General features: G+C 44.8%; 7 protein-coding genes and 1 pseudogene across 8 annotated transcripts; 2 read left to right on the top strand and 6 right to left on the bottom strand.

Moving 5' to 3' along the window:
• Positions 1-28,570: 28,570 nt before the first annotated feature.
• LOC129327346 (zinc finger protein 664-like) lies at positions 28,571-33,239 on the bottom strand. 2 transcript variants are annotated; one of them, XM_054975909.1, is made up of 4 exons: positions 32,897-33,239; positions 31,288-31,440; positions 31,047-31,173; positions 28,571-30,503 (listed from the first exon to the last, which is right to left on the bottom strand). In XM_054975909.1, the coding sequence occupies exons 2-4, from the start codon at positions 31,411-31,413 to the stop codon at positions 29,527-29,529; spliced, it is 1,230 nt and encodes a 409-aa protein (XP_054831884.1). In that variant the 5' UTR covers positions 31,414-31,440; positions 32,897-33,239; the 3' UTR covers positions 28,571-29,526. The 2 variants fall into 2 exon arrangements, with proteins under 2 accessions (XP_054831884.1, XP_054831885.1); XM_054975910.1 differs by having other exon boundaries at positions 28,571-30,500.
• Positions 33,240-36,018: 2,779 nt separating this feature from the next.
• Positions 36,019-44,204, bottom strand: LOC129327758 (zinc finger protein 660-like). The gene is made up of 5 exons (XM_054976516.1): positions 44,130-44,204; positions 42,525-42,659; positions 40,917-41,063; positions 40,676-40,802; positions 36,019-40,229 (listed from the first exon to the last, which is right to left on the bottom strand). The coding sequence occupies exons 1-5, from the start codon at positions 44,202-44,204 to the stop codon at positions 39,127-39,129; spliced, it is 1,587 nt and encodes a 528-aa protein (XP_054832491.1). The 3' UTR covers positions 36,019-39,126.
• Positions 44,205-51,039: 6,835 nt separating this feature from the next.
• On the bottom strand, positions 51,040-52,440 carry LOC129327757 (uncharacterized). Its single transcript, XM_054976515.1, has 2 exons — positions 51,883-52,440; positions 51,040-51,750 (listed from the first exon to the last, which is right to left on the bottom strand). The coding sequence occupies exons 1-2, from the start codon at positions 52,438-52,440 to the stop codon at positions 51,040-51,042; spliced, it is 1,269 nt and encodes a 422-aa protein (XP_054832490.1).
• Positions 52,441-54,580: 2,140 nt separating this feature from the next.
• Positions 54,581-67,719, top strand: LOC129327334 (zinc finger protein 345-like). The gene is made up of 6 exons (XM_054975893.1): positions 54,581-54,649; positions 57,539-58,050; positions 58,206-58,323; positions 61,848-61,924; positions 62,142-62,268; positions 65,693-67,719. Exons 2-6 carry the CDS (start codon positions 57,640-57,642, stop codon positions 67,561-67,563), a joined length of 2,604 nt encoding a protein of 867 aa, XP_054831868.1. The 5' UTR covers positions 54,581-54,649; positions 57,539-57,639; the 3' UTR covers positions 67,564-67,719.
• An 8,788-nt stretch (positions 67,720-76,507) lies between these two features.
• LOC129329490 (U6 spliceosomal RNA) lies at positions 76,508-76,566 on the top strand (annotated as a pseudogene).
• Positions 76,567-86,761: 10,195 nt separating this feature from the next.
• On the bottom strand, positions 86,762-106,592 carry LOC129327345 (tripartite motif-containing protein 10-like). Its single transcript, XM_054975907.1, has 8 exons — positions 106,420-106,592; positions 103,790-104,245; positions 100,341-100,436; positions 98,375-98,605; positions 96,757-96,779; positions 95,389-95,507; positions 88,383-88,415; positions 86,762-87,510 (listed from the first exon to the last, which is right to left on the bottom strand). The coding sequence occupies exons 2-8, from the start codon at positions 104,195-104,197 to the stop codon at positions 86,993-86,995; spliced, it is 1,428 nt and encodes a 475-aa protein (XP_054831882.1). The 5' UTR covers positions 104,198-104,245; positions 106,420-106,592; the 3' UTR covers positions 86,762-86,992.
• Positions 106,593-110,797: 4,205 nt separating this feature from the next.
• LOC129327342 (cytochrome P450 2K4-like) lies at positions 110,798-124,653 on the bottom strand. Its single transcript, XM_054975904.1, has 9 exons — positions 123,762-124,653; positions 121,623-121,785; positions 121,007-121,156; positions 119,837-119,997; positions 117,234-117,407; positions 115,444-115,585; positions 113,359-113,543; positions 112,805-112,946; positions 110,798-112,125 (listed from the first exon to the last, which is right to left on the bottom strand). Exons 1-9 carry the CDS (start codon positions 123,942-123,944, stop codon positions 111,938-111,940), a joined length of 1,488 nt encoding a protein of 495 aa, XP_054831879.1. The 5' UTR covers positions 123,945-124,653; the 3' UTR covers positions 110,798-111,937.
• Positions 124,654-126,146: 1,493 nt separating this feature from the next.
• On the bottom strand, positions 126,147-141,506 carry LOC129327336 (E3 ubiquitin-protein ligase TRIM7-like). Its single transcript, XM_054975895.1, has 8 exons — positions 141,029-141,506; positions 140,527-140,685; positions 139,850-139,945; positions 139,182-139,412; positions 137,717-137,739; positions 133,612-133,730; positions 132,302-132,334; positions 126,147-130,482 (listed from the first exon to the last, which is right to left on the bottom strand). The coding sequence occupies exons 1-8, from the start codon at positions 141,464-141,466 to the stop codon at positions 129,971-129,973; spliced, it is 1,611 nt and encodes a 536-aa protein (XP_054831870.1). The 5' UTR covers positions 141,467-141,506; the 3' UTR covers positions 126,147-129,970.
• Positions 141,507-141,712: the final 206 nt, after the last annotated feature.

Genomic DNA, 141,712 nt, shown 5'->3' with positions numbered 1-141,712 from the left:
AATCTCAGTTGAAAGGACCAGGTGGTAGGTGATGGGAAAAGTCTCTGACTGTGACCCTAGAAAGCCGCTGCTAGTCTAAGTGAACAGTATGACCCTATGGTCAGACTTAATATTAAGGCAGCTTTATGTGTGTTCTGAATGGCTGTGGCCTTGAGCTCCAGTGTGGTGTCTCTTACCTAATCTAAAAGGCCACTCACCTTTTGAGTCTACAGGACCAGAGAAATGGCATTATTTGGTGTTTGCTGCATGCTATTATTCAAGGGACATCTAGAGGAACCATTTAAAAGTTGGCCACTCTCAACAGTTTGTGATCTCTTCCCCTCATGGCAGCCATTTTGTGCCTGTTCTCAAAAGTGTTCAAGGGGGCCCCTGGCCTATAGGAATGCATTAAAGCAAGAGTGTTTGGTAGGCATTATGGAAGTGGAGTGTGTAACAAAGATCCTTGGAAGAAACTGATCCCAGCATAGCTATGTTTATTTTATATTCAAGTTCACTTTTAAACCAGTTTTATACCCCCCACCCCCAGTTTTATACTCCCAACATTTCTGTGAGGTGTATATGTGAAGGGGGAGATATATATGTGTGAATATCTCCCTGACTCCTCAGTATGGGGCATATCCCATCGCTCACCTGGTGAAGGATATACCACTTTTCCACATGTGTGAATGTGTGTAGCAGAATACACAGTGAAGTGAGAAGAAATATAATTTAAGTTTAGTTAAAGATAGGGTTGCCATCTTCTAGCTAGTGGCTGGAGATCTCCTGGAATTACAACTAGTTTCCAGGCCACAGAGATCAGTTCACCTGGAGAAAATGGCTACTTTAGAGGGTGGACTCCATGGAATTATACTATGCCAAGGTCCTTTCCCTCCCCAAACCCCACTTTCTCCAGGTTTCACCCCCCAGATCCCCAGGAATTTCCCAACTTGGAGCTGGCAACCCTAGTTAAAGAAGAAATTCATTTAAAAATTATTTACAATAATATAAATAATAAACTGAAAGAAACATTCATGTTCAGGAGAAAGACAGTTTCATCAACAGACATTTTAAAACTGACATAACAGAACAGAATCTTCTCTCTCAGCCGGGAGGGGCCAGTTCAGGAGCTACAGATAAACTATAAAAAGTATCAAGCCCTTCACTCTGCATGCAAGCACCCTGCACATTCAAATAAGTGCACAGTGCTTCATGCCTACAGTATAATTGAGAGACAGTGAGGGGTGGAGGCCCTTTGGAGTGTGGAGGCTGGCATTGGAGTGAAGCAGTCTGGACATGTCCAAGGCACTTTTTGAATGATTACTTAATAGATTTTGGGAGCTGGCTCCTATCCTGAAACCCCAAGACGACCAGTGTTGTTAAGGGTTTGGAAGGGCGAAGAAGGGTTCTGTCAGCAAAATGAATGGTATTGACTTGGAGATTTTTTTTTCTTTACTGTATTTGTAGTCCACCTTTCTCACTGAGACAAGGTGGATTACGCAGTAAATGCGGTCATTTGGATGGTACATTGAATTAATACTTGCTGTCGTCCCCCGCCCCCCCCCCCATGTGCCTTAATGGCAGAAGAAAGCAGGTGTCTGGGAACAGAGGGAGAAGAAAAGATTTCTTTTTCTAGGTATCAGCTGTGGTTTAGTGGCTCTGTTCTGTATTTCCTCTTTTTGCTTCCAGTTGTGCTCTTCCTTTAATAATGCAAGTATGAAATCTCTGAAGATTTCAGATGAGCGTGCACATCAATAAGGATACAAACCCCACCCCCCAATACCCTTCCTCCAAAGGAAGCTACCCAGGTAATGATAGGTAACCCTTGGAAAGTCTCACTGCTTGCAGAAGAGTTACACAGTTGTTAAGGGGGCGAGAACTAGCTGATCTAATCAGATCTGCAGAGAGGAAATAAAGGGCCCATAAAATGCAAGTCTGTGATCATTCTTTGCAAAGCTCAATTACAAGATGAACACAGTGGCCATTTGCTTAAATGGTAATTGATGGGGTAAAGATCTTTCTGGGGAGACCATATTACATTAAATTGACATTAATTTTAAAGCTCTATTCTAATTGCGTTTACCCTTTTAAACAGGAGCAGACTGGCCATTTTAACTTGCACAGAAAGTTTCTGGAGAACTGCTGGCAATCAGAAACAACCAGGGCCAATCCCAGTAGTTCTGCTAGCAGCAGAGGAAACACTCAGCTCAGACCTAGATTATGGTGTCAACCGTATCGCAGGGAGTGGCAGTGGGGTGAGCTGACATCTATTGTTGGCACTGCCGGCCATTTCTAAGCTGAATGGCCCCTGCAGCGACAGCTTGTAATGCCATGGGGTCCCTTGGCCTTCCTTGCTGCTGGGTCATTTTAACTTCCTAGGCTTCTCCTGCCTTTATATATGTAGCTTTATATGTTTTAATTGTGAGTGAAAGAATGAGCAGGTATTAGTGGCAAGGGTTTGCATGTGGTTAGAGTGGGTTGAACTTCCATCTGCTTATTTATATATTTACTTACTTCATTTATTTCTCACTTTTTTCCCCAATGGGGACCCGAAGCAGCTTGCATCATTCTTCTCTCTTCCATTTCATCCTCAAAACTATCCTGTGAAGTAACTTAGGTTGAGAGTGTGTGACTGACCCAGGGTCACCCAGTGAGCTTCCATGGCAGAGTGGGAATTCGAACCTGGGTCTTCCAGATCCCAGTCCAACACTAACCACTACACCACACTGGCTGTATGTTCCTGCGTGCTTGTTTGCAAGCCGTCGTTCTGTGATCTTGAGCCCCTTATCAGCAATTAGGGTTCTCCGATGCCCACCAGTGGCAGGCAAAGTCCGGATGATTTGCCCCATTGCCCACCAATTGCTGGCCTTCGGCAGGAGGTTGCAAGCTACCTGATGATTGCCCACCATCAGCAGGCAACCCGGGCAGCTGCACGGTTGGTGTGTGTGAGTGGGTTGCAACAACTTCACTTCCTGAAGGTAAGTCCTCCTGGAGGTAAGTCCAGGAGGGTGGGGAGCCCGTCCTCGGACAGGATGACCCACATTTATAGTTTCATTTGAAGAATAATGTTTGCAAATACTACTCTATAAATAAGCACTGGAGGGAAGACCGCTTATGCAGGTTTTAGCTCGAGTGCAGCTATCTCCAGTCTGTTACCTGAGGCCGCCATGCGTGTTCTTCCTGGCACCCACTTGCTTCTTCTCTGAAAAATCATTGCCTTAAAGCAAAGATCCCTGGTGGCAAGGAGCCCCCTTTCATTAACAGCTGCCTCCGTTGGGGAGGATGCTTACCTTGGAACCTTTCAGAGTTTTATGGAAGCTTACGTTTTCCTGATTGGCTTCAGCACACCCTGCCCCATGGCTGCCATTAAGTTGGTTCCCTGGGCAATCCAAATTGCCTCCAGGCTTAACAAGGCCGAAGACCCTGCCTGGCATAATGCAGCTGCCTTCACAGTTTCCCTCTAAAAGAGCTGGGGGCGGGAGTGGATCTGCCAGACTCCTTTGCCATTTGAGTGGTGGTGGTGATCCATTGTTTAACGAGGCATTTCTTTCTGTCATGTATGAAATGTTTCTCTTCAACCCTGTTTTTCAGAAAGTGAGAAAATCCCAGCAACTGAAAGGTTTCTTGGGAACACAGGGAAAAAACCTCAAAATCTGCTGCCTTGTGAGCCTGAAGTTATGGCTGTGGAGCTCTCCAGGGACAGGCCTTGGGCTGATGCTATTTGCCCCATCTGTACAAAGTATTTCACAGATCCTGTCTCTCTCGAGTGTGGACATGACTTCTGCCGCAGCTGCATTATCCGTTGCTGGGAAGAGTTGTGTAAAGACATCATCTGCCCCAGGGGATGTAAATCTTTCGTTGAAGGAAGAAAATTTGAGCCAAACAGGGAGCTGGCCCTCTTTGTGGAAGCCACAAAGCAGGTAGTTGAACAAGTGAAGGAAGAGGCCAAAGGATGGGTAAATTGTGAAAAACACTGGAAGCCCTTGAATCTCTTCTGTGAGGATGACCAAGCTGCGATCTGTGAGCGCTGTAAGACATTGGAGGCGCACAGAAATCACCGTGTCGTTGGCAAGGATTTCACGGTAGGAGCATGCTGGTCACGAGCCAGGGAAGATCAGAGCTGGAAAAATAAAGGTGCTGGTACTCAGGACTCTCTCCCGTATTTCTATCTTGCCCCTTCCTCCAGGGAACTCAAGGAAAAATACATAGTTATCACCTTCTTTATTTTGCCTCTCAACAACCTTGTGAGTTAGATTAAACTGAGAGAGACTGAGAGGTCACTGTTGAAAGGTTGCCGTGTGAAGTGCTGGGTTGAGTGGGGTTTTGAACCTTGATCTTCCCAGTTTAACCATTATACCAGCTCTTTCCTGTCTTGCGGGGAAGTTTTTGCTTTTGATCCTAGATGCTTCGGTGAGCTTCATAAGAAAGAAGAAGGCTTTTGTCTTTCTTAGCAATCACTAAAAGATCATCTTCCCCCTCCTTTCTTTCTCCCTTCCTGCTGTTAAGCACTGAGGAGACAACGAACTTGATTTCATCTGTCCAGGAGAAGAATCTCTTTTTCCATTTCTTTCTACACCATTTGGAAAGTTATTAAGCTCTGTCATGTTCCTTTCAATTCCCTTTCCCCCTAAATGGCAAGAACCCCAAATGTATTTTTTCTTTTCCTTGAAGAGATGGTGCTCAATCCCTTTCCTTTGAGCTGTTCATAGGCCAAGGCTTGTATCCTGTGGCCCCGAGTAGACCAGACTAGTGGGTCCTGACAGGAAGGAGACAAAAAACACAGTTGAGATGTTGTGCAGCTGGTAGGATGTTCACTAAAGAAATTAGGTATTTGCCATGAGTCTCTCTGTTGATTGTTTTAAATTTAAGAACTTTTGGCTTATTTGCCCCAGGGGCCACCAACCCTTGCGGTGTGGTGTGTCTGGACACTTTATGAATTCTGAGAGAGGGTAGTGGACACAAGCATAAAATGGATGCCATGGGGCTCAGGCTAAGCACAGTTTTGGGACATCCCATTCCTACTGGCCCGCTCCAATGGAGGCAGCTGCTTCTGAATGGACACTTGAAGCACACACAAGCAATAAGATGGAGGAGAATGATGTAAACTGCTTTGGGTTCCCATTGGGGAGAACGGCAGGATATTAGTAACTTGAGTATTAAATTTTCTGAAGCACTTCTCACCCCTAGGAGGCAGAGACAAACGAATCTACTGTTTGGTTTTTTAAACCCACCCACCCCTTGAAGGACTCAGAGCCAAGCTACAAGTGATGCCTGATACAGGTTGGGCACTTGTCAGCTACCCTCAAGTTTTGATGGGAAATGTAGGCGTCCTGGTCTTGCAGCTGTAATGGAGAGCCAAGCTGTAAAACCAGGACGCCTACATTTCCCATCAAAACTTGAGGGAAGCTGACAAGCGTCCAACCTGTGTAAGGCGTCACTTGTAGCTTGGCTCTCAGATAGAAGTTTCCAAGCCCAGAGGCACAGGCTGTGCCTCTGGTTAGCAGAAGGGTTTGGGGCTGAGAGGTACCAGGCTGGTCCGCGCTCAAGAGCATTGCTAATGAAGTGAGACTATAAAGCACAAATGGACCCCGCTGTGAACATGAGAAGTACAAAATAAACACCATGCTATGGACTAATGAAACATAATACAAAGTTTACTTGTAACAGTGCTTGATTGACTAATACATAAATGCAGATGTACAGGCAGACATATGACCACACACCAGTATAATACAAAGTGTACAGAAAATATCCTGTCCACAATATCAGTCTTCGATCTTCATACCTTGTGTTGATGAAGACAGGACCTATGCACATATGTTTTTGCCATGTGTTTCAATGCCTTCCTCAGAGTTGTGTTTCACAAGTTATTGTGTAGCAAATAACAACCTAATCTAGAAGAATAATCTTTACTTACATGTATACAAAAATCATATCCTTTAAATGAACTCTAGCAGCCCCGTGGCGCAGAGTGGTAAGCTGCAGTACTGCAGTCCAAGCTCTGCTCATGACCTGAGTTCGATCCTGGCAGAAGCTGGGTTCAGGTGGCCAGCTCAAGGTTCACTCAGCCTTCCATCCTTCCAAGGTTGGTAAAATGAGTACCCAGTTTCCTGGGGGTAAAGTATAGACAACTGGGGAAGGCAATGGCAAACCACCCTGTAAAAAGTCTGCCAAGAAAACATCGTGATGCAACGTCCCCCATGGGTCAGTACTGACTCAGTGGTTGCACCTTTACCTAAATGAACTCTCCCTGCACACGGCAAACCTAGGACTTCTTAGCCTGCTGGTAAATTGTTTAGAGCTTCTTTAGCCTCTCCTTTCCTTTCAGGGGATCCAGTCCATAACACCAGAAATCTGCATATCCTTATTTCTATTGTCATGATTAAATCCTCATTCAAATCAATTACAGCTGTTACTTAAAGCCACAAGATCCTTTAAATGAAAGACACATAATCTACCTCATTATTAAGACTATAAGGTGCATACGTTTTATACTCGTATATAAATTGTTTCTTTTAATAATAATTCCTTTTTTATATCCTTTATATTGTAGGGATCGGGATCACATTTAATTACAAAATAGCTCAGGTCCTCAGAAGCATGTTGCTTGTCTAAGAAATATTGAACCAAGAGAGAGGTGATTGTTGGCTAGACTGGTTCACAGTTGTGCTGCTTTGCACTGTGCATTGTATAATCTGGGGCGAGGATAGCTCTTTGCTTGTGCTTTACGCAGGAATGGATTATTCCGCTATATATCAGGTTGAGGCAAATTGTTGTAGGGAAGGAGGCGGGATTAGGCTAAGGTTGGACGTACGGACCATGTTTGACTCTTGCTTAGCCTGTTTTGTTTGTTTGTTTGTTTTTTTGTCCAGAAACAAATTATGGCATACATGAAAAATACAGATGATATGCGAAACGAGATTGCGATCTATTCATGGAATTGTGTGAAAGCAACCCAAAAGTGGCTGGTAGGAGGAACGCACATATACTTAAGAAGAAACTGGGGGCTGGAGGGGGACACGGGATAACACCAAGACACAAAATGTAACTGTCTTCAAAATGGCTGGGAAAAATACAGCCATGCTTGTAAGAATTTGAGTGTATTTTCTTTTGGGCCATTGAAGGCAAGATACTGTTAATATTCCTCAGGAGACTTGAAGTGTCTGAGGGATAATAAGAGGTGTAGGATGTGAGGGGTGTATCAACAGACCATGTGTGATTTAGGAATGTGCAGGAAGAGCCATTGCTCCCACATAAGAAACACCTGGAGATGCTTCCAACTTACCTCTTCGTTCTTTGCAGATGCGGATAGAAGCGGAAAGGAAGAGGACAATAGCCAAGTTTAAGCACCTGCGTCAGTTTCTGGATGAACAAGAGCGTCTTCGGCTAGCCAGACTGGTACAGTTGGAGAAAGATATAATGAAGAAGCAGGAGGGGTATGAGGGAAAAGTCCGTGATCAAATCACTTTCCTTGATGATGTCTACTCCCGTATGGAAGAAACGTACTATGACGACACAAGGGAATTCCTGCAGGTGAGCATCTGAGCTGAGGGAGTGTCCCTTGGCTAGGATCTTTTAGGGAATTGGCTGCTTTGGAAAGCCACTGGAAAGTACAAATGCGGAGCTCATCTGAAGGCACCTGAATGTGAGGGAGGATTCTAGGAGAGCATGCGTCTTCAGTGGTGTGTGGCAGAGCCAATATTTTGCACACTGATTCAATATTCTTAACTGTTGGGAAAGATCTCCAGTTGCAAAGCTGGGAAAGTTCTCTGTCTAGCACTTGAGAGTGGCTACTGGTTTGGAAGAGAGGGGCCTTGTTTTTGGTCCAGCCTGCTGTGAAGCTCTTTTTATGTTCAGGCAAAGTTCTAGTTGATCTACAGAGATTAGCTAACAGATTTCTCTGTTATGAGGTGAGAGTAGCAGGAGTCTGATCCCTTGATTGGGAAGTGCTATATGTGAACATGAAAGTACACTTGATTTTAGGCAAAAGGCCGAGAAGCTATATGTCTCTATAGTACCCTCATTAGCGAGATTCATTCTGATTGCTATGAAAATTAAGGGACTATAAGATATAAGTTTTGATTGTATTTTGTATATTCAAATACAAGTTTGTCTAATTTTGTTTTATGCCAATAAAGATACTGACTGACTAACATAAAACTAATGAGCTTTGGATTTTATATGACTGAAACTGCAAGATTCATGTCCAGTAGCATCAAAGACCAACTAGATTTCCCGGGTATGAGCTTTTGAGAGACAAAGCTCTTTTTGTCAAAATCTATTTGGTCTTTAAGGTGCTCCTGGATTCGAATCTTGTTCTTCTACTTCAGACCAACATGTGTACCCACCTGAAACTATACGAATAGAAGTTTGTAAGGCTGAGTATGTTTAAATCAATCAATTTAACCTTGCACATACCATCTAAGCTTCCTTATAACATAATCTCTCCTCTCTTTATACCCAGGACTTTGGAAGTGCCTTGCGCAGGTATGTGGCTTACCTTTATCCTCCATGTTCTGTTTTAAATGTTTGGGAAAAATATTTCCCCCACAAAGAAAGCCATGTCACATCTTTTTATTGAGGTGAATAAATGACTGGCAACAAGTGAAAGTTTTTGAGTTCTCCAGAAATCTTTGTCATGCTGGATGTTTACAAAAAAAGTGGTGGAAGAGAAAAAGACATTCATTTCAGTCCATGCTCTTGAGGGCTTTTATCTGTACCCTGCAGACTTTATAAGCAGTGGACAAAAAGCCTGAAATATGTTTCTAACCCCACCTTCTTCTGATGAATGATTCTAGAAAAATTGGAAAGTTGTATACTATTTGGGTTTAGTTTGGTTGGTCAGCCTGTTCTTGTCAGATCTCAGAAGCTAAGCATGGTCGGCCTTGGTTAGTAACTGGATGGGAGACTTCCAGCGAAGACCAGAGCTGCAGAGGCAGGCAATGGCAAACCACCTCTGATAGTCTTTTGCCATTCTTTGGACCAGCACAGCTACCAGGATCCAGTAAGCGAAAAATATGAAGTTCCAGGGCCTTGTTGGAAAAATGTTTTTTTTTAAATAATTTTATTGGATTAGATATCATTAAATTGTACATTACAATCAGTTTCCTTTAATTTTTCCAATTCTAACCCCCTCCCTTTCCCCCCCTTTGTTGACTTCCAACAGTTTTCCAACCCCTTGTCCCTTTTCCCTTACTCATTTTAAATTTATTCTATCTGTCAAACATAATCTTTCACTTTCTTCTAAGCTTATCTATATAACACAGTGCTCCTTCTGTCTTCCTACTTACTTTAACAACTAAATAATACATAACTAAATAATACATTCTTGGCATATTTTCTTTTGATAATAATCATTTAGCTAATTTGGTACTCTATACTCTATCTTATAATCTCATCTTCAATATGGGGCAAACAATTTATCCCTCATTTAGCATATTTTTAGATACTTCTATAAACAGTACATTCAATATAAGTCAACCAATTTAACTTATACTCTCTATATTTCTTTTTCTACATATCTCATCTTCATACTGTTTTAATTATATAATTGTATTATTCTTTCATTATGCAACTATCCACCAAAAATAGTCAACCAATTTGACCCATATATACCTCCAAACCAATTCAATCAATTTAATACATAATCTATACATTAATATATATTTTCCCACCTTACTTAAATTCCTTCATTGCAATTATAAAATTATCTCCATTATACAATTATTGCCAGAAATGAAATTAATTAGTTTCTATCCTTATAATTAGTTAATTTCTATCATTATAATTCTTGTAATAACACCTATAATACTTAATGCTATATATAATACTCTAATAAAATAGTTGCTTAGAAATTCTCATTTACCTCTCCACCCCCCGGTAAAGTCACCTCCCTCTACTTTTATTGTATTTCAGTAATTTTCAAACTGCCACAGTTCTCCTCCCACCTCCCATTTCTTCACTAAATATTGTTTCAGCTTCTCCAAATCCGTGTTGAACTGTCCTGGATCAAGGTCTCTCAGTTTCCTTGTCATTTTGTCCATTTCCACCATGTACAGCAATTTATATATCCAGTCCTCAATAGTTGGCACTTCTTGCACTTTCCACTTTTGCGCGTACAAAAGTCTAGCCGCTGCTGTCATGTAAAATAGCAATGTCCTATATTGTGCTGGAATATCCTCCATTCCCAAGTTCAGTAGCAGGAGTTCTGGGTTCTTATTAATTTGAAATTGTAAAATCTCACTTATTACTCTTATTATTTCCCCCCAGTACTGCCTAGCTACCTCACAAGTCCACCACATGTGATACAAAGATCCCTCGTGCTTTTTACATTTCCAGCATTTGTTAGACATATTCAAATTCCCTAGCGCAATTTTCTTTGGTGTCAAATACCAACGATAAATCATTTTATAGACATTCTTTTTAATATTGGTGCATGTCGTGATCTTCAACGTATTTTTCCACAAGTATTCCCACGCCTCCATTGTTATTTCTTTATTAAAGTTTATAGCCCACTTCACCATTTGCACTTTAACTGTTTCATCTTCAGTATACCATTTCAGCAGCACTTTATATACCTTAGAGATTTCCTTTTTATCCTCTTGTAAAAGTGCCTGTTTTAATTCCGAATTCTCCATTCTTATCCCTCCCTTCACACAGTCCGAATTATAAAGATCTCTGATCTGTCTGTACTGAAACCAATCGTAACTTGGAGACAACTCGTCCTGCGTCTTTATTTTGGGTTTAGAAAATTCCATTCAGGTTATCTCCTTGTATGTTAAACACTGTTGTTCATTATCGACAGTTCTCGGATCTATTACTTCATATGGAACCACCCATGAGGGGATTCCATCTTGTAGGTAATTTCTTCCAAGTTGTGAATAGGCTTCTCCGAATATAATGATGTAAGAACATAGAGTCCGCTTTTACTTTATCATACCATAAATATGCATGCCATCCGAATATTTTTTTATATCCTTCTAAGGCCAGTAATTTCCGGTTTTTCAGCATCATCCAGTCTTTCAACCACACTAAACAAATTGCGTCATAATAAAGTCTTAGGTTGGGCAGTTGCATTCCGCCTCTTTCTTTTGCATCTTGTAACACTTTCATTTTCACTCGAGGCTTTTTGCCTGCCCAAACAAAATCTGATATTTTCCTCTGCCATTTTTCAAACTGCTTAGAGTCTCGGATAATTGGTATTGTCTGTAACAGAAACATCACTCTTGGCAACACATTCATCTTAATTACTGCAATTCTTCCCAACCATGACAAGTTCAGTCTGTTCCATTTAATCAAGTCTTGTTCTATCTGAGTCCATAGTTTCTCATAGTTGTTTTTAAATAAATCTATATTCTTTGCAGTCAGTTCAATTCCCAGATATTTCACCTTACTTGTTACTTCGCAGTCTGTTATTTCCATTAATAATTGTTGTTTTTGTTTAGTCATATTTTTACATAATATCTTTGACTTCTTTTTGTTTACATAAAATCCTGCCAAATCTCCAAACTCCTTAATCTTCTCTATTATTTTTGGCATATTCTCCATTGGATCTTCCACAATTAGCATTATATCGTCCGGAAATGCTCTGACCTTATAGGAAAAGTCCTTTATTTTTATTCCACGGATTGCATTGTCTTCTCGTATCTGTATCATCAGTATTTCCAAAACCAAAATAAACAACAGTGGAGACAACGGGCAACCTTGTCTTGTTCCTTTACCTATAGTCAATTTCTTGGTCACCTCGTCATTCACCACGATTGCTGCACTCTGGTCTCTGTAAATTTCCTTTACTGCTCTTATGAATCTTTCTCCCGTTTGTAGCTTTTCCATGGTGGCAAACATAAAGTCCCAGTTCAAATTGTCAAACGCTTTTTCAGCATCCACAAAGAAGAAGCCAACCTCCTTGTCACAACGTTTGTCATAGTATTCAATAGCATTTATAACTGTCCTTAAATTGTCTTTGATTTGTCTATTTGGCAAAAAACCAGCTTGCTCCTCCTCAATAACTTCAGAAAGCCATCCCTTCACTCTTTCCGCCAGTATCTTCGCAAAAATTTTATAATCATTATTAAGTAACGATATAGGTCTATAGTTTTTCACGTTAGTCAGATCTTGCCCCTCTTTGGGGATCAGTGATATATTAGCTTCACTCCAAGTGTCTGGGATCCGTTGATCCTTTAAAACACCATTAATCACATCTTTTAGGAATGGTGCCAGTTCATTAGCCATTACCTTATAAGATTTGGCTGTAAGTCCATCCGGTCCTGGCGCCTTTCCCAAGCTTGTTGACTGTATTGCCTTTCTTATTTCTTCCTCCGTTACTTCATTGTTCAATTTGTCTCTCCAAGCTTCCGAAAATTACTGGGAGCTTCATTTTCCCCAAATATGTCGCTATTGAGTCTTTATTCACCTCTTTTTTATTATACAATTTGGCATAAAATTTATAAAAGGCTCTGCTGATAGCTGTCTGCTCCAGGTACACTTTATTGTCCTCACAGATTTTATTTATTATTTTCTTCTCCTTTCTCTTCTTCAATTGCCATGCCAAATATTTCCCAGGTTTATTTGCGCCTTCAAACGCCTTTTGATTCATTCTCTTAAGATTCCATTCCAATTCTTAGTTATTCATTGCTGTCAGCTGTTCTTGAAGAATTTTAATATCCTGGTAGATTTTCTTTTTCCCTGGTCTTTTCTTTAACTGTATTTCTTTGGCTTTTATTTTCTCCGTGATCTCCTGTCTCTTCTCCTCTTTTTTTCCCCTGGCTCTTCCATTTAAGTCCATTAATATGCCCCTAATTACTGCCTTGTAGGTGTCCCATACCTTGTTGGTTGGTACTTCTCTGTTCATGTTATATTGTATGAAAAACTTTGTTTCTCTTCTCAACATCTCCATATTTTCTCCCTCTTGCAGCAAATCCTCATTTATTCTCCATCCTCTCCTTTTACTCCTTTTCCCCAACTTCCACATAATTGGATTATGATCTGAGCCTACCATAGGCATTATTTCCACATCCTTAGTCCAAAGCGCTAAGTCTTTTGAGGCCCAGATCATATCAATTCTTGATAACGTAGAATGTCTCGCTGAGAAAAACGTGTATTGTCTGCCTTTGGGATTTTGTCTTCTCCATACATCTTCCAAAGTTTCCTGTTGCGTCAATACAAAAAACGTCTTTGGTAGTAGTCCTCTTTTCTTTTGTGCAGTTGCTGACTTTTTATCCAATTTCAAGTTTGTCACTCCATTGAAGTCTCCTGCAAGAATTATCTGGTCATAAGAAAGTTCATCTAATTGCTTCCTCAAGTCCTCAAAGAAGCTTTCTTTTGCTCCATTAGGTGCATAGATTCCAATCACCAGTACTCTCTTTAAATTCCATATACATTCCACTGCTAAAAATCTGGCTTCCGCATCTCTCATCACTAACTTTGGCTGTAGCTCCTCTTTTATATACAATACCACTCCTCTTTTTTTCTTATTAGAGGCCGCTACAAAATCACTGCCCAATTTATTCAATTTTAAATACTTTGCATCCTGTTTTCTAATATGAGTTTCTTGCAAACATACAATATCACATTTTTGTTTTAATAGCCAGTGGAAAATACCTTTTCTCTTATTCGGTGAATTAAGTCCATTTACATTCCAAGATAAAACTTTGCACTCCATATTCACAATCTTGTTGCTGGTAAGTCCTTTTCATTGTCCCTTATAAACTGCTCCATCTCTGATTCAGATCTAATGCGCTTTTTCGCTCCTCCAAATTCAAAGGACACTCCTTCTGGTAGTTCCCATCTGTACCTTATTTTCATGTCCTTCAGAATCTGAATTAGAGCTTTATATTTTTTTCGATCTAACAACACCGATCTGGGTAATTCCTTCATGATAATAATCGTCTTGCCATCAATCTCCAATGGATCTTGAAACTGTTTAGTCACAATCTTCTCTTTTATGTTTCTGGTCGTGAATTGCACAATCACATCTCTTGGTAGTTTCCTCTGGGTCGCAATTCTTGAATTTACACGATATACCACATCTAGGATAGCCACAACTTCCTCCTCCTCCTTCCCCAGGTATTCAGCTAACACTTCAGCGATCTGTTCTTGAGCTGTCTTTCCTTCCACTTCTGGCAAGCCGCGAAACCTCAGCTGCTTCTCCATATGTTTACTCTCCGCAACCGCCATTCTCCCCCTCATCACCCTCATCTCTGTTCGTTGCGTATCTGCTAAGTTCTCCACCGCACTTTCCACTACCTTGACTCTTTGCTGTGTTCCCTGCAGGTCATTTTGCATTGTTTCCAAACCTTTCTTCACTTCTGCCAGCTCATTTTTCACTGTCTCTTTAACCTCTTTAACCTCTTTCACCAACTCCGGTTTCATGTCCTTGAGCTCCTTAATCACTTCTAAAAGTTTTTTATCCAAATTCTCTATCGCCGATTGCCACTCTTTTTTCTACATCGTGGGGCTTGCTTTGGCTCGCTCCCACGAGTCTGCTCTCTTCCTTAGCTCCGTGGCGTTTAATTTAATGTCCTTTTAGTTTAAATGTCCCGGTTTTTCCAAAAAAAACTTTTAAATAGTCCAAAATGTCGGGCGTCTTTTCTCTATGGTTCCTCTATGATTTTTGTAATCCAATATGGCTTACTTCCTCTTTCGCTGAAGCCGCGGCTCTTCCCCTTTCAAAGATGGCGATTCCCTACTTCCTGCCCTCCGGCAAGGGCCGCCTCTCTCCAGCAACTCTATTGTTGTTACGTACTTCCTGTTTCCCGACTTCCCACAGCAGTTCTCGCGATGGTGAAACTTTCTCACAGCCTGATATCTCCTTATAGCCACAGGTATTCAAAACAATAGTCCAATTTCTTTAACCTTGTTGGAAAAATGTTGAAGTGTCACCAGGACATTTTTACAGATTAATCTGAGTTCTTTAAATGCTTATATATTTATCCACGAAAGACAGGACCTGAGTAAATACTCTTGTTTCCCCCGTTAGTTATATGGGGCAGCTGGAAATTCCTGTGCCTCTCCTGGATGATGTGAAAGAGAAAATCCTGAAATTTTGTGACCGAAAGCTGTTCCTGGAGGACATCAGGAAAGAATTCACTGGTAATGAAGTCATGCCGCAAAAGTTTTTTGTAATAGGAATTACTCTGATTCCTAAGCAGGAGTGAGAAAGATGTTTTGAAGACTGTAAGGAAGCTACGTTCCTGGGGAGGGTGGGCCCTGGAGAGAGCAACATTTTGGAGATCCTGGTGTCTTCAGCGTAGGAATCGCTAGCATTGGAGAAAGTGTTTTTTCTGTGCACAGGGGACTACCTTTACCTTTACCTAAATGAACTATGGTGGAGAGGATGAGAAAAATTGCTCTGGGCTCAGTCAAGTTGGGGCGAGGCCATCCTCTCTCACCCTGGCCATGCTTCCTGTTCATTTAACCCAAGCACAGCCTCTGGGCCCTGAGAAGAAGATAAAGAAAGGGAAGCATTGCATGTGTTTCCCTATACTTTAAAAGTGCCCACAGAGTGGATCCCCCCCCCCCCGCCCCCAGTGTGATCTTTCTATGCAGCACTCTCATTGCATGGTAGGAGCAAACGGCTTCCTTTTGTTATGTAGGTGATGCAAAGCCCTCCCCTTCCACTGCTTTTTATGTTGCCCTGGAAGGAAAGCTCCACAGCATCAACCTTTTGGGAATATTAAAGGTTACCAAACAAGACCCAAGTTTTACCAAGCCTAGCTCTCTGGAAAGCTCTTGAGCTGGAGGGGGAGGGCTTGTGGGCTTGTCAGGCGGGGATGAGGTGCACTCAGAAAACTTGGGTTGGTCTTTTTTGAGCTGTCTGAGATCTTGCCTCTTAAAGCTCAGGCTTGCAGATGGATCCATTAGTCTTGCTACATCAGATGTGTCCTTATTCCCCTCCTTTTTATTTGAAGGAGCAAGGTGAGATGACATTTGATTACATTAGATTACATTTGAAAAACTTGGACACAATCTGTTGAATCCCTTCTTCCATGTTGTAATGAGTTTTGTGTGGCAAATGGTCTCTTCTACTGGCTTGGCCTAAAACAGCAGGCTTGGAGGAACCAGAGCTCGTAACAATAGGAACATGAAGGGGGTCTTCATCTCTATAGATCTCGTCCTCAATGCCTCTTAATTGTTGGAAAATGTTTTTGCTTTAACGCCCATCAGGGCTGGAAGAGAAAATCCCTCAGCTGAAAGGAGGAGAGGCAGGGGGTATGGATGTGTGGAGAAACTTCACCCATAGGTATTTTTGCAAAGTAAATACCAGTATGTGTATAGAACATACTAGTCCTGATCTAGATAGCCCAGGCAAGCTGGGTCGTGTCAGATCTCAGAAGCTAAGCTGGGTCGGCCTTGGTTAGTAATTGAATAGAAGACTTCTATAGAAGACCAGGTAGCACTCAATGGCAGACCACCCATTAGTCTCTTGCCTTGAAAACCCCAGCAGAGGTCACCATAAGTCAGCCTCAGCTTGACAGCCCTTTCCATGACTACCATAAGATGTCTTACCTCTTTGCCATATGTATTATCCTAATGTCACTGCATTATTTTCTACTCTTATAATGCTACTTTTCTGCATTGTGTCTGCACTTTGCATCACGTCAAATATTCTGTGCTTGTTGAGATATCTGTAGTCCTAGTTCATTGCTTATTAGATGCCTCATCCTGTTGATTGCGTCAACCTATGCCTTGAGTCTTAGCGTGAAAGGAAGGCTAGAAATATAGTAAGTAAAAATAATTTGCACTCTGAATTGATGAGGGATTAGCTTAAACTGCTTCTGTAGTAGCTGAAAGGGGAGATTAGTGTTTTCTGTTATCTAGCTTTCAGGTGGCGAGGCCAGTGGGAGGCCAGTTCACATGCTGATGTGAGGTAGCTATCAGAACTAAGCAACTTCCTTTGGCACCTCAAAGAGTAATGTTTGGTGCCTGGCTCGTAACCTTGCATGAGGAAGAACCAAAAGGGCAAGCTTTAAAGGTTGAAAAACTCTTCTAATGTTGGAGAGTCCTTCTGTATAAATAAAGAATGTGGACAGGGCCGTTAGTGAAAGTTGGCTGAAGCATCTAGAAGATGCAGGATATTTTACTCTGGGGAGCTGATACAGTGTGGTGGATCTGCAGCCTTTTCCCTCACAGCTGTGTGGTAATTGTACATTTGTAAATAAAGTAAATTAAAAAAAACCAGAAACCCCAAGTACATTCTCTTCCTACTGTGTCAGCTTTTGAGAGCCAGAGCTCCCTTCTTGAGGTGTCTGAAGCTCTGTCTCTTGAAAGCCTACACTCTGAAAATCTTGTTGCTCTCTAAGGTGCCACTGGACTCAAATCTTGCTGTTCTAGGCTGACCAACATAGCTACCCACCTAAATTCTCTTCCTACCAAAACCAGTGGGATGCACGTAACAGTTCTGCTGGGGAGCATCTGTGAATGGATACAAGGCTCTCAAAGCACTTTAGATCTAGTACTGCTCTCTAATCTCATCCACCTTTCCCCCTTCCAGATGAAATTGCTGCTCTTTTGAAAGGGAGGAGGAGGAAGAGAACAAGAACGGAGGTAGCCATGGAAGAAAGAGGCACCAGAGGTTTGTACTCCTAAGAAAATCTCTGGGGTGGGGCTGTGGCTCATTGATGGAGCATCTGCTTTTTAGGCAGATGGTTCCTACTTCAAATCCCTGGCATCTCCAGTTTAAAAGGAGCAGGTAGTAGATGACATAAAATATCTGAGACCTTGGAAAGCTGCTGCCAGTCAGAGTAGACAATACCTTGATGGGCCACAAACATGACTGGGTACAAGGCAGCTTTATGGATAGTTCACAGAATGTGCAGTCTTTGTGCTCACGTCTTGCATTTGGGGACTTGCTCAGAAGACACTGCAATAGTGTGGTACAGGGGTTAGTGTGTCAGCCTAGGACCTGGGAGACCCCGGTTCAAATCCTCACTCTGCCACAGAAGGTCACTGGGGGATCTTGGGCCAATCACATACTCTCAACGTTACCTACTTCACGGGCTTGTGCAGATAAAATGGAGGGGAGGGGGATGGTGTAAGCCATTTTGGGGAGAAATGTGGAGCATAAATGGAAGTAAATAAATAATAAATGGCAACAGCAGCTGAAGTGGGGTCATCTGGAGGTGTGAGGCCTTTGGTATCTGCCCCCAACTTCTTCCCATTTTCTGCCAGTGGTAGGACAACCTTAGCAGTGTTAGCAGTGTCAGTTAGCTAACTTCTCCACTTAACCCTCCCAATATCCATCTATCCGGCTTGAAAGCAGGATTCATTTCTGGAATTTGGGGTTCCCCCATAGTTTTTTTTAAAAATTTATGTCATACCTTGCTTTCCTCCCCAATGGAGACCTGAAGTAGCTTTTACAATATCGTTCTTTCCCCTCCATTTTATCCTCACAACAAGCCTGTTTCTGTCTGCCCTGCAGTGGATGTGACTTTGGATCCGGACACAGCAAATCAGCATCTTATCCTTTCAGCAGACAAGAAGAGAATGTCCTACTCTGACCTGTATCCAGGGTTCTCGCTTAGAAATCCTGAGAGATTTAATTATATCCCTTTTGTGATGGGTCATCAGGGATTCACCTCAGGGAGACACTGGTGGGAGGTGAGGGTTGAGGGAAATGGATGTGGTTGGGCTGTTGGAGTTGCAAAAGAATCTCTGGAAAGGGACGCCACTGTTGACGATTGGGATTTTGAGAGTATTTGGGTTGTAGGGAAGCGATCATCTAACCCTTTCTCTCCTCGAAAGCTCTTAGCGTTTTCGTTTCCTGAAGACTCACTTTTGATCTTGGCCCATAAGCCAGAGAAGATCCGGGTGTGCCTGGACTACGCAGGGGGCCAGGTGGCATTTTTCAATGCGGAGACGGATGAGTCCATCTTTGTCTTCCATTCCTGTTCTTTCTTGGGAGAGAAGGTCCGCCCTTTTTTCTGGCTATGGGGGAAATCAGTCACTCTGAGCTGCTGAGAGAAAACCCCAACCCCTACTGCTTTCTTCCTCCCTCTTGGACAAGCTGTCTTTGGAGTCTGTCTTATTCAGACAGGAGCTCCCTTTGGCAGATCAAAAGGCAGAAGAGGGACAAATTGGGGAGTGGGGACAATGACCTCTTAGGGAAAGAGGAAGGAACAAGGATTATGGTCTGGCTCATGGAAGTATCTTCATTGGGACCTGAAGGAACTTTCATGGAAAACTTCTTGTTTTTCTATATAGATTATCTTTGGTATGGAAGGAGCTTTGCCTAAGAGAATTACGAGCTTGTTCACATGTGGTTTCCTTCCCACAGTTGTCTAGTTCAAGTTACTACATTCCTTCCCTGTACAGGGGGAGAGCCGAGTGACTGAGGCAGTCAAGCCAGGTTCAGTCTTGGTGCCAGATTTGTTGCTGACCTTTGAGGTAATATTTTGAGCTTAATCTCCCAAGGGTGGGAAGGAGATCCCATTCTGTGATGGGTGTACCGCTTCCCTCTGTAGTGAATGGCTGCAGCGAACGTGTATGTGAGCAGAAGGCTTCTGCCCGATTTCTTTCTGGGGTCTGAACAGGTGGTGTTTTTCGATCTTTCGTCAGGCACAGTTTCTTCCTTCAGGTTCCCTCAGTTTATCTTTTACTTCTCAAACCCCATACGTTTCTTGACTAGTGCCAGTTTGGGAAGGAATCTTTTTCCTGGGTGTTAGGAGCAAGGGCTGCCGACACTGCCTTTGAGTGGGGCCTGTTTTCGTCCTGTCTGGGTGAGCAGGTTCCCTCCATTTGAAAATCTGCCTCCATGGAAGTTAAGCGTTTTGCTGTTAAAGATAATAAGATTCAAGCGATTCTTGATGTTTTTATTCTTTTTATATGTGTTTTGAGCATTTGAAGATGGTTCTTGTTTGTTCCAGAGATTTGGGGAGTGTGGGAAATGGAAAAAATAAACCCTACTTTAAAGGTTTACTGCCCAAACTGCCCAATAGCAAAAAGGGGTAAATGTTAGTTTTTTATTTATAGTCCACTTTTCTCACTGAGATCCAAAGCACAGCCTCAATTCTGGCTAGTTTCTGTGTCATTTTAATATGACATGTTAAATCCCTTACATTATGTTTCAGCATTGTTTCCGCTCTATATTGGATTTCAGTTTTTCTTTTCCAAATTTCCACAATCCATACCTATTGTATTTATTTGCTTTGAGTCTCAGTGAGAAAGGTGGACTATAAATGATGCAACTAAAATAAATAAAAATAAATCTTTGTCTCAGTTGAGTGGAAGCTGAATGGCATGCTAGAGGAGGAGGACAGAAAAGGAAACGGGTTTGGGAGGGGCTGGAGGGGCAGTTGGAGCCTAGGTGCAACCCCCCTCCCCCCACAAGCATTCTTCCTTTGGTGGTGAAAATTATAAGCTTGAGGTGCCAATTCTGTGAATCCTCCACAACAGCAAGTTAATGCTAAAAATACTATTGTTTTTCATTTAATGCCATTTACGCTTTGACATCTTGTGCTCCCCCGTCCCAGTTGTGAACTATCTATTCTTCTAGAGCCAGTTTACTGCTATCTGAATAAAAGACTCTTTTCTTTGTCTCTGTCTCTGGTTTGCCTTTCTCTGGGGAAGGGGTAGGCTTCAGAACTCTCAACAGGTTTCTGTGGTCTGCGACTCCTGTAATTCCAGAGGAAATGAATGTTACCAATGGCCAGGGGTCATTTCCTAGAAAAAGAACTGCAGGAACTCATTAGCATAACTCATTAGCATATGCCACACCCCCTGACATCACCGGAAGTGTGTCAGAAGGCAACATCCACCCCTCAGGCCCCTTTCAGCAAAAGTCTCCAGGTATTTCTTTAAAGGAAAATTAACTCAAAGCCTCCAACCCTCCTCTGGAGAGCCAGCCCTGCTTGCAGCCACTCACTCACTCTCTCAAGTCACAAATGAAAATAAAGCAGCATGAATTCCAACCAGCTTGTGTTAGTTTAGAGCTCAGCACCACTTGGCTTGCACTCGCTCACTCATTTTCTCTCCCTGTCCCAGTCAGAAATGAACGTAAAAGAGCAGAGCAGAATGAATGCAAGCACCTTGCCTTCCTTTGCAGCCCAGCAGCGCTTGGCATTCGTGCTTTTTCTCCCCCCCCCCCCAACAAATGAAAGTAAAAGGGCAGAGCAGAATGAATGAAAGCACCTTTGCAGCCGAGCAGCACTTGGCATTCATTCCCAGGAAAGGGAATCACGTGGGCGGGGCCAAAACCCACGTGACCTCTTTTTAGAGCTACCGGAACACTGTTCCTGTGCGTTCCAGCTCCAAATGATCCCTGCCAATGGCCTTGCTTTCTTGGCTGGATTTTGAACACTGCTTGATAGTGGGGTGTCCCCTCTTTCTAGGCAGCCAAAAAGCCATGCAATGACTTGAAATAATGTTACTGCCTGGCGTTCAGAGAAAGATGCTTACACATTGCACAGGCAAGCCAGGGTCCGCTTTAAGAGAAACAAGACTCTAGCTTCTGGTCTGGATGCCCAGTGGCAGGCTGATTTAGTGGATATGCAGCAGTTTTCCAAATTAATGAGGACTGCAAGGACATTTTAACAGTGGTGGACATCCTGTCTATGTACACCTTGGCTTTGGTCTTAAAAGACAGGGGAAGGGGTGTCGGAAGCCTTTAAGGGTATTTTCGGGCAAGGGAGAACACACGCCAAACTTTAGACTGATTGTGGCAGAATTTCTAAACAAGCCTGTAAGGAGTGTGTTAAAGCAGCACAGAGTTCACCACTTTGTCACCAATAATGAAGTCAAAGCAGCTGTTGTGGAGCACTTCAGTCGAACCTTAAAAACAAAAACGTGGAGGCACTTTACAGTCCAGAACATGTTCGGTATATTGGCATGTTGCCTCAGCTCATAAAAAGTTATAATCACAGCTTTTATAGGACAATCAGGGCCCGGCCTGTGGATGTAAACTGCCAATGCGCAGACTGGAGAACAGTTTATGGATAAAAGAGAGAAGCATTTATGGAGACTGGGGAGAAAGGAGGAGGAGGAGAATCCTTTGTTTAAAAAAGAAAATGCAAATGTGTAAAAGCAAAGGGCTATTGGTAAAAGGTTATTATAAACAAAGCGACACGAATGAAGTATTCATAGTAGAACAGGACATCCGTAGGCCTGTATACTGGCTCAAAGATGATGCTGAAGACCCTACCATAGGGCCATTCTATCCTGAAGAGTTGCAGAAAGTTAAGACTAAAGGAGACGAGAGTGTACAGAATTGAAAAAGTTTTAGCCTTCAGAGGCTGGGGGAAGAGAAAATGAGAGGTAGTACAGTGGTTAGGGAGGCCTGATTTAACAGCCGGGTGCCTACTCACCTTTGCAATCTTCTATAGAAAAAAGGGATGGATAGTGGGTACTACGTCACCCTTCCTAGCAACTCTTGCACAGACGTTTTACCACATCACTATCCATCTAGCTCGGCCATTGGAACCTCCAGGGGCTTGGGCGGTGGCAGTGGTGGATGTTGTGGAAATGGGCTCCTTGCAACCAGGGACTAGTCCACCAGCTGCTTGGGTTTGCCTCTTACCATAGGCATGTAAAGAGTGCAACCTCACTTGATCTTTCCCTAGTACTAAACTGATGTCTCTGCTGAGAATAATGTGTCAGCAGTGAGAAGGTCTTATGCGAGACTGGAAGTTCTTTATTTGTAAAGACATAATAATAATAATAAAAAAAAACAGTTGGGCAAGGCACCAGACTTGGGCCCAGCCTACTGGCTACTAAAGCACTATGAAGATAGATACAGAATACAAGTTAGCATGCACAATATAACAACATTATAAGATAACTACAGAAAAGAAAACTTACCCTCCCCCCATTCCAGAGCTCTGGGACCCCCCCATTGCACAGCCGCAAAGGCTAGCACTAGCCTTTGCGTGTTGGCAAGTGAAGGGTACCGAGTTCTTGTTCCATCCCTCTTTTATAGGGAAATATCAAAGACTTGCCTCATTAACATGTTAATCAATTGCATTGTCTTTGTTCTTGAAAGACAGTTCCGTCGAAAGTCCTTCATGTAAACACAAGTCTACACATCCTTTACCTCTGTGATAGACTGCATCTTTGATATGTATTTGACTACATTGTAAATTACACAGGAATGTTCACACTTCACTGGCTGAAGATTTTAGACACCTTGTTTTCCTAAAGATAAGCTGTTTGTTGTTTACCCTTTTGGTGATTTATATGTAGAAGGCCAGAGGACCCTTAAAGAGGTCTCAAACAATTAACTTTTATGGTCTTAACTGTTTCCTGTGCAGGGGTGAGACCTTCCCAGGAACTGCGACTTTATTCTGCAGGGACAGAGCTTTTGGAAGATTTCTTTTTTCCCAAACTCTAGCTGGTTCTTTACTTCTAACATGGGCCAAAAAGGCCTGGTTCCGACCCACTAACAAAATTCTGACAACAGTGGAGATACACTACCTGCACAGCTGGAGGACCATTCCCCAAAATATAACATTTGAAATTGCAAAGGATGGGGAGAAATGGGTCTTCCCACCAAGACACGAATATTACAGAGACATGTCCAGTTTGGTGGGTGCTATGAACGCGAAACCTTAATCCTATACCCCCAGATGTGCTGCACTACAACCTCATGTCTCAAAAGGTTAGGAGTTATGCTTCGGACACCACACTATCTCTGCAAGTGCAGACCTGGCCTATATGGGGTGGCCCTAAATCAACCTGTCAAAAATACCTTAAACTGCAGATATTACTGGGGGGGGGTGTCAAGAGCTTGTATGTTTATACAGACATTGTAGAGCATCAGATAGTGGGGGACTAGTATGTGCCTCTACTACAGTGTGTACTACAGTACTACAACAAGAAGCATATCAACATTACTTATGACAAGCCTCATTATGTACCTGTGAGTAAACACCACATAAACACTGCCACTACTGAAATTAAGACAGATCAGAACAAAAATGCCATTTTGTCTGGGTAAGGTGATCATGAAACTTTGCTTTGGCCCTCAGAAAGCCCCGTCTTTTAAGCAAACAGAGATGGCCGCCTTAAAAAGCTATGGTGATCCAGATGTTTATAGGCATTACTATAAGAACCAAGTCAGAAGTGCCCTCCCTGGGTACCAAGGAGCGCCTATTATGTATGAGGCAATGGTAGAGGGCATATTCTGGAGCCTTTTTCCAAAAAGCTGTCCCTCTTGAGAAGGGGATTTGAGCTTGTAAGGCCCCATGTTAAAACTGCAGCGTGAAATATTGCTAAAGATGTGGGAAATATTTCTGAAACCATTCTGAATAAAGTGAGCCCACCTACACCTCAAGAGGGGGTCAGGCCTCATGTACTTTAAAAAGTGGTGAAAGCTCAGAAGAAAAGCATCACATATTCAATTAACTGCCCCCCGCAACCCTTTAAAAGAAAAGACACGAAACGGCCGGCATCTTAGAAGGAGAAGGCAAAGAAGGGCGGGGAAATGGCCTCTGAGCCCCAGGATGTATTTTAAGCAGCAATGGCTTTTATTCACAACTGCTCAGAAGAATGCACCAAATCTGAACTAGACATATTCCAAATAGGCTTAGCCCCTATGCAAATGAGCATCAAGAGCTGTCCCTTGAAGTCCTACCCCTGATGGCCTTGTCAGAATCAGCGCCATTGGATTTTTTTTATTGCTGGAAATGATGAAGACGACATGGATTTAAACAACACCCCACTGTACCTGTACTGCAAAATTGGAGATAACAAAGGATTTATTAACATTTCTGTTGCAGGTGCAGCCTTCTGTGCAGAACACTTTCAAGAAAACACAACATCAGGGTATTAAGATTGTGCAGAAATGACCTGAGTTAACTCGGAAACTCCAGTTGGTGTACAATGCTGCCGCTCTGTTATCGGGAGCTAGGAAGAGTGTGCATATTACTCCCATTCTGCTGTCAGTCCGCTGGCTGGCTGGCTGCCTATCAGTTACTGGGCTCAGTTCAAGGCATTGCCCATCACACAAAAGGCTCTTCATGGCCTTGGCCCAGCAAATTTATGGGACCCGCCTCTCTCCCTGTTTGTGTTTGCTTCCTTTTTCCGCCATGGCGGAGGATGCCATCTCCTTTCTACAACTCAACAGACCAGAAAGGTACAGGTTGCCCTTTAATTGCTTGTCTCCTTTACGATGCTATTTCCAAAGGTTAAGAGAAATCTCAAAATGGATGAAACTGCAGACAGATCCTTGAACCTGAGCTGTCTTTGAGCCCTCTGAAGGCTGTGTCCTAGCCATTCCGAGGATTTAACAAATATATGAGAGCATATCTTTGGCCCTATGATCCCGAGAAAGCCATTCCAAGAACACTTTCCGGAACAGAATTTGTTTCCCCGGTGCAGTAACACCTATCAGCCACTAGATGGTGGTGTGTCCAAACAAATCGACAGGTCTGAATCTTTTAAGGATCATTTTGCTCAATTTTTCAGAATCTCATGTTAAAAAGAATTTTAATTATACAGGTCGACTCCCTACTCCTCCTAAAAGTGGAGATCTTCTCTAGAGACAAACTACTTTTTGAAAGCTAAAAACATTACAAGGCTTCCTTAGTTGGGAGACTGCACAGCCAATGAGTTCTGATATTTCTTCTTCTGTTTTCCCTATTAATACTTTTATCAATTTCTACTCTACTACTGAGATTTCTCCGTGACATATTTTTCCTAGTTTGCTCACTGAATTCTACCAGAATGATTGCTTACAATTAAAAGCAAAGCATTTCCAGCCTTCAAGATTTTCTTTTACATACCGCTTTTCTAGACAGATTGGTGCCCCACTCATGGCAGTAGAGGGATTTGAACCAACAGAGCGCTGATTCGCAGCCCATCCACTTATGCTACAGCTTCCAACACTGCCGTAGTTGCTTCTCAAAACATTTTCCCAATCTATCCTTTTCCAAAGAAGGGAAACAAACACCAAAGTCTGGGTCACTTTTGACTCTGGTCCGAAATCCCGTTTTTCTCAATCCGATAGGTGAAGCAGACATCACCGAGAGACTCATGTTCTCATCCACGTTTGGCAGTCAGTCTGCCTAGTTTGGGTGATTATTGTGAGAGTGTTTTTCCCCTTCTCAGAATGCTATGTCAAAAGCACAGAAAAAAAGAGTAAACTTACTTTAAAATCAGGGCGGAGCTATACATTCAGAAGGCCTTGAAATATAGCCTTAAAGTTCATGCAGGTGGTGATCTTGCATTACACTCAGTTGAACACTAGAGTCAGCACCGAGATTCCTGTGGAGAGAGCTCTGAGCAGACACACACACACATGAAGTCCACGCTCTGACTCGGGAAGAAACACAACAGCTTGTGAACATGATCTGGAGATCAAGTCTTATGAGGAAAGGCTGAAGACGCTGGGTATGTTTAGCCTGGAGCGGAGGCAACTGAGAAGTGATAGGAGAGCCCTCTTCAAGTATTTGCAGGGCTGTCACTTAGATGAAGGAGCAGAGTTATTTTCTATTGCCCAAGAGGGTCAGATGAAAACCAATGAGTTTAAATTAAAGCCAAAGTGGCACAGGCTTCCTCATGAGGTGGTGGGCTCTCCTTCCTCGGAGGTATTTCAGAAGAGATTATAGATGGCCAACTTCTGCGCATGGAGCAGGGGTCACTGGGGCAGCTGGGGTGTGTGGGGGTAGCTGTGAATTTCGTGCATTGTGCAGGGGGTTGGACTAGATGACCCTAGAGATCCCTTCCAACCGTATGATTGTATGACAGCAAGGCTGATTCTATGACTCAGTAAGGGCATGAAGGGATGAACCAGTGCCAGGCTCCTATGGCCCTTTCTTACATGCCCATGGTAATGCCAGTTGCCACTTTGGGGTCAGAAAGGAATTTTTCTGTGGGCCAGATTGGCTGAGGAACTGGGAGGCTTTTTCCCTTCTTCTGGGCATAGAGCAGGGGTTAGGTAGGGGAGGTAGCTGTGAATATCCTGCATTGCGCAGGGAGTTAGACTAGATGACCTAAGGGTCCCTTTCCAGCTCTATATTTCTGTTACTATAATCCTATTTTCAGTTGTTAGTGTTAACATGGCAACCCTAATGTCCACAGCTCTTTAGCGAGCTGCTGGAACCAGGAAGGCCAGAGCTGTAACTATGTTAGTCCACTCCTGAACCAGCCACCATCACAGGACTCAAAAATACATACTTTTGACAGCAGACAAGAACCTTGGCGGGGGGGGGGGGTAGGGAACCAAGGGCAACCAGCTGAATACATGCAAAACCAGTTATTTCTTTATTTAAAACATTTCTATCTTATCTGAAGGCAGTAAACACTGCAGCAACTGAGCAGAGGTTAGTAAACTTAAGATACACACGATTCCAACTTTTAAAAATTTCTACTTAGAAAACCCAAGATTTAAAACACACAACTATAGACTCATAGCCAGATCTGCTAGAAAAATTCACCCTCCGCCAAATGGTCTCTGGAAGAGGAACGCTTTATATCTCTCCCTAAATGAAGCAAAGAAAGGCACCCTCCTCACCCGCTCTGGCAGGCAACTCCAGAGGACTGGGCCTGCCCCCCCCCAAGGCCCACGATTTCATTGGGCTGTGTGGAGCCAGTCTTAAGGGAGGACACCTGAAGGAGGAGGTGGTCTGAAGAGCGTACCTGGCCTAGGGGAGTGTACTGGGAGACCCAGTTTGGTAAGTAAGAGGGAATTCGGTCAGGAAGGGCTCTCAGAGTTAAAACCGGCACTTTGAATTGGGCCCAGCAGCAAGTAAATAAGCTGATTTCCGGTGGGGGAGAGGACAGCCCTCTCTTCTTCCCAGGAAGATCAGCAAGACAAATGTGACCTCGGCCATCATCCACGAAAGAGCCAAATCCAGATCCAACAGGACCTGAAAGACCACTTAGCTCAGAAATCTAGTTGCTCTTTAAGGTGCTATTGGAGCCAAATCCAGATCCAACAGCACCTGAAAGACCACTCTATGACTGTACCAAACATGCTACCCATCCGAACCTATCTTGAAAAAAGAGCACCTGCCAAGCAGAGGTTTCCTCCTCCCTGTGCTCTTTAGAGGCAACAAGCAGAATTTCACTATGTAGGCACTTGGGGGTGGGGGGAGCAGGGGGGAAAGGTTCATCAGCTGCAGAAAATATAGGAAGAATTATATAAAATTATATAAAATTCAAATCTTAGCATCACCAGTGATGCTAAGTATCTGGGTCGCGTTGCAGGATTTTTGCAATATCTAATGCTTACAGTGAGACAAAAAGTATTAAGAACACTGATGTGTGCACGCTCTGGGAGGAGTTAAAACCAATGCCAAGAAAACAAATGCCAACCCCAGGGAAATTCAGGGGAGGCAAAGGTGAGAATGGGCCAGGAAGCAGCGCCTCAGGACGACGGCCCAACAGGACTTTGCCTAAGAAGTTCAGCAGCCAGTCCACCCTTCTGTTCTCTAGTCTCCCACACACATTCTAACCCTTGTCACCACACTGGCTCTCCAAACTGCAAAGAAGGGAAACCAATCTCTAATGTAACTATTAGCCACAAAGAATTTATGAAAAGCACCAAGAGTTTCCATTTTGACAAGCAGGGCATGTATTTGGATACACACATTTGCTTCGCTCTGTCAGTGTGCGTGCATCCCAGCACCGAGGTGAAAGCAGAGTCACACACACCAGTAAAGGCTAGTGCTAAAACTATTTACATTTATTTACAAAATATACAGTCCAAAGAGCCATCCAGTACTTTGTACAATCCGACAAAGTGCTTTGCCAGACAGTCTGTTTTTAGGCAGGGGGTAACTGTTCAGAACATGTACACATATATACGTTTCAGTCCTGACAAGTGTCTAATCAGCAGTCAGACGCTGAGTCATCTAGCTCCCCCTGCATTGCATCATTCATAGGGGAGGAACCAGACCAAACCGGCTCAGTCAGGTACATACAGCTGTCAAGAAGCTGTCAGAGATTATGGCCATCCACTAATTGCCTGCAGTCTTCTAGCAATGTAATGCAATGTAATGCTGACACGCTCAAAGTTCTGAAACAGTCACTTACTGAAGATTAAAAGCAATCCTGATTTATTATACAAACCGTTCTTACAATCTTTTATATCCCACTGTTCTACCCAATGGGAACCATAAGCAGCTCAAGTCATTCTCCCTTCAAATTTTATCCTCACAACAACCCTCCTCTGCCATGGAAGCTTGCTGTGTAACCTTTGACCAGCTTAGCTCTCAGCCCGAAAGGTCACCCAGCAAGCTTCCATGGCAGAGGAGGGATTTGAATCTGGGTCTCCTTGACCCTAGTCCGACACTCCAATCCCTACATCACACTGACTCATAACATTTAGATGGGATTTCTGACATGAGTGTGAAAAATATGAAAACTGTTACTGCTCTGGGATTGGGATAGCCTTCATTTACACGGTTTTTCTTTTGTGTGGATTCTGTGGCAAACAATAAGGCTTGTAGTGCAAATGCAGCTCTTTTCACACCGAACGAGTTCTCCCCAGTGTGCATCCTTTGGTGAGAAGTCAGGTTTGTGCTGTACCTGTGCTCTGCCAAAATTCAGTGCACTTCTATGTTTTCTCCCTAGTGTGAATCCCTTGTTCAGTAGGAAAGTTCATCTTCCAATTGAAACTCAACACTCCCGGAATTTAAATGGTTTCTCTCCTATGTGAATCCTTTGGTGGTAAATGAGGCTTCCTTTCTGGCTGAAGCTCTTCTCACACTCCAAGCACTTATATGGTTTCTCACCTGTGTGAATCCTTTGGTGGTAAGTGAGGCTTCCTTTCTGACTGAAGCTCTTCCCACACTCCAAGCACTTGTATGGTTTCTCACCTGTGTGCATCCTTTGGTGAGAAGCGAGGTTATTTCTCTCCATGAAGCTCTTTCCACACACTAAGCATTTGTGTAATTTCTCCCCTGTGTGTATCCTTTGATGACAATTCAGCTTGTCAATTCGATTGAACCTCTTGCCACACTCCATGCATTCATACGGTTTCTCTCCAGTGTGCACCCTTAGGTGATAAGAAAGGCCTGTGCTCTGACTGAAAGTTTTCCCACACTCCACACATTTATATGGTTTCTCCCCTGTGTGAATCCTTTGGTGAATAGTTAGGTATCTGAAACAACCAAAACTTTTTCCGCACTCCAAGCATTTATAAGGTTTCTCCCCTGTGTGAATCCTCCGGTGAATAGTAAGTCTTTTGCTGCAACTAAGACTCTTTCCACATTCCAAGCATTTATATGGTTTCTCCCCAGTGTGAATCCTTTGGTGTGAAGCTAGATTGTCCTTCCGGCTAAAGCTCTTTCCACACTCTAAGCATTCATATGATTTCTCCCCTGGGTGAGTTCTCTGCTGTCTCTTAGGACTGGAGCTGCTGCCAGACCCTTTCCCATTCTGAGGGCCTTTATTCCTTCTTTTTTCCTTCTGTAAATTCTCTGTGACTAGGATTTCATGGAGATTCCTCTTATGAAAGGCAAATGACTTTGTCCTCTGCTTCTGGCTTCCTTCCCTCTTACTTCTCTTTAGTCTTTTTTTATTTCCAGATTCTTTTTCATCCTTCAAATCCATGTATCTTCCCCCACAGTCTGTACTTCGTTTCCTCTCATCTGCTGGGAATACAAAGGGAAACCCAGTAAGATCCCAGGTACAAACATCACATAGCAGAAATAGTCAACAGTGCCTGATGCTTATTCTCCGAGGCAAGTAACCTTTTGCTATTAGACATTTTGTAAGGGAAACAGAGTCGGGGGGGGGGGTGTGATTGCCTTTCGGTTCCAGAAGAAAAACAGCCGTGTGGCAAAATATTCTGTTCCAAGTCTTTACACATTAAAAGTGATGAGAAAAGGGACAACACATCTACATTTGGATTTCATGCTTTTGATTAGACAAACATCTAATCTACTCTCTGCACCCAAGAGATAAGCTCAGGTTTGCAGACTGAAGCGCCTTTATGAAAACATAAGAGACACAAACTGACTAGTTGCATCTTTGGGACTGTCTAGGTTAAGCATCGTTCATTCTCCAGGGAACTTTAAGAGTTGAACTTTGGGGGAAGAGAGGTAAAGAGCAGACAGGAATCTCTGCCGGATAACTCTCTGGACTCTTAGCAAACAATCCTAGGCCACTCACCCACCAGCCCACTTCTTGCTTACCCAGGAACGCCACATTCCTATAGTTTTCCACCATGACTTCCTCGTAAAGAGCCCTCTGCTCGGGATCCAGCAGAGCCCACTCCTCCTCTGTGAAATACACAGCCACCTCCTCGAAGCACACGGAGCACTGGAAGAAGGAAGAAGAAGCGTTTGCTAACAACAGGAAGACAAAGAGGGAGGATTCTTTTCGATTTTCTTGCAATGCTTCATGGGAGAAAAGGGAATGGACATCACTGCCTACCTCGCTTTGCAATTGTGCGTGAGCTGAAAGGCTCCCTTGAGAACGAAAGGAGGACCCGATTCGCTCCTGGCTCTTCACCATGATTCTTAGGTTTTCACTCCTTTGCAAAGAGGGGGTGATGTTCATCCACTGAACGATAGTTTTCTGCTATGACTGAGAGAAAAGAATTGTGATCATAAGTGGGACATCTTCCCATTTCAATTCCATTTTTTGATCTCTGAGCAACAGGATGCTGCAGACGGCCGTTTACACAGCCACCTATGTCTGCCAGCGATTGCCACAACTGCTCTGGTACAGCAGCTAAGAGCTAGCAATTGTGACTTCCAGTTCAAACTTTACCTCTGCCATAGGTTCACTAGGCAGCCTCACGTAAGCTGCTGTCTCTCAGCCTCAACCCCCGCTTCCCTTCACTAGACAATATAGGAACAGTACTGGCCTACCTTGCAGGGCTAATTGTAAGCATTACAATAAAGCGGCTGAAGTGCTTCCAGCATGCCAAACAGGGTACCCGCATCAGTACTATTACCACAGAGCTAAACACGAGCAACCGCCTGAGAATCCGCCCTTAAATGCTGCTCCCCAAGTCACCATACCTACCCCCCACATCTTAAAAGGGCGGTCCTTCCTTTCCTGCATTATATATGGGGCTCAAAGAATTGACAGAGAAAACCTTTTCTTGCTCCCCCATGATCCTAGAAGGCAGAGGCACCCCACAACAGCTAGAAGCCCTCATCGCTAAATGGAACCTCCATGTTCAGGTGCAGCTGCCCTCAGAAAACCAATTCTTGGGTGAAACGGCGCCAGGAGGCAATGCCACGTTGGGCTGCCCTCTTCCCCACCCCTTCCCCAGTCATGCCAGAGTTAGGGGGGTTTGAAGCCACAGTCCTAGCAGGGATTATCTATGCAACTATCAGGCAGTCTGCACATGGTCAGAGGCACAACATGTCCCTTCATGGAACAATCTTGGGCAGAATGCAATTTAAGATTAATGATTCCGGGGGAGGGCTTCAAAAAGCTGCGTACAAGGTTTCTAGTTCCCCCGAACTCTTCGTCAGTTCGCGCATTTAAAAAAAGAAAACAAAAAGGAGGGGAGGGGGGAGATCTTTTAAGCCATCGTCCTCAATCCCCTTTTCTCCGCCGCCCGGGAAAAATGAACGCCCGGTTGTATTGGGCTGCGCGCACGGCATTCTGGGAAGAAGGAGCCAAAAGAAATGGGTGCCGTCCAACTTAAAATGTTTTTTTTTTAAAGCAACGTCCCGCTGAGCCGCAAAAGAACCCAAGAGGCGAATACACCGGAGCCGTCCAGCCTGCCGCACCGGGGCTTGGCCGGGCAAGCGCAGGCGGAGTGTCTCCAGTCTGCCGATGGATTTCACGGGGCTTCCGCCGGAGTAACTCTGCCAAGGTTTGCGCTGTACATGGAGCCGACGCAGGCGTCAGCGGGTCCTCCTGCTGGACGGTCCCTCTCCGGATCGGATCAGCTCCGATGCGCCCAAGGGAGACGGCCCTTCTCCGGGCTGCAAGCGCTCAGCGAGCCCCACGACCCCCCACCCCGCAAGCAAAGGAAGAGAAAAGCCAGAATGGGTATTTGAGGGGGGAGAGGAGGGCTTACCTGCGGCAGATCGAGCGTAAGAACGCCGGGGACGAGACAAGAAACAAGCCGGTGAACGGAATCCCCACGAGCGACCGCGTACACGCAAGATGCGCGCAGGAATACAGCTGATTCGCGCAACCACCACACCAATAGCGGGGCTGGATACGCGATTGGGGGCAGGAGCTCGAACAGGCTCAGGCATTGGGAGAAAAGAGCGTGAGGGTGGAGCGACGAGAAGGGCTGCTGCGAGGGGGCGTTTTTATGCGGAGCTGGAGGCAGGTCAGTCCCCTTTTGCGCCGGAGGGGCAACAATATTATTGATTCATTTTCCGCTTCTGCAGCTTGGTGGCTGCTTCGGAAGCTCAAAAGCTGGATCAAAGCAGTGTTGACTTATTTATGGGACCGCCTCTCTCCTTGTTTGTGTTGCTTCCTGTTTCCGCCACAGTCTGTAAGGTTTCCCCCCCGGGTCATAATCAAGTAAAAGCCTTTCTTTACATTGAACTTGCATTTTGGGGGATGTGCTGAAGTCCAACTAAACCACCCCATGAAACCCCAAGGGCCAGGGGTCTCATCCTCTTTAGGCGGAGGATGCCATCTCCTTTCTACAACTCAAACAGACCAGAAAGGTACAGGTTGCCCTTTAATTGCTTGTCTCCTTTACGATGCTATTTCCGAAGGTTAAGAGAAATCGCAAAATGGATGAAACTGCAGACAGATCCTTGAACCTGAGCTGTGTTTGAGCCCTCTGAAGGCTGTGTCCTAGCCATTCCAAGGATTTAACAAATATATGAGAGCATATTTTTGGCCCTATGATCCCGAGAAAGCCATTCCAAGAACACTTTCCGGAACAGAATTTGTTTCCCCGGTGCAGTAACACCTTTCAGCCACTAGATGGTGGTGTGTCAAAACAAATCGACAGGTCTGAATCTTCTTAAGGATCATTTTGCTCAATTTTTCAGAATCTCATGTTAAAAAGAATGATATTAATTATACGGGTCGAATCTCTACTCTTCCTAAAAGTGGAGATCTTCTCTAGAGGCAAACTACTCTTTTTGAAGGCTAAAAATATTACAAAATATCACATAGTGTTCCACTCAGTTTGGGAGACTGCACCACCAATGAGTTTTGACATTTCTTCTTCTATTTTCCCTATTAATAATTTTATCAATGCCCACATTACTATTGAGATTTCTCCGTGGCATATTTTTCCTGGCTTGCTCACTGAATTCTACCAGAATGATTGCTTATTCAAACAATTAAAAGCAAAGCATTTCCAGCCCTCAAGATTTTCTTTTACATACCGCTTTTCTAGACAGATTGGTGCCCCACTCATGGCAGTAGAGGGATTTGAACCAACAGAGTGCTGATTCGCAGCCCATCCACTTATGCTACAGCTTCCAACACTGCCATAGTTGCTTCTCAAAACATTTTCCCAATCTATCTTTTTCCAAAGAAGGGAAACAAACACCGAAGTCTGGGTCACTTTTGACTCTGGTCCGAAATCCCGTTTTTCTCAATCCGACAGGTGAAGCAGACATCACCGAGAGACTCATGTTCTCATCCACGTTTGGCAGTCAGTCTGCCTAGTTTTGGTGATTATTGTGAGTGTGTTTTTCCCCTTCTCAGAATGCTATGTCAAAAGCACAGAAAGAAAGAGAAAACTTACTTTAAAACCAGGGCGGAGCTATACATTCAGAAGGCCTTGAAATATAGCCTTAAAGTTCATGCAGGTGGTGATCTTGCATTACACTCAGTTGAACACTAGAGTCAGCACCGAGATTCCTGTGGAGAGAGCTCTGAGCAGACACACACACACATGAAGTCCACGCTCTGACTCTGGAAGAAACACAACAGCTTGTGAACATGATCTGGAGATCAAGTCTTATGAGGAAAGGCTGAAGACGCTGGGTATGTTTAGCCTGGAGCGGAGGCAACTGAGAAGTGATATGAGAGCCCTCTTCAAGTATTTGCAGGGCTGTCACTTAGATGAAGGAGCAGAGTTATTTTCTATTGCCCAAGAGGGTCAGATGAAAACCAATGAGTTTAAATTAAAGCAAAAGTGGCACAGGCTTCCTCATGAGGTGGTGGGCTCTCCTTCCTCGGAGGTATTTCAGAAGAGACTATAGATGGCCAACTTCTGCGCAAGGAGCAGGGGTCGTCACTGGGGCAGCTGGGGTGTGTGGGGGTAGCTGTGAATTTCGTGCATTGTGCAGGGGGTTGGACTAGATGACCCTAGAGATCCCTTCCAACCGCATGATTGTATGACAGCAAGGCTGATTCTATGACTCAGTAAGGGCATGAAGGGATGAACCAGTGCGAGGCTCCTGTGGCTTTTTAAGAAAAGTGTTTATTTAATTATCCACATTAATAGTTACAATATTGAAAGTCATTAAACATTGACAACTAAGAAATCTTCTTTTACATATTAATAATAATTTACATGCTCTTGTAACCATGAATTTTCTTACAAATGTCTATTTCAACTGGGATTTCCATTAAAGCTTGATATACTAAACGATAACCAATCTTAACCTTATTATAGAGGATTTATATCATAGACGACTGAACTACTTTGATGATTAGATTATTAATAAAAATACTGTTTAAGGAAGATATTTTCAATATATATAATGATTAAATAAGTATTATTATGAAGTCAAACCTTTTACCCATCGTTTACAGATATTAATAGAAGAACCAACAATAAATATACTCATTATTGTAACCCTTATAAGCCTTGCTAAATTAACCCCCTTTCTCCTCCCCTCTCCCTCTGACCCCTTACTTTACTAAATAGTGCTATTTAAATTGGATTAATTAAGTTGCTTAATAGCAGTTCTCTATAGCCCAAGAGTAACCCCCTATAGACTATTTGGCCTACTACTACCAACTTGGAGAACTGTAAATAACTGGGGGCCCAGTCTGGGAGCTCCATTCCCTCCCCGCCATGCCTCTAATCTGATATTACATATATGCATTTTACAATCATAACATTTTACAGGATATTTTAGTTTGCTATCAACTTGGATTTTAACATTTCAGTCTGTTTTTTCTTTCTTATTAAATGTGTCTTGCTTGGGTCTTGTTTTCCTTAAAGGGTGATAACGAACTGAGCATTTTTCTTTTCTGTGATGTTCTGATTGAAAAAGTCTCAATGCCAAGATCTTGCAGTAATGTCTTTCCAGCTTCCTGATCTAAAACTTGGTAGATTGTAGCTTGTATTTTGACTTGAAGATGTGTATAATTAGTCTATTTATATTTTATTTGGGCTTTTCTCAATGCTTCTGTTGTAGATCTGAGTTCTTTTCTTTTCTTTAATATTGTGGATGGCAAGTCTGTAAGGATTTGAATATTTGTCCCTTTGTAGGGGATTGATCCTTTATTTCTTGCTATTTCTAGTATTTTGCTCCTTGTCTTCCAGTCTGGGATTGTGGCTAATATATCTCTTGGTTTATTATACTTTGCATTATTTTGTGACCCCAGGAGAAAACTGTGACAGCCATGATTCTAAAAAGGAGGGTAGATCTGCATTATCAGGTATCTTCTCATCAAAATTTCTGAATTTAAGGTTAGATTGTTTTGTATGGATTTCCAATTGTAATAGTCTTTCTTGTAGCTGTTTATTTTCTTGTTTTAAAATGGCTATTTCAGATCGCAGTGAATTGCTTAATATAAGGGCACGATTAGCCTTTTGTGCTACTTTGTCTATAGCTGATTTTATTTCAGCAAGTTGCTCCTCAAAGGGTTGCAGAATAGTTGAGATTTTATTCATAATTTTTTGCTCCAACTGAGCAAGCACTCTGGCTAGTATTGGGTCTGCTGAACTAGATAAGTTGGGTAGTTTATTCTTACCCTTGCTGTTTTCAGCAGCCACTTTGGATGTTGCACTCTTCTTCTCTGCTGCCTGCTGCAGGGCTGGGAAGAATTCCTGAAGCTTTTTTGAAGTGTTTGCCTTCATTTTTTCCTTCTCAAGGTTTTGTTTGCTCATATTTCTTTCTTTATTCACTTTTGAGTTCTGTTACCACATTTTATTTTGAGGCTTTAGGGTGGGGAGGGATGGAGCTTAACTGCTTAACCAGAGGTTAACTTAAGATTAAAATACACACGGTTCCAACTTTAAAATATTTCTGCTTAACAAACCCAAGATTTAAAACACACAACTATAGACTCATAGCCAGATCTGCTAGAAAAAATCACCCTCCGCCAAATGGTCTCTGGAAGAGGAACGCTTTATATCTCTCCCTAAATGAAGCAAAGAAGGGCACCCTCCTCACCCGCTCTGGCAGGCAACTCCAGAGGACTGGGCCTGCCCCCCCCAAAGGCCCACGATTTCATTGGGCTGTGTGGAGCCAGTCTTAAGGGAGGACACCTGAAGGAGGAGGTGGTCCGAAGAGCGTACCTGGCCTAGGGGAGTGTACTGGGAGACCCAGTTTGGTAAGTAAGAGGGAACTCGGTCAGGAAGGGCTCTCAGAGTTAAAACCGGCACTTTGAATTGGGCCCAGCAGCAAGTAAATAAGCTGATTTCCGGTGGGGGAGAGGACAGCCCTCTCTTCTTCCCAGGAAGATCAGCAAGACAAATGTGACCTCGGCCATCATCCACGAAAGAGCCAAATCCAGATCTAACAGGACCTGAAAGACCACTTAGCTCAGAAATCTAGTTGCTCTTTAAGGTGCTATTGGAGCTGGATCTTGCTCTTGGGCTGTACCAAACACGCGACCCATCCGAACCTATCTCCAAAAAAGAGCAGCTGCCCATGCAGAGGTTTCCTCCTCCCTGTGCTCCACTGGCTCTTGCTCAGGGAGGGGGCAGTGCCTGTCAGATCGTGCAGCTAAGTGCTACTAAGCATGCTCAAGAGAAGTAGCAGAAGCTCCTTCCCTGCCCTTCTGCAGCATCTCACTGGTACCCAACTGAACCAGCCGACAGAAAAATGGTCATGTCTTCCATCCCTCTTCCCTGAAAAAAAAAGAGCTCTGCACTATTCTGATGTAAGTTCCCTGGAAGGGGATATAAATAGTTCCCCAGCCAAAACTCCAGACCTCTGGGAGCATCTCACTTTCTTGGTCTTGGTGCCAGACCTGGGCTTAGACTCGGCACAGTGATGTGCCACTTTGCAGGCCATGGTAACCAGCGTATGGGGCTGCAGGATTCAGGCTGGTCCAAAGCCTGGGGGAGGGGCAGAGCTTTTAAAAATGTTAATACTTGTGGTTGGATTCATGAACAAGGAACTAGAAACAAGAAGCTGGGAACCAACTTGAGGCTGTGTCTGAAGGGCAGTGCAAACCACGATAAAGGGTACAAAACAAGGGGGGCACTGTGGCCTGATCGAGATCACTACTGCGCTTGCCTAACCCTTTGCCTAACAGAGGCGGAGCTGTGCAAGTCAGCTGTAGCAAAACCAAGCAGGGGTCTAGCATCACCTAAGAAAGGAAGGTTTTACTCCAGAAGAAGTTTTTGTGGACTAGAGCCCGCTTCTTTAGAGGCAACAAGCAGATTTTCACTATGTAGGCACTTGTGGGGGGGAGCAGGGGGGAAAGGGTCATCAGCTGCAGAAAATATAGGAAGAATTATATAAAATTCAAATCTAAGCATCACCAGTGATGCTAAGTGTCTGGGTCGCATTGCCGGATTTTTGCAATATCTAATGCTTACAGTGAGACAAAAAGTATTAAGAATATTGATGTATGCACACTCTGGGAGGAGTTAAAACCAATGCCAAGAAAACAAACGCCAACCCCGGGGAAATTCAGGGGAGGCAAAGGTAAGAATGGGCCGGGAAGCAGCGCCTCAGGACGAAGGCCCAACAGGACTTTGCCTAAGAAGTTCAGCAGCCAGTCCACCCTTCTGTTCTCTAGTCTCTAACACACATTCTAACCCTTGTCACCATACTGGCTCTCCAAATTGCAAAGAATCTGGGTCTCCTTGACCCTAGTCCGACACTCCAATCCCTACATCACACTGACTTATAACATTTAGATGGAATTTCTGACACAAGTGTGAAAAATATGAAAACTGTTACTGCTCTGGGATTGGGATAGCCTTCATTTACACGGTTTTTGTGTGGATTCTGTGGTAAACAATAAAGCTTGTAGTGCAAATGAAACTCTTTTCACACTCCAAACATTTCTACGGGTGAGAAGTGAGGTTAGTGCTATATCTGTGCTCTGCCCAAATTCAGCGCACTTCTATGTTTTCTCCTTAGTGTGAATCTCTCGTTCAGTAGGAAAGTCCATCTTCTAATTGAAACTCTTTCAACATCCCTGGAATTTAAATGGTTTCTCACCTGTGTGAATCATTTGGTGGTATGTGAGGCTTCTTTTATAACTGAAGCTCTTCCCACACTCCAAGCACTTATATGGTTTCTCACCTGTGTGAATCCTTTGGTGGCGAGTGAGGCTTCCTTTCTGATTGAAGCTCTTCCCACACTCCAAGCACTTATATGGTTTCTCACCTGTGTGAATCTTTTGGTGGTCAGCGAGGCTTCTTTTCCTACTGAAGCTCTTCCCACACTCCAAGCACTTATATGGTTCCTCACCTGTGTGAATCTTTTGGTGAGAAGCGAGGTTACTTCTCTCCATGAAGCTCTTTCCACACACTAAGCATTTGTGTAATTTCTCCCCTGTGTGTATCCTTTGATGACAATTCAGCTTGTCAATTTGATTGAAGCTCTTGCCACACTCCATGCATTCATACGGTTTCTCTCCAGTGTGCACCCTTAGGTGATAAGAAAGGCCTGTGCTCTGACTGAAAGTTTTCCCACACTCCATGCATTTATATGGTTTCTTCCCTGTGTGAGTCCTTCGATGACAATTCAGCTTGTCAATTCGATTGAACCTCCTGCCACACTCCATGCATTCATACAGTTTCTCTCCAGTGTGCACCCTTAGGTGATAAGAAAGGCCTGTGCTCTGACTGAAAGTTTTCCCACACTCCATGCATTTATATGGTTTCTCCCCTGTGTGAGTCCTTTGGTGAATAGTTAGGTATCTGAAACAACCAAAACTTTTTCCGCACTCCAAGCATTTATAAGGTTTCTCCCCTGTGTGAATCCTCCGGTGAATAGTAAGTCTTTTGCTGCAACTAAGACTCTTTCCACATTCCAAGCATTTATATGGTGTCTCCCCAGTGTGAATCCTTTGGTGTGAAGCTAGATTGTCCTGCCGACTAAAGATCTTTCCACACTCTAAGCATTCATATGATTTCTCCCCTGGGTGAGTTCTCAATGATTTTGTCGTCTGCTTCTGGTTTCCTTCGCTCTTACTTCTCTGTAGTCTTTTTTCATTTCCAGATTCTGTTTCATCCTTCAAATCCATGTATCTTCCCCCACAGTCTGTACTTCGTTTCCTCTCATCTGCTGGGAATACAAAGGGAAACCCAGTAAGATCCCAGGTACAAACATCACATAGCAGAAATAGTCAACAGTTCCTGATGCTTATTCTCCGAGGCAAGTAACCTTTTGCTATTAGACAAGACATTTTGTAAGGGAAACTGAGCTGGGGGGGGGGGGGGATTGCCTTTCGGTTCCAGAAGAAAAACAGCCGTGTGGCAAAATATTCTGCACCCAAGAGATAAGCTCAGGTTTGCAGACTGAAGCGCCTTTATGAAAACATAAGAGACACAAACTGACAAGTTGCATCTTTGGGACTGTCTAGGTTAAGCATCGGTCATTCTCCAGGGAACTTAACAGTTGAACTTTGGGGGAAGAGAGGTAAAGAGCAGATAGGAATCTCTGCCGCATAACTCTCTGGACTCTTAGCAACAATCCTAGGCCACTCACCCACCAGCCCACTTCTTGCTTACCCAGGAACGCCACATTCCTATAGTTTTCCACCATGACTTCCTCGTAAAGAGCCCTTTGCTCGGGATCCAGCAGAGCCCACTCCTCCTCTGTGAAATACACAGCCACCTCCTCGAAGCACACGGGGCACTGGGAGAAGGAAGAAGAAGCGTTTGCTAACAACAGGAAGACAAAGACGGAGGATTCTTTTCGATTTTCTTGCAATGCTTCATGGGAGCAAAGGGAATGGACATCACTGCCTACCTCGCTTTGCAATTGTGCGTGAGCTGAAAGGCTCCCTTGAGAACGAAAGGAGGTCCCGATTCGCTCCTGGCTCTTCACCATGATTCTTAGGTTTTCACTCCTTTGCAAAGAGGTGGTGATGTTCATCCACTGAACGATAGTTTTCTGCTATGAGTGAGAGAAAAGAATTGTGATCATAAGTGGGACGTCTTCCCATTTCAATTCCATTTTTTGATCTCTGAGCAACAAGATGCAGCAGACGGCCGTTTACACAGCCACCTATGTCTGCCAGCGATTGCCACAACTGCTCTGGTACAGCAGCTAAGAGCTAGCAATTGTGACTTCCAGTTCAAACCTTACCTCTGCCATAGGTTCACTAGGCAGCCTCACGTAAGCTGCTGTCTCTCAGCCTCAACCCCCGCTTCCCTTCACTAGACAATATAGGAACAGTAGTGGCCTACCTTGCAGGGCTAATTGTAAGCATTACAATAAAGCGGCTGAAGTGCTTCCAGCATGCCAAACAGGGTACCCGCATCAGTACTATTACCACAGAGCTAAACACGAGCAACCGCCTGAGAATCCGCCCTTAAATGCTGCTCCCCAAGTCACCATACCTACCCCCCACATCTTAAAAGGGCAGTCCTTCCTTTCCTGCATTATATATGGGGCTCAAAGAATTGACAGAGAAAACCTTTTCTTGCTCCCCCATGATCCTAGAAGGCAGAGGCACCCCACAACAGCTAGAAGCCCTCATCGCTAAATGGAACCTCCATGTTCAGGTGCAGCTGCCCTCAGAAAACCAATTCTTGGGTGAAACGGCGCCAGGAGACAATGCCACGTTGGGCTGCCCTCTTCCCCACCCCTTCCCCAGTCATGCCAGAGTTAGGGGGGTTTGAAGCCACAGTCCTAGCAGGGATTATCTATGCAACTATCAGGCAGTCTGCACATGGTCAGAGGCACAACATGTCCCTTCATGGAACAATCTTGGGCAAAATGCAATTTAAGATTAATGATTCCGGTGGAGGGCTTCAAAGAGCTGCGTACAAGGTTTCTAGTTCCCCCGAACTCTTCGTCAGTTCGCGCATTTAAAAAAAGAAAACAAAAAGGAGGGGAAAAAGAGATCTTTTAAGCCATCGTCCTCAATCCCCTTTTCTCCGCCGCCCGGGAAAAATGAACGCCCGGTTGTATTGGGCTGCGCGCACGGCATTCTGGGAAGAAGGAGCCAAAAGAAATGGGTGCCGTCCAACTTAAAATGTTTTTTTATTAAAGCAACGTCCCGCTGAGCCGCAAAAGAACCCAAGAGGCGAACACACCGGAGCCGTCCAGCCTGCAGCACCGGGGCTTGGCCGGGCAAGTGCAGGCGGAGCGTCTCCAGTCTGCCGATGGATTTCACCAGGCTTCCGCCGGAGTAACTCTGCCAAGGTTTGCGCTGTACATGGAGCCGACGCAGGCGTCAGCGGGTCCTCCTGCTGGACGGTCCCTCTCCGGATCGGATCAGCTCTGATGCGCCCAAGGGAGACGGCCCTTCTCCGGGCTGCAAGCGCTCAGCGAGCCCCACGACCCCCCACCCCGCAAGCAAAGGAAGAGAAAAGCCAGAATGGGTATTTGAGGGGGGAGAGGAGGGCTTACCTGCAGCAGATCGAGCGTAAGAACGCCGGGGACGAGACAAGAAACAAGCCGGTGAACGGAATCCCCACGAGCGACCGCGTACACGCAAGATGCGCGCAGGAATACAGCTGATTCGCCCAGCCAGCACACCAATACCTGGGCTGGACATGCGATTGGGGGCAGGAGCTCGAAGCAGCGTGAGGGTGGAGCGACGAGAAGGGCTGCTGCGAGGGGGCGTTTTTATGGGGAGCTGGAGGCAGGTCAGTCCCCTTTTGCGCCAGAGGTGGAACAATTTTATTGATGTCGGGGCTTATGTTGCACTGGCCCTCAATGGCGGGTTCAAGAGAAGACAGGACACACCAAGCTTTAGTACAAGTGGTGTGTTATACAATATTACAGGGGGATACATATACAGACTTATTATGTTGACTGACGAAGTGCTTCTCCAGCAACCAGCAGAGCTGGAGCCCCCAGAAGTACAGGATTCTGTTCTCTTCGATAATAATCACTAGCCTATCACAGCCATAGTGCTGACTCACTGTGCCAGCCCAACGTCCTTGGCATACAGAAACACATCACCTGGCTAAAGTCATGTGATAGCTACCTGTCTTCTTTCCACAACCCATGATGACTTTGATCAGTCACTGCTAGCTGCCTCTCTATGCACATGTTTGTCTCAACAATTGATTCACTTACCGTTTCTGCAGCTTGGCTGCTTCTGAAGCTCAAAAGCTGGATCAAAGCAGTGTTGACTTATTGCAACCGCTGGCGGGTGTTTCATGGCAAGAAACTAACAGAGGAGGTTTGCCATTGCCTGTCTCTACAACCCTGGTCTTAGCTGGAGGTTACCCATCCAATTAGTGACCCAAGCTGACCATTCTTAGCTTCTGATATCAGCTAAGATCCTGCTCACCTGGGCTAGCCAGGCCAGACAAACAAATGCGCCTATTATAAAAAAAAGTGGGAACCATTAAAGACCCTGCAGAACATTTTAGAAATGAAAACACGGAACTGGCATGCTTTTATTAATCCCTTCCAAGCCAAAATGTTCCTGGAATGCTATGGAACAAGCCAAAACAGGCACTAAATAAATGTTAGTGCACAGAAAACAGCAGGAAGCATTAACAACACTGGAGAATCAGGTTTGCTATTGTGGCCTCCAGGAGAAAATTTCTGATGGGTTAGCCACCTGTCGTACAACATCTCCTGAGCGCTCCCCCCCCCACACACACACACTCCAGTCAGTATCCGGGAGGACCAATAAGGCTGGCTAGGCAAGAATCAGCCAGTGGTTTACAGGTGCAGGAAAGCATAGGTGCTGCAGCTGCTGCCTATCTGCCTTTCTTGGCTTGTCTTTGTCCCGCTGTCTCCTTCAGTGATCACTCTTGACAGAGACAAGCCACAGATAAGGCAAGGCTGAGCCAAGGCAGACATGCAGCAATAGTCCTCGACTTCACTGAAAGGTTCAGAACAAAGAGTGATGCGCTCTTCCAGTCAGAGGGCAGCATAAACTATTCACCAGCGTAATGAAACTGGCCGATTCCAGATGGGCAAAATTAAAGCGAGAGATTTCGCTTTTGAAGCGGGAAGACCCGTTAAAACCCGCAAGTTGCTGTCCCTGCTTACCTGCGGTTCATGGCGCTCCGTTGCGCTATATAAGCGGACAGTGGGAACACGGCATGGCGGGTTCTGCCGCAGCATGGCGATCCATCATGGGGGAAGAGGAACTCCCCTTTTTCCGGCCGGCCGGCCAGCCGGCCACAATATCGCCATTTTTTTTTTAAAATGCTGGAGCGATTTGCGCAATCGCGCGTTTGCGGGCATGAATTTACACCAATGCGCAAAAGTATAATCATGATCATGGTGCGTGGTTTTTCGAATCCTTTTGCGCATACGCGCAATTGCATTACTGCATCCCTCATGAAATGCGAACTGAGCGTTCATTACCGGCCGGCATTTTGTCTGCCAGAGAATCTAACCCTGGGAAGTGTCGCTGACCTTTGCCCCGCAGACTTGCGTGCCGATTGGACGGGTGATCGGGCGGGTGGGGGGAATCTCGGTGGCTGAGAAAGCACAGCACTCGAGCACAGTCACACACGCTTGTGCTAGAGCAATATCGCCTTGTCGGGGGCAGTATGGCTGGTGGAGGGGATGTGGCTGGGAAGCGGGGGGTGTCCTGGCGGCATAGAGAGATTGTGGATCTGCTACACTTCTTGGGGGAAGAAAAGATACAGGAAGCTCTCCGAAGCACCCACAGGAACATGGACTACTTCCAAAAAATCTCGAGGCAGATGGCTGAGCGGGGCCACAAGCGGTCGGCTACAGAGTGCCGCACCAAGACCAAAACCATGCGGCTGGAGTACAAAAAGGTTATGGCCCACAACGGCCGTTCAGGGAACGCGCCAACAACCTGTCCGTACTTCAGAGAGCTGGACAGCATTTTGAGGGGGGATGCAAGCGTTAACCCCAAGAGGCTGGCTCGGAGTATAGTGCTGGAGGTGGAGGGCAGGGCCCGGGAAGGCCCTCTGGAGCTTCAGGAGGGGTCGGAGGAGCTCTTCAGCCATGACCTCGTCACCATCAATGCGGAAGATCTCAGGACATCGACACCCTTTCCATCAGGTCGGTGGGGGCCCTGGTCCAAGCGCGGTTGCTGCCGGGGTGGTGCTTCGGGGGTGTAATCAAAGCATGCAATATGACGAGGCTGGCCCTACTTCTGTTCCCAGGGCACGGTGGCTTCGTGGACGATGACCACTTGCACAGCGGTGGAGATCATGATGTGACCCTGAGTGGACTGGCGGGACCGGGTACGTGGGGGGGGGCCGGCAAGGGGGGCGCGGGATTCGCTTGGGCTGGTCTGGGAATCCGCCGCAATAATGGTCCGTGCTTTCCCAGGCAGGGGGGCAGGGGGGGCGCGCCTGCAGCTCTGCTGGGTAGGGTTATGCACCCTGGGATTTTGTGGGGCATGGGTGCTCTGTTCATTGGCTCAGGGCACAGGCCGGTCAGTCCCTTGCTGGGGGTCCGGGGGGGGCACCGAGAAGTCCGCCGGTCAGGCACACAGCCCTTGGATTCTCTGAGGCCACATGTAGCCTAAGAGAAGGGGCTGGCACCATTTGCGCAACCGCGCAAATGCACAAATGCGCGCAGATGCATAATCGAGGCGTGCAGCGGTGTCCAGCCCCATTTTCCGCATCTGCGCAATTGCATTGGTGCCACCCTCCTGAACTGAATACTTGAGGCCTTATTATCGACTGCCATTTTGTCTCCCAGAGAATCCAACCCCGGGAGGTTTCGCTGACCTTTGCCCCGCAGACTGGTGTCCCGATTGGACGGGCGTTTGGGGGGGGGAAACCCGTCGGCCAAGACACCACAGCACGCAGGCACAGTCACACACGCTTGTGCTCGTGCTGCTGCCGGCTTTTCGGGAGACCATTGCAGGGGGTCCTGGGGGGGGGGATGGAACCAAAAACCCCGCTGGGATGGCAAAAACAGGGATGTTGGTTTTCGATTGCCAGAGTTGAGCAAGGTCAGGTGCACCAGGGCTGGGATCACCCCAACTAGATTTTCCAGAGAATACACTTTCAAGCTTCCTCCGTCAGATGCAAGTAGGAATGGAGATCTCTGAGCCCGTATATCCCAGTTAGAAGGTGGGAGGAATGTTGCAAAGAAAAGAGTCAGGATGTAAAGGGACAATACAAAATGTAATCAGCTTGCTTAGAGCAGGGGAGGAAAGGCAGAAAACTAGCATCTGTAGTGAGACAGGAATGCTACATCCCTGTAGCATTCTAAGGGGTTTGTTGTTGTGAATTTGTGAATAAACTCAAGTTCAGCAAACTCACATTGTAATGTAATGTAATTTTTCCATGGGTCCTAAATCATATGCACAGAGGCAGGGGAGCAAACACTACTGTTGTAGGGCAGGCAGGGTGGCAGCAGTATTAACTCAAGGGCATCGAATTGCAGCACTTTAGTGCAATCCAGGTTTCTCGGAGGATGGCCGGCTGAGCCTCGGATAGCAGGCATGCAGCAAAATTCTATGCATGCTACAAGGGGACACATTTATTCCTAAGGAAGGTTGCATCCTTGAAACCAGCAAGCTGTTCCCCCTATCCCCCTATGCCCTCTGCCGGTAACCCAAAGTGCATTCTGACAATGTTGCCTTCTTCGCAGATGAGCACGAGTCCGCCTCGGGAAGCAGCACGGAGGACAATCTGGATAAGGAGAACAGCCCGCCCTCGCCAGGCCTCGGCGTCTCAGGTACCGCACACATGCAATGCCGCACGCCTGGGAAATTCTGGTTCCGAGGGCTTGATGGGGGGACCATGGCTGGGGAATGGTGGGGCCTTGTGTTCACCTCTTGGCTGTTTCTCCACCCCCCCCCCAGGCAGCCCTACGCAAAATCCGGCCCAGCTGTCCCCTGGGACACGACTTTCAGCAATAAGGAACCGCAAGCGGAGGGCCCACGGTGGCGCTGAGGCTGCGGACAGGATGATGAGCCAGGCAGACACTTAGCACCGCGAGGATATCGCCGAAAGGCAGAGGCAGCATTCCGAGGCACAGAGGTGGCGCCAAGAGTTCATGGAGGTGACCCGTCAGGAGCAGGCGATGTTTCAGAATGCTTGGGGCCAGAACCTGGAGGTGATGCGTGCCGCCGTCAGCACGCTGCAAACACTTGGACAGGCCATGCTCCGGATGCAGCAACCGCTAGCAGCAGCTCCAGAGCGGCCGCCCCTGGTGGTTGAATCCAATGCCCCCACAGCTCCAGCGCTGAATGAGGGGGAGGTGGATGAGGGGGCGATCATCCGACCACCTTCCCCCCGTCCTCAGCCAAGGCAGGGTGTCCCCAAGCGGTCCTGTGTGGGCAGGTCCAGGGATCGGCTAACCCTGTAGACGAGTCTTGCCCTTTTCCTTAGCTCTGCCCAACCTTTCCCCAGCCCCCCCCCCCCCCGGACAGAAGACCGCAAAGCCCCACCACCCCAGACACACCGCCACCTATCGAGAAAACACGGACACTCAAACCGATGTTTTCAACTTTAACTTTTAGTGAACTCAACATTAACAGAAACCTCCCCCCCCCCAAAGTCCCATCACTGCTCGGTGGCCGCTGGCAGTAGTGCGGACAGTTGTCCCTCCAAGGCCCGCACACGTCTCTCGAGTGCCCGGTGTTTCCGTCCCTGGTAGAGCAGGAGGCGCTCGACCGTGTCCATCCTGCCCTGCAGCGTGTTCACTGTGGACAAAACAAAGATATGCTGCGGTTCAAATCTCACTCCCTTATCTGCCTGGGACTCTTGCACGTGCCCCTCTCTGCCCCTCACGTCTGGAACTTCCCACCGGTCTCCTAACAGCCCCTCATGTTTTGGCCTCCCTCCCACGCTCCCCACTCCCCCTGATGCCTGGAACTCCCGGCCATTCTCCCTTGCTGTCCTTTGTTCCTGCCAGAGTCCATCACTGCCTCTTATGCCTGGGACTCTCACGCATCCGCCCCCCACATCCCCATCATGCCTGGAATTCGTTGCCCCTCTCTGCACAGGTGAAGGCCTCCCATCACCGGGGGGGGGGATTTCAATTGAAATGGGAGCCGGGGAAAACCTAAGATTGCAAACAAGCCAGGGACATGGACAAATGCAGCCACATGTGTCTAATTTGTTGTCCAGTGGTTAATAAAGCCACACATTGTCAGGGAGCGGTCTGTCCCTTGTCAACACAAGTGGAGTTGGCAGATGACGGGAGGAACCTGCCAGCCTGTGGCTGCTCCTTCAACACCACAGGGGTTTGGGGAGAGCTGCGTGCGGAATTCTCTGTCGCTCGGTGGTAGAGGTGAGGAATGCCTCAATGTGAGTTCAGGCCTCCCTGAAAGGCAGTCATGGACTCACTTACGGGAGTGCATCATCCGCCCCTCCAGGCCCTTGATGGCTTCAAGGATGGTGCCGTCCCCCTCTTGGGAAGCCGGTGCACGGGCCGCCGCTCGGCTTGTCGTTGGCTCCTCCATGGTGGCGGGAGTCCCCTCGCCAGGGGCCAACACTGTGGACGGCGAGAAGATGGTAACAGCTGTTAATCCAGCATTGGTGGCGGGCCTCTGTACTCTAGTGTTCTTTCGTTTAAATAAATAGATTTGAAACATATGTTGTTGTTAACAGCACATAAGAACAGTTGGTCCACACCAGCTGCGCACAAATGCGCACAATGCACATTACGGCCATTTCTGGTGCTGCGTAGGTGGCTGGGGGGTGCGCCGGGAGCTGCTCTTACCCGGTTCTTCTGCCGGCTGCCTCGCGGCGGAAGGTGCTTGCCCGCTCTGCCCGGCAACGAAAGAGCCTCTGGCCGCCCCCTCCAGTGCTTCCTCGGGAACACCACGGCCTTCGCGCCCCCGTGCATCTGCACTCAAGATGGGAAAGGGGGCAATGTGAGGGTGATAACGTGGGCCCGAACCACCACACCACACACGCTTTTCTTTCCTTTCCCCCCATTCAACCCCCACCACGCCATCTTGGCGCACGTTTTGCCGCAGAAATGTGCCGTGCCGTGGGACAGCTGCGGCGATGTCGGCACGACCGCTCACTGCTCACCTGCGGGTTCCTCCAACTCCACCTCCACCAGCCACTCCTCTCCCTGTGGAGGTGGCGCCTCCGATTCCTGTGCCTCCTCCTCGCCTGCTGGTGGCTCGGCTGGCGGAATCCCTTGCTCCCCCTGCCCTGCTGCAAGAGATTGGGGCGTGATGGATCAGTGAACCGGCCAGAGACCCCACCCCCCTCAACCTGGCAGCACTCACCGCCTTCATGTTTGCTGCACCTCTCACCTCCATGCGCCTCCTCCGTAGTTTCCGCCTCTTCCTCGCGGATCCTGGGCCCACGCTCACCAGCCTCCTCCTCCACGGCTTCTCCTGCCTCCTCCTCCTCCGCCTCTGCCGGCTCCTCGGGCTGCCCCGCAGTTCTGGGGCGTGCCCTCGCCCTCAACGCAGCTGCAAGAGATTGGGGAGGGTTGTTGGTATCTCTGGTGCCCAGCTGGCATGCAGTGGCACAATGGTGTTCCGCCCCTCAAGGCACCCTGTCGCTGTGGCAGACGCGGGAGGGGGGGGTTGTGACCTTGTCTTCAGACTGCAGTTGTGTGCATTTTTGCACAAGGCTTACTGCGTTCAATGGGTCCTAATTCCAAGTATGTGGGCTCAGTACTGCAGGTGCAATCCCAAAAACGCTTACTAGAGATAAGAACTACTTGACCCCGGGGCAGCTATTTCTTAAAAAAACACTCTTTGGAGCACTCTTCACAGGGCCGCTGTGGCAGACAGGGGGGGGAGGGCTTGTGACTTTGTCTGCGTGCCACCTGGAAGTCTGCCTGCAACCTGGGCATCATTGGCCTCTCAGGAATGGCCACCGGGGATTGATGGCAGTGCGGGGGGCCTCAACAGAGCACCACTGATACCCTAATCTGTGGCAGGGCAAAGAACGCCAACGGGAGGGCAAGACTGCAACCAGGCCGAGATCAATCCACCCCCCCCCTTCCACCTACCTGCCTGCCTCCGGTCCTCCCAGCTAGGCCTGCCAGCCGCCTCCCAGAGCCGTCGCATGTCCGCAAAGAACGGCGGCCTGGCGCTCATTCTAGGGATGCCCTGCCACTGCTCCATGGCTGCAAAGAAGTCGGCCTTGACCCGCTTGAACTTGGACCTGCACTGGTCCGTGGTCCTGGGCCAACCCTTCGCAGCGAGCTGTCGGGCAACCCTGGCGAAAATGGCCTTTGTGGGCAGGTGGTGGCTGCCCATTATGCGGCTGGCACGCCCACTCTGCAGAAGGAGGTCAAGCAGGGCCTCGACCTCCAGATCCCGCCAGTAGCGGCCCTTACTGGCGGCCGTTTTTTCAGCTGCGAGTGTAAGGATATGCGCTAACGCGCGAAAGCGCGACTGCGCATGCGCAACTTTAGAAGCGGCAATCCGTGCAGGCACCCGTTGCCCCGCTTAGCCGGACAGCTGCTGCCGGCCACCCAGCATTCCCGTCCACCGAGGGCCGCGGCAGCACCCCCCCATAGTGCAGCAGCCCACAGTATTTCTCGTTAATGTTTTCCCGATCACCCCCACACTTCCCGAGAGTGTTCACCCAAGGGTTGCCAACATGAGTGTATCGCCGCATTTGCGCATCTCCGCAAAGCAGAACACTCAAGCGACTCTGAGAAGGGGGTGACCGACACGGCTTTGCCACTTTCTGTAGTCACCGGCTTAGATGTGCCGGTGACCCGTATAAAGCCACCCCCGTAACACTACCCCCACGGCAGGAGCGGTCATGGCGGGGCCCACCAGAAAACGTGCGGTGGCACGGACTGTGCATTCGGCTGCTATTGCGCAGTTGCAGATGATCGCCACTTAGTGCGCAAATGCGGCAATACCAAAACCTGCCTGGTCTGCATCCCCCCCCCACACCCAGGAACGGACAAGGAAAACGACAACTGTTCGAGTGCAATAACAAGCATTTATTGGCAGGACAAACTTTTCCTCGCAATATTGGCACTTTGGGGATATGAGTTTTCCCTCCCCCCAAAGAAAGCCAGGGCATCACCGTCCGCATCTTGAATACATGAATTCAGCCATCGCGTCACGAACCCTCTTCCCCTCATCAAGCATCCCCCTGTCGTTCTCCCCATACTCCAGTCCATCCCCGGGCATTGTCAAGGGCGTGGGATCCGTCAGTGACCCGAGCACTGCATGTCCTTTGGCCTCGCACAAGTTGTGCAGGATCACACACGCGGTAACAATGGTCACCACGTTCTCCTCTCTGGCCTTCAGCCGATGGAGGAGGCACTGCCAGCGTCCCTTCAGACGACCAAAACTGCATTCCACCCGGTTCCTGGCCCGTGCCAGGCAGCGGTCGAAGTATTTCTGTTGTGGTGTGACAGCAAATTTTCCATACGGCTTCATCAACCACCGGCGCATTGGATAAGCACCATCCGAGATCATCAGCGGTGGCACTGAAACACCATTCACTGTCAGGGAGGGATTCCCAGGCACAAAAGCCCCATTGTCCATTGCAGCACAGAGAGCCGAGTTGCGGAAGACGAAGGCATCGTGGTTCTTGCCACTCCAACCCACCTCTGCATCGACAAAACGGCCGGTGTGATCGACTGTACCCTGCAGCAAGATGGAGGAGTAGTTCTTTCGGTTACCATATTGGTCCGGCTTCCCACGGGGCTGACCGATGCGGATGTGAGTGCCATCAATCGCCCCAACACAATGAGGGAACCCCAGCGCTGCAAACCCATCCATTATCTGAAACAGAGACCAGAAACACGCATGATTGGAAATGCGCAGTCGCGCAACATCGGGTACACAGAGAACAACACAAACCACCTTTGTTCCAGCCTGCGCAAACCGCCTGCCCCTCCTGCAGCCATCACTCACCTTCCCGACCTCGTCCCCGAGACACACTGTCTTCGAGAGTAGCTGTTTCTCAATTGCGAAGCAGACCTCCAGCACAGCATCTGAAACGGTGGACAGCCCCAGGCCGAAGTGATCCGCTGCAACGCGGTAGCATGCCCCAGTGGCAAGGCACCACAACGTCACCGCCACCCTCTTCTCCACGGACACGGGCTCACGCATGTTGGTGGACTGGCGTGCCAGGGTCGGCCTCAGGGCATCCACCAGCTCATTGAAGGTGCCCCTGGTCATCCGGAAACACTGAATCCAATGGGTGTCGTCCCATACACGCAGGGCTATGCGCTCCCACCAGTCCTGGCTCCGGGGGTATACCCAGCAGTCTCTGTGCTCTCTGGTGTCCGCCAGCACATACCATCGCTGCCGCAGACGGATCCCTCGCATAGTTGACCTACGTGAAGCTGCACCCAATCTTTCGCTGTGGAAAATCAGCTGGGCAGCCCTTCTGCGCCTCAGAATGTGCCGCAGATGCGCATGGCAAAGTGTGACCGTGTTCTGCAGCAGGAGAATCACCACTTGCGCCATCACGAGTAAAAGCTCTCTCCCGGGCGCCATTTCAGGATCCAACAGTCAGCACGTACCAGATTAGCAATTGAGAATCTAGAGTGGAACCATCGACCAATGTACTTCGCGAGAATCTCCCGGACCAATCATTGACCGCATCGTCGATGCCGCGGCTTCGCGCATGTGCGCGTTTGCGCGTTTGCGCAAAACGGGGGGAAAGAAATAAAAAAAAAAACTTCGAGACGCGAGCAAATGAAGGCCCCCCACGTCAGTTGTGCCGGGGAGAAGAGAACCAATCCCTGGGTCCCTCTCTTGGCCATGCGAACATGCGGAGGCGGAACGGCATGGCTCAGAACGGATGAAGACGGATGAAGACGGGACAAGTCGGATGGAGGCGAAAATACCCGCGTGGCCGGTAAGCGATTAATAGCGCGGGCAAAACGCTATTTCTGGCCGTCTGGAATCGGCCACTGTTTCTTTGCCATGACCAGCAACACTCTGACTGAAATGGGTCCAAATTAGTCCATTCCCTCAAGAATTGCTCGCAGTTTTATAGCCACAACCACTCTAGACCATGCTCTAAAAAGGCACACCCAATACTGGCCAATAGCTTCCCTAGTCAGGTGAACCCAGAGTTGATTTATTTCCGTCTGTGTTTCTGTTGAGACCTGTCAGCTTGTGTTCATGCATCAAACTTGGTCCCATATTTCCAGAAATAAAAAGCAAATAATATTTAATATATTGAGTAATAATTATTCATTTAATCTAATAATTTGATTTAAAAGGAAGCCATGTGCACCAGTTTTCAAGATCTGAGCAAGGCTGTTAATGACAGGACATTTTGGAGGTCTTTCATTCACAAGGTCGCCGTAGGTGGGAAGCAAATTGATGGCACATAACACAAACACAATTTAATAATACACTTTGATTTCGAATGAAAGCAACACAAAAGAAAAATAGAGAGATAGGGTCAATTCAAAGTTAAGCAGCTGTCCCACCAGAATATTACATATACCCTGAGGTTGCTAGTACAAAATCTAATCCTATTTAAGATGGGGGGGGGACAGCAGTTTGCTTGCCTGATTGAGGAATAAAACAGGAATTTGACTGATTCTGAACTTAGCTCTCCTGGGCTAGGTTTGTTTACTTCATTTATATACTATAAATGGGGACCCAAAATTTATATACAATGGGGATCCAAAGCTGCTTACATCATTTTCTTCTCCTCTATTTTTTTCCACACAACAAACTCTGTTAGGTAAGTTAGGATGAGAGAATATGACTGGCCCAAGATCACTTAACAAGCTTCCATACGGGGAATCAAACCTGGGTCGCCCAGGTCCTAGTCCATCATTTTAGCCGCTATGCCGTTCTAGGTCTCTTGGATGGTATTTTATTTCTCCTGTGTCTACGGGTAGGTCTAAAGGATTCTAGGGACTGTTTTCCCTTCTCTAATACATCAGCGGTACAAAATTCCAAAGCTTCTACCCAGCGGGAGTGTATTCTAGGCAACACATTCATATTTGTTATCCATGTTGAAAGAGCTCTTGCAAAATTATCCATAAGAGTCAGGGAAATTTAGGTTTGCTGAGTGAAAACTAGGGGGCGCAGTGTATTCTCAGAGGCACTTTTGACTCATTTCTTAGTATGCCCCAAGGCACATACATGAACATCTGCTTCTTCCAGCCAGTCAGAGGCTTCAAATCCAGCAATTCTGCAGAGACTGTGGAGTAAATTGTAGATTCTCTGCGATATAAGGGACTACCTTGAACTGGGGCTTTCAGGAAGTTCGTTGTCCCCCTTGTGCTAGAGGCGGAGCCCGGGAGTTTCATCTGCTCTGCGTAGGTCTCTTTGCAGTGCATTTTCCAGCCCTGTAAATGACATCGCAGTGATGCAGAGAGGAAATTTGCAGAGCAAATTCCCTCTGGATGCTCCTTGGCCAAAGCTGAGCATTTTCTCTCTCTACCGTCTCTGGCCAAATTCATTCTGCAGGGATAATCATCGCAGTTTCGAGTCTTTTTCCTGAGCAGCTCTTACGGACGCCATTCCATCCGAGGGACGAAGGGTTAAAGGGAGGGAGTCCGGAATCCCAGAGAGGCAAAGGGGAGGTAGATGGGGAGAGGGTCTGAAGTCACTTCCACCCCCTCCCTTTCTAGGAACTCGGCCTTCTCTCCTCCCGCCCCTGCAGCATCCCAAGCGGACCTTTTGAAGTTAACGTATTTGGGTGAAGGTATGGTTGCCAACTCCAGGTTAGGAAATTCCTGGAGGTTTGGGGGAGGTGGAGTTCGGAGAGGGGAATGTTTGGGGAAGGGGAGCACTTCATCAATAGGATATAATGCCATGGGGTTCACCGTCCAAGGCGGCCATTTTCTCCAAGAGAACAGCTCTCTGTAGTCTGGAGATCAGTTGTAATTCCGGGAGTTTTCCAGCCCCCACCTGGAGGTTGACAACCAAAGGAGTTTTGAGGAAGTGGGGGGTGGTCGCCCAGGCAGTGGCCGCCTATGTCCAGACTTGTTGGGGGAGGGGCGTCTCATGTTAGATGGGGGCTTTGGAGGAAGCAGATACCGGGTGGGAAGGCAGGGAGAGAGGCAGACGGCTGGGGAGGCGAATTTCTTAGGAATAGACCACTGACAGTGCCGTTTACCGGTTAAAGCGACTAAAAAGCGGAAAGCAAGAGGGTAGGAATGCATGCACTCTTTTCCCCGTAGAAGGAGTGGGATCCCGGAAGAATCTACATTAAAACCAGTGCTATTGAAAGAAGACTGATGTTGATTCCCAGTTCCTTATTTGCACTTCGTTTTTTTTTTCATTAATCCAACCACAGATATTGATGATACTTAGAAAGCTCTGTGCCCCTAAATAAGCCCTGGACCACCACAAAACATACATCCCCCACATTCAAGGGACTCTGCCATACAAGGGGACTTCTGCTGTTCCCTGGATCAAAGCCTGCTTTTTATGTTACTGCTCCAAAGTGACCAGTAAAGTTTGATTGTCAGCAGTATATGTATAGATGTGGGGAGGGATGTTTGCAGCTGCAATGCCACAGCAGAGGAGGCCCTGCCTCTTACTTCAGAAAGTGGGGCCAAACAGAGTGGGACCTATAAGGATGATCTCAATTGTCAGGCAGGTTCCTATAACAACAGGCAGTGCTTTCAGTATCCTGGGTCCTGGACAAAAATAGGGCCCTAACATTAATACTTGGCCCTTTGAATCGGGCTGAGAAACAGATCAGCAGGCAGTGGAGTTCAGCTTGAATTCATTGAAACTTCCAAACTGGCTTTAAAGGCAGCTCCACAGACAGAACATTGCAGTAGTCCAGACTGTTTGCTGATGTACAGTGATGACTGATTGAGAAAGGGATCTTGAGGTCAGGTGGATAACTCACTGCAGAGCAGCAATTTTAAAAAAAACGACAAATTCTGTTCTAGGGATTGTAAGGAAAAATGAAACATTTAGCATCATGATTTCTTTACAAAAAAGTGCAGAAGTATTTCAAATGTTGGGCGTGCTTCTTTGTTGCCCCGTCTCAGAAAGGATGTCATAGTAGAGCTGGAAAAGGTACAGACAAGGCAGCCCAAAGGATTGAGGTGGGGGGGGGGGTGGCAACTTCTTTATGAGAAAAGGCTGCAGCACTTGGGGCTGTGTAGTTTAGAATGAAGCTAACAAAAGGGAGGACAAAAGATGTATACAATTACATGTGAAGGAAGTGGGGGGGCGTAAAACCTTCCTCTCTCAAGTCCATTGTGCAATGCAGTCAATGTTCAGTAGATGTAAGACAGATGGGAAGAGAAGCGGGTTGCTCTTTACAGGTGGAAGGTTTTTTTTTACATTTCTGTATCAAAACCTCTGCATCCTTTGAAATGCAATCACCTTGCTATTGGGGTTTTGAGGTCCGGAACCTTAAGAGCAGATTGGTTAATTAACATTAGAGCCCATGTGGACTGAACTCTCAAAAGATGCTGTCCCTTAGTCTTGAGGTGTGTGTGCTCATCTGTCTGGATTGGCAGGTGTACGGATCTGCCAAGTAACCGTCAAAAGACTCCACTGTTTGTTATTAAGAGCTTTATTGAAAAGTTGCTAGTTCATGATCTTACTGGGTTCATTGTCAGGAATGAGGCACAATCAGATATCAAGAACATATATCATTTACAGGCTAACATTCCCCCCCTGCCCATCTTCTGAGAGGCTGGCTAATTCTGCTAGGAACTATCTGCACAGGGGAGGACACAGGGTTCAAGGTTATGTGGGCTCTTTTTCCAGCGCTTAGGGAGCAAGAAGAATTCACATCCTGGGATAGTAAAGAAACACAGCTGCAACAGACAGTCATACCATCATAACCTCCAGCCCCAACCCCCCAGGTATGGGTATGGCAGATGTGGCCAGCATCTTGACAGCAGGTTGGCTACATTGCCTGCACCCGCTAACCTCCCCTGGAGCTGGTATGAGAAAACTAAGTTATCTCAGCTAGTACCTATTTTCTGTCTTTATTTTCAGTAGCCTAGATCTCTAAACTCTGCCTATAATTACCTTAGAGTTGTGCTTGTAGTAATAAAGTTATTTAGTAGAGACTATTGCAGCAATTCTTTGCACACGTCAGCTACAAGACCAATGCCACCAAATACCCCTTGTTGCATTGGGCAGCTGCCCTGGCACAAGGAAATTCCTTAAGTTATGGGAGGTTAACATACGAGGGGGTGGCATGCTATGGAGTCTCCAGTGCCTACCTTGCAAGATCACTGGGAAGAGAATAGAGCAGGGTTTGCCCAACCTCAGCTTCCCAGATGGGACAATGTACCAAGGAGAGAGTCTTGCTGGGCACCTGGGGTAAGTAAGGATACAACCTCTTCCTCTCCCATAATACCAGAAGTCCATCATGCAATGCAGTTGATACTCAGTAGATGAAAGATGAGAAAAAGAGAACATGCTTCATTATATTGATGGCATTCATTGTCTCAGAAAGGTATGGTAGCTACTGGCATAGATACCTTTTAATGGGGCGGTGGGGGGGATAGTACAGTCGAAGGAAAAGGAATTTTGATGGTGAAAAGCTGCCTCCATGGTCTGCTGCCTCAAGAGGATCACAGTTTGCTCACAGAAGACTTTGTTGCCTTTGCAGGCCTGAGTAGCCCCACTCAGTTTGCCAGTCTGGGCCTTGACAGAAGAACTTGCCGCAGAGTGAAGAGATCCATTGTCCTGGCTGAAAAGTGACCTGAAGAGATGGAAGAGCAGGAATTATTTGGTCCTGAATCAGGAGAAGGACCTCCTACCATTCACGCTGGTAAGAGTGAGGAATTCTGGGTGAGATCTGCACCAGAGACCCCACATAAGGACACCACCAGCTCAGACACAGAGTGCCAGCGCTTCAGGCACTTTTGCTACCAGGAGGCCGAGGGGCCCCGAGGGGTTTGCAGCCGACTCCACCATCTTTGCTGTCAGTGGCTGAAGCCGGAAAGGCACAGCAAGAAGGAGATTCTGGACCTGGTGATCCTGGAGCAGTTCCTGACTGTCCTGCCCCCGGAGGTGGAGAGCTGGGTGAGAGAGTGCAGAGCAGAGACCAGTTCCCAGGCGGTGGCCCTGGCAGAAGGATTCCTCTTGGGCCAGGCGGAGGCCAAGGACCAGGAAGGGCAGGTGAGCTTGTTTCATCTGGGAACCTCCAAAGGCACTGTCCTAATAATCCCTCCTTTTCAAACAGTGAAGAAATACCTTTCTCTGTCCCTGTTCCCTAATGTTGGACCAGACTCTTCTTTTCCTCATCCCTCGCCACTTCTTGTCTTCTGTTTTAGGGGCCTTTTGGAGGGACTGCTGATTTCCCTGAGACTGAGAAGGATCAACCAGAGTCCAGACACAGGCCACTCTTTGGGGCGATCCCATTGGAGGGTGATGGAAGTGCCACCCCACTGGGTAAGGACTAAAGGGGCAGGTTTCAGTTTGGTCTTCTCCGAAGTGAACCAGTGCTGTTTCCATATGGCAGTGGTGCTCTCTTAGCTCTTACTGCTGTTTGTGACAAGAGTAACAAGGTCAAAGAGCATCTACATACCAATGTATTGTCGAAGGCTTTCACGGCCGGAGAACGATGGTTGTTGTGGATTTTCCGGGCTGTATAGCCGTGGTCTTGGCATTGTAGTTCCTGACGTTTCGCCAGCAGCTGTGACTGGCATCTTCAGAGGTGTAGCACCAAAAGACAGGGATCTCTCAGTGTCGCTGTCTTTTGGTGCTACACCTCTGAAGATGCCAGTCACAGCTGCTGGCGAAACGTCAGGAACTACAATGCCAAGACCACAGTTATACAGCCTGGAAAATCCATAACAACCATTGTTCTCCGGCCGTGAAAGCCTTCGACAATACATTGAACACCTCTACAGGGAGGAAACATTTCAACAGAGTGACTAACTAACTGCAATGTGTTGAACTGTACTGACGGAACTTATAAGAGGTGCGCATTATTATATGACCATATAGGGTATTGGAGCTGAATTCCTGCACTCTGAATTGTGCTTGGAAGCAAATTGGAAGCCATCATATATGGAACAAGACTGGAATGGCCCCTACTGCCCACTCATCACAGATTTTTGTACCCGTTTTAGCTTCCGGATGCTCTTTAAGTTTCTCCCCACGTAGAACACATTGCAGTAATCTAATCTTTTTTGTGTGGGATTAGAAGGAGAAAGATGTGCAGGCTGAACATTTCCCCTTAGAACTCAGCAGTGAAAAGGTTTAGAGATGATTTTTACAAAATAAGATTGGGAACTTGTAGACTGTAGCAAAAATTTCTTATAATGTTCTTATGGTATAATTTGCATTTTGAAAAAAAAACCCAGGGGCAGAGTCCCTATAAATCAGTACTGTTTGTGGAGTGAGCTGTACGGTTGGGGTGGGGGAGTGTTCCAGTACTGGGATAAACAAACAAACAAATAAGTCTGAAATCTGCAGGCTTCTTTTATTATTCCCCTGTAAGCCTCTCTGGAGAAGTTAGTTTCCAACTTCAGCTGCAGTTTCAACATTTCTAAAATAAAATGAATTAATCTCCATATACATTTTATATTTCAGAGACACGAATGAAAATATTCTCTTTCTACATTGCTTCTTGCTTAATGGCTAGGGCATGCTTTGCATGCGGAAGGTCCCAGGTTCAGTTCCTGGGATCTCCAATGAAAGGGATCAGGAAGTAGGTGATGTGAAAGACCTTCCCCCGGGATACTTGGAGAGCTGCTACCAATCATAACATTAATACTTCGTTTTGGAAATTTATGTAGGGCTCCTTACCACCCCAGAATTCTCTAAAGATGATGCAGCTTCCAATTAATGAAGGAGGAGTTGTCTTTCCTGATCATAGTTTATATCATCAGGCATGCTTGTTAACTTCTTGTACTAATTTTTGGGACTGTTCCTTCCAGGTGGATTGTCTATCTTGACTTTTTTGGAGGCATCTTGTCTGGTACCCCTTTTTAAATGAAGTGCATTAAGGTCGACTTATGTTAAACTGGATTCTGCTCCTCCTGCAGTTTCTGCCGTTAGAGAACTATGGCACATAATGTCATGACAATATCAACTAGATCCATTTTCATATGCCAGATTAACATTATGGCCGATCCAGATTTAAAAATTGAGAGAAAATCTTCTATATGGAAGGCTTGAGCAGATAGGGGAATTTTTATTGTGGATCAAATGATAGGTGATGATAATGAGTTTTTGTTATTTTCTCAGCTGAGGTGTAGATATGATTTGTCAACTTTTGCTGAATGGAAATAGTTACAACTAAATCTTGTTGGTATCCAAGCATGGCTCTGCAGTGTTGAGTGATTCAGAGTCTCCCCCACTTTGGAAACTTACTGAATCTATTGAAAAAATGAAACCTGTGGTATTTGTTATTAACCAATATTTGATATTGGTTAATAAATACGATATGCAGAGTCAGGAACAAATGGAATAAGGAGTTCGATCACCCAGTCTTGCCAAAGCAATAAGATAAGGCCTTAAATGCTATACCTGTCATTTCTTTCAATCTTAAACTGTGGCTTATTCAGCAAAAAATTATGTTTAGGGTATATTGGACACCACAGCGCCTTTACAGTAAAGAACTGAGCACAGGTCTAATTGCAGGCACTGTAGTTTACAGGACACGTCTCTTAAGTGTACACTCTGGCTATTATTGCCTAGTTATTCAACATTTTGGGGAGAAAGTTATTACTCATTTTAATTTTGTATTAGAATACCCACTGATCATTGAGGAGGTTAACATATTTTGAACTTACCTACTTGTATCCTAGAATCTAACTAATGGTTAACAAAAATGGACCCTATGTTCCAATACTGTAGCGAAAAGATTTATATTACAACATTGGAGAGACAGATGCCTACCTCCCATAATTCAATGGATGGAGGACCTTATAATGTTATCTGTATTTGAACATATGGCATATAGATGACAACTGTGGATGGATTTATTTTTAGATATCTGGAAACTGTTCATGGATGCTTATGTGTAGATTTCTCACTATGGTTCTCATGTTTATTTCTGTTATGTATGAGGCTTATTTTTTATCTTTTTCCTTTTCAAGTAAAATACATATTTTTAAGAACAGCAGACAGTACTGACTTTGATTGACCAGTGGTCGATCCAGTTTGAAGCGTTCAAAATGGGTTTCATTTCAAATCCTGAACGCTTTGTGCATACAAACAGAAGTTTTTGTAGCCTAGATTTTGTATGGAGAGTGGGTGTGTCCGTACAAAAAGCTGAAATATCAAGAAGCTGAAATATCTTCCCCCATCAGCCTTCTATGATTTACTCCCCAGAAATATGACCTGTCCATAAATCTTGGCTCCAAATACTAGCAGTTGCAGGCATTGGGTCGTTTTCAACCAGAATTGGGGCTTTTCAGGTGGTGGCTCCAGAACTATCCCTTCCCCTGGAGCCTCAGATAATTTTTGTCCTTGTAACTCTGTGTGTTTGAAATGGCTTATGTGGTGTATAACTGATGGTGGAGTTATCATCTGTTAGGAAGGGTGGTGACTTCTATTCTGAAAACTTTTATGTCTCCTGTTTGTAATTTTGATAGGCAGTGTTATCTTAACTATGGCTGATTTAGTATGACTGTTGTGGTTCTACACTTTGTTTTTATGTCTTTGGAAATGTCATTGGAAAGGCAGTCTAGAAATAAATTGGTTTAACTGATCAGACATGTAGATCTAATGACTGGAAGAATAAGAACCAATACATTCAAAAGCAATCAGACTCAGTAACAGAAATGTTTTAGGAGACAGAGGCAGGTTGTCACATTGGGAGGGAAGCTATATGACCTTAATGAATGTAGAATATAAAGAGGAGAAACTGAGAGTGCTCCTCTAGAGGTGAGCCCCAGCCCTTTGAATTCTGCCAGGCAATCAGCAGCATAAATATCTTCCAACTTCTCTTCTTTCTCTCACAGGTAGTGGAAGGACGCTGCCTGCTTGTTGCAGGCCTCTTTATGAGAGAACGAAGGCATCATTGTTGCAGTCAGATCAGGTAGGGATTTTTACAAAGAAGGTCTTGGAACACCCCTGGTGCTCCTGTCTCTTCCACAACTCCTTGCAACTGAAAGAGGCTTTCCTTTTGCTTCTGTGAACACCACCAAAGCAGCTTTCAGCCCTAGAGGAGAACTTCCATCCACTTCACCTTCCCTTTCTGATTAGTCATATATATTCCTTTTCTAGGAGAAGAAATAATTTCCTCCTTCTTTTAGGGTCTGGTGACCTTTGAGGATGTGGCTGTGTGCTTCTCAGAGGAGGAGTGGGCTTTGCTGGATCCGGGCCAAAAGACTCTGCACAAGGAAGTCATGGCGGAGAATTGTAGGAACCTGGCCTCTCTGGGTAGGGCTCCCTCTTTGCTTTTTTCTGTAACAGCACTGAAAACTGAAATTACTGCTATTGTTGGTTTATATCAATGCACCATAAGCATTTTGAATTTCCTTGAATATTCTCCCTGTTTAGCACATTAGAAGATTAGCACATCAAGCACCAATCCATATGCAAAAGAACCGCCTCAGGATACAGTGAAGCCTCCCGCCATTAGCATTCCACACCCTGGGAAACTCTTACAGAATGACTCAGCTCAACCCCACCCCTCCTGAGTAGATACAAATGACCTACATCTTTTCCACACTGTGACACTGAGAGATCTCTGTCTTTTGGTGCTACACCTCTGAAGATGCCAGCCACAGCTGCTGGCGAAACGTCAGGAACTACAATGCCAAGACCACGGCAATACAGCCCGGAAAACCCCCAACAACCATCATTCTCCCTGTTTGTTCAATTGTACAGTTTATTTGCTGCTATTCATACTGGAGCCACAAGGACAACATAACTAAACTCTTATGATAGGAATAAGACACTTATAAACTGACTTGGAAACACTAAAGTATCATTTTAGCACTTCACTCTGTTTATGTCCCCTCCACCCCACCCTCATACACACAAACTTTTCTCTATTTTCTGGCTAAGCAGGATTGCGTGGTCTGTTCAGTGGACCTTTATCTTGGAGCGCTTGACTGAAGCTGCATTCGGTGCCTTCAGGCTTGGATATAAGAAGCTGGCCCCTCAGTTTCCACTGGGGTGGCCTCCTGGTTGAGACTTCCATTCCCCATTCTGTGACTGGGGTGGGGGGAACACTCGTCTTCTGCAATTTGCCTTCCCTGGATGATTTCCAAACATGCTAAGCAAGCAGAGATGACAGTTACAATGCTTCCCATTCACATTACTAACCCCTACTGCGTATTTTAATGTTCAGGAACAGGAATATATTGCTTTCTTTTCAATTCCACTTATGAGGCAGATGTGAGCCTGTACAGACTGGCTTGTTCGGAACCCCTGAATATTTCTCGCTGCTGGAAGTGCTGGAAGTAATTGGTGTGTGTTTGTAGGGTTCTTTTTCTTCAGATAAAGATTTCCGGTTCCCAAAGCCAAACTCGCCTCCAGGCTGATTGACAGGGAAGAGCTATTGATTGAGGGCTTTGAGGAAGCATAGAAATTGGCAGGTAGCTACTGAGCAGTGTGGCAGGTTCTTTATTTTCTTAGATCAACCAGTAAGTTCTAGTTAAATGTCACCTTCGGGGCAATTAAGAGGTTTCTTGGAGGGAGAAGCTGGGAAATAAATTGGGATCTCTGTCAGCCTTGAAAGAGGGTTCATGACGATGGCAGATTATTTCGGTCCAAAATGGTTGCAAATGTCCGTTTATTGTTAAGCCGTATGGAACATGATATGAAAGAACAGATGTTGTTTTAGAATAAAACTGGTCTTGTCTGTTTGGAACTGGAAAATTAGACCATCAGTCACATTCCAGTAAAGGGAAAGTGAGCTGTATGGAGATAAATGACCTGGGAAAAGTATACTGAGATCCCAAATTCAATTTCACTATTTCTCTTAGCTGTCAAGAAGCTTTGATGGTTTATTATTATTACCTTTTCCTGTAAGGAGCTAAAATCTTTGATCCAGACTGTTGAAATTATTGGTCAAGAGTCAGCTTGGGGGGAAATATTGAACGGGTACCCCAAATTCTAATTGGCTCAAGGAGTGAACTTGTCATAGCCCAGTCTGAGAGTGAGGTCTCCTCTGGAGGAGAGGAGCCTCGTGTAGCCAGCCAGGACTCCTCAGGAGAAGAAGAGTTCTGTGTAGCCAGCCCTAGCCCTGACTCAGCAGAAGCCAGCAATCATGAGCAGCAGCTGCTGGCTGATCAAGGCTCACAGCTAGCAGCTGAGACACCAGCACCCTCTAGCCCCAATACCACAGGGGAAGCTCAGCCAGGAACTTCCACAGGGGAGGCTCAGTCAGGGACTGCCAGCACCACAGGGGGAGCCCAGCCAGGGGCTTCCACCCCCCCAGGCTCACCCACACCTAGAGAGCGCCGCAGGCAGCGCCAGAGACCGGAACTGCAGGAGAGACGGCGCAGTGCTCGCCTCCTGAGCCAACGCCAGCTGCTGGAGAGTGATGATGAGTAGCATCAGGATGGAGCCCCAGCAGCTGGCTGAAAATCACGCCTGGCTATAAAAGCCAGTCAGGAGCAACTGCCAGGCGTGGAAGCAACGTGTCAACTACCTGCAACCACTCCCTGGTACCTTGTGTCTTGCTCTTGCCTGCACCTTGACTTGATACCCTCGTGCTCTGACTTACGGACTGGACTTGGCTTGGCTTTTTGGATCCTGGAGGCAACCCTGGCATTAACCTTGTGCCCTGACTACGGACTGGACCTGGCTTGTGACTTTTGAACACCCCTTGGCTTCGTGCTAGTACCTGGACTCCCAGCTTGGGCGGGCCCAGCCCATGACAGAACTTCCAGGTTACAAAAAGTTTGGAACAGTGTTACTCTTGAGAAGAGTTCTGTGTCAAGACTTTGAAAATTGGGACAACAGGTTATGGATGTAAGGCTTCTCAGTCTTGGACACATTCCCGGCATGAAGCTGTAGGAATGTTTAGAAATATAGGATTAGCCAGCAAAATGCTTTTCTTTCTTTTCTTTAGAGATTTCTGCCTATGTCTTGCCTGTCTACAGATTGTTTGCAAGTACCTGTGCTTTCTAGGATTTAATTGTAGTTCTCACAGTTCTTTTGAACCCAAGATCCCTGGAAATTTATTGCAGACCTACTTGAAACTGTTTGGACATGCTCTTGTATGGGCCAGTGCTGACAGGTGGCATGAGGGAAAAGGACATAAGGATGGAGCAAGAGAAAAGTAAAGGGGCAGCTCAAAGTTTGTTTCCCACTCTCATGCAAAACGCAACCACGCACTGTGCCTTTTGCCTTCTGAGAAAGGACTGGGGGTGGGGGAGATGAGGGGATGTTCAAATCATCCGTAAAAGAAATCCTTTGGGCAGACTGCCCAAAATAAGAGTCATAGTAAAGGAGGGGAAAATGTTTTAGCTTTTGGCAGCTAAAATATCAGATCTTCAAATCTTGGCCAGCTTGGGTGGGAGGGCCAAGGGTAGGTGGACAATACCGAAGTGGCCACAGGCAGGTGGGAGACACATCCTAAACCAATGGGTTCAGTGTTTTTTTCCGCAGCCCCAATGTATCAATCTGCCACTGAACCCGTTGGTTTAGGATATGCATCACAAATAGCTTCTAGTGAATTTTAGTGTGAGGAAAAAGTAGCCATGTTGTGTGGCCTTGTTGACATGGATTCTGTCTGAAAAATAGTACCGTGTTTGGGTTTTAATCGTGAGGTTGCCAGGTTAAAAATGAGTTTGTTCATTCATGGAAAGCTCAGTTTATGCCTAATTTCTTTTTCCTTTTATTTCAATAGAGACAGAGAGCAACGGATTGGGAAAACAGCGCAGAAGGAAAAATAAAACTAAACTGCAAGTGAGGAACGAATCTACTGTTTTTGAATATTCCAATTTCCATGGAATTCCAGACCCAAAAGGAAGTCACACAGAAAGCAAAGGGAATATATTCCCTGTATATGCAAAAATCTCAAATGATAAAGCAAATCTTGGATGCCATGATAAAATAAGAAACAGGGAGAAGATGTTGAAATCAGCAATGTGTAGAAAGAGTTTGAGTCCAAGCAACATCTTTATTTTACATAAAAGACAGGACTCAGAGGAAAAGCAACACAAATGTTTAGTGTGTGGAAGGAGCTTTAGTCAGACTTTAAGCCTTGCTTCACATCAAAGAATCCATACTGGGGAGAAACCATATCAGTGCTCAGAGTGTGGAAGGAACTTCACTTGGAGAAAAAACCTAGTTTCCCATCAAAGAATCCACACTGGAGAGAAACCATATCAATGCTCAGACTGTGGAAAAAGTTTCAGTCATAGCTCAAATCTTGCTTGCCATCGAAGAATTCATACTGGAGAGAAACCATATCAATGCGCAGACTGTGGAAAGAGCTTCTGTGACAACTCAAGCTTTGCTTTCCATCGAAGAATCCACACTGGGGAGAAACCATATCACTGTTTAGAGTGTGGAAAGAACTTCAGTCATAGCTCAAACCTTGCTTCCCATCGAAGAATCCACACTGGGGAAAAACCATATCAGTGCTCCCAGTGTGGAAAGAGCTTCAGTGAACACTCAAGCCTTGCTTCCCATCGAAGAATCCACACTGGGGAGAAACCATATCAGTGCTTAGAATGTGGAAAGTCCTTCATTGATAATTCAAGCCTTGTTTCCCATCAAAGAATCCACACTGGGGAGAAACCATATCAGTGCTCAGAATGTGGAAAGAACTTCAGTTACAGCTCAAATCTTGCTTCCCATCGAAGAATCCACACTGGGGAGAAACCATATCAATGTTCTGCATGTGGCAAGAGCTTCACTCAGAGATCAAACCTTGCTTCCCATCAAAGAATCCATACTGGGGAGAAACCTTACCAATGCTCAGAGTGTGGCAAGAATTTCAATGACAACTCAAGCCTTGCTTCCCATCGAAGAATCCACACTGGAGAGAAGCCATATCAGTGCGTAGAGTGTGGAAAGAACTTCAGTCGCAGTTCAAATCTTGCTTCCCATAGAAGAATCCACACTGGGGAGAAACCATATCAGTGCTCAGATTGTGGAAAAAGTTTCAGTGAAAACTCAAGCCTTGCTTCCCATCGAAGGATCCATACTGGGGAGAAACCATATCAGTGCTCAGAGTGTGGAAAGAGTTTCAATGTAAACTCAAGGTTTGCTTCCCATCAAAGACTCCACACTGGAGAGAGACCGTATCAGTGTTTAGAGTGTGGAAAGAGTTTCAGTTGCAATTCAAACCTTGCTTCCCATCGAAAAATCCACACTGGGGAGAAACCATATCAGTGCTCAGACTGTGGGAAGAGCTTCATTCAGAGATCATACCTTTCTTCGCATCAAAAAATCCACACTGGGGAGAAACCATATCAATGCTCAGACTGTGGAAAGAGCTTCAACAACAAATCAAGCCTTGCTTCCCATCGAAGAATCCATACAGGGGAGAAACCATATCAGTGCTCAGTGTGTGGAAAGAGCTTCAGTCGCAGCTCAATCCTTGCTTCCCATCGAAGAATCCACACTGGAGAGAAACCATATCAATGCCCTGAGTGTGGAAAGAGCTTCATTCAAAGCTCAAACCTGACTTCCCATAGAAAAATCCATACTAGGGAGAAGCCCAGAGCAGTGTTTTCCAGCCTTTTTTCCATGGAGGAATACCTAAGTTAATTTTTCAAATCCTACAGAATCTCTACTCATGAAAACATTTACAAGCCAGAAAAAGTTGATGGCAGGGAGCTCTATTCAATTACTGCTAAATTATTGTTAAGAAAATTTATTTGTAAGGAGCTGCTATATACATCAGCTTACATTGTAAGAAAAAAAGTGAAGCATTTTTTCTGTCTTGTATTATCTAGTGTTTTTTTCAGATTTAAAAATAACAAATCAAAATAAAGTTTACTTAAACATTGGGCTTGGTTATTTTTACACAAATGCTACATTCTTGGCTTTGTTTTTGACAAATACACTTGCAGTTTTTCCTTGAGAGACTGAAGACAATTTCTTTCTTTGCTTTTAATCTTTATGAGACATGAGAAAGCTTTTTCACAGAGATAAGAAGTTGAAAAATGGAATGTTTACTGCTTTTGCTGAGATTGCAGAATACTCTTTTTTTACTTTAATCCAAAACACATCAGGTGACATTGAGTTTTATCTTCAAAGTTTGATTGCACTGTAGTTTAATCACTTGTTCTTGCAGATTGAGTAAGTTTGGTGAATTTGGTGAGAACTCAACAAAGGGGTTCATGACTGTGTCATATATTTCTGATGATGAAGAAGAAAAGTATTGCTCAAGTTTTTTTAGTTATTGATTCCAAATGACTGCTAATTAATGGGATGATTTCCTTATAATCAGTCTGACTGTGAACCTGAACTAGGAGTGGAAACTTTTCAATATTTCCAGTTGAAAGGTGTTTTTCCCAGCCTTGAGTCTATTCTCGAATGCAAGTTTGTCTATGGAAGTGAAAATGTTTTCCCCTTGCATGTTGGTATTCAAGTTATGATAAACATGATCTACTAAGCAGACTGGTATTAAAAGCCATTTTGTATAATAGAGTCAGAGAAACTGGCTGTATTATAATCTTTAAAGAAAAGCAGGATTTCTTGTTGCAGCTAAAATATCCTTGATAAAACTTTCCCTCTTGAAAGCTATCTAACCTCAGCATTTAGGAAAAAAAAGTCACACGCTCTTTTTGCATATTTTCACACAGTTTTGCAAATACGTGCAACTTAATAGGGCACTGCTTTAGAAAACTGACCAATGTGCACAGCTATATTGAGGGCATGTTTTAAGTCCTCCCAATAGTTTTTGAAACAAGATCTTCCTGTTGGAGGAAACGGTGTGTTGGCATAGAAAGCAAAGCTAGTATTTTTTTTTTAGTTTTTCAGACAAGACAGCTGCAAGGTCATGTGGCAGGTCATCAACAAACCTAATAGTATTAGAAACTGGACCTTTTTTACATTTCACTTCCAGCCTCTTTGCCTTTCACTATTTTTAGTATTGGTTTACAAGCAAGCATTAGTAAGCTTTCAGCAATAGAGCAACACACACTTCATTTTTTGTGCAACTAGCTCAACTACTAAATAACTTGGGTTTTGAGCCTTTTCACTGATAGCTACTTACTATTCAAAAACTGTTTGCCCTGTGAATCCAACAGTCATTGAAAGTAATCAACCATTTTATTTAACAAGTAGCTATGAATAGTGGTGACGTATTGATTTAACTGGCCAGGGCCATAGCTATGTTTGTTGGTTTCTTCCCACAAACAATGCACAGTGAAACAGGAACATTTTTGCTCCAGTCCATGTACAACCCATGGCCAAATAACCATCAGTGTAAAAGTGATTTTACTTGTACTTATCGCTGATAATTTTGATTAATTTTCACTGTCCTCTACTTCATTGGGGTGTCATCTTTCCATATACTTCAACATTTTTTCTCCCCAGCAAAGTTGACTAGCTTCAGGACTGCCAAAAGTCCCTGTTACTGGAACCTGGGAATCAAACAGCTCTTCCAATAAGGAAGAAGGGAAATTTCTGACCCAAACACCTCTTTAACCAAGAGGACGATCAGGTTGCTAGCCAAGGCTGTGTTAGTTCTGGATTTCTCAGACCCCCCAGAAACTGAGGAAGAAGAAACCAATCCTAAAGCCATGTTCAAAGAGAATAAAGAATTTCCCCCCAGATTACTTAGTAAGACAAAACTAGTGCTATTCTCAGAATTCTTTGAGACTGATGAAAGTGGAATTGGCTAAACCTCTCTCCAATAAACAAAACCTGGGCCTAGCAAAAGCTTTGCTCCCTGTATAACCATGCTATTGATCTTTTGCAGGTTTCAGTAATAGATGCTTCTGTTGTAGCTCTGTTCTTACGGAGCTTGTTTACCAAAGATGGGGAAAGATCCATACATGACCAACTTGACCGTAAATCAGCTATGATCCCAGAAAATCCTATGAGGCCTCAGCCCTGACAATTAGGGCATCATTCTCATCATCTTTGTTAGCGAAGTCTTCTATTATTTGGTCTAGGCTAGTCCGGTTGATTCCAGTAGAGAACAAAAAGTCCAGGGAAGGCACTATTAGGCTCCTTAAAGCAGTACCTTCATGGTTGGTAGCACTCTGGATACTGCACCTTTCCTCATGCACCGTGGCTTTGGAAACTGCAGCATGTAGAAACCTGTGGCTCCGTGCATGGTGAACCGATTATCATTCCAAATTAACCTTGGCGTCTTTTCCATTCCAAGGAGAGAAACTCTTTGGAGACAACTTGGATGGCTTCCTGGTAGAAACCAAGGACAAGAAGAAAGCCATGCCCAGAGCATATAGGAATGAGGACAGAACCTATAATTCCTTTCAGAACCGGCATTCTCTGCCACGCTTTAGGGGTGACCAAAGACACGCCAGCTGGAACAGAAACCAACAAGAGCGTAGGCAAGGATTTTACCAATCCCAAACCAACCAATCTCAGCCATTTTAACAATAATGAAGGGAATAAACCCCAACAAAAGACAGCATGATGCCGCACTGTACTCCACCTTGAATGTCAGTGAGATGATGGACTATAATAATGTAAATAAGTCCCCATAAGTGGGAGGAAAGTTAAATCCCTTCCTTCTAGTACAGCAGATCCACCATTAAGCTTTTCAGCGGCAGATAGATAACACAGTCATTTTAAAGATATAATGGTCCCCATGCCAAACTCCAAATAAACCGGTAGTTCCGATGCAATCCAGGAAGATCACCATTCTTGATGGCATTCTAGTTCATTGATTAACAGCCCATTAGCCAATCTGGTATATCAGTAAGTGGAGATGTCCCCTATTCACCATACTTGCTCAGCTATTCATACCAAACTCAGAGATCTTAGCATACCCATGGTAAAGGTCATTAAGGATATTCTTTGAAAAAAATCTTACATTCCAGTAATAGAGATTTTTATCTACACCGGAGTCCCTCACAAGATGTTTTCCTGTTGCAGAGCCAAGTACTGTGCCTCCCAATCGTAGCCAGAATTAAAGGGCATGAGCCAATCTGAAAGGCTGCATGTACCAAGTGTCCATATTAAAACACCTTATTTGCATTTTGTATACGTATATGAGTAACACTAAAACCCAGACATGGCATATTAAATGACTTGGAAGCTATAAGAAGTACACAGTAGTATAGTCCACAGCAACCTGTCCCTTAAACAAAGCATCTCCCAGAACCATTTCATAATGGTACAGCCCTCCTACCTGTGTAAAAAAGCCCTCCTGAATAACTGAGTTGTGCATAGTTTGTGGAAAGTCTGGAAACGGAGTGCTCTGAACCTCATCAGGCAGGCCATTCTATAAGGAGGTGGCCACAGAAGAAACTGCATGTGTACAGGCAGTTGCCTATTTGTGGGGTGGCACCCCTAGAAGGCCTTGTTCAGATGAGCGAAGCTGCCATGGCAGAGCATAGGGAGAGAGGCAGTTTCACATATCGGAGACACCAAGGCAATGAAGGGCTTTGTATGTGGTAACCAGAACATTGAATTGAGCCCAGTAACTGATAGGTAGGCAGCAGAGTAACAGCAGAATGGGAGTAGAATGCATGTTCTACCTAGCCCCCTCCAAATAATCAAGCTGTGGAATTTTGCACCAACTGGAGTCTCTGAGCTGACTTTGAGGGGAGATTTATGTAGAGTGCATTGCAGTGATCTAGTCTAGACATTACTGTGGCATGGCTTGAGATGGCCATCTCAAGGTACAGTCCAACTTCCAGTCTAGACTGAGTTGGAATAAAGCATTTTTTTGCTACTGTGTTAACTTGCTTCTTTAGCACCGATGCTGAACCCAGTATAAACCCTAGTTGCTTAACCTTCAAGATCTCTGCCTTCCCAAACATCTTCACTTCCATCTTGTCTGGGTTCTTGCAACCATTGGTTGAAAGAGCCCAAAGAAACCAATGGGTTTCAACCATTTGACCACAGCTATCAGGAAGTAGCCCAAGATGACTTCTGCATCACCCAGTGATTTGCATAGTGAGCTATAGAGCTAGGGGTCATCTGCATGTTGACAACATCTAGTCCCTTAGCTGCAAATGATTTCTTCTAAAAACTTTACATAGTGGTTGACTAACATGGGGGATAAAATTGCACCATGTGGAACCCTGCAAGATAATTCCCACACTGAAGATGGCTGGTCTCCAACAGCAACCCACTGAGCCTGATATATGAAGAATTATTTAAACAACACCGAGACACATCCCCTGCTACCGTTTGCCTCTGAATGCCTCAGCAGTATGGCATGGCCTACTGTTTTGAAGGCTGCAGATAGATCCAAGAGGAGCAACAAAGAAGCAGGAGGCCGTGGTATGGGAATAGGGTTGCCAGGTCCAGGCAGAGAAATTCCTGGAGATTTGGGGGGGTGGGGTGGAGCATGGAGAGAGCAGGGTTTGGGGAAGGGAGTGGCTTCAGAATGGTATAATGCCACAGAGTCCACCTTCCAAAGCAGCCCTTTTCTCCAGGTGAACTGACTCTGTCACCTGGAGATCAGTTGTAATTCCAGGAGATCTGCAGCCACCACCTGAAGGCTGGCAACCCTATATGGAGAAGACCAACAGTATTTTATTCCAGTATAAGCTTTCATGTTTTCTTCAGAATCAGCAGTCTACTTTTGTGTAGTAGAAGGCATACAAAATAAACAATGACTAGCAGTCTGAGGGGGCCATGAAATGCAAGAAACTGTGGGCGAAATATTTATGTATAATATAAATGTTGCTCAAGAGAGGACTGGAGACCATCCACCAGTTTGGCTAAAGCAGTTAATCGCAGCTCGTGGGTGGAGATTCCTATAGCGTCCATGAAAACCCACGTCTTCCTTCGGTGGTGGGGGGGGGGGGAGTAGACAGAAGCACTCTAGCATCAAACTTTTTAATGGATTTTATCTCAGCGCTCCCTTTTCTTTTTGCTTCAAGGGCCTTTTTTCTTTTAAGAAATAAAGGCAGGACCCAGACATCAAGGAATATTGTTCTATTTTAAACATTTCCGTGAATGATTCACAACAGCGCAGAATTCAAGAATGGGTGTCGTTTCACGTCGGCTATTGACCGGGGCTTCAAAAGCAGCTTTTCTAAAGGGGAGAGGAAAAGGAGCGGTTCCCTTTTACATCTCCTTCAAATCCCCCAGGGCCAATGACTCCACGGCCCAGGGAGCCCGATTTAGGGCCAAGCTACAAGGCAGGAATACACGTGAGTCTGTTCACTTGCCAGGCAAGTGTAATTCGCCACTTGTAGCTTGGCTCTGAGAGCCAAGCTACAAGTGACGCCTTACACAGGTTGGACACTTGTCAGCTTACCTCAAGTTTTGATGGGAAATGTAGGCGTCCTGGTCTTGCAGCTTGGCTCTCCATTGCAGCTGCAAGACCAGGATGCCTACATTTCCCATCAAAACTTGAGGGAAGCTGACAAGTGTCCAACCTGTGTCAGGCGTCACTTATAGCTTGGCTCTCAGTTTCTGGGCATAGATAGCAGCGACCCAGCCGCAGAAGTGCTGAGCAACGACCCCCACCTCACACGCCCCCTCCTGCGGCCCTGCTGCATGTCCCGCCCTCGTGCTGTTTTCTCCCAATGCCTGCGCCCGTGTCCCTTGAGGGTCCTGCCCCTCATCAGTCGCGTGTCCATCCCGGGTCTTGGCGCACTTGCAGCGAAGCAAGCGGTTGCTCTGTTGCTCCGCGTGTGCGCGGTCGCTCGTGGGGATCCAGAGCTTCGATCTGTTTCTTTCCCCGCCTCGCCTCCGGAGCTTTCCCGCTTCATCCGCCGCAGGTAAGCCCTCCTCCTCCCATTCCATGCCAGTTCCAGCGTCTCCCTCCCTTACTTCGCTGGAAGATTTCCTACTTACTCTCACAATTCTTTTTTCTTACTTGCAGCAGAAAGCTACTGCTTTGAGGATGCAGATCACTACCTCTTTTATAGAGGAGTAGAAACAGACATTTTGCATTTTATGCAAAATCAAATCATGGAGAAGAGCAAGGAACGGATTGGGTCCCCCTTTCTTTCTCAAGGGAGCCTTTCAGCTGGTGCAAGATGGCAAGGCAAGGTAGGCTATGACCTCTACTCCCTTTTAGCACTTGAAGCATTGCAAGGAAATAAAAAAATCTCTGCCTGGGCTTACCTGTTGTTAACAAATGCTTCTCTCTTCTTCCCGGGCCCTGTATCTTTTGAGGAGGTGGCTGTGTATTTCTCGGCGGAGGAGTGGGCTCTGTTGGATCCTGTCCAAAGAGCTCTTTACAGGGAAGTCATGCTGGAGAATTATGGGAATCTGGCCTCTCTGGGTAAGCAAGTAGTGGGCTGGTGGGTAAATGGTCTAAAGTTGCTTAAGTGGCCAGAGAGTTCCTATCTGCTTATTACCATTCTTTCCCAAATTTCTACTCTTCAAGTTCTCTGGACAATAACTGATTTTAACCTGGAGAGTCTCAAAGATGTCAGTTTGCATTCCTTGTTTTTCATAAAGCCTCTTGGATCTGCAAACCTGAGCTCATTTCCTGGCTGGAGGAAGTGGATGAGATGTTTGTCCAAGGCTCCGAGGAAGTGAAGAGCTCAACAGGTACGGCCTTAGATGAGTGAAGCAACCCCTCTGTTTCTGAGAATTGTGTTTCTAATGTGATAGCTTCCAGAATATGTTCATTATTCTGTTCTTGAGGCTTCCTGCAGCCGTCTCTGTGGCTTTATGCCTCGGTTTAAAGCCTTTTCTCTTCAGTACTTGCTGCCCCTGAGGCTCAACCTTATGTACTTCCTCCATTCTTAGCTTCCCTGTGAGAGAGATGTTGTCATACTGAAAGAGACACAGTGCAGCTGTGTTGTAGCTTCATTACCAGTGTCACGATGGGGCCCTATTAGGCAGCAGAGCATAGTAGTATGAAGTAGTGGTTAGAGTGCTGCACCCAGATTCAGGCCTGGCTTTGGCCATAAAGCTCACTGGCTCATTCTCAGCATAACCTCCCTCTCAGGAGAAGGAGGTATGCTGCCCTGAGCTCCCTGGAGGAAGGGTGGAAGGAAAACGTGTTAACAAAGTATTATAGATGTTTGATGTATTGTCGAAGGCTTTCATGGCCGGACACTGAGAGATCTCTGTCTTTTGGTGCTACACCTCTGAAGATGCCAGCCACAGCTGCTGGCGAAACGTCAGGAACTACAATGCCAAGACCACGGCAATACAGCCCGGAAAACCCACAACAACCAACAACCATTATTATAGATGTTGTTTTGCAATACTCTGTTGTTAATTCAGTCCCGTTAAGAAATATGCCAGTCTGCTCTTTTTTCGTTAGTAAAAGCCGCAATTTTGTATGTAGTGTGGCTGTTTCAATACAAAATAATTCTCTCTTTCTTTCCCCCATAAAAATCTTTCCCACTCACTTGGAAAATAAAAGCATCCTCTCCTTAAGCACAGAGAGTGCCTTCAGTTCAATATTGGCTCAAGTGGCAAAGGCTGGCTCATTTTTTAATGAAAGCTCTGACACTTGGAGAGGTGCAGATGCTCCAACATGTTTTCTAGACCTGCTGTCGTCTTCCTTTCTTGATCAGAGCTCCACCTTTAACTCCTAGGTGGCAGGATATGGCTTATTGAGCTGCCAGCACACACAGCAAGGGTTGATGTGATGGAAGAAGCTAGAGTTATGCGTTTGCTGTGTGGGCGGGTAGGGCTCAGCATTGCAGGTATTCTGAGAGCACTGGGCGACTGGCTGTTTTGAGGGGTGGTGAGATGGAGGGAAGAGAGAAGGCAAGGGAGGAGGGTATCTAAAGCTGGCTGAGCTAAAGAAGGCATCTTCTCCCCTGCTGAGCAATCTGATTTCACTCTCCTGCTGCACCTCACAGTAAAGAGAGGCAGGAGGCATGATGCCTCTTTAAACATGCCCACTAGCAGTAGGTCCTTCCCCAAATCAGCAAAAATGGTACCTCTGTAGAGGATTCTAACCCGCAGGTGGGATTCCATGACCTCCCTGATGAGTCTGTTCCACGGATCACAATAATAGAGTGAGAAAAATGTCTATGTTGGCTCCAGTTCTGCAATCTGTAGCTGTAGATCCTTTGAGAAATGCCAGTGAAACATTCCTCTTCTGCTTCACCTGGTGGCTGGGAAGCGTGACTCTTGGAGGTGTCCAAATGGGAAAGGTGGCGGGAATGAGGAGACACTTGGATGTGGGAGGCTGGAGGAAAGCAGCCAATGAGTTTGCTGTCATGGAAGGGGGCAGCATCTGTTTTGAAGCTTTCCCTACATGGAAAGCATCTCTGCCTAATAAAAGGCATGAAGCCCAAAAGCAAGTAGATCATTCTTTTTTCTCATCACTTTTAATGCACAACCAAGTACTCTTTTGGTACCTGATTTTCAGCCTGGGTGTTTAAGAGTATACTTCTTGCTCAGTGAGCTCTCTGGAACCTTTCCAGAATTGATTGATTATACCTGAGGCTAGTAACGTCTCTGCCTGTATTGTATGGTTCCATCACCCTGTTTAAAAGAAAAAGTCACATTCAGGGAGAATCAAACTTTTTATCATGTATGGTTTGATATTTGCTGCAGCGGAGCCCAAGAGTCATCACAGCAGTCTGTTAGCCTGGAATTAAGCTTTTGCAACCTAAGTTAAGGAAGATCTTGGGTGCTTGCTTTGGCAGCACATATACTAAAATTGGAACGATACAGAGAAGATTAGCAAGGAAGATCTTGAACTCTGTGCAGGGGTAGGGGAGAGAACAACGGATCCTGGGCACTAGTGACACAGCTTATTTATGGGAGGGGAAGACAGAACTCGGGCAATTACCCTTTGTGTGAAAATGAACGGAACGGTGAATAAGAGTTTTGGAGTTCGTGTCGATAGCAAAACTTGCTTCACTAATTAGAGAAAATGGTTGAATGGAAACTGTTTATAGACTTTTCACATGAAATAGATAACAATGATTTGATGATATCTGGATTTATGGATTAATAATTATGAACAATAGGAAAAAGGGCTCTTATTTTTAACATAAATTAAGCGAGACTTTGAAAATGATATATATTTGTTGCAGAGAAAATCGGAACTCAACTTGTAGTTTAGGTTTCCCCCCCATCTTTCTATTTTGTATCTTTTTATTATTATTAGTTGCTTTTGCTGTTATATTTTTATGTTTATATGTGTGCTGTTAGTTTGGTTTTTTTAGATCATTAGGTTTTTTATTAATCTTTTATGTTTACTGTTTATAGTTTAAATAAATTTACAACTGAGAGAGAGAGAAGTGTCCCCATTTTCATCTGTGAAATGTTGGACATTCTGGAGTTCTACACTCTCTCCCCAGGAGCCTGAAGGGCTGTGTTCTTAATGATCTCTTCAGGTCCTTTCCAGCATTATGAAGGGAAAGAAAGGATGGGATCCAGATACCTTTCCAAGGTTCTGGCATCTTAGATGGAAGAGAGTCAGATAAAAGACAGATCTCAGGTGCCTGCCACAGACTCTGCTTGCGAGACCCCTCAGTTCCCTGACGGTACAAGCCAGCAAGTCATAGTGGTTTTTATGCTGGACAAGAATCTGTGAGGTTCCAGGTTCAAATTCCACTGCCATGGAAGCTTGCCTGGTCACCTTGAGCCAGTCACTTTCGCTGAGCCTACTTCACAGGGCTCTTGCTGTGAGAATAAAATGGCGGAGAGAATCATAATGTTGTTAGCTGCTTTGGGCTGCCACTGTAGAGAAATGGCAGGTATAAATGTCTAAGCAAATAAATATCCTCCGGACCGTGTGTGTTCTGCTAGTACATGAAAGAGCCCAAAAAGGTTGAGGAGGGAAAGACTAAAAATAAACTTCATTTTGTTTAAGGAACAATAAGATATATGCCCTTAAAAAATAGCAATAGCACAAAATGTTGGAACTCATCACATGTACCTTATCTCATATCAATTATAAAAAAAAGCCTAAATATATTTTGATGTGCTGTCTTCATTGGGGGCCCCTCCCCAAATAATTCAGCATATTCTTATGTTGAAATATGTGCAAAAAATTTGTAAACAGAGATCTCACAGCTTTAATGAATTCTTTGTGCAATCACTACAGAATATAAATAATACAAATAAACTGAATGTCTTCTTAGATTATGGATAGCCAATAGTGCTTTTTAGGCTAGGTTTCAATGATGCCAAAAGTGCAAATGTTTTTTTAAAAACCAGAAAGAAAGAAGGAGACATTAATTAACCAAATTGGGGGGAAAGTACTGATTGCAACAGTCAGTCTACTAGCTAACTGGCTAACAGTGCAGTCTTAAACAGAGTTACTCCAGTCTAAAATGAATGAAATCAGTTGTCTTAGTATGGAGTAGGATTGTGCTGAAAGTTACCTTGTGTCCCCAGCAAGGGGTAAAATGTCTTGACAACACATGTTTGGCTATACCTAACCCAAGAAACAACTAACAATAAGATAACCTAATGCAGCATCTCTACTTTAGATGTTTCAAGGAAGGAATCAAATCTGTGGACTTTACTACTATGTACGATGTGTGTTCTCTGTTATCTTATTCTCAACGCATTGTATTTCTGCTTATGTAATACCATTTGCTGCTTTTAACACATCATGTTTAATACTAATACTTTGTTCAGATGTCTGCAATCCCAGTCCTATTGCACTGCTTATTAGATGTCTCATCTTAGTAATAACATTGGGTTACATGGTGTAATCCACCTTGACTCTCCGAGAGAAAGATGAACAATAAACAATGCAAGTAAATAAATATATCTACAAAATTGTACTCCCGATTTTAAAACTTACAAATAATCACAAGGCCGAATATCAGTATGAGTAATAATAAAAAGAAACAGCCTCAGCATTACAAACCATAAAATGCAACATTTCCCAGCCAAATCAGGATCCTGCAGTAATTTGAGATCCTCAATGTTGCTGTGTGGCTGTGGGGAACATGAGTTTCATTTTAAAATGTCACGTCTAGTGTGGCTGGAGGGAACCAAGACCCAACTTGTTTAAAAGCATCATGATTGTAAAACATGATGGTGCCCACAAGAGCCCAATTCAAAATATATAAATGAAAAGAGCTCTAGTTCTATAGAGAACCAAGAGATTAAAATCTCTTTATGCCAAGATTCAATTCACCCTTCATCACACATGCCTGAAGGCCAGGAAAGGACAGTAAGACATACTCAATACAAACTCAAATTACAACAATCAGAATAAGTGAGAGATGTGATGACTAGCTGCCTAGAACTGGGTTCCTTCAGGTCCTTTTTAGGTGAAGGGGAAACACAGATGTGGAGACAGCCTTTCCCCAAAGGCTAGCCTGGGCTGTTCCTGCCACAGTCTTACCTGCAGGAGTTCAGGAATTGGCTGTAGACATTTCTCCGTGTTCTGGATGTGACTTTCAAGAGACGGGAGTTTCTGGCCAGGTGCTCATCCTTTTTGCTTGCAGTCTCCTCCTCTGCTGTTCCATCTGGGCACCTGCTTCTCTTGGTCTTCCAGAAGTTTGCGTAGTTTTCTGAATCACAGTTTCCTCTGTGCAGCAGATAAAAAGAGGACAAAAGGAGACCAATGCCCAGAAGACTTCTGGCTCTTGCTGAGGCAAGAGGTGGCTTAATGGAATCCTTTTGAAAAAGCCCTTGTGTCTGGACCTCTCCTTGTTTTGATTGAGAAACAGTCTCCTCATTTAAGGAGGAAAATGAAGAGCTGCTGGCCACCCCTGCTGAATCATAGGGTCGGAAGGGGCCTTACAGACCATGCAGTCCAACTGCCCATCCAATGCAGGAACAGCCAAAAGCACCCACAACAAGTATTTGTCCAACTGCTCCTTGAAGATTGCCAGTGGGAGGGAACCTGCCACATCCTTAGGCAACCAATTCAAGTGCTGAATTACACTTAACAAGTAATTACAGATTTTTTGTTGCAAGTTCTGTGAGAACCACAAGGCTGTGCTGCTCACTCTGTTCATTTGGCTTCCCCGACTTCTCTGTTCTTTGGAATTTGCCTGCAGAAAGGTACATTTCTCTTTATGCCTTTCCCTTTTTTCTCCTAACCTAAAAAGTTTCCAACACCATTCTTGTGCTTATATTGAAGGATTGTTCCAGATGTCCTTCTGGGTAACTGTGGGGTTGGACTAGATGGCCCTAGAGGTCCCTTCCGACCCTATGATTCTGTAATAATTCATTCTTGATTGCTTATTACAGTGTTAAGTATCTGTATGCCAGATTTGGTATCTTTTCTGTTTGCCTTCTAAACCCAACAACTGGTAGGAGGGAAATCACATTAAATGAAGAGAAATTTGACTATCTGCAAGAAAATAAGATTTACTGCAGATTCCTCCACCCCCAGCAGATTTTTCCTTCAGCTGAAATAAAAGCAATATGGGCGCTGTTACCATAGAATCATAGAGTTGGAAGGGGTCTTACAGAACATCTAGTCCAACCCCCTGCCTAATGCAAGAACAGCCTAAAGCAGTGATGGCAAACCTTTTTGAGCCCGAGTGCCCAAACTACAACACAAAACCAACTTACTTATTTCAAAGTGCCAACACTGCAATTAAACCTGAATACTGAGGTTTTAGTTTAGAAAAAACAACTCATACAGTTGTCCGAACAAATTAACATCTCTCTCACTCACTTACTCACTCAGGAGCCATAATGAAAATAAAGCAAGTGAAATCAAAGCAGCTTGCCTTCCTTTACACCAGCAGCCTAGCTTGCAAGCTCTCTCTCCCTCCCTCTCTCCATGAATGAAAGTAAAGCAAGTTAAATCAAAGCAGCTTGACCTCCTTTAGAAAGCTGGCTGCTGCCTCCGCTTCCTGCTAAAGAGACAGGCAGCAGGAGGCAGTTGAAAAGGAATCACGTGGGCAGGGCCAAAACCCACGTGATCTCTGTTCAGAGGTGCCAGAACCATTCCAGCGGGTTCTCCCTCCAAATGAGCCCTGGACCCAGCGATCCAGCAACCTGGCTTGCGTGCCCACAGAGAGGGCTCTGTGTGCCAGCTGTGGCATGCATGTCATAGGTTCGCCATCACTGCCCTAAAGCATCCCCAACAAGTATTCATCTAGCCGCTCCATGAAGACTCAGCAACTATGCGAATAACCGTGCCCAACTAACTAAAGTAATTATGCAGAATCCTCAAACTCAATTCAAAAGAACTTTTAAATATCATTCAAGAGTGCAAATAACAACAACGTGTTCCATACATACATATGTTAATTTCATTCAAATATTCAATAATTCCTTATATCCAAACATATTATTGCACATCCCACTAGGAAAATTCAAAAGATGTAACTGCTGACGGGATCGCCAGCAAGAGGTGCCCGTTCCGGATTCCCCTTTCTCAAAGCAGTTACTCCTATAAGATACAAGCATGAAATATACATGAAACATACACAGTCATTATACAGAGATCCTGAAACATTCATTAGGATATTCATACTCACAATTACCAATTTGATTGATGTTAATTCTCATTAGTTACTGTAAGGTAAAAACACATCCAATTCTTGCATTATAATTTCCTACACCTATTAAAATCCATCTTTATGAAAATACTTTTTTTATAAAAATACTTTTTTTTAAAAAACAGTCCTCATACTTACAATCCTCCAGTCAAAAGATTTTCACGTGCAAAGTGCAAAGCTATAATTCACGAAGTGGCGTTAGCAAATTCTTCTCCCAACATACAGCTGTGAAAGATTACATCAATCAAGAGTATATTAAAGATCCTCACAACTCTTAAAGTGCTAGTGCTCCTAAAATGTCTCATAAGAATGCTGCCAGGTCAAATGAATTATTCAGACCCTTTGGTTCCATCGTGTGCAATTTAAACGTCCACCATGCCTCCTGTTGCAATAGGTCCCATTGTGACATGGCTGTATCTTTGTGATGACTCTTATATAGTATAGTATACACAAAGTCATTTTCAGTATGTCCCATAGCCTTGAAATGCGTTACCAACGGTGCATCCTCCACATTCCTTCGTAATCTGGATCGATGTTCCTGTATCCTTATCTTTATTACACGTCCCGTGCATCCCACATACATTTTTTTACAAGGGCACATAATTAAATATACCACATTTTGGCTGTTACAATTGGAAAATTCCCTCCAATACAATCCTAAGCCCTTCATTTGATGTGGTGACATAACAAAATCACACATATTGCATTTGCCACATTTATAGTGTCCCTTCGGTAGTCCTCTATTCCCAGTTTTTCCTATCATATCAGTGTGTACTAGTTTATCTCTAATACTCTGAGTCCTGCGTAGTGCGATGAGGGGTTTGTCTTTACAGCCTGGCAAATTTTCCACTAGGGGCCAGTATTTCCAAATTATACTTCTAATCTGTTTCGTCAATGGTGTGTAGTCCAAAGCAAAACAGAACCTATCCTTCTGTTCCCTTTCAGTACCCTTGAGCACCTCCTGCCTGTCCCTCCGTATAGCTCTACTCTTACCCAGACCAATAACCTTGGCTGGGTACCTTCTCTCTGTAAGTTGTGCCCTTGTAAAAAAATGTATGTGGGATGCACGGGACGTGTAATAAAGATAAGGAACAGTGCAGCGGCTGCTCAGTTGCCTCCACATGACAGGAACACCTGAAACTCCCTTATACTGAATGAAACTATTGGTCCATCAAGGTCAGTATTGTCTACTCAAACTGGTAGTAGCTCTTCAGGGTCTTCGCAGAAGTCACTTGCATCTCCTACTATCTGGTCCTTTCCACTGGAGAGGCCTGGGATTGAACTTGGAATCTTCTGCATGCAAAACAGATGCTCTACCACTGAGCCAGAACCCACAGCTGACCAAAGGGAAAGTATTCTGTCATTTGAATAAAGACTTAATGTGGGGAAATGGACAGCTAAAACTCTGCATGGCATAGAGGTCAAGAACATCCCCTGGTATTTGCTGCAGATCAAACTGATGCCAAAGGGACTAAGGGACCAGTTTAAACACTGGTGACCAAGGTGTAATTTTTTCTATGACATTTGCCAGCTGCCAGTTGGATTTGAAATCTTTCTGGATTAGGCATTTGCAGACGAGAAATTCCAAGTCCCCCAGTTCCCCCCCACTTTCACAGACAGTATTCAGTGATGCAGACCCCAGAAGTTGTGCCCACACTGCAGGGTCACCAGATCCATCAGGTAATCCAGACAGATTGGGCACATGACTTCCTCTTCAAGATTCACTGATGAGAGGAGGCCATATCACATAGTGTTTCTGTGGCTTGATTGATAGAAGAAACAAGTTTGGGGACTTGAATGAAAACAATAGGATGGAAATAGGATATACCGAATATGCACCCTTGAAAGTATTGTATAGGTACACAGAGTACAGAGGATATGACCTGAGTCCCCTTTTTACTACCCTATTGGGTAATGTCCACCTCATCTCTTCAAAGCTTACTGGCCCAGGGGATAGTAACTCAGATAGGGCAAGGGTATGGGCAGAAAGAACAAGGAACAGGACAGGCATCTGTTCATGGTCTCCATGTTACCTAGACAGTGGAAGGAAATGAACTGAGGATACCTAACCACCTCATTTAGTTTCCTGCAGTACTAGAGTGATATTCATTGATATTCATCTTGTTGCAGAAAGTTTACTGATTCAATAAAGCTGTGGTCCTTTACATATCCAGTAATTCCATTCCAGGGCCGATTCCAGACGGCGCCCTGCCTCGCGAAACGTCGCGCGTCGTTGTGCAGAAAACGCGATATATCGCGTTTTCTCACGCGAGTTTTGCGCGACGTCGCGCAAGAAAACGCGATATTTCACATTTTCTGAGCAACGACGCGCGATGATGCGCGACGTTTCGCGAGGCAGGGCGCCGTCTGGAATCGGCCCATGTCTTTGCACAAGCAACACTTGACTATTTAGAATATGGAAAGCACAGAATATTGAATATACACAACATTCCAAGAGTGCATTCTCTATTCCAGGGGGCGATAGTGTGTGCAAGAAGGTTCACTAGGAGATGCTCATAGCCTGCCGGATCCTGCAGTGGCCATCCCTCACCCTCTTAGGGCCACAGCTGCCGGCGAAACGTCAGGAACTACAATGCCAAGACCACGGCTATACAGCCCGGAAAATCCACAACAACCATCGTTCTCCGGCCGTGAGAGCCTTCGACAATATATCATTCTATGATTATTTCAAAAGGGTTTTCAGTTTTCCAAATACAGCCACTGGAACTGTTTTCTAAAGGAAAGATCAGCACGGGGAGAGAAGATTTTAAACCCTTTTATGCCAAAAAGACTTTGTCCTGAGTTTTTATTTTCGAGCAGGAAAGCAGCGTGGAAAGAAAGGGCTATAAAGTCCAGTGCCGCTCAAGTCACATTCTTGAACTTCTTGAACTTTCAGGATCCAAGACGCAGTAAAACATTAGATTGTTTTATTACTTATTTACCCAATCTTGGAATTGGTACTCTAGAGACAGGAGCAGCAATTCTAAATGTTTCATAAACAAGATCACCTCCCACTAGACTTGCCAGTAAGCTGGAGAAAAAAATAATAACCTGTCCCTTAAATAGAGGCTTAATGGGAAGTTATTTACCAGTGGATGTTATTTACCTCCAGGCCATAAAAGCATCATCTGCCCATTTCCACAAATCAACTTAAAGGAACACATTTTTTCCCTCCAGATTGTTAGCAACCCTCCCTCTCACTGACGGTCTGACTAAATGTTACAGCATCCTTGTGTCAACTGCCATTAGGCCAAGTGTCAGGTCCCCCCTCCTACCGGGAGGGTAAGGAGACCTGGCACCCTACTCTGATGTGGGCTGCGTGCTGAGCCATACCCCATTGCTCTAGCCTGTGGTTGGCCCTTTCCAACCTATCCATCACAGCCTTGCCATCATGTCTCCGGCTGTGGCAGCATGGTTACTATGGACACCAGCATGGCTACAGCCTGTCTAGTCTCCCTTGGGGTTTTTTGTCTGCCTCCTGGCTTCTACCAAACCCTTTATGAAGCAGGCTAATGGTGCTGTACTTCCGCTGGTCCCAGGATATTTCTGCCATGGCACCCCTCAGGATTGTGTGGTCCGTCTATGTAACGACATGTGGTCACAGGCACCTCTTATTACTAGTGATGCCAACCTCCAGGAGGGGCCTGGAGTTCTCCTGGAATTCCAACAGATCTCCAGACTATAGAGATCGGTTCTCTGGAGAAAATGGCAGCTTCAGGGGGCAAGCTCTATGGTATACCATAGATTCTAGAGGAAATCCCTCCTCAAATTCCCCCATTTCCAAGGCTATAGTTGACAGTCCTACTTATTACCCTTTGCCTTTCTTTCCCCCGCCCTTTTATGGATAAATTTAAAATGTGAGTTCCTTGGAAAGCAATAAGATTTTCCTTATGCTACTCTGTTAAACTCCAAGTTACATGAGTGTAAAAGGAACATAATATGAAATAATTATTCCCTTTTGCCAGCATAAAATGCTGAAAGGGATTAGGACGTGGTATGGACCCTCAAATTCTAGGAAAATTATAGGAGCGCCAGTGTTATGTAGTGGTTAGAGTGCCAGACTAGGATCTAGGAGACTCAGGTTCCATTCCCTGCTCTGCCATGAAAAGAGAGTTGCCAGTCCACCGGTGTGTGGGGGGGGGGATCCCCCACCCCCAGCCTCCATCTCCCGCCACCTCTTACTTGGCTGGTAGGGGAGGAAAAGGTGTGGGAAACGGGCCTGGGAACTCCCCAGTGTGCTCCCACATGCTCTGGAGCCTCCCTTGTTGCATCATTCCCAGCATGACAAAGAAATGAAGGCCACCACATGGGGCTATTTTGCTTAAAATTCAGCTGAGGTAAGTTCCTCCTGTGTGTGTTCCCCAAATGACCCCCCCATCTCCTGGTTTGGGCCCCGGGGAACCTGGCAACCCTACCTGGAAGCTAGCTTGGTGACTTTGGGCCTGTGTCACCCTCTCAGCTTAACCTACCTCACAGGGTTGTTGTAAGGATAAAATGGAATGATGTAAGCTGGTTTTAGAGTTATCAGCTCCCCAGTGGAGGCAGGGAATCCTCATTCCCAGCCTCTTCCTCTTCCCTCCTCTCACACAGAGACAGAGGAGGAGTCAGGAGGTGTTCCCACCTTGAAGAGAGACACCTTACTATCATGGAGTTATACATACAAGCAGATATAAATGCAGCGCCCCTGCCCCCATAGCTGAGTCACCTATTCCATCATACATGGCCCCCCGAAGAGCTTCTTAAGATCACATTTGGGTGCATAGTTTGCACTGATAGGGCTTTGGGTAGGGAGGAACTTGACAAGAGTTTGAGAAAAGGTAAGAGAGAGATACTTGGCTGCGATCGAATGGAGCAGAAGTAGTATGTCTTGTGTTTCTGAACTGATAGGGATTGGCAGAACCTTTCAATAGAAGGTTAGCTACCACCCATCTTTGCTACCTATCTGTGCATGGCAGAACCTGTCAATAGAAGGTTAGCTACCACCCATCTTTGCTACCTATCTGTGCTTCTGTGGCTCCGATACTTCAGCATTCTGTACACTTAAATATTTGAATGTGTGTAAATGGATTTCCATTTATGCTTCACACAGACTGCTTTCACGTGGAGGACAGGAATCTAAACAAGAGTGGGAGGTTTTGGAGCTGCCACACAACATTGTCTCCTTGGAAAACATTCCAAGTTCCCCCCTGCTTTGATGTGATCTTTCCCAAACCTGGTTTGATATGTGACTTATGAAAGCTCATACCCTACCACAAATTATGTTAGTCTTATAAGTGCTACTAGACTTTTGCTCTTTTCTACTGCCACTGATATCTGGAGGTGCTGGGTCTTTTGTACCATGGCTGACCAGCAGCTAGGTTGACCGCTGGTCATGTAAACACATGTAGGCCAGGTAACCAGTTTTATTATGGTATCAAAAGACTAAAACAACACTACAATTACTTATCCCAAGTTTTCAGTTTCACAAACGTCTCCAAGAAGGCGACCAGCTGAGCAAATGATGTTTTTATATGGAAAATCAGTAGAAATTGTTATGAGAATGATGAAGTACATAAAAGAATAAAGCCAGTTGAGGGAAAATCAGCATGGCTCCTGCAAATGGAAGTCTTGCATCACCAACATGCTAGCGCTTATTGAGGACATAAGCCTGTGGGAAAACAATCTGTAAAGGAGATATGACTACCTTATGGGAACAGTTTGAGGTGGGCTTTATTACGCACCCAAAAGAAGGGAAAAATGATCTGTCCAGAGAAAGAGGCTTCTGAGAATGTGTACAGTGGGACTGCTGTGTCAGCATCATAAAAAGTCACTCGCCTCTCATCATAGTTTAGATATACGCGGATCCTCTTGGGCTCACTACTCAGAGACAGAGGAGAGAACTGTGGATAATTGAGAGCATAGTGCTCACCAGCCCACTTCTCCACTGCCCAGATCCCTCCCTCAGGACTAAATGTGATACTGCCCTTCCTCCTCACAGACTTCCTGGTGACCCCCACTGCCCATCCTTCCTCACGCCCCACATCAACTTCCCAGTAATGTCTGCCTGCTGTGAACCCCTTAGAACCAAGAAGAAGAGGCCGAAAGTCGAATCTCTCAGGATTGTTAGGAAGATCTTGAGCTTTGTCTCCCATTCTCACACTTCTGAGATCCTCAGACAGAATGAGTTGGGGATGGGCTGTGTCTGGATCCAGAGTCACATTTGCTGTTGAGGGAGAAGAGGGAAGAAAAAAGCAAAATCAGCTGGAAGATCAATTTACTTCCTCACCTTCCAACTGAATTATCTTTGCTTAGGTTCCAACCATTTTGAAGAAAGCTCCACCTTTGACTCCTCCTCCTATTTCTAAAGTAACAGTCTTGTTGATTGTTTTTAGTTATCATTTTATTGTTATACTGTAATAAGCATAACTAAAGAGCTGATGTCCACGGCATGCATGAAGGGGGATTCCTCCTGATTTTGTATTTTGGATCCCATGGTTGACAGAAGTGGGAGACTGCTGTGGTAAGGGAAAGGCATTCTTTCATGTTCTCAGAGGCATATTCTCCCTGTCTTCCAGAACATAGCTGAACTCTGGGCACAAATTTAAATTTGAGGAAGAAAGGAGAATAGACAAGGATGGCAGTCCTGGAAGTTGTGGAAAAACAAATTTGTTTTTGTGAAGGATGTCTGGGAAAACAAAGAAGGGATTGTGTTGGAGGTGAATAAAAAGTATGTCTGTCCTCTGATTGCAGGCAGTTGTAGGGAAGGTCAGGACTTAATTTCTGAAAACGGAGTTCCTGAAGGAGATGTTGAGGTAAAAGGTATGCCATCACTCAGTATGTTTATTAATGTTTTGTGTTTATTAATATGGAGACGAGTAGTTGTGGTCTGCATTTGCTGTGTGGTGAGGGGAAGACATTCAGAGCCAGCTCTGGAAGCAGCACTTTGGAAGTAAATTGCTTAAAGGGGACTGACCTCTCCTTTTGTCTCATCTAATGGTGCAATCTAATACCCATGGTCATATAGCAGGCAAGACTCTGAGAAGTCCCCCATCCTCCTGTGAATGTTATCATCCTCTACTGGTATCCAAAACTTACCTTTCTGCAGCTGACATCCAAGTACCAGCATGTCTGGAAAAACAAAGGAACAGAGATTAAGCATGACACTATCCTGTTAATAGATCCAGAAGACTTAGCAGTGTTAGTCTGTAGTAGCAAAATAGTAAAGAGTCTAGTAGCACTTTTAAGGCTAACCAACTTTACTTTAGCATAAGCTTTTGAGAACCACAGTTCTTTTTGTCAGATGCATCTGACGAAGAGAACTGTGGTTCTCAAAAGCTTATGCTACAGTAAAGTTGGTTAGTCTTAAAGGTGCTACTGGACTCTTTACTATTATCCTGTTTATAGCAACTCCTGTAACAAAAGTTGCAATCCACAAAATTACCAGTGATGAAATGAATCTGGGACAAGAGAGAACATTAACTTGCTTGCATGACTCAGTTTCCCCTCTCCTAATGTGATTTTATATCAACACCCCAAATTATGGTTTCTATTGGGTTGACAACATCTTTGCTTACTCTCCTTTTAGTGCCTTTCCTCAAGTCATGTATAGACTACCATCTGCTTAATCTCCTGTCAGACATAACCCTGACAGTTGCCAGGCTTCAAGATAGCTATTTAAACCCAGGTTGATTATTATTCTGGAACCCTAGGCTTCTATTGTATTTGAAAATAGTTATATAATTTTAGCTCTGTTGTTAATCTGCTGGTCTGTGTGATTTTGGTTGCTATAGGGATTGTTAAACTTGGGGATTTGGGTTTGTATTTTCTTAAACCCTGTATTTTATATAATTTTGCATTTTATATAATTTCATATTGTCTAAAGCCCATGAGGTGTATAGATGATACTTGTTAGAATGGAATAAATGGGATGACCTCTATTCAATTTATAAAACAAAGACAAAAAGTATCAAGTTAGAAAAATTGGCACTCGACTTTGTACCAGGATTTCACAGACCACACCTGGAGAAATTACAATATAAGGATATTATGTCAAAAGGAGCTTTGGAGTTTTCCAAATGGGATATGTATCAAATCCTTAATTAGGACTGTGGTGAGAGGGACACTGGAGGGGGATGATCAATAGGCCCAAGTAAACTTAAGCAACTAGAGTTTTTCATACTGACAGAAAGGACAATTCTGACAGCTCCATTTTGGCCTACCATATAGCAAAGGCAGCACTCAGAAAGGAGGATCCCATGAATACTAATGTTTACTGATGGAAACTCCCCCTCTTGGATACACACCTTAACTTGGTGAGGGAATGTGTCAGTGAAGCTGAGAGCAATACCATCAGGAGTTAGACTCAATCAAGAGACTAAAGTAAAGTCACTCAAGGCAGATAGGTCAAAACTGAGACACCAGATTAAGGAGCACCCACCCCCTTCAGGACTCCACAGTTACATCATCAAAAGAGAATCCTGGTGATAGGGGCAGAGGAATCTTTGACGGGCAGCTACTGGGCAGTAGCAATAGTGGAAGGTGACTCTGGTAGAGGATTTTTCATAGACAACAGCAGTGATACTTCAGCTAAACCAGGTTAATACTGCGCCAAAGGTGGCAATGGTAAACCACCTCTGATCATCTCATACCTCAAAATCCCTCTGATGAGAAAACCCAAAATGATAAAGCATGGGATGATAGGAACCCTCAGAAGGCACTCAGTTAGTTACTGGGAAAGAGCAGAGGACAAGTATCAACAGCACTGTTCTTAAAGGGACTAGATTAAAGTTGAAAGGATGCCAGTCGCTGATTTGAATAGATGCAAAAAAAAAAGTCCAAAGCTGTATGAATCATGTAATAAGAACATGGAATGTGAGAAGTATGCACGCAGTCCTTTGTGTCAGTGAACTAAAGTAGTCTCATTTAGGACAATTACAAAGTGTTTCACTCTGGAAACAACAAATTGAGAAGAATGGTGTTGCTCTTATAGTGATGCATAGCACAAACGATCAGGCGATCTAATGCAAAGTCTGGCCAAATAATATTAATCATACTTCATGGAAAGTGTTACGACCCTTTCTTTCTCTTGGGTAGATTTTGCCTTTCATCTTTCTCTTACACCCTCTAGGTAGATCGCTGCCACCAGGAATAGTATATTCCAAAATATTCTATTTAAATTTTCCCTTTGGTAACGTGCCTAAGTGTCAGGCTCCTTAGTGGTTCTGTATGGCCCTGAGGATAGGAATGGGATATAGGAATGACAGATACTCTGGGATATATATAAAAAAACAAAGTAAACTTTTATTTTTATAAGAAGCGTATCGGTTTCATATTATTTCTAAAACTTGATGGTTTCAAAAGAGTAGTTCTCAATTCTTAAACTTACTTTACTTAAACCCAGTCATATAGATCTTCACTCAGTTTGCCTGCTTTTGATATTAATTTCTCTCTCAATTACAAGTAAGACCTTTTCTCAGGCACGCACAGTTTGCCTGCTTTCTCCTGACTGAATGTTCTTTCACAAACACACAGTTCAGGTTTCCACACAGGTTATATTTCTCTCAGACAACATAAACAAACTGAGGCTCCAAACAGCTTGGCTGCTTTTGATATTAATTTCTCTCTCAATTACAAGTAAGACCTTTTCTCAGGTGCGCACACAGTTTGCCTGCTTTCTCCTGACTTACAGAGCAATCCTATGAAATCAATGGGCTTAGACTGGTGTAACTCTGCTTAGGATTGCACCATAAATATTTCTCTCAGAACTGCTTAAAAATACTCAGGCTTCACAGAGCTTGCCTGCTAAAACCAGACTCAATATTTTTTCTCAGAAATGCATAAACTTGCTAAAGCTGCACACAGCTTGCCTTTCTTTCCCTGACTAAATCTTTTTTTCCCACTCTGTCTAAAACTGCATTCACTCCACCCACACTCTCAGTCGTCAACCAATCATATTAGTCACTCAATCCCTCTCTTTCACCCCACTCTTCATCTATATCACACCAAACATTTACACACACACACACACACACACTAACACACACACGTACTTAAAATCATTACAGAAAGCCTATCAACATAACCATAATTCAAGGTTATGCTCCAATTACAGATGCTGAAGAGGGAGAAATTGAAAGCCACCAAATGGCCAATACAGAGATCAAATAGATTACATCATCGGAAACAGAATATGGAGAAGTTCTAATCTCTCTGCTAAAACAAGACCAGGAGCTGATTGTGGTACAGACCATGAAATGTTAATATCAAAAATAAGTATAAACCTAAAGAAGAAATACTAAAATATAGTGCCAAAATATTACATTCCTGAAGAATTTAAAAACAATGTAAAAAACAGATTCGCACTACTAAATTCAATTGAACATAAACCGGAAGAACTGTGGGCTGAAAACAGAGACATTATCAAGGAAAAATGTGCAAATACTGCTCCTATAACCAAAAGAAAGGAAAATCCTTGATGGCTGATTGATGAAACTCTTAAAATTGCTAAAGATAGGTGAGAAGCAAAAATATTGTGACAAAAATCAGAATTCTAAATGTAGCTTTTCAGCAACTTGCATGCAGAGACAAACAACTATTATAATAACTGTTGCAAAGAAATAGAAGAGAAAAAAGGGGGGACAGATGTATTCCACAAGATCCAGGAAATCAAAGGGAAGTTCAAACCACAGACAGGGAGCTGCTGTATCATAGTGGTTAAGTGGCTGGGCTGTAAATAAGCACTGTGCTGGTTTGACTCCCATGACTGCCATGAGTAGACATGGGCACAAACCGCATTACGAACTTCAAAAACCCACGAAATTGGTGATCGCAATCCGGCAGATCGTGATTGTTCACGGCAAACGAACCAGCATTCGGAAGAAGCCTGGTTTGGTGTGTTTGGCCGCGGTTCGGGAAGCCAGACAGTCAGGCGCCATCAATCCCCTGGAAACGGAGTCGGGGGAATGCCTGAACTCTGTCTGCGCTCCTTCTGTTGCCCTGGAAACCTGAATCGAAGCCCAGCTTACCTTGATCAGCAGGTCTTCCTTCCAACCATGGAGCTGCAAAGTGGTTACAAGTTGGGAGAAGACACCCAGGGGAGGGGGTGTTCTGTAGTCACGGGCACTCCAATCTCATCCCTGCAAACCCTGATAGGCAGCTCTGACGGCCAAACACAGACCTCCTGCGTTGCTCTATGGGACCTAAGCTTATAAAAAGCACTGCACTCCCAGTTCTGGTTTCACTTTCAGCAAGCAGTGGAGTGGGACAGAGCTCTTGCTTGCCACTTGCTAGCCTTTGGGGAGAGAGACTGAGAGTAAAATTGAGCTGGGATTTTGGGGATAGGTATCTATCTCCTCTGGTTCCAGGGCTGCTGCCTGGTTCTGGGGCCAAACTTAGTGGGCACCTCGGCTGAGGGCTCACACATTAGTAACTGATCTGATCAGGTCTGTGGGAGTGGTGGGCAAGGGCTCTTGACCAAACTTGGCTGCTGGCTGGAGGAGAGTCTGCTACACAATCCCTGTGAATATGGGCTCTCTAAGTGCAATGGGGCTGTTCTGGTGCCCACGAACTGCAAACCGTTTCGGCAACGGAAAATGTTCGTTGCAGTTCGCAACTTTGGGATTGTTGTCAGCACCAAACCATGAACTGCTGATTCGTTAAATTTTTTTGGTTCGTGCCCATGTCTAGCCATGAGCTCTGCAAGTGGCCTTTGGTTAGCCACTCCTGTCAGCCCCAAATCCCTAGCTCTATTGTGGGGATAATGAAAACACTGACTTTGTTCACTGCTCTGAGTGTGGCACAAATCTGTCCAGAAGGGCAGTATATAAGCTCACTGTTGTTGTTGTTTTTATTATTAAAGATCACCATGAAAATAGTTTGTTTGATCGGGACAAAATTAAGAAAAGATGGAAAGAATACAGTGAAAGGATAAAAGATTCCTTCAAAGAAGAATCTTTTGATGAAGAACATGCAGTTTTAGAAAGTGAAGTGAAACCTACACTCAAAGCAACTGGGAGAAACAAACCACCAGGAGAAGATGGGATATCAATAGAGCTATTTCAAGCTACAGAAACCAAGTCCATCAAAATCTTAACTAGAATATGTCAATAAATATGGAAAACAAAACAATGGCCCACAGACTGTAAATTTACATTCCCATTTTGAAGAAATGAGACACTAAAGATTGCAGCAACTATTGGACCGTTGCATTAATTTCCCATGCAAGCAAAGTGATGCTCAAAATTTTACAACAAAGACTCTTATGATATATGGAACCAGAAATGCCCGCTGAATTCAGAAAAGGAAGTTGCACTAGAGATCATATTGCAAATTTATGGTGGTTACTGGAACATACCAGAGAATTTCTGAAGAAAATCAGTTTGTGTTTCATAGATTACAGCAAAGCTTTCATTTGTGTGGATCCCTAAAAGCTATGGAACTGATTGTAAAGCAGGAATACAGACAAAATTAAAGACTACAGAGGAATTACACAGTTTTATGGCTGACAATGAAGAAATTGAAATTGTTAAAGAGTTTCTATTCCTTGGATTAATCATCAACCAAAAGGGAGAGTGCATCCAAGAAATCAGAAGGAGATTGAGACTTGGAAGATCAGCTGTGAGGGAATTAGAAAAGATCCTTGAGGAGGAGGAGTTGTTTCTGGGGACCAAGATCAAGATAATTCATGCTATGGTATTCCCCATGACTGTGTATGGATATGAAAGCTGGACAGTAAAGAAGCTGACAGGAAGAAGATTCATTCCAAATGTGTTGCTGCAGGAGAATTTTATGGATACTATGGATGGCCCAAAAGACAAATAAGTGGGTTTTAGATCAATTCAAACCTGAATTCTCCCTAAAATTTAAAATGACTAAACTTAGGCTATTGTATGTTGGCCACATCATAAGGAGACAAGATTAATTGGAAAAGATAATCATGTTAGGAAAAGTTGAAGGTTGTAGGAAAAGAGGAAGACCTGATATGAGATGGATTGACTCAATAAAGGAAGCCATGGTCTTTCGTTTGTAAGACCTGAGCAAGACTCAGGACATTTTGGAGGTCTTTCATTCATAGGGTCAGCATAAGTTGGAAGTGATTTGACGGCTGTAACATACACACACTGCCCAGTTCGTGTTATATTTGGATCACTAATTCTGAATGTTCCCCAAAATATGTTTTGGAGCATACACGGATCTGGAGCTTTCATAATGATTATGGATTGCTAAAGTATACAGAAGCCAGGTCTTTAAATTACAAAAAAGTCAATTTCAGCTATCAGGAAGGACACTTTCTTCTGTAGATCAGGTAAAGGAGTAAAATAGTGAAGTTCTGAGCAAGCACCCCGAAGTGGTAAACATCAACTATGATCTGAGCAATGCACAAGTGGGACAGAGGTTTTGTCATACATTTTGAACAAGGTTAACCTTTCAGTTAAAGGGAACCCAAGTTGCAATAAAAAGGGTTTTACAAGCAATAAAATTTTGTACTATGTTATTTGGCAAACTTCATTAGCCTCACGAGTCAGGTTCTCTCCTCTCCTTGTGAAGGCCTATTCTGTTCCTGCCTCCTGATTGGTCAGGGAAGAGTAGTCCAATTAGGGCCGATTCCAGACGGCCCTCTGCAATCCAAAACGTTGTGCGTTGTCGCGCGTCGTCGCGCGGAAAACGCGAAATATCGCGTTTTCCGCGCAATGACGCGCGACAACACGCAACGTTTCGGATTGCAGAGGGCCGTCTGGAATCGGCCCAGGTCTAAGTTCTTCCACCTGCTCAGCCCCACCCCTTGGCTGCCGCTCCTCTTTTATTGCTGTATTGTGATTTTTAGATTGCTGTTCATTTTTGTAGGCTTCTTTGAGTCCTGCTTTGCAAGGGAAAAGCAGGAGTAAAAAATATCTAAGTAAATAAATGAAATAAGAATGGTGAGATTTGGAGGCTAAAATGAAAAAAAACATTAAAAATTTTGGTGACTTCTGTGCTACAAAAGCAGTTTTGACCACTGAATTGCCTTCTCAACTGGCATTCTCGAGTGACCTAAAACACGCTGTGCCAATTTCTGGAATGATGTAATGTCCAGAATGAAATCCTTGCAGTCTTTCTTCATTACCTTTGAACTGTTTAATGATACCCTTCAGAAAGGAACAGATATCCCAGCAGTCCCAGATCTTCCACTTCAGCTCTGGAGGAAAAACCACAGGCTTCTCAAACTGCTCGTCCTTTTCATACCTAGTAGGAAACACTGTGAATCATTTGTCTACCCAAACCAGAATTCCGGAGAGGAACAAAAGAACAGAATGGTGAAATGAGCAGAATCCAGGCAGTGCACAGCAGAAAAGTCAGAGAAGCCACACCCAAGATTCACCAAACCACGAATAAATCTTCATTCATGCCCAGAAATCCTTTTGTAGCTGCGCTCTGATTTGTAAATTGTTGATTGTGAGCTTTTCCAGGCCATTGCTAGTGGGTGTCTCTTTGGTTGGTTTCTGGGGTATCAGTGGAGGGCATACTGGGCATCCTTCAGGAAGCAGGACAGGGGTCATAAGGGATGAGAAGCACCCCAAAGCTTCTTCTCACCCCAGATTGAGGGCAACACAATGATTTCCCCTTCTCTCCAGGAGACCCCATATACCCCCACAGGGTTGTCTTTCCCTTTAGACTGCATGTTGAAAAGGAATCTAGCACACAGTGCACGCAGAGCTTGAAAGTGGTGCCCAGGCAGTTGGTGGGTGTGCTCTTAGAAGAAATGTTTCAAGTGGCAGCGAGGAGAGAAATGATATTCTGATGTTCTGATTGACCATTGTTGGTTCGTTTAGTGCACCCACAGTATATCACTGTTTCAATATATTGCTACTATGCATTTTTTTTAAAAAAAATTCACTGTCCACTGTGCACCAAAACAAAATAGTGAGGTGGTGAGAGCAATGAGAAACAGGACAAGCATTGCAGACAGGCAAAAAAAAAAAAGAAATTTAGGCATTTCAGAACAAAAGATTGGAGGAAAACAGGTTTCAGAAACAGCAGTGAAAGAAATGGAGAAATACTGGAACAGCAATGCATATGTAATGAATCTGAGGAAATGATGAAAAAAATGGTAGTGTAGGGAAACAAAACTGGGACATTAAGGCTGACTGTCTGGAATATGCCAGAGAAGGATAGAAGCACTTTGAGAAGGAAAGTTTGCTGCACTATTGCTCCTAAGACCCCCGGTGCCAAGCATCACACTAGAAGGCCTTTTTCACACAGGCAATTTTTGCCACTTTGGACCCCATACCTCTTGGGGTTTTCTTCCAAATTCTGGACGATTAACTCCTCCTTCAGATTTCAATATGGCGTTTCAAGGGTTCTCTTCTGCTCATCATAGGTAGAAAATTTGGAAGAGAACCCCTGAAACGCTCTGCTAGTGGGCAGCCTGGGGGGGGCATCTTTTTAACATTCTTCCCAGGATTGTGAAGGGAAATGCACGAGATCCACTTACCTTTGCAAGGTGCTTCGGATATCCTAGAAGGAGAAGAGAGAAAGAAAGAGGAAGCTCAGTGCCTGTCAGAGGCCATATTAGGAAGACCCCTCCTTTCAACACCACTAGCCTTAGTATTCTGGCTGAGATGAGGACTGGGACACTGAGCTTCTGTAGTAGCACTTCTGTGTGGCTGACTGATACCAGAAGGTGATGCTAATTAATGTCTTTGAGTCCACAGACTTGTGCTATTGGGTTCGTTCAGCATCCACATAAAACCTCTAGCAGAGGTCATCTGGGGATTTGAACCAAGTGTCATCAATATGCAGATGACACCCGGCTCTGTTACTTCTTTTCATCAGAACAGAATGGGGCAGTGGATGTTCTGAACCACTGCTGCTGGTGGTCAATATGGGATAGATATGGACCAGGAAACATCTTCTCATTCCAGATGATGGAGATGCTGTTGCCCGAGAATGAAGCCAATCAAGGAGTGAGAATGCAGCTTGTTTCAGATGGGGTTATACTCCCCCCTTAAAGAAAAAGATGGGGATACTTTTACATATGGAACTGCAGACCGAGATGAAGATCTTTCACTGCAGTATGCAGAACTGTCAATCAGCTTCATTTGGTTTAAGACCTGCAGCTCTTGTTTGAAAAACAAGATTTGGCCACAGTCTTCTGAACTGATAATATCCAGACTATATTAATGTTCTTTACAGTCCAGAAACTTCAATTAATGCAAAACCTGGCAGCTAAATTTCTGGCAGCACCTCTTCCTGATGCACAAGATTACATCTTCAAAGAAGCTTGCTCTGACTCCATCTTTTATCTGAGCTGGGTGCTTACAAGGAACACATCTTACCAAAGCTTATATTGCCTCTTCTGAACACTTTGATACTGCTACTTCATTTTTTACTTGCCTAATGAATCTAGATTTGGCCTTGGTGAGTAATTGGATGGGAGACCTCCAATGAAGACCAGGGTTGCAGAGGCAGGCAATGGCAAACCACTTCTGTTAGTCTCTTGCCATGAAAACCCCACCAGGGGTAGCCATAAGTCAGCTATGACTTGAGGGCACTCTCCACCACCAATGTATCTAGGTCATGTTTTGAAGTACTGCTTTTGCTTAATTCTATTATTGCATTTCATTTGTGTCTTTAAAAATGTTTTTTAGATTTTTGTATCAGTTTTACTTCTAAAAAAACACTTCTTATATTTATTGGCTGCATCATTAGATCATAAATGAGCTTGAGAGTCTATTTGACAGAGGGAGTAGAGGGAATATGATTAAAGAACTGCTTGTATGAGGTTTCCAGATTTTGGAGGGGTTAAATTCCCCAAACAGTTCAGAGATTTAAGGTGAAACAAGGATATAGGTCCTAACTGGGAGACATTAGGAGAGAAGTCATTATCAGCAAGTGAAATGACCACAGATTCCATCAATACTGGATAGAAATCTCTGGTTCAGAACATTCAGCAACAGGATGAATACATTATCCTATTTCTGCTGCATGCTCCTGTACATAATAGTCCCAGTTATCAGTTCTATAAATTGTGTAAGTAAAAAGAATACAGGAAGATTTGAAGCCAGCCTTTCTTTTAAAAAGTGCTTGGGCTTTCCCTGCTCGACTCTTACCAGCAGGAGGTCGACATCTGGCTGTTGAATCTTCTCCTCCATCTCCCAGATGAGACTTTCAAGCAAGGAGAGCTCCCTGGAGAGTCTGGCCAGGCACTCGTCCATTTCTCTTGTGATCTCTTTCTCTGCTTCTTCCATTTGGGCCAGCAGAAGTTCTTCTTGTTCGTCCAAAAACTGATGTAGTTGTCTGAATTCAGCCACTGTCTTTTGCCTCTCTGATTCAGTTCTTTCCTAGAAGAAGCAGAAATAAGAAAGAATAGGAGACCAAGGTTAGGAAAGTATATGATCTTTGCAGGGTCAAATCATTTAAGATGGACACTTCTGTGTTTTCTCTTAAATCATATCAATATTAAGAATAGAAAATTTCCTCAAGGTTTGCAAGGGCTAAAATATACACAATGTTATATAAACTGTAGTTTCCCAATAGAAATTAATTTTTTTTGTAAAATGCAGCAAAGATCAGCACAAGACAAGGGTTTTTTATAACATCTAGGGATACCTTTCCCCCAGTGGGGGTGGAAGATCCCCTGCTCCCGCCTCGACCCCTCCCGCCACCTCTCACCTGGCTTGCAGGGGTGGGTGGGGAAGCAAAGGCATGGGAATGAGCCCAAGGAACTCCACAGACCACTCCCACGTACTCCAGAGCACTTGCTTGATGCACTGGGAAAGATATCATTCCCAGTGTGACAAGGAAGCCAGGGTTGCACGCGGGCTGATTTAGTAAAAATTGACACACACACCCGATCTAGTATTTGGACCATTTTTTACTAAATTGGCCCCATGCATGACTCCTCACTTTCTTGTCACACTGAGAATGACATCATTCCCAGTACCACAAAGAAGTGCTCTAGAGTTTGCACGCGCTATGTGCACATATGAGATAAGTCACCAGACTGGGCCCTCCCACCCCCCACTTTCATGTCCCCTGGACCTGACAACCATACTTCCATCCAGGGGTCACTTTGTAGAAAAAGAGTTGCAGGAACTCATTAGCATAACTCATTGGCATATGCCATGCCTCTTGCCACCACCAGAAGTGTGTCATTAGCATAACTGATTTGCATATGCCACACCCCCTGACATTACCTATCCTGGCTGTTTTGGATCCAATCCTGGCCATTCAGGGCTGAAATTGGGCCCAAAATAGCCAAAAGGGGCTGAAAATGGCTGAAAAGGGGCCCAAAATGGTAAGAATTGGGCCGCTGCTGAGCGGGAGAGTGATCCACTACCCATCAGAGGCCCAATCCTGGCCGTTTGAGGACCAATCCTGGCTGTTTGGGGCCCAATCCAGGCTGAAACGGGCCCAAAATGGCTGAAAAATGGCGTGGCCACCTGACATGTGACCTTTTTGGAGAACTACCGGAACTGCGTTCCTGCACATTCCCCCTCAAAATGAGCCCTGCTTCTATCTCTGATAGTTTTCCACTCAAACTCTGGTCCCTTCACTGTTTTCCCCTCTGCATTTCTGTTTAGGACATGAAAGTCAGCTGTGGAGAGTAAAAACATTGGACTAGAAAAGCTGAAGAATGTCTTCTCCAGACTGCAGCATATATATATTTTGTAAAAGAAAAAAAATGAAATGAAAAATGGAACATTGCATGCAATTTGGCCCTTAGAATAGCTTTTCATGAGTATCTGGCCATTCTGAATAAACTTCTGAGGAGCAGAGACTTTTCCTGTATTTTATATTCTGCTTTCCCAGAAATTACTTTCAGCTAGGGTTGCCAATGCTGGCTTGGAAAACTTATGATATATATCTGGGGAAGGTGTAGTTTGGTGAGGGGAAGGATCTCAAGTGTGGATAATGCCATAGAGACTCCACACTCCAAAGCTGCCATTTTCTCCAGGGGAACTTATCTCTGTATTCTGGAAAGCAGTTGCAATTTGGAGGGATCTCCAGGCACCACGTGAAGGTTGGCAACCATACTTTCATACTTGTTTTCTTCCCAGTAATAGTAATACTTACAAGAAGGCTGTGGCTTTCCTTTTCAGCATCTACTTTATATGCCTGAATTTTGTCCCTCTCATTCCTCACAGTCTTCAGGCAGCTGTGGATCTGATTCTGAAGAGAAAATGAAAGTTTTGGATTACTTGCTTTTTTGAGGTCTGCTATACATATACATTGCGATGTAAGGCTTCAATTGAAGGCTTACATTGTGATGTAAGCCTTCAATAATTGACTTCTGTTTCCCCCCTCAAGGTCTAAAAGGCCTCACATTGGCCTCGTGTGTGTTGGTTGGACTCTCCCAGCGTCAAACTTAGGGTTACCATTCCCCCAATGGGGATGAAGAATTCCCTGCTCCCAGCCTCTTCCCCCTCACCACCTCTCCCATGGCTGGCGGGGTGGGGATGAAGGAACAGGAACAGACTAAGAACCCCCTGGAGAGCACATCTGTGTGCTCCAGAACTCTTTCGCATTGCACTGAAAATGACATCATTCCCAGTGCGACATGAAAGCATGGGGTTGCATCAGGGGCCGATTTAATAAAAAGCACCCCCAAACACTAGATTCGGGGCCAATTTTTACCATATTGGCCCCTGGAGCCAGACATCAGACTGGGAATGCCGTCATTCCTGGCATGATGTAGAAATGTTTTGGAGGTACATGCTCATGTTGTGCCCCCTCCATGCTCCCCCTTCTCCACTTTGAGCCTTGAGAGACTTGGCAAACTAGCCAAACTTGACAATACATCCTCCCCAGGAATGACTGTGGCCTTCTGTTACCATTTACATCTGGAATTCCCTTGTTTTACAAACATTGTGCTTGAGACCATGGTGAGAGGGTAAGGGGTCCCCCACAACACCATTTTAAAGAGCCCAAATGCTCTTTAAAATGGGTGTTGGGCTCTAGATAAACTGCAGGGGGAGTCAGGCCCTCTTCCTCCCACTCTGTGGTCCTGAGCAGGATCAGGCCCTCAAAACATTTGTGAAGCAAAGGAATTCCGGATGTAAAATGTATGGGGGGGGCGCAGAGTAATCCCTGGAGATGTTGTATCATCTAGTTTGGCCCTAAGTGTCCTCTCCCATCTGGAAGCAATTAAGATACCAATTGCTGAAGCTGCCAGAATCTCCTATGTGCTGACTACTGAGCCTGACTGAAGAGACATCGGGATAGGTGAGAATACCGCTATCTACCACCCTCAGAGGATCCCACATACATCAAAACTATAATTGTGAGAGAAATAGAAATGGACCATTAGAACAACGTTCTTGCTTCCTCTCCTGTCCTGCAATGTGTTATGGGTCAGGGCCTAACCCGACACAATGCTACACTAACAAACAGTTGCAAGTACCTGTGTGTCTACCTATACTCACAGCTGAAAAAGCAAAGAGGCACCCTGTTGCTGCTTTTGTGCCCGTGACTGCTAAGTGTCAGAAGAGGAGGACTGTTACTCTTTCTCAGGTTTTGGAGGGGGCGGGGAGTGTTATAGAGAATGAGAGGTCAGGGTTCTATCCATTCTTGCTTTCTACTATCCTGCCGCTGTCCTTTGAAGTGCGGAGACTTCCTCTTTCTTGCACCTCCCTTTCTTCCTCCCTTTGTCCTTCATCACCTTTCTTACAACCATGGGGGCACGACATGCCATCCTGCCATCCACTGGCATCTTTAGACTCAATAGCTAAAAGGAGACCTCTCTCTTCCTTGTCCTATCCTAAATGGAGTTCCAACAATAAATGAACTCAAGAAATGAACCTGGAGGTTGGCAACCTTAGCACCTCTGTTCTAACTGTTGGCTTTCCTCTCCTTTCCTAGAACCACCTATGTGCACACTCTGACCTCCTCTCTCTCTCCTCACCCTTAGCTCTTTCCTTCTTCCATAAAATGTAATGATGAGCCATTGAGCCTATATAAATCTTTATATAGCCTTATATAAAAATTGAGCCTATATAAATCTTAACGTTTTCTTATTTGTTTTCTTGCACCTTTGCAAAGATGGTCACAGAAAAGTATAATACGCTGAGCAATGTAACGACAGCTTAGTAACTTGCTTCAATACTATATGATAAACACATGAACCTGCTGTATACTGGATGAGACCATCAGTCCATCAAGATCAGCATTGTCTACTCACACTGGCAGCGACTTTCCAGGGGCTCAGGTCTTTCCCATCACCTACCATGTAATCCTTGTGCTGGTATAGCAGATTAGATATGCCTGCCTATTGGCAATAGAATTGAGTCTGCCCCTTTAAAGGACAGGCTCATGGGAAATGTAGTCTTTTAACCATTTTTAAGCAATTTCCTCTAAGCAAGAGCAGGAGCTGTGTTTTTATGATTATCTTCCTACCTTTGTTTCTGTAACTACTTATCTCCTGCAAGGGATGGGGGAATCCATCTTTTTTTGATAACCCTTTTAGCTGCAGATGCTGAAGATTGAACCTGTGGCCTTCTGCATGCAAAGCCGGTTCTCTACCACTTTACCGCAGACCCTCCCATGTGTAAAAAGGTCCTGATTAAAGTAAGGAAGTAGGGTGGTCTAAATTCTGGGTTTGGTATGGTATGGTTTGCACGCTTACTAGAAAAGGAAGAAACAAATACAATTGGCATCCTCTTTCGCCTCCTTATTATTACAATCAGCTATGGAAGTGTCGCCCGAAGGCAGCTGGGCCAGACGGCCAGACCCTTCCCACTTCAAACCACAAGAGAGATCGAAGCTTTGCGAGGTACAAGCCATTTTATTGAAGTACACAGGCCTGTGTACACAGGCCCAGAGGCTTCCTGAACAAGGATTTTTATAAACTGTAAATCATCACTGATAATTGACAGATTTAAAGCATCCTATCCCCGTCTGCAATTTCCCTCTCGCTTTCCCCATTGGCTGAGGTACTTGGGAGTTACACCTTTCTGGTTTTCGCCTAAAACTCTGCCTTAGTTTACATCTCCCATTACTCTGATGATGAAACCCCCTACTCATATTTATTTTAGACCATACATAGTTTGTCACACATTAGCACACACACACATGTCTGCAAGTCTAATCGCAAAGGTCATATGCTCTTGGAGCATCTGCTACCTTACTTCCTATTTTCTTTGGCTGAGCGCACCTATACTTATCTTGCAAAACCCACACACTTTTCCTGTTTCAGTGAGACAGAAAACAGCTATGTATAGATTTCTTTATAATCTGTAGATAAGAAAAGGGTCATAATAAGCAAGCAAATCATTACTTTATCTACCCCCTGCATATATATAATATAGCCTGAGTTGTAGCTGAACCTGTAAGCAGGGCAGGGGTCTGAGATATATCTAGGGTTTGCAGGCAGGGTGAGGGCCTGAGACAGGAGAGGGGGCAATCATGGATTTTCTCTTTAGGTGCTGGCTTACAGAAGGAGAGATCCTTCCCTGGCATATTAGGAAAGTGCATCTTCAACAGAAAATGGAATGATCCCACTAATAAGGAATGAGATTTCTTCCTACCTTATATGGTCGAGCAGCCTCTTTCAGGATAAGTGCTTTATGACCTCTGTGTTCTGGGGATCGTTCACAAATCCAACACACCAATTCTTCATCATCTTTGCAGAACAGGTGGAGTTTTTTCTTGTGTCTCAAACAAATGTCTCTCACTGGATTATGGGGCATCTGTTTAATTTTTTCAACTACGTTTGCAAGTTGCCAGTTACACTGGAAATTCCCTTCCTGAATCTTGGCCTTGCAAACAGGACACTCCAATTCTCCCAGTTCTTTCCATGCCTCACAGTAGCTGTTGATGCAGTCTCGACAAAAGTTATGGCCACAGTCCATGGTCACTGGGTCTGTCAGACAGTCTAGGCAGATGGGGCATGTGACTTCTCGTTCCATGTCTGTGGAATGTGACTCTGAGGCCATGATGAATGGAATTTCTCTAGCTTGGCTGATGAAAGACAGCTTTAAGGTCTACAAGAGGACAGTAGGATGGGAATGAACTGGAGAAAGGGTGTTTTTTAGGCTACTGTTACAACAAATTTCTTTTGAAATGGATAGTATTTTATTATTTATGTTGTCCACTTCCACAGGATTCCAATGCGTGAGCTATGGCTTGTATATCGTTAAACCAGTGATACTCACTCAGCGGCTCAGAAGCCATATGTGGCTCTTATATGACCTGCCACTTTTGAGCACCGTTCCTTAAAATGGCACCTCTCCCATATTTCAGGGAAGTGGGCAAGACCCTTGCCTGGTGAGGTTGGCAGTTGGTTCCTACCACGAAACAGCAGCTGCTGAAGGAACAAGCAAACAATTAACCTCCTTGAGGCTCGGTCTGCCTACTAGGATGGAAGTAAAGGTGCCTCTTTTGGCTGATGGTAATTTAAAGCAGTACCACTGCTTTAAACAAATACTCAAATGCCTGAGAGTTATTTCACAGTCTCTCCTGTAGGAGAAATTCTCCATCACAAAAGTTCTTAAATATATTCTCTGATGCAACTTCCACTTTTGGGGAGTCACTTCCAAAAGAGATTCCTTTGGCCACTTTCTTAACTAATTTTTGCTAGCAAGTATATGGCATTTTATGCCAGAAATCTGCTAGGGCTTTTTAAAGAGAAGGATGGAGACTGCTGTTCATTTTAGTTGTGTAAGAATTCTAGTCTTTTTCTTCTGAGGCTTCATTGGACTATCATATATCATATACCATATCCTAAAAGCCAAATGGCCCTTATCTGAGGATATTAAATCTGGAGATTGGATCCATGAGCGGACAAATAAAATCTGAAATCTTTAAAAAGTTTTTTTAAAAAACTCAAAATGATAAAAGGAGCATCTGTAGCTTTACTGAGTGGTTGTTGCTAGGCAAACAACACTTTAGCCAGTATTCCAGGCTTGGTTTGTGTTAGTAAAGGCAGGGGGAAGGGCCCTTTCCAGGGCTTTTTTTGGCCTTTGAGAGAAGTCTCATTAGGGCCAGACCCAGAAGCAACCACTGGGCGAGTTTGTAAATTTGACAACTTTGTTATAAACAATCTCTTGCATTGTCAGGATAAGTATAAACAGAAGCTCTCCTAATATTTCTCCCTTCAGCTGTAAGGAATTTGGATAAGACAAAAATACCAGTTTAATTCTCTTTCTAAATGGGAAAATGCTAAGTTAAATACATACAATTTTCTTATGGAAAATAATAAAATGATGTTTTTTGAACTTGTTAACTTGGGCAGTGGAATCCTAATGGGGGCGGGGAAAGTGAATAGGAACCAAACTAAGGCTTGCAATGGCGGAACTGGCTCTTACGTGCGTGTAAATGGCCTTCCGTCGGCGCTGGCACGAGGCGCAGCACCACGGGCAGGCTGGCACTGGCGCAAGCAAGAGGCGGCTGGGCGGAGGCGGAGAAATTTATTAAATACTTTCCTCTGCAAACATTTCTCCAATAAGTGGCATTCCTTTGCATATGAGGGCTGCACTCCAGCCTTTGGCCACCCTCTTCTTCTCTATTATGCCCTCCAATCTCCTTTAAGATGCTAAGACACTCACTCTAGTAACCATCAGGACACATTTTACTTGATTCTTCATCAACATGAATATGCAGTGAAGAAAAAAATACCAACTAATGCATGACCTGTGGGGTCAAGTTAAACATGCATCACCCAACATGGATTTCCACAGCCATACAGCAGTTAAAAAGTAAATGACTGTCAAAAAGTAAAGGAGAGCCCAAACTGGCCTCAGAATGCCTCCTTGGGGGGGACGAGGGGCTCCTTCCCTCAAGCTGTTTCCCCATGTCACAATAGCATGGTGGGAGTCCCTCCCCACCCTGTTTTCACCGCTCCATGAGTACAGAATACTCCACATGAAGCAGAAAAAACATAGAAAACCCCTCCCAACTGTGCTATTGAGGGGGGAGGATGGAGCCCCTCCCTCCAGGGAGGCACTCTGAGGCTGTTTGGGCTCTCCTTTTTGAAAAAAAACAGCTATTCCCCAAAGCTGCTATGTAGCTGGATTTACTGCTGTTGTCTAAATATAAGGACAGAGGGGTACAGGAAAGGGAGAAGGAGCAGGAGAAAGATAGCTGTGCCATTGTGGTCTGAGAATGAACCTCCTTGTCCTCAATTCTCTAGGCTACCCAATTAGTATGCCAAAATTACCTGCTGGTCATCTGAAACCAAGGGTTAGTTCCATGGTGGACATAAGACAGTCTCCTCCATAACTGTGATTTTTCACTCTTCATACATCACTGGAGAGTCTCAGAGATAAAGTCGATTTGAAGACCTGTGTTAACCAGTACCCAACTCTCCGGCTGCTACTTCTCCCCTTTGCTTCTTCAGAAAGGAAGAACTGGGAAGGTTGCCTTTTTATTGCCTTCAGTATTGATAAACACTACTGCAAAGAGGCTAACTGTTCGTGGACTTTATACTTAGTGCTGCACAGAATCTGTATAGTAAAAGGGCGTGCTCATGAGTGTGTTTCTGGCAGACATAATTCATGAGAAAATAAAGCCAGGCTTTTCAAAACTCCCCCAGCTTCAGGATGACAGTGAGACTTGAAGTGTTCAAAATACCAGGACTCAGACCATTCTGACTCAGATTATCTCCAGAACATTCCTATGCTATTTGCAATGGAAGCAACATTTACTTGCTAGAAGTAGGAGGGCAGATGCAACAGAGACAGGGACATTATCAGGGCTTTTTTTCAGCTGGAATGCGCAGTGGAACGGTGTTTCGGAACCTCTTGAAAATGGTCACATAGCTGGTGGCCCCGCCCCCTGATCTCCAGACAGAGGGGAGTTGAGATTGCCCTCCGCGCCGCTTGAAGAAAATATCTCTATGAGCCAATGGGAATCTTTATAGACTAAAGAAATTAAATTTACGGATTGTCAAATGTTAAGGGAGAACTTGTACAAAATGTTTTTAGATGATATATTATTCCTAAGGAAATTGCAAAAACGAATAAGGACAACAGAGGAAGGTGCTGGTTATGTCAATGTATGGATGCAACTTTCTATCACATGTGGTGGACATGCAAGAAAGCGAGAAGATATTGGATAAAAATACATGAAGAGATGCAAAAGATATTAAAGTTCTGCTTTGTTCTGGATCCAAAAACATATTATTAAATATTTTGCCCAGTAAAGAACACAGTGAACTTTTTAAATATATGGTGGCAGTGGTGAGAATAGTATATGCAACATAATAGAAGGCTCAACTTTGTCCAGCTGTGACTGAATGGCCGAATAAATTGTATGTTTGTGCATCAATGGCTAAATTAACCTCTTATATTCATAACAGGCCAATTTCAGAATTTCAGGAAAAACTGAAAGGTTTTTTTTAATATGTGGCTGAAAGATAAGAAAAGTTTTTTTTAATGCTGAACATAAAATGTTGAGTATAATGTACAGAGAGGAAAAATATGTAGTTTTAATATTCTGTCATATGTCTATTCTCGAGTAATACTTTCTGTTATATTATTATGTAGTTTTAATATTTTGTTATATATTCAGTTATTGATATTATGTTTACTGTCTAATGTCACTTTTTGTTATATATTCTTCTTTTGATATTCTTTCTACAGTTCAGTTGCTATGTTCTGTTTTAATAAAATAATTTTTTTTTAAAGATTAGGTCAGTTGCATCCTCCTAAAACTGTGAAAGCATTTTAGAGCCAGTAGGTGGCATCTTTGACTTACAACACAGTGCAGTGGTGGAGAGATTTTGATGGTATCCCAGTTTTTAAAAATAGAAATTACTAGCTTGTCTGAACCTAGGATACAAAATTGAAGGCAGCATTTTAAAAACTGAGCACGCATTTCAATGTACCTCACAACCCCAGCCATTACTCCTATTTCAGCGTCACTTTGGAAAATGAATCTAGAAGGAGTCACAGCAGGGAGCAAGTGAGAGCTTAGGAAATTCTTGTATCTTCTCTTTTCATTGTAGTTTTCTGAAAGTACTAAGAGTTGTCTGTCAGAGACGTTTTCCTCTGTCCCAGAACAATCATTTCCAGGCTTCCAGACTGGAATGCATTACCATCAAACACCATTAAATTTGTAGTATAGATTTTGGGGCACATTCTCAGTACATGACATGCTAGAATTTTCTGTTCTTGCATTCTTTGTTGATGTGCATTCTCAGTTTCATCCAGAGAGGAATTATTTCCTTGACTTAAGGGAGGCATGCCTTTGATTTTACATTTTCAAGACATGGAAAGAAGTGGGTAAAATAAAGGAGCCCTCATTTCATTGGAAGCAAGAGGCAGACTGAAGAGGCATCCTCTAAAATGGCCAGCATCTTTTGTTCTTCATCAAAAACACTTTCAGCCTTTGTCCAGGTAGGGATACATATTTCCACTGAGCAGCCATAATGGAAAGGCAAAATAACCATAATATAGGCTTGCTGTCTCCCTGTCCCCCTCTCCCCCAGCCACACTCGTGTAGCTGGCAGGGCGGGGAAGGCATATGGGGAGAGAAGAGCATGTGCATGTTCTCCTATCCCGCAGAACTGGCTTCAGAGCGCTCGGCATTCCCTCCCTTGTGCTGGAAAATGGAATCTTTTCCCAGCACGAATGAAGAGCTGTGGGATGCTGCCCATTTGAAGGCTTCTGTGTGCCCCACAAATGCTCCAGGTGGGCATTTTTTGGGGCTTCAGTGCACCTGGCGGCTCTTCATTTGTGCTGGAAAATGATGACATTTCCCCCAGCACAAAGGAGGAAACGTCGAGCGCACTGAAGCAGTTTACGGGACAGGGAGCTTGGGAGCACATGTGCAAGCAAAGTGCTGCCCCCAGCCCAATGCACCCTTACTCCGGCCCTTGTGGCCCCTGGCAACCCTATCATAGCATGGCTGATGCAACCTTAAAAAGTGAACTTACACACCAAAGCACACAGACATTAGAGGTTAAAATGGTTTGCACAACTCAGCCCCCATCATGAGTTCTCTTTTGAGCATTACATCAACTGAGCAAAACCATGAAATAACTTACTGGTGCTTCCTATTCTCCCTCATTCAGAAAACATCTTAAGGTGTCCCACATTTTCTTAAGTTGTTCTGATTGCTTACTTATATTTGGAATCAAGATATACTAGAGTTCCAGCAAATATAAGACGCTTTATTGCAGGCAGGGAAAACTGCAAAAATATATTGAAAGTTGGTTGTTGTGGGTTTTCCAGGCTGTATTGCCGTGGTCTTGGCATTGTAGTTCCTGACGTTTCGCCAGCAGCTGTGGCTGGCATCTTCAGAGGTGTAGCACCAAAAGACAGAGATCTCTCAGTGTCACACTGTGTGATTTCACCTACCAACATCTTCCCCACACTGTGACACTGAGAGATCTCTGTCTTTTGGTGCTACACCTCTGAAGATGCCAGCCACAGCTACTGGCGAAACGTCAGGAACTACAATGCCAAGACCACGGCAATACAGCCCGGAAAACCCACAACAACCATTGTTCTCCGGCCGTGAAAGCCTTCGACAATACATATTGAAAGTTTCTGGGCAGCTCCAAACTTGAGCAGACTGCATAGACAATACATAAAAGATGAAGGCAGGACACCATGCGGTTGAGTGAGGGACAACACAAAAGATAGATACTGGGAAAAGGTACACAGGAAATTTTGAATTTTAACACAACTTCATACACTATTAACTACCTGTACTAGACAAATGTTTTTTAATTGTGAGAAATGGAAACCTCCCCACCTTGCTTTCCTAGTATGTGTGAGGCATCTACTGATAAAGGGAGTTCACCAAGTCAGCCACATATTGGCAATATGGCTGGGGGGGGGCATGGGTAGGGCACTTCCTCATTAGTGGACAGTGTTCATTGGTGGACAGCGTTCACCTGAACCCTACCTGCGGTATGGTACAGAAGTAGGGTTGTTGGTGGAGCTCAGTACTTCTCAGCACAATTCTGTGCAGGTAAAAAAAAATGGCAAAAATATTTCTTGGCACTCTCATTTTTTTAAAAATGCAGCACCCAGAATGTTTAACGTAAAAAAGTGCATGGATAAAGAAATTAAAACTCAACTCCCTTGGTGCTTTCCCTTGATTTTAATAATTTTCTTCCCACCTAGTTTACTTCTAATACCAAATCCTTGTTGAAGGCAGCAAGTTAAGGCAGAAAGGAGGAAGAACATTACTCCCTTTTTGTTAAAAATAGAGATTTTAAAAATCATACTTACACCTTCAGAGATCCTGACAGAGACCCCAGCTCCCCACGTCCCGATGAATGTGGCACATTGCACAAGTAAAACTTGGTCCTTTGTGTGAACGTACAAAATGTGAATGGAAGCTCCTCATTGTTGGATTTCACTGTTGTTGCAACAATACCTACCTTCCATCTGAAATGGCAGGTGTTGCTTTGATGTGCAGTTGACATTTCCCACAGAAATGGGGGCTTTGCATCCCAGGCACTTAACAGCTACAGAAATGGTGTGGGATAGCTCCAGATATCCTCAGCAACACAGAAGCCCGAAGCATTGTTATCACTCTGGCAGCCATTTTGTTAGCAAAAAACAAAAGGCAGGCAGCAAAGCTAAATTTTTATACCACAGAATTATTTTTATTATGACTAATATTGATATTGGTTTCAGTATTACAGTGCTTGATCATTGAAATCATATTTGCTTCATAAATATGTAGAAAGGATCACATTAATATGAATAAAAGACAGAAATGACACTAAAAGATAGAAATGTGCCCTATATCACCCTCTGAGTTGGGGGAAGGGTTGTGGCTCAGTGGTAGAGTATCTGCTTAGCATGCAGAAGGTCCCAGGTTCAGTCCTCAGTAATAAGGCAGCCTCATGTGTGTTCATAGATAGTTCTCTCTCTCTCTCTCTCTCTCTCACACACACACACACACACACACACACACACTGGATGGAAACAAGAAAAAAAAAGGGCGGGGGACACACAAAAGAGTATACTTAATTTCCAGCACCAACTTGCGTTTGCTGACTTGTTCAATGGGCTGCAATCTTTGATTTATATAATCAGTATAAAGCAATATAACCACTCAAACAGGTTCCAGAATTAGTTGAACAGGTGAGCAAATTTAGTGGCTTTTGTACGTTATGAAGGGGTTTTTTTTCCTTTCAAAAACTGGTGTTGAAGCTATATTGAAAATTAAATATATTTGTTTTCTGTTGTTGTCTCTTGCTTGTAAGTAGATGCAGGTTTAGCTCAACCTGGTTGTTCTGTTCATTCAAAGGCCTCATTAATGTGTGAATATAAGAAAAGCAGTACATACAATCATTGTTGGTTTACTCTGCACATCAAATAAAACAAGAACCAAGGTCTATGTGTCAAGTCATGATGATGTCCAAATTTCGAGTTAAGCAATGTCTCAGAGTGACTTGATAGGATCTGGCACATCGGTACATGGGATGCTAAAGTATGTGTCTTTGGGCTGGATTCCAACCAGCTTTTCCACTAGTGAAAAGGGCTCCACTTTGACCACCCAAAAGACTATGTCGGGAATCAGGGGACCTGCATGGATTAAAGTCACATGGGACTAAGAATGAAATAAAAAGGGGAATTGAGCAGGACTGAGTGAAAAGGGTGGCTGGATCTAATCCTAAAAGCTGATTTCTCTGAGTCTATTTCCCTGAAAGGTCTTCAGGAGGCAAGACAGTGCAGCAAAGACTGAGGCCAAGCAAGACAGGGAGTTGGATGTTATGAACGTGACAAAGCACAGCACAGGTAAGGTACTGGAGGCGTCGTAAACCCAACCAAGGGTGTAAAGTCCAGGTCCTCTTTAGATATTCCAGGGGGTGGCTGGAAAGTGAATCTCTGGAGGAGGCTTGTAAAGAACAAGAAAAGCTCCATTTTGGCAAGGGTTTCCCCTGCACACATTCTCCGTCCTGTAATAATGAATACAGAGAAGCATTTAATTTAATTTGCTGTTTGCTGATGAAGTAACGCTCAGGTGAATTTGACTTAAAAAAAATGAAAACAGTGCTATCCTAAGCCTATCTACTTGGAATCCTACTGAACATTACTACTCAATAGCAATTACTCCCAGGAGACTGGGAACGCACTGCCCAGAACAATATAGTAAAAATTATTACTGAGAGAAAACACAAATAATGATGAACTCCCAGTGAAAATTAGCATATAATGCCAAAAAAGTAGAGAGAATTGTTGCTGTGTTGGGCACTTCATATATTAACTAAGCTCACATCAAAGGTAAAGGTAGTCCCCCTGTGCGAGCACCGTTATTACTGACCCATGGGGGGATGTTGCTTCATGATGTTTTCTTGGCAGACTTCTGTTACGGGGTGGTTTGCCATTGCCTTCCCCAGTCATCTACACTTTACACTCAGGAAACTGAGTACTCATTTTACCAACCTCGGAAGGATGGAAGGCTGAGTCAACCTTGAGCCGGCTACCTGAACCCAGCTTCCACCAGGATCGAACTCAGGTCATGACCAGAGCTTGGGCTGCAGTACTGCTGCTTACCACTCTGCACCATGGGGCTCATGCCGTGACAACCCACATATATAGCCCACATTGCTATAACATAAATCTAAAAGTAGTTACCTGCAGAGAAAGGCATGAATGCATCTCTCTTTACAAACTTTCCACTAGAGTCCAGAAAATGCTCAGGACAGAATGCCAGTGGTTTCTCCCATTGAGACTCCTCTTGCAGCACAGAGCACAGTAATGGCATGATGTAAGTTCCCTGCAAAGTCAAAGCTCTGAGTTATTGAGGAAAATGAATATGGCCCAACAAGTACATAGCTATGCATGTGACCCTTCAAAGAAAATGGCGGCCTCACATATTGATTAACATGTGAACTCTTGCAAGAAAAGCGATGTGAGGATTTGACTTGTATGGAGAACATTTAAAATATCTCGGCACAAGTGAACCCCAGCTAGCTATGCTTAAGTTCACAATACTTCATCCCAAAAGGCTAGGAAGCACTGAGCTCTCCTGCACTGAAATCAATGAGATTCAGATGGATTAACTTAATGAATGTGATATTCCATAAAACATCTGAAAAGAGTGCCTTCTGAGGAATAAATGAAAAAAAAATGCCATGTTCCACTAAGCTAAGGTCGTAAAGTTAATGTAGTGAAGGAAGACCGATCACCTTGGGAATGAAGTAGCCTTTAAAAGTGACATCCGCAGTGGTTGCGTGTGGCACGTTTGTAGGGATGATATTAGCAAACCTCTGAACTTCATGGATCACAGCGTCCGTGTATGGCATTTTTGCACGGTGTTCTGTCCGTGGCTGAGCAGACCCAACCACTTGGGCGATTTCTTCTTGGACTTTACCTGAGAAAATAAAACATTTCTTTCACAAAAAGAAACTTTCATGCTTTCATACTGAATCTCTCAATGACAGAAGAGCATGGGATATAAACTTTTTGATAAATGCACAATACGTAGATACATTTGACATCAATTCCTAAAAATGTGAAGGCCCTCTTAAATTACATGAATGAGTTCCATCCTATAGTTTTGAGCAAAGTGTTACCAAATAACAGCCAGGGGTTGAACGAAAGAATCTGTTGGCTGGACATCCCACGTATATTTCCACTGAGAAGCCATAATGGGAAGGGTAAGATAAATCACAGCATGGCTGATCCAACCTGTGGCAGAATACTGACCCCATGAGCCCTGCGCCTTCTTCCCCACTGAGGTGTCTAAGGCTAACCAGTGGCTGGTAGTGGAAGGCAGTCCAAGTCTCTGCCTGGCGTTTGCCATCCACGTGGTACCCCCCAACCTTCAAAGGGGCTTTTACTCCTTCTCTCTCTCGTTCACTGCCACCACTTGGTCTTTATGGGAACGGTCAATAGGGAGGGCCAAGGCTCCCCCAGTCCCCTACGCAGGCTTGACACTCTGAGCCCTGCCTTGAGCCCAGGCTCCTGCTACCAAGACCTGGCTACCGCAGGGACTGTTTACTGTAAAGTCCAAACTTCCAACGTCTAAAGCTCTTTATCCTATTTCGATTCAATTATTTCTCATGGACGTCATATTAATCATTCATCTCTTCCTTTCCAGTACATCATTGCCCAATTCTCTTCATGGAGATGCAGTCCATGTACTGGAAAGGAAGAGATGAATGATTCATATGACATCCTTGAGAAAGAATTGAATTGAAACATGAAAAAGAGCCAGCAGCCTGTTGGACGTTTGGACTTTACAGAACATTCCTGAACATTTTATGTCCCATTTGGGACTCAATGATTCTGCGACATCCAGCACACCAACTGGATTCTTTGCATTCTGGACACCTACAATAGAAAAAGGAAAGGTCATTACACTTGGCATTGAAGGATCAGGTGAATTTTTGGTTTTTACACTTACCTGGAAACATTTTCTGTCTCTTTAAGCGTATATCAACGCTTCTGCATTTTGTATGGTCATTGCTTGATGTTGATATTGATTTGTGATATTGTATTCTATTTATTGCGATATTTATTCTATATTTATTACATTTATTGTAACAGCAGCCATATTTATATATCACTGTTGAGCACATTGCACTTTATAACGGATGAAGAGAATTGTGGTTCTCAAAAGCTTATGCTACAATAAAGTTGGTTAGTCTTAAAGGTGCTACTGGTCTCTTTACACTTTGTAAATATTATTGAAGGATCGATTGCTTATAGTGATTGTTAGCCCACGGGGGACTGCAGTCCTGTTCTATTTTGGCTTATACCTGTGGAGGTCTCTAGTTTCTAGTTGTTCCATCTCAAATCAGCCAAAGAGACTCTCCACCCTGTGCCAGGAGATTTTAATCTCTCCCATTTCCCACCCCCTGGGCAAGTCAAAAGTACAGGGCAGAGAGGCTCTTCCTCCCCCTCCTACCTGTTCTCACTAAGAGTCACTTTTTAAACTGGAAGTAAACATTTTGCCACACTCCAAACCTACAAGTAAAAGCATTTCTCCACACAACTTTAGAAAGTGAATTTGCAGACTGAGGCATGCAGACGATGCAGGTCAAAAGGGCTTGCACAACTCAGCCCCCACCCGCACCCATGAGTTCTCTCTTGAATATTACATCAGCTGAGCAAAACCACGAAATAACTCACTGGTGCTTTCTGTTCTCCCTCATTCAGAAAACATCCAAAGATGCCCGATATTTTCTTTCAGTTATTCTGATTGCTTTCTTATAACTGGAACCAAAATATACTAGGATAATGGAAACCAGCCAACGGAAAGCACTCACTCTGGATTTCAGGGTACTTCATCATTAACAATAAGCCCCAGCGTAGTGTTGTTGAAGTGGTCTCGGTGCCAGCACCAAATAAGTTAGCCACCAATGACTTAAGGTTTTCATTATGGAAAAACCCATTGGTCTTGTTCTTCTCCTACAGGATAAAAAGAAACTAATGATTAAAATTAAATCCTTGGTGTGAATACAGGAATGGAAAGAAATGATAATGGAAAATATCTTCGAGAGACACCGAAGTAGAAAAAGGTCCCAGGTAACCATGTTGATCCAAAGCAGAATCCAAAAACAAAAGCCGCATAATACATTTGATCAGGACCACTCAAAACTACCTGGGTTTTGGTGCTGGATTTTGTCACATAACCAGTCCCTCTAATGAGTAACCAGTGTGTTATCCAAACCGGGAAGGACCACCTGCTCCCAAACGATATGCAACCTAGCCCCTCTCCACCCTCCCAAAAAGACAGACAGAAATGGAAAAAAGAAGAAAAAAAACATGGGGTAATAGGATTGGGGACATGACATTGACTCTTTGCTTCTTGTATGATTTCCCCAGTCTGAACTATTCCATGCAAGCTGTTTTAAGCCTCAGTAGGGAAAAAAGACATACACAATGATTACCTGTCTTTTCCCACCTCCACCATCAGTCTTAAAGATGCCTGAGGAGCTTCTAGTTTTGATTGAGGAAATGATGTGGAGTGAAGCATTAACCATTCCCCTGATCCAGTTCAATATCCTTTGCAGCTGTTTTGACTTGAAATAGGCCAGGACATCTCTATTTGCCCCACAGTTACTTGTAATCTCTTTCCCACCCCCTCCCCCATAGGGGTTTAAGTCTTCTTTCCCTCACAGTCCCAGTCAGAGTTGGGTCCCTGCATTCCTGATAACTGAATAGTGATGTAGCAGGTAAAATGTTGAAGTAGGACCTGGGAGATCTGAGTTTGAATCCCCATCCTGCCAGGGAAGTTCATTGGGTGACCCTGGGCCACTCACACTCACTTTGCTTAACCTACCTTGCAAGGTGGTTGTTATGAGAATGAAATGGGGGCGGGGAGAACGAAAATGCAAGCTGATTTGGATCCTCTTTGGGGGAGAAAAGTGGGGGATAAATATCTAAATAAATAAAGCAGAGAGTTCTTTTCAGGGAACTCCCAAAGTTACATCAAGTTTGCCCCAAATGACAGTAACAGGATTTCTTGGAATAAGGAAGGGAGAATTAACACGCATGGGAGGGGGGCCGCTTGTCTAATTGGGAAAGGGGCAGGGAGGGAAGGAAGAAAATAAAGAAGTCAAAGGATGGTGGTAAGGAGGAAGCAGCAGGAGCACAGGACACATGAGGGACAAACGCTGGGATTCCTCCCATACGTTTACAGAAGTTGCCTTCTAGCACGTGGGTAACATGAACCCCCTACAGTTTCCATAAGACATTAATGACCGCTGAAGTTTGGGAAATCACTGCTGGTTTTGATGGGCTGTTCTTTTCCAAAGCAAGAATCCTTGCCTTTTCCTCATGCAGTCACACAGAAACAAACTTTCAAGAAACAGACGTTCAGTTTCACAGATTACTGAGAGCCAAGCTACAAGTGACGCCTGACACAGGTTGGACGCTTGTCAGCTTCCCTCAAGTATTGATGGGAAATGTAGGCATCCTGGTCTTGCAGCTGTAATGGAGAGCCAGGCTGTAAAACCAGGATGCCTACATTTCCCATCAAAACTTGAGGGAAGCTGACAAGTGTCCAACCTGTGTAAGGCGTCACTTGTAGCTTGGCTCTAAGCCATGGTGTTACCTCTTGCTGCCGGATAAGAAATGAATCGATCAAGCTTCTCTGGTCATTTGCATCTAGCTCCTTGAGGTGTTCTATGAAGGTGGCCTGTATGAAGGCGTGCAGTTCGTCTCTGTTATTCAGGACAGTCTTGCGGGCGCCAACGAGGAAGCCCAGAGGAGGAAATATGTTATACAGCTGAAAGAATAAAGTATGAGAAAGAAAAAAGATTAACAACACTTCTCAGGCAGAAATCTCAAAATGCTTTCACTCCAATATCTTTGCTCCTTCTCTATAAGGGAATAACCACAGAAAGGGTCCCATATTAAAGCTTGGAGCCTAGCTCTGGGATTTATCAGACTTGATCTGCATACTTGCGAGGCTTTCTCATTACCTGCTCAAAAAATGGATGAGACATTTGAAGCAGTGACCTTAGGGTCACTCGGCCAGCAGTGGGTCAAGATTTTATTAAAAATGGATCGACTCTTGTCCTCAGTAGATAAGGAGACTTGAGAGACAATTTGTGTGGCTTAAAATAATGGGCCACAAGATTTATTAATATTCAGGCACTGAGGCAGGCAGTGGGTAGGTTGGGCAAGAAAAGCCCAACGTCAAGGCAGATTTCAGGTTGGTGCAAGATCAGAGAGAGGCAACAGATTATTAGGATATAGCAGAATAAAAGTCAGGGCAGAAATCAGAATTTGTAGGGAGAGTTAGGGTTGCCAAGTCCAGGTTGGTAAATTCCTGGGGATATGGGGATGGAGCTTGGGGAAGGCAGGGTTCGGGGACAGGATGCATCTCAGCAAGGTATAATGCCATAGAGTCCATCCTCCAAGCAGACATTTTCTTCACAGGAACTGATCTTTATTGCCTAGAGATTAGTTGTAATTCTGGGAGACCTCCAGGCCCTTCCTAGAGGAGAGAGGGGAGGCTCAGTAATGGAGGATCTACTTTGAATGCAGATGGTTCAATCCACAGCATCTCAGAGCCAAGCTACAAGTGATGCCTGACACAGCTTGGACACTTGTCAGCTTCCCTCAAATTTTGATGGGAAATGTAGGCGCCCTGGTCTTGCAGCTTGGCTCTCCATTTAATTGAAGTTTACAGAGCGTCAGTCTATGGGAGGGAGAACATGCGGTCGGGAGGGAAGTGCAGGGGTCAGGGTCTCGCCGGGCGGCCCCCTTCCCCATCGCTGGGTGGGGGTGGGGGGTTTCTGTAAACTTCAATTAAATGTAGAGCCAAGCTGTAAGACCAGAACGCCTACATTTCCCATCAAAACTTGAGGTAAGCTGACAAGAGTCCAACCTGTGTCAAGTGTCACTTGTAGCTTGGCTCTTAGAGGATCAAGGTAGTCGGTGATGCAAAAACCTCTGTTCAGGAGAGCTGCTGCCATTGGAACACAGAAGAATGCAAATCTACATAACAGCCAAACTAGATATTATGATGTCCATGAATCTGCCACAGGGACTTGCTGCCATATTGGAGTTGGGAGTTCCTGGTGGAACTTCTTTTAACAGCACCATTGGGGGGGGGGGCAATCTGGCTTGTGACATAAGAACATAAGAGAAGCCATGTTGGATCAGGCCAATGGCCCATCCAGTCCAACACTCTGTGTCACACAGTGGCCAAAAAACCAGGTGTCATTAGGAGGTCTGCTAATGGGGAAGGGACACTAGAAGCCCTCCCACTGATTGCCCCCCCAAACACCAAGAATACAGAGCATCACTGCCCTAGACAGATACAGAGCATCACTGTCATAGACATCTATACCTTGAGGCTAATAGCTACTGATGGACCTCTGCTCCATGTGTTTATCCAATCCCTGCTCCCCCTCGGCTCCCCCTTTTGCCCCCCTCTGCGCTGTTTTCCTGAACTGAAATGGCACCGAGCATTATGGAGGGGCTCTGTAACATTCCCAGCGCCATTTCAGCTCAGGAAAATGGCACGGAAGGCGGGAATCCTCCTCCCCCTGCACCATGGTCCCATGCCAAACTGGGCCCCTGCAGCACTGTAAAAAGGAGTGCCTACCAATAACGCCCAGCTCCAATATGGTGGTGAGTCCCTGTGGTGGATTTGCAATGTCATAATGTCTACATCATCAGGGAGGGACGGAGGAAATGGAACTGCCCACAGCCACAGGAGAGGAAGAGGTAGTGAGAGCACTGAACCCCTTCCCACTGAGGGCCTGAAGCCTGCTAAAAGCTGTTGCTGGTTTCCTGAACTTTCAGTGTGTTTCCAGTCTTCCCCATCACACTGCTGAGGACTAGAGTATAAAAAGCACACTGTGTGTGAAGCAATCCTTTGAAAAGTCTACTGAAACTAAAGGGAACTGTCAAGGAGAATGCTGAGATAGAATCTTTCTCCCCAATTTCCCATTTCAGGGACTTTCTGCTATGACAGAAGGCCCAACATGCAACCCCCTGTTTCAGCCCTCAAGTATATCACTTCTGGGAGGTCTATCTGTCACATTTTTTAAAAAAAGTTTTTGAATTTGTTTCTGCACCAACTATCAGATGCCATCTCGTCCTTAAATACATGGCATACATATACACACACAGCAGTGTCTGTATTATTTACACCAAAAATGGAAACAATTCTTTTAACAAATTTTAAAATGGAAGAGTTACCAGGACTGAAGGGCTTCCAAAAAGCCGGACATTTTCATTGATCAGGCTCAGTAGTCTTATAAATGTGGGATCTTCATATTCAAATCGTTTGCCAAGTAATATGGACACTATAATGTTGGCAACGGCACCATTCATAATTGTAGTGGTTTCAAATGGTTTTCCTACACAAAATACATAAATAAATAAATGTCAGATAATATTTCATTTGGAAAGAGCACTACTATTACTGTTGCCTTTCATTGCCTTAGGACCCCAGCAAGAGCTGACTCTGCTCACTTTGATAATAAGAAGGAAACAAAATAAAACTTCATCCGGAGGTGAGAGTGGTGTTCTTAGCTGTAGCTTCTCCCTGCCCTTGCACCTCTACTGACACCCATCCAGCTTTGATTTTTCTCTCCGCGCTTTGGGCAGACATCTTGAAAACCTTTTAAATGGCTATTCTGAGCTATTCTTGTAAGGAGCTTCATGATTTTTTAAAACAGGAAGCATCGCTCAGGAGAAGAGGCGAGTGGCTTTGCCACTGGCTCATGGCCCACCCAATCAGTCTTCTGCACAGCCACATAGGGAGGTGGTTCTGTGGTTGTCATGTGGCCAACCAATCAGCGCTGGCACAACCAGCAGCTTCTGGAAACGGAGAACCAGTCAGCCCAGGACTCAACTATGTTTAGAGGTTTGTGCGTCTATCCAAACAGAGATAAGTGTGGAGCCACAGTGCGCTCATACTGCTCACTGATGGTGCGTAGTGTTATACTTAGGCTTGTTTGGGCTAAGAAATGCTCATAAGGATTTGATAGTTATATTGTAAGTGTTCTTATATCTACATACTACTGGCTTAAACAGATTTAATGTCAATTAATTAATTAAATCTTAATTCATTAGGAACATTTTTAGAAAAATGTTTATGCCATCTCTCCTGGGAGCCTGCCAAATACAAAATAAAGAATTAAAAAAATTAAAACATTAAATGTTGGAATTAAAACCTAACATTAAAAAGCAACAACCAGGGCATAAAAACATAGATAACTGAGCGGCTTAAGATGAACACCAGTTTTCAAACTAATCACTACAAAAATTGTATTAAAAGATCACGGCAAAACCAATAATCATTACAATGAACTCATTTTGCATAGGAGCAATGGTTTTAGACCTTAAAAGGAAACACCAACCTACCTTCATAAGATTTAAATCTGTGTATTAAGAAACTGCACTCTTCAACAATCCTGTCTTCAATGGTCTTTTTGCCCATTCCATAGTCCCGTAAGGTGGTTAATGTAAACCGCCGCATCACTTTCCAGTTCTCACCACGAGCGAAAATAATACCTGAATGGAAGTGAAGACCAGAATGGCTATTCAAGTTGTATAAAAGAAGGACTTGTAAGGCATGTGTGGGAGAGGAAATTCTGCCCCCCACTTGCTCATTGGTCCTCCCTCTCCCCATTCCACTGCCCACTAGGTTTTTGTGGCAACCCAATCTGCTGCCCAAATTAGATTCTTTTCCTGCCATGTCTACATATAAGAAAATATTGTACTTAATCAGAGGAGGTGCCCAATATATTTTCATATATATATATTTTAAACAAATTGATTTTTCTGCAAACCTGGAGTCTGCAAAAATGTTTATTGCTAGCTCTGGGTGTTCCCATAGTGTGGATTTTTTGATCCACAAGGGGGCAGCATTTGGCTATTTGATAAAAACTAAAGCATTGATTACGATAGATAAAATGCATGCCAAGGGAGAGCCTGGGCATGCACAGTTTCCTGTGCCATAGAGATGGAGGTAACTAACCATGACCCTTCATAAATTCTTCAAAAAGTGGGACGACGGGCCGCCCTGCAAAAGCATCGGCCTGGTTCACCAAAGCCTCCTTTACAGTCTCATAACCGGCCAGCACTACCATTTTCTGGAATCCCATTTGAATGCTGAAGACAGGCCCATACTGTTTGGATAACTGAAAAGTAAATGAAGAAAAAAAGTAAGAACATCCTGCTCTTCGAGTCAGTAGATGTAAACAATCCCTCATTTAAAAACTATTGAACTCCATTTATCTGCTTGCTTCAATTATTTTCGTACTGCCTCCTATGCAATGCGGGGTGGGGATGGGCCAATAGATCTGGAGAAAATTGTCCTGTCTCTTTAACAGTTATGTTATTTACCTCCCTCCCACGAAAACTTTAGCCGCCCATTTCCACACATTAAGCCTATATTAAAGGGACAGGACATTTTTCTCCAGACTTGCTGACAACCCTAAGTACAGATAACACACACACACAATGTATAATAATTATTTCTTAGACTTATGTGTGTTGTTGTTGTTGTTATTGATGATGATGATGATGATATTTATAGATTGCTTTTCCCCACAGGGAGGATCCTGGTTTAGGAATCCTGCCATCCAATAAGACATGAATTAAGGAAAGTCTTTGAGGGGGGAATCTGAAGAAAAGAGGGTCTGACTGGTTCATTCTTGGGAGGAAGTGGGAGAGAAAATCTGGAAGGAGAAGCCTGTGAGGGATAGCTGAGGTGAAAAAGAGCTGTGATTTCTACTGCAGAAGTGCAACAGTTCCAGAGAACAGGCAGCCTGTGGACTGGTTGAGAAGCTGTTGGGCAGAAGAGTCCTAAAGGGCTTTCTTCTTCTGTGAGGAAAGAACCTTTGAAGAAAGGAGACTTCATCAAATGTCACCTTGGGACATTTCTCAATTGCCCTCATATTGAGGGAGCATTGGGGCTCTTCTGGAGTTCGTGATTAGAATCCAGATACTAACAGTGCAATCCTAAACAAAGTTACCCTTCTGAGTTCATTGACTTCAATGGTCTTTAAAGGGAATAACTCTGCTTAGGATGGGATTGTAAAGAGATCTATTTCTCTACCCAAACTGACTTTGGGGCTACCCAATATATTACTGGGCTACTGTTAACAATGTTTTCAATCAAAACTCCTAGTTTCTATGTCCCCTTTCCACTATTAAATAAAAATGTTTGCTTTGTTGCTGTTTAGATGTCAGTTGAGATTTGAATAAAACAAGGACAATTTGAGAGGTAATAGCCATCTTTGCTGAAGGGGATGAATCTGAAAGGTTAAAACTAATGCAACACTTAAACAGCAAACAGAAAACTTTAGCAGAGATAAAAATACATAATATAACATTTTACTGTAGAGAAAAAAGCAATCAGTGTAGAGCAGAAAGGTTAAAGGCAGTAGCTAGCTGAAGCAAATAAATAAATACGTCATCTAACTACTAAATTAAATACCACACACCTGCTTGAAAAGGAAGTTATAACACGACACCAAACATTTGATAAAGAAGAGCTCAGGGAGATAGTGGCAGAGAAAGAGTTCCATAATTGTGGTGCCACAACACAGATGTTCCTTCCCCTTGTGGCCATCGAATGCAGTAAATTGGGGTACCTAAGCCCTGGTCCATTTGGGGCTTTAAAGGAAAGCACCAGCACTTTCAAATGTGTTTTAAAATGGATTGGCACCTAGTGAAGGGCTCAGATTTGATAGGCTGCATTTCCTGTGCAGGCATAACACAGTCGCCTTCTGTGCCACTTTAAGTTTCTGAACAGTCTTCAAAGGCAGGTCTTCCTTAAGTCCAGCATGAATTGGCAGTAGTCATTTCTGGATGTGATCAGAGTGGGGATAAGCATGCTTAGATCTTGTTTTGCTAAGAAGGGATGCAACTGCCAACCTAGCCAAATGTTCCTCGGCAAATGGATCTAGTGGATCTACAAACTTTATATTTTTAGGGGTAAATAACAAAGAATTAAAGAAGAAAGAGCAAAACAAATATGTGTTATATTTTTGCTACTTCACACACTGCAGCCAGCACTTGGGACAAGACTACTATAATTCTCTCTGCCCCAAATGATCAACATAACAGAGAAATCTATGACTGCCACAGGAACAACCCCAAAAAAGCTTACCTTGGCCATGGTTCTGTAAGGTCTCTTTAGATCTATGAGGTGGAGATTTCCAATAAGCGGTAATGGTCTTGGTCCTGGGGGAAAATCTCGGCCATTGCTATTCCAGAAACCGCTCATTTTCAAAAGAAGCATTGCCATAAGGACAAACAGGAACAATATGGAAAGAAAATCCATCCAATTCATTTCCTTGTAAGAAGTTTTCTGAAGTGATTACAAAGGAACTTATAAAATCCAGTCCGATCAAGGAGTGCCTGTCAGCTAGAGATGGTGCAAATAGTTACACAACTACAGAATAGTTGTACAAACAGTACAAATCATTACATTAGACTTTGACTGGTTTTTGCTCTAGTGAATCAGTTAACTGTCCTCTGTAACAGTATGCCTCCTGGTTTCCTTCCAGTTTCTTTTGTTTTCCAACCATCCAGATCCATTCCTAACCAGTTACCTTTATTTGGGTGGGCGGCATCTAATACCTCAAATAAAGACTTTGCAGAACAGGTTTGGATGCTTTTGACTCCTTTTAGGGGGCCAGGGTTCAGGTTTAACTGAAAGCTTAGTCCAGTTAATTACACCCTTTGAAAGAACAGGTTTTGCCAAATCCTCTTGAGAAGCCCTTGACCTGAAACCAGCGATTTTGCCAAGCATATCAGAAATGAGCCTGCCTTTTCCTGTAGCATATCTACCTATCGAGCTGGATGAGTGCGGACTGTAGATGTAGGTTGATTTCTCTGAGATGGTGGGGCGAGTCAAGAGAAAGGTATTTATGACAGCACAGGCTCAACAACAGATGACACAAACAACAGATGACACGAAACAAGCGTTTGGAAAAGCCAGAGAAACTTTAGTCCGTTGCTGGAAAATACCTGCCCAAATTGCTCTTTCGCCTGCCGTCAGCCAGGGCTCCCGTGAGAAGTGGGAAAAATTCCCTGGCCCTTTCCACCAGCTTGCTTTTATCTTCTGGGAACCCAAGCACTTCCTCTACTTCAGTTTGTTGTCGTACAAGAGGAAGGATGCACATCCGATTGATGCAATGTCTTTCCATTTCTCCATAAGCAAGGCGGCAAGCAAACAACCACGAGCCGAGGCAGCTTGTACCCAGACTTGTTTCCTTAAAACTACAACCCCCAGGCTCTCTAGCGGTTTTCGAAGAGGAAGGGAAGGTGGCCGCGGGAGATTAAAATTCCAGATCCAGAACTGTGCTTGTGTAGCATAATTGAACTGGGTAAATTGGATGAGATAAGGGTAGTGGAAATCAGGCTGTTGAGTATCCTTGACGGGGAAGATTAAAGGTGTGGGTGGAAGCACAGAAAGAGACAAAAGTGAGATTTTAAGAGGTGCAGACTTTTAGTTCTCTGGGAAGGGAGGTCAGAGTGAAAATAGGAACACCCTGTGCAAGCTTCCAGGTTCCCTAGAATTCCTCATTATGCTGGTTTGGGGTATAGAGCCATGTGGTGTAATCACTTTAGAATACTGTGTACAGGGGGAGGAACACGATAGCGTTTTAAGATTATGCATCTCTACTGAAAGCTAATATAGAGATTTTTCATTTCCATTAGAATGAGTTTGAAATTGATTGGAAACTCGTTTTATTTAGTTTTATAAGCTCTCAAAACACTGAAAAGGATTCTTGTCAAGGGGGGGAGGTAAGAAAGGTATAGGATACACCCAGCATGGGGCTGAGGAGATAGAAAACAAAAACAAGCTATCCAGCCTACAGGCTTTGGAAAAGGGAGGGGGGTGGGGGGAAGAATGCAAGTGAGTCTCTGGTTACAGCCTCAAATGTAAAGACATAACTTGAGGATTCTTAAGGAACTCAGAAGTGAAATTGTGGACCTAACCAGTATATGTAACTTGTCACTAAGATCAGCCTATGTTCTGGAGGACTAGAACTGTTACACTTATTTTTAAAATAGGGAAAAGAGGGGATCCAGGAGGGGGTTACACCAACATCTACTCATGGTAAACAGGTAGAAAACATTATTTAGGATTATATAAACACATAGAGGGACAAAGCTTGCTGTGAGAAAAGCAACTGAAAATCATCTTGCTGTTAATTCTTCATCAACTTCTGCAGCAGTTCAGCTTGAGTTCATGTGTTTATCTCTTGTGATTTACCATGTACTTCTCATCTGTTCATAAATCTACTTGGTTGCCCTCTGCAGTTGCTCTGATGACGATGTGCATGCCTTAAGAGGTCACTGAGAGAGAGGACTGGAGTTCTCTGGAACATGTCTGTAAGCTGCTGAAGAGCAGGGGCTGGCGGCTGAGCTGTTGTAGGTATTAAATCCTGGGCAGTATCAGAGGCAAGAGCCAAAAGACTCTTGGTGTCCGTCCCTGGCAATTAAATCCCCAAGTTCTCCACAGTTAATACACAGGTGTTCCAGTTGAACTTTATTAGAGATCCATTCAATACAAGGTGCTTAGACAGTGAAATTGGCATAAGTGTCGAATGTGGGGCTAGTGTTGTTAGTTATAGGGAATATTCCCACCTTGGGAAAGAGGACTGTTAATATGGGGGTTGGGGGGTTGGAGTGAGACATTGTTTTAGAGTAGACAGTGAGGAAGATGAACTTATCTTTGGTTCTCAAGGATACATTTTGAGCCAGTTTCAGCTGGCAGTCAAGGACACAGACTCAGCAGAGCGAGAAACAGAAAGTAAACATTTGCAAACCTACTGGCATCACAGCAATAAAGAACTTCCCATACTCACAGAGACCAGAGGCAGAGCCCATATACATTCATGGCAGATATTCAGGGGGCATCTATGACACTTGGCTTGCAATCTATGGCCAACCTGGAAGGCCGTTTTCTGAGTTGCCATCCATCTCATTTCCAATGGTAGGGGCACCTAAAGCAAGGCCTCCAAAGATGACTGGAGTAGAGTAGACAGGTAGGTTCATATAGGAGAAGGCAGTCCTTAAAGTATGCTGGCCCCAAGCCATATTAGGGCTTGAATTGGGCCCAAAAGCCAACTGGGAGCCAGTGTAGATGAAACAAGACTGGAGTGATATGGTTCTTATGATCTACTCCAATTGACACTCTGACTGCAGCATTCTGTATCAATTGCTGCTTCTGCACAGGCTTCAGGGGCAGCTCCACGTAGAGCGTATTGCAGTAATCCAGTCTAGATGTAACCAGGGCATGCACTACAGTGGCAAGATCTTTCCTGCCCAGTAAGGTTAGATAGCATGAGAAAAGGAAATAGGGAAGGGGATAATAAAGAGGAGGGGGAAGAGATTTTGGAATGAGAAGGGAGAAATAATTATAACCACCACCAATATGCTAGCATGTAGCATATTTTTAAATTACTTGGAACTCTGGAATTAGAAAAGGAAGGTGTTCTCCAGCTAACAGTGGGGTTCAGATGTGGGGAGGTGGGATTCTGGCATAGTTTTATGGGGAGCGAGCAACCAACACTGACATAAAGTGGTCCGAGATTGAGATTCAGCAGCAGCCGTACCAAGGACAGTGCCATCTGTAGTCAAGCCCTTCAAGGCTGAACTCAACATCCTGTTGCTCAATGTCCCTTTCTGTTCAATGGGGCTTACTGCAAGGTAAGTGTACCTTACAACTGCAGCCTTGATCTGATGGATAGCTTTATGTGGTGCCTGGAGAGCAGAACTTTTGCCACCTGCTCTGCTCCTCCCCTCCAGCCCCAGAAGCTTAAAGGGAGCCACCTCCTGGAAAGAAGTGCCTGGAAAGAAACCATTGCAATTAGGGGCAGAGCTTTTATCGTCTGCTCCGTTTCCCCCTATGGATTAATTTGTTGTTGCCTTAGAGATATGCCGTATTTATGGTCTGTTGCGTTTTTATATTGTAAACTGCTTTGAATCCACACAATCGAAAAAAGTAGTGTAGAAGCATCTAAACAATTAAAAGCTGCTGTTTGCCATCTTTCCATTTGTTTAGATTTATGGGGTTGAGTGCCACACTGGTGCTCTACAGGGAGGGCAAACCACCTCAGACTAGGACTCTTCAGTATAAAACCCCTTTCCCATTTCTGTTTAACCAGGTTATCATCTGTGGATGTCCTGACTTTGCGTAAAGTGACATAGGGATGGTGGTTTCAAATAGCATTTATATCTATTTATGAGCCATATGTGAATTGCTGCAGCTAAATAATCAGGAACCAACAAGGTTCAGCCGCCAAGAAAACTATACGATTATATGCTCTTAGTATATGTTTTTACAGAATGCTAGTTGAGCACCACTTTTGTGGCGTGAGGCCACCCAAACAGATATTAACAACAAGTGACTTATATTGGGGGATATTAATGTACGTGCCACTATCTTTTATGTTAACTATATATAGTAATATTTTCGACAGCATTCTGAAATTGACTTACACAGTATGTTTATTTCTATTTTAATTTTAGGTTCCATAGTTAAACTACCAGGCCTTTACTAGCAACATTTTATATTTATGAGACATAATATTTGTGTGTGTGTAATAACAAATTAGATCACTGAGGAAGACCCAGAGGGCCGAAACGTGTTTGGCCTCTGTATATGTGCCAAAAATTTTGTGACTCTGTCTCACTGATGTTACTAGGTCTCTAGGTTTTTAACTTTGTTCCATGGTTTTTAATCATTTTTGGAGTGGGCACTAAATAATTATATTTCTTTTATATTTTGTTAGCCACTCAACCTTGTTGGTTCCTGACTTATTTATCAGGTTGAGAAAGGAATAAAAGCTTTAAAAATGGCTCAACCCTGCATCACAAACATGATACAAGCAGCTTTCTCTGAAAAGGTTAAAAACATTGTTAAGCAACCAGCTTAAGCAACCATCCTTACGCAACCAATAATCTGAAATAAAAGTACAGCCTTAGCACATTAAAATACCCCCACATGCTGTTGAAATGTCCCCTCCCCTGGGACAAACAGCAATGGGAGTGCGTCTGTGACTAAGATCAGAAAAAGAACATCCTGGAACGGATTTTTTAAAAATTCATTTAACAAAGAGCCACCAAGGCAGCTAACAAATCCTATAACACAATTCAGTAAGTGGCTTTCCAGCGACTCACTCTGGATCCCACAGCGCAGGTGCACTCTTGCGCCCCTAGTGGGGATGAGAGGCGAGTCCTCAGAACCAGCTTGCCCAGGAGGCCAGTGGGGCAGCAGCACGCTTCTTACTCCCCTCCCCCCTCTCCAGCCATGTGGTTTGGCCTGTAGGGGCTGAATCCAGCCAGCTCCGTTTCCCCCCCACCCCCGCTGCAGTCCCTATGCCTCCAGCCCACCCTCCCAGTCTGATCTGGATAAGGCACATTGGGTAGCTGGGAGGTTCATCAGTGCCTGGCTGCCTCCTCCTCTCCCCACTCCCTGCACCTCCAGCCAGCCCACCCAGTCCAACCCAGATCAGGGTTCACCGGGTAGCTGGAAGGTGCAGCAGCCCGGCTGCTTCTTGCCCTCCCTCCCCTCCCTGTGCTTCAAGCCTGCCTGCCCAGTCCAACCCCGATCGGAGCGCACCAGGTGGCTGGGAGACAGAGCAGTGCCCGACTGCCAACTTCTCTCCCCCTTCCCTGTGCCTCCAGCCTACCCACCCAGTTTGACCGCAATCAGGGCACACTGCATGGCTGGGAGGCACAGCAGCCCAGCTGCCTCTTTCCCTCCATCCCCTCCCTGCACCTCCAGCCCACCTGCCCAGTCCAACTCAGATCGGGGCACACTGGGTGGCTGAGAGGTGCAGTAACACCCAGCTGTCTCCTTCCCTCCCCCCCTTCCCACTCTTCCAGCCCATCTGCCATCGTAGTGCTGGGGAGGCAGCAGTGCCATTTCCAGCCACCCTGCCCTCCCCCCTATTGGGGCGCTGGGGAGGGGGGGTAATGACCGCCTAGCTGCCCTGCCCTCCTCACCAGATCAGGGCAGAGGGGGCAACGTCTGGCTCTACTCTGCCTTTTCCAGAGCCCGCTGTATTGTTTCCCCACAACGGCCTTTGTTCCTAATTAAAACATATATAATAAAATGGCATTTTAAAACTATTTAAACCATCTTGGGCCGGTGGTCTAGTGAGAACATTAACTTTTTATCTGGATAGTTCTGTCATTTATGGATGTGTTTAAGAAATAGAGAAAACTTCAGGAGATGAAGGGAAAAAAAACAATCTATTACAGTTATATCGTTTTCTGTGACCGAGAACCTGGACAGGGCTTAGCAGAGCTGTAAAAGGAGATCCTGGGCAGTTGTTTTTTCTGGTATAAGGGACTTCCTTAAGGGGGGAGTCTGAGGTGGCCTTTCTCACACACCCAAAAGAAAGGATGAAGCCTCTCTCCAGAGAAGGAGGCTCCTGAGTACGTGTGGAGGAGGGCTGCGGTGTTCGCATCAAAAAAGGCCACTTGCCTCCCCTCACAGTTCAGAACCACTCGGATCTTTTTGAGCTCCTCATTTACAGTAAAATGAGGATGACTGAGAGCTGTGTAAGAATTATCACTGTTCTTCCCCAAAGCCCAGATCCCTTCCACAGGACCCACGTTCATCCAGCTCTTCCTCTTCACAGATTTTTTGGTAACCCCCACAAACCATACTTTTTCATGTCCCACAATGATTTCCCAGAAATATCTGCCTGTCGTGAATCCCTCACATCCCAAGACAATATCCCAGTATTCAAATCTCTCAGGATTGCTAGGCAGAGCTTGAGGCTTTTCTCCTTGTCTCACACTTTTCTGATCCTCAGACAGGAAAAGTCGTGGATGGGCTGTTTTCGGATTGAGAGTCACATTTGCTGTTGGAGAGAAATGAGGAGACAAAAAAAGAAGCTGAATTATCTGGGAGACTGACAGTCACCTCTTCACCTCAGTCACCTGACACCATGACTAGTGTCCCACTTCTCTTCATCTGCTAAGCAATGGTCTGTTCCCATTTGTTATGTTTACTTCTAACCCTTTTCTGGATTCATAAGCTCTCCCCCAGGAGTGACATTTTCTCTCAAATCAAAAGGACTTCCATGAGCGACAGGACTGGGATGCTCCATCCCATCTTCACATTTGAAGAGGGAGCAGGCCTGAAATCTCCAGGCTGGGGTGAGGGGTTGGTCACATCATGAAACTGAATGACAGAACACACTTATCTTTCTCAAAACCCTGAGCTAATATTTAATTAGCTGTTTAAAAGATACATCCTCACCAGTCATTCAAGGCATCTCCCAGAAAGGGAAGCCAAAATTACCACAAGTTCTGCTTCTTGAGAAAAGTGGGAAAGGGAAAATGGAAGAGGATTTATGCTTCCTTGAAACCTTGTGTGTGATCTGGCCGTCTGTGGCTTCTGGTGAGGGTGTCTTGGGACCGAAGTAGGATTGACAAGTTTAGCTACAGTATTTAACAATGCCTTGTTCTCGTGGAACCGTAATAGAAGCAAATAATTCACAGCCCTGCTAAAAAACCCTGTAATGCTGCAAGGGTTTTGATTTCACTCTTCAGCTTACACAAGACTAACACTAATATCTGTTTTGGTATCCATAATTGATGGTAATTAATAAAGGAAAGGGGCTGCTTTACAAATAGAAACATCTTCTGGATTGGGGTTGCCAACAGTGCACTATCATATTCTAGCATAATTTACCAGGAGTGGTGAAATGGATGTCTCAAGACTATCCTCAAGTATGGGAGAATTTAGAATTTTTGTTACAGAACTAAATCAAGGAAGAATGGATCTGTGACAAGAATCTTCTCGTTTTAAGGAGCCTTCTTGGTGCTTTTCTTGAAATGCTCTCACTCCAGCATCTACTTGCCCAAAATTATAGATAACACAATGTGTGGTCAGAGGTTTACTAGGATCTGGGAGACTTGGATTCACATGCCTACTCTTACCATGGAAATTCACTGAGTGACCTTCAGCTAGTCACTCACTCTCAGCTTAAAATTATCACACAGGGCTATTGTAATGAGGGTTACATGGAAAAAGGGGCATGAGGCTGAGATGACAAAGAGAAGATTGCAGTGAGTGCTTTTCTAGTTTCTCTTACTTTCCTACAAATATATACTCAGATAATGCAAAGGACTGTAAGACAGACCTAGGGAATGTTGGACTCCTGCCTTCACATGTTACGATCCCAGAATTTCATCTGATTTTTTAAACCAAACTTTCCCCCATATATAATTTATAGCACCTCAAAAGAAACACGGCAGACATAGAATTCAATTGAAGGAAAGGGGGTACAGTCACAAATTGATCAACAGTGTGGTTTGTGCCTCACATCTGGAGAATTCTCTTGCTTCCATGTCTCAAGAAATTATTATGTAGAAAAACCCTCAAAGTGTTGATACCAAACACAAGTTTCTCTGTCATGTCAAAGGGATGATAAGGAAAAAAGGAACGCAATTATGCCTTTCAAGTTTGCCTTATCTGCCATCCCGACAAAAAAATCAAAAGCTTCCTCAGGACAAAGCATTTGGGAACTGCCTGTGACAGGGAGTTCACGCTTCTGAGAGAAAAAGATCATCTATATAATCTCATGATTAGAAAAATGATTCAATACAAGCACAGGAATTGTGGTTGAAGCTGTTTAAGAAGAATAAAAGGCTAGTGTATCAAAAGAAATGTACCTTTCTGAAGCTGAAGTCCGGACACCAGAGTGACTGAGGAAGCAGAAGGAACAGGGAGTAAGCATCACACCCCTGTACTTAAATATTGCAACAAAAATAATTGGGTTTATAACACATCTCTTTTTTTTCAGTTGAGGTAGTAGGTAGGTAGGTTTTTGCGGGGGGGGGGGGAATCTTCCACAACTCTTTATTTACTTGCAGTATAAATCAGATGGACTGTCTCCACCCATACTGTTGTGCATGCCAATTAAAATCCTCACCCAAGCCCCTCTGCTCTGGGGCCAGAGACATGAGGAGATGGAGCCTAGACAGGGCTGTTTCCCTAGCACTGCATTTTCTTTGGAAAGCCCTCCTTCTGACGATCTACCCAGCATTTACTCTACTGATGTTTAGGTGCCAGCTCAAAGCATTCTTGCTTGTACAGGCATTCCCCCCCCCCACTCCACACACACACACGTTCTAATAGACTGATTTAATACCTTTAATGGTTTTTATGGCCTGTGTTCTGCTCACATGGTTTTATGAAGTTACTGACTAGCATTTATGTTGGTTCTCTGCTACTGATGGTTTTTCCAGGGTTGAAAGGACTGTTGGGAGGAGAATCTGAGAAACTAACTATCACTAACCAACTATCACAAATCTGTCTTCTTCTAATAGATGGCTGGATGCAAGCCATGCAATGGAAAGTAGTACAATCGTACTTGTTTCTTGGCCAAACCAATTAAATGTTAAAAAGCCTGCAGCACAGTTAAAAAGATGAAAATCTAAGAAACTCATTTGAAACAAGGAGATGTCAGTTTTTAGGTCAGGGGGTGGGATGTGGCAATCAATACTGGCTCCACATGGTCTCAGACTGGACACTGTGAAGACAACAATAAAGAAGGCAAGGACAGAGAGATGGAGGTGAGCAAAAATGGCGGAGCTAAAAGGCAGGGAAAGGTATATGTGGAGGTTTAAAAGGGTGGGGCTGGTAGAAAGAAAAGTGGTAGAAGAGAGCAGAGAGGAGGAAGAGAGAGCAAACAGGAGCAAAAAAAAGAGAGACAGAAAGAAAGAACAGCAGTGGAGAGGTCAGGAGAGAGGTGGTGTAAGAGGAACTCCAGGGAGGGGCGGAGTGAATGCATCCTCAAGGGGAGCCTAATATCCAGAGCCTTGACTTCTGCACTAGGAAGGCATCACCCTCATGAAACCCTGGAGCAGAACAGGACACTTTAACACAAAACTCCATAATATCTTCGCACAACAATAACCTGTAAGAGGCAACAGACTCAATACAATATTTAGTGCAATATTCAGTATAAAATCCTTGCAACCTCTGAACTGCTTCATGACACCTTCCAGAAAGGAACTGATGTCCCATAAATCCCAGATCTTCCACTTCTGAATCGGAGGAAAAGCCACTGGAGTCTCAAACTTCTCTTTCCCCTCAAACCTACAAAGAAATAACGTTAGTCTACTATTCAGCCATTCCAAAATTCCCAAGTGGAGCAAAATAAAGGAATGGCGAGGAAAGAAATGATATATTCTAGTGCAGAACGGCAGAGAGGGACAACAAGACGATTGTCTCTCACTGGGGTCCCTAAAATCCCAAAGCCAAGTATGTGAGTGGGAAAATACACCTCGATGCCTTGTCAGCTTCTTCCAAAAGCACTTGTAATATAGGCAGAAGAGACAGACAGTGATATAGTGGTCAAAATATTGAGCTTAGACTGTGCAAAACCTAGTTAAATTCCCACTCAATGAATTGGGTGATCCTAGGCCAGCTTTTCTCCCCCAGCCTAACCTACCTGAGGGTTGTTGTGAGGAATAAATGAAGTGAGAACTATTGTACAGTGTTGGTTTGCCCCACTGTTAATGGCCTCTGCCTCCCAGGTCTGTGACAGCCCAGGTGGGGCTCTCCATTTTGGACTGAGGTCATAAACCCTGACCTTCACTGTCGTGTATTGGTGAATATTTTTAAACCAAACATGACACTTTAACATCCTATAACATAATTGTCTTAGCGGGTTTCGACGACTCACATTGATTCCACTGAGCAGGTGCGGAAGTGCGCCCCTAGAGGGGATACGGAGTCGCTCTGTGCCAGCAGCCCCATTGGGGTGACTGCAGGATGGAGGAGCCTTGAACCTTCGACCCTCCCCGTGTGCCACCCGCCCACAGCGCCCCGATCGGGGTGGCTGCCGGGCAGAGCAGCCTCGAACTGCTGGCCCCCATGCGCCTGCCGCCCGCAGTGACCCGATTGGGGTGGCTACCAGGCGGAGGAGCCTGGAGCGCCGCCTCCTCATACTCCCCCGGCACGGGGTGGCTGCCAGGTGGAGCAGCTTCAAACCGCGAGCCCCTGTGCATCTCCCGCCCACAGCGCCCCAATCCCCAGCCCCTCACGCTCCCGGCTGCAATGCCCTGACGAGCCTGGAACCACAGCCCCGCGCCCCCCCCCATGCGTCTCCTGCCGGCAGCCACCCGATCGGGGTGGCTACCGGGCAGAGCAGCTTCAAACCGCCGGTCCCCCTGCCCCTCCTGCCCCCAGCAACCCGATTGGGGTGGCTGCCAGGCGGAGGAGCCTGGAGCGCCGCCCCCTCGTGCTCCCCGGCCGCTACCGGGCGGAGAAGCCTGCAGGGGCTGCCCCAATGCGCCTCCCACCCACAGCACCCTGATGGGGTGGCTGCCGGCCAGAGCAGCCTCAAACCGCCAGCCCCCATGCGCCTCCCACCCACAGCTCCCCGATCGGAGTGGCTGCCTGGTGGAGGAGCCTGGAGGAGGAGCCTGGAGCCGTCCCCCTCATGCTCCTTGCCAGCAGCGCCCCAATCGCTGGCCTCCTCTCCCCACCAAAGCCACGATCCTGGGGGGGTGGGGCGGGTCAGTGGCATGGAAGCTTCCCTGACCTCCTCTCCCCGCCAGAGCCATGATTCTGGGGGGAGGGGCAGTGGGGCACAGAGGTGGACAAGCCGGGCTCTCCTGCTCCCTCCCCAAAGCTGTGATTGTGTGTGTTTGGGGGGGGGGATTCTGGAGAGGCTGGGGCTGGGGGAGAGGAGGGGCCTCAGCAGCTTATGATCGAGTCCACCCTCTCTGAAAGGGCTATTTTTCTCCAGGAGAACTAATCTCTGTGGCCTGGAGATAGGGTTGCCAGCCTCCAGGTAGTGGCTGGAGATCTCCCGGAATTACAACTGGTCTCCAGGCCACAGAGATCAGTTCACCTGGAGAAAATAGCTAATTTTGGGGGTGGACTCTATAGAATTATGCCATGCCAAGGTCCTTTCCCTCCCCAACCCCCACTTTCTCCAGGTTTCACCCCCCAGATCTCCAGGAATTTCCTAACTTGGAACTGGCAACCGTACCTGGAGATCAGCTGTAATTCTGAGAGATTTCCAGCTACCACCTGGACACTGGCAACCCTAGGGGCATGCGGCAGCGGGCAAACCTTGCCCGCCTGCACTCCCCACAAAGCCACAATCTTTAAGGGGGGGGTGGCAGGCTTGCCTGCCTTGCCCCCCAAAGCCTAGAGTTGCCAGTCTCCAGGTGGTGGCTGGAGATCTCTCAGGATTACAACATATCTCCAGGTGACAGAACTTAGTTCCCCTGGAGAAAATGGCTGCCTTGGAAGGTAGGTTCAACGGGCATTATATCCACCTGAGGTCCCTCCCCTCTCAAAGCCCACCTTCTCCAGGCTTCACTCCCCCCTCCATATCCAGGAATGTCCCAGGCTGGAGCTGGCAACCCTACAAGTCCCAATGGGGAGGTGAGGAGGCCACGCAGGGGCAAAGGGGGGCATGGCAGCGGGCATACCTTGCTCACCTCCCCCCAAGTTACAATGGGGGCAAGGGCAGGGGGCCCGGAGGTGGGCATGCCCCCCTGCCCCCCTTCCCCTGCCCCAGATCCGGGTGCTGGGGAGGGGGCAATGGCCAGCCAGGCTCCCCTGCCCTTTCTAGAGCCTGTTGTATTTTTTGCTACAACGGGCTTTGTTTCTAGTTTTATATATATAACCAGTTGGAGGAGACTCTTCTATCGGTCTTCTCCCCTTCCCTGCCTCCCCAACATCCACCTTCTTCAGCATCTCTTTCCGACCTGTGCCTCCCACAGCTACCAGGCTACCTTCCTGCCCCCCTGGCCTCCAACCCTACCTGAGCAATTCCGTCCCTGCCTTTCTAGAGCTCCATCAGCCAGTCTGCTTTGCTCGACTGATATCTGGCTTCTGTTAGCTGTGGGTAATGCTACTGACAATGGCAGCCCCCACTCAAGGTGCTTCTGCATTCCAGAGACATGCTGGTGAGTGCGGCAGAATGGGGAGACCCACTGCAGAGGAGGCCTCTGTGTTTTCCTCACCCAGTTACCCCACTCCGGCCTCTGTACTTATACAGACTAGGGTTGTGAACTCTGGCTTGGGGAAATTCCTGGAGATCTGGGGGCAGAAACTGGAGGAGGTGGAGTTTGGAGAGGAAAGGGAGCTTAGCAGAGATTTAATGCCTTAAGGTCTTCCTCAAAGGAACCATTTTCTCTAGGGGAATTGTTCTCTGTAGTCTAGAGATCAATTGTAATCCCAGGAGAACTGCAGTCCTCACCTGGAGGCTGACAACCCTATGCAAGGCCTCTACTTTGCCTCTCCCTTTGCCACCTCTGACTCAACTGGGCCGTCCCAGGCTCTGGAGCTGCTGCTGCTTCTGGGAAAAAGGGAAGAGCATTTTCTGCTCATACGCAGCAATACTTTTGTTGGGAGGGGATTTAACCTCCCCCCAAGTTTCTTAGGGTTTCAGATTTTTATCCCTCAAGGTTGCAGTACCATCTGTTTTATTTCCCAGTGCCCCCAATGTGCTGATTTAAGGAGCTGCATATTGGGGGCATTTTGGCATTAGACATATGATGGAGATTGTGCAAAAGCTACTGTGGTGTTGTGGTCAGAGTGCCAAACTAGCATCTGGAATATCCAAGTTTGAATCTCACACTCTGGCATGGAAGTTTCCTACGTGGTCTTGAGTCAGTCACTCTCTCAGGCTCAGCTACAATGTTGTGGTGAGGCTAAAATGGAGGAGGAGAATGACATAAAACCGCTGTGGGTCTCCACTGAGGAGAAAGGCACGACATAAATGTATATAAATTGGGTAACAGTCTGCCTGCAAGTAGAAATTGCAGGCACATGCAGCCTTGAGTTGGATTGGAATCACATGGGAAGGGGAGAGGAGTTTCTGTTACTCCATAGCCCCATCCTGAATTTTGGGGGAGGGGATTATGACATTTTTACTCCTCAGCTTCTCCTCATATACAGGGGAATTGTTTCCATTTTCTTTCCCGAATGTAGTCGCCCAACAGTTTAGTGTGTCAAGCCCTGTTTGGTTTACCTAAGCAAAACCAAGTTCACAGTTCTTCACATCCTACATCCAGACCCTTTCCAGCACTGTGAAGAGAAATGAGTGGGGTCTGTCTTACCTCTGCAAAGTGCTTCTGACATCCTGGAGGGAAAAGAGAGAAAGAAGAGGGAACTCAGTGCCTATCATAGGACACACAATGAAAATCTTAATCCTGAAGAGCGAGGCACTGTGAGCTTTGTATCCAGCTAGCACACTCCACTCAAAGACCAGAATTGTGATGTTTTCCACATGGAGACAGGACTGTATGATATCCCCTTTTCTGCTGTTGCCGCTGATACAGTGGCGACAGAGACTTTATAATTTTGGAGGTTTTAAAACAGAGGCTAGATGGCCATCTGAAAGCAATGCTGATTCTGTGAACCTAGGAAGATCATGAGAGGGAGGTCAGGAAAGGTTACATCAGTGCTTGTTCCTCGTGGCTCTTTCTTATACACCGATCGCCACTTTGGGGTCAGGAAGCAATTTCCTCCAGCCCAGTTTGGCCAGGGATCCTGGAGGTTTTTTACCATCTTGTGAGCATGGAGAGGGGTCAGTGGGGGTGTTTGTGTGAATTTCCTGCATTGTGGGTTGGGTTGAACTAGATGACTCTGGAGGTCCCTTCCAACTCTATGATTCTAACTGCGACTTCACATAGCACACAGTATACCCACTATTATTGTCCTGCAGTGCTCATCTCTGTGACACAAGCAGAAGTATGAACTGTGTATTACTACACTAGCCAAAGGTACACTATCCATAAAAGACAAGCAATGCAAAATGGTGGGGTGTCACCAGCTACCCCGTGGACACCACTTCTGCCAATGGCATCATTAGCTCTTGGCAAGTTCACAATTTCTGCAAACCATGTCTTTTTAAAAAAATGGAGGGATAACAGAAAACACTGGAACACAATTATCAGGAACAACATTGTCTTGATTCTCTAAAATGAGCAAAGTTATACTGATTCAGGGCTGTCTGGGCTAGTCTCGAAGAAGCAAGAGCCTCCACTTCTCCCTGTGGTGATGGAAGTCCTAGGGGTGAAAGAGACCTTCGCTTATGTCTCAGTTTTTCACAAGAGTCCCTGCTCCCGATAAAACAAGCCCTTTATAGGGTCCTAATCTGTTTCTTACTTAAGTTCTTCGTGTTGATTATCACTAGATAGCATCTCATTTGTAAGATGCAGAAAAGGGACATTTCTACACACAACAGTCCTGTCTAGCAACATACTAATCTGGGTCCCTTCATGTCTTGTGAAGGTGAAGCAGCCAGAGGAATGATTGGAAATGGGCCTCTTCTGGAGGGGCGCTTGGCATAATCTTGTCAGACTCTTACCTGGAGAGTCCAGGCAAGCCCCATCTCATCAGATCTCAGAAGCTCAGCAGGGTTAGCTTTGGTTAGTAATTGGATGGGAGATCTCCAAGGAAGACCAGGATCTCTATGCAGAGGCAGGCAATGGCAAACCACCTGTTAGTAATTTGCCTTGAAAACCTCACCAGGGGTTGCCATAAATCAGCTAGGACTTGATGGCACTCTCCACCACTTACTTGCAGGAGTTCATTGGCTGGCTGCTGAATCTTCTCCTCCGCCTCCTGGATGAGACTTTCAAGAGAGGAAAGTTCCTTGCAGACTCTGGCCATGTGCTTGTCTCTTTCTCCTGTAATCTCTTTCTCCATTTCCCCCATCTGAGCAAGCAGATGTTTCTCTTGTACTTCCAAAAACTGGTGGAGTTGTCTGAACTCAGCTATTGTTTTTTGCTTGGCAGCTTTTGTTTGTTTCTAAAACAAGTAGGTGAAAAGCAGGCCGAAATCACAAATGCAGAGAGCAATCCTAAGAGGTCTACTCAGATGTAACTCCTATTTTATTCAGTGGGACTTTCATTCAAGAGAGTTTTCTTGAGAATGCTTACCCTGAGAGTCTATCATTGCAGCATGAAGAAGTTATGAGACTCTTATAATAAGGATGCTTCTGACTTCTCAGAGATCACATCAACAATCAGCATGAAAACAATTTCTGAAAGATTCACGTAGGTCTATCCTGTGCAACCCTGAGTAGAGTTAAATTTTTTCTATTGAAGTCAATGGACTGAGAAGGCTGTAACTCGGCTTAAGACTCCATTGCAAGTCATGCTAAATACAGCAGGGGAGCCTTGTGGCCTCTATAGTTCTATTTTTTTCCCAAATACTAGTCAATTCTCAGCAACAGTGACACTTACCAGCAGGACCTGGCTTTCCTTTATAACATCCGATTTAAACTCCAGAAATTTTGTTCTCTCCTTCTTCAAAACCTCCAGAAAACTACAGATGTCATTCTGAACAGGAAAACAAAATTCAAGCTTTTGTTTGTGCACACATGGAGTGTGTATCTTACATTAAGACTTGTCTTCCTTTTGGCCAGATTTGGTATATGAACATCAAAATATTGAGAGTCAAACTGGATATAAATACAGGATTCCATGTTTTTAAAATGTCACACACAATGGCAAAGAAGGGGATACAGATTAGGCCATAGTGATGGGGAGGGGGTTTAATTTCATCTCCCAATTTTTTAAAACCGCTCCCTCCCGGCTGTTATTGCAGAGGAAACTTCTAAGTATCATATAAATGTTTCTTCCCACCACCTCATGAGAAAAAATGCTGGGCCAAAGGAGTGATTCAAAGTGGGAAGAGAGTTAAATTTCTGACAAGTGACTTTATGCAACACCTGATAGCTCAGTGGCCCAGCTCCTCCAGCCAAAAATCATCACAGCCAGACTATAAGGTTTTCACTCCCTATTTGGGCCTGAAATCTGGAATGGAACATGTGAGGAGCTTCCCCACAAAGGGTGTCATGGGAAACCCAGTGAAGAAGATTAAATAGTTCTTCCCTCATCGAGACCTGCAGGTTGTGTACCTTATACTCCTGGGCAGCCTCCTCCAGAGGAACCACCTCGTGATATTTGTGCTCCTTAGATCTGTCACAGGACACACAGATGAGGGCATCATCATCTTTACAGAAGAGCTTTAGGGGCTTCTGGTGTTTCTCGCACACCTTTCCAGCTGCTATAATTGTCTGATGCAAAAAATAAACAATTTTGTTTGCTTAATTTTACTTCTTGGTTTCTATGCCTTTGTTGTGCTTTTTTATATATCAAGCCGAGTAGCCAAAGTTACTGCAAAGCTGACTAAACAGCACAATCCTAAGCAGAGCTACACCCAGGGCGTAACTCCGCTGCAGACTGTGCGATTTATCCCCGTTCATCATCAAGCTGCTGGATCCTAAAATGAATTTGCTTGTGCGTTTATTAATGCACAGAAACAAAGACTCTCTCTTGCTAGAATGGATATACAGCTTTCCCCAAGAAGGGTCTAGCAATTTCCTACCCCAACATGACCCACAGAGATTTTCTGTTTACCTTCTCTTTTCCTGAAGCCTCCTCCAGAGGAATCACCTGGTGATCTTTGTGCTCCTTGGTTCTGCAGCAGACCACGCAGATAGAGGCGTCGTCATCCTTGCAAAAGAGTTCCAGCGGCTCCTGGTGCTTCTCGCAGACGCCCTCCTTTCCTTCCGCTCCCTCCACGTCTGCTTCTTTTTCCTCCTGAACAGCGAATTTCTTGGCTATTTCGACAAAGTTTGCCAGCTGCAAGTTCGGCCTGAGGTTCCTCGGCTGAGCTGGTCCCCTGCATAGGGGGCAGGAAGCCTCTGCCCCCGATTCCCCCCAGCTCTGGGGCAGGCAGGCTCGGCAGAAGTTGTGGCCGCACTCTGCAATCATGAGTGGATCCTTGAAATACTCCAAGCAGATGGAGCAAGTCGCTTCCAAACAGAGATCGCTCACCGGCCCCCCGACAGCCATGGCTGCGTCAACATACGGGAGACAGGACAGCCGCGTTAGTTTCGTTTCCTCGGTTTTTAAGCTAGTTCTTTTCTGGAAATGACGCAACATCTCTACTGGAATGAAATCAAACAGCCAGGCGAATATTCTGTTTAAAGAAAACCCATTTGTTAAAAAAAAGAGAAGTAATGCAGAAATCCCATCTTGTTAATAAAAATATTTATATGTAAAAGCTGGATGTCAGTTGGTTTTCCCTGCTGTATCTCA

The sequence above is a fragment of the Eublepharis macularius genome, chromosome 4, assembly GCF_028583425.1.
Source record: "Eublepharis macularius isolate TG4126 chromosome 4, MPM_Emac_v1.0, whole genome shotgun sequence".
Classification (NCBI taxonomy): Eukaryota; Metazoa; Chordata; class Lepidosauria; order Squamata; family Eublepharidae; genus Eublepharis; species Eublepharis macularius.
Note: the sequence above shows the minus strand (reverse complement) of the source record. Positions and strands in the feature narration are given on the sequence as shown.

Coding starts and splice junctions, on each gene's coding strand:
- LOC129327346 (XM_054975909.1), bottom strand. CDS start 31,413: ATGAACATCACCCCCTCTTTGCAAAGGAGTGAAAACCTAAGAATCATG. Junction 31,174..31,287: donor ACGCACAATTGCAAAGCGAG/GTAGGCAGTGAT, acceptor TCCTTCTTCCAG/TGCTCCGTGTGCTTCGAGGA. Junction 30,504..31,046: donor TAGGAATGTGGCGTTCCTGG/GTAAGCAAGAAG, acceptor TTGTATTCCCAG/CAGATGAGAGGAAACGAAGT.
- LOC129327758 (XM_054976516.1), bottom strand. CDS start 44,204: ATGCTGCGGCAGAACCCGCCATGCCGTGTTCCCACTGTCCGCTTATAT. Junction 42,660..44,129: donor CGGAGCGCCATGAACCGCAG/GTAAGCAGGGAC, acceptor TGTCCAGCCCAG/GTATTGGTGTGCTGGCTGGG. Junction 41,064..42,524: donor TTACGCTCGATCTGCTGCAG/GTAAGCCCTCCT, acceptor TCTCACTCATAG/CAGAAAACTATCGTTCAGTG.
- LOC129327757 (XM_054976515.1), bottom strand. CDS start 52,440: ATGGCGCAAGTGGTGATTCTCCTGCTGCAGAACACGGTCACACTTTGC. Junction 51,751..51,882: donor TCGGGGACGAGGTCGGGAAG/GTGAGTGATGGC, acceptor TCTCTGTTTCAG/ATAATGGATGGGTTTGCAGC.
- LOC129327334 (XM_054975893.1), top strand. CDS start 57,640: ATGGAAGAGCAGGAATTATTTGGTCCTGAATCAGGAGAAGGACCTCCT. Junction 58,051..58,205: donor CCAAGGACCAGGAAGGGCAG/GTGAGCTTGTTT, acceptor CTTCTGTTTTAG/GGGCCTTTTGGAGGGACTGC. Junction 61,925..62,141: donor CATTGTTGCAGTCAGATCAG/GTAGGGATTTTT, acceptor TCCTTCTTTTAG/GGTCTGGTGACCTTTGAGGA.
- LOC129327345 (XM_054975907.1), bottom strand. CDS start 104,197: ATGGCCTCAGAGTCACATTCCACAGACATGGAACGAGAAGTCACATGC. Junction 95,508..96,756: donor ATCCGAAGCACCTTGCAAAG/GTAAGTGGATCT, acceptor GTTTCCTACTAG/GTATGAAAAGGACGAGCAGT. Junction 88,416..95,388: donor TATCATTAAACAGTTCAAAG/GTAATGAAGAAA, acceptor TTGTTTTTCCAG/ACATGCTGGTACTTGGATGT.
- LOC129327342 (XM_054975904.1), bottom strand. CDS start 123,944: ATGAATTGGATGGATTTTCTTTCCATATTGTTCCTGTTTGTCCTTATG. Junction 121,157..121,622: donor AGAATTTATGAAGGGTCATG/GTTAGTTACCTC, acceptor ACTTCCATTCAG/GTATTATTTTCGCTCGTGGT. Junction 113,544..115,443: donor GAAGTACCCTGAAATCCAGA/GTGAGTGCTTTC, acceptor TTATTTTCTCAG/GTAAAGTCCAAGAAGAAATC.
- LOC129327336 (XM_054975895.1), bottom strand. CDS start 141,466: ATGGCTGTCGGGGGGCCGGTGAGCGATCTCTGTTTGGAAGCGACTTGC. Junction 133,731..137,716: donor GTCAGAAGCACTTTGCAGAG/GTAAGACAGACC, acceptor ATTTCTTTGTAG/GTTTGAGGGGAAAGAGAAGT. Junction 130,483..132,301: donor CGGACTTCAGCTTCAGAAAG/GTACATTTCTTT, acceptor TCTCTCCAACAG/CAAATGTGACTCTCAATCCG.